We start from the raw sequence: 121896 nt of genomic DNA, 5'->3' as shown, positions 1-121896 counted from the left end.
GTTTTGACAAAACTTTTCTTGGAGTTTCGAGATAATGTTGATAGTTCAATACACGTTCTAAATGAACCTTTTTTTGATTATCAGAGCTCTTGCTACAATTTGGTTACATTTAGTATCTACCGAGGTTAATCTTACCAAGTGGCGTCACTAGGGGGTTGCGGGGGTGACACCCTGGATTGACCGCAACGGGTGACACCCACCCTAGCGACGCCACTAATCTTATCTATTGATGTTTCTTTTTAATTGCAAGGCTTTTTGTGGTTATGATTGGTCAAATGAAGGGTACTTTTGTATGCGATAGTCCTGTCACTACGAGCTCATTAAAATGTCAAATCTAGACTGGCTTCAAATTTGTGAAGTATTGTTTGTGGATTGCTGTTGTTGTTTGTTGGTCTTCTTTAGTCGTTGAACTACAATTGTCCATCTCGAGATAAACGAGATGAAAGCAGGGACATTGTTTATGGTCGGAACAATGTCGCCCATGCAACAGTTCCCCAATCTCCACGCAAGTGATGCGTTCAAAGGAACGGCTTGTATACGACATTGTTTGGGATCAGTAGCGTCGCAGGTTCTGGGTTCCGCAAGCTGTTTAAAGGTCACCAGTCCCTGATTTATTTACTCGGGGTTCTTTCCCGAGGCATTTCCCATGTTTGAGTAGAGCTGCAAGACAGCTTTTTCATAGCGTCATTTTCAGATCTTTATGGTCTAATTCCAATTCTTTTTTCTAGACCTTTAAGGGATTCTGTGGGAGAAGGTTTAAATGCTTTGCCGAGACGCTTTGGAAACTTAATGTAAGCGTTAGGTAGCGAAATGGTTTATGAGACAAAAATGGCTTTTTCTAAAAAACAATAATTAAAAAATCATTATAAATTAAGAAAATATTTATATCATAAAGATATTTTTTTTAAAAAGTAAATGTAACCAAAAGTGTTTTTTCTTTTTAATAACCTCACCGCATCGACCATTTTTAAATCTACTTCCTATTTGAGATTGCAACCTTTGCACAAAAGCAAGAGCTATTTCAACTTGACTTGAGACTCGCATGTTAGGTAGTCAGTGAATGGCTGTGGTCCTGTGTCTATGGCCAATATAGAAAGCAAATCAGCTGACAGCAATCTTAATGTTCTTAGGAGTCGACTTAACTCTCCTGTAAACGAAATTAAATAAAATCCATTTCATTCGTATTTCTATTCACTCAATAATTATCATAGAAGTGCATGGTTATAGAGTTATTGAATTCAAAGGGGACACAATTGCTCCGACGATAGAAAAAGGAGCAGCACTTCAACTCTATGAAAATTGTGTTGCACACACAAAAAAGGAAGTATGATAAAATAAAATCTTTTCATATAAATAAAAATAAACTTTCACATGTAATATTTTATGCGGCATACCATAACAAACATTGAATATGAATCTCTTGTTAAAACTTGTCCAAACTTCAGACTATGGTAGAGTTACAAATTACAGCAAGAACAAACAAACGGGTTTTACTTTACGGAAGTACCACACCACTCCTTGCACTTATTTAAAAAAAAAAAAGAGATTCATATACGTCTAAATATTTGTCTTCTATGTAAGACCTACGCGGTGCCGTTTATAACGTATTGATTGAGTAAATAAGTTATTTCCCTTGTCTTATGTGTCCCTAGTGGCTGCATTTTTTGTTTAGTCCACAAACTATTATGTTGAACAAAGGCATCAAGATCTATGCCGAGTAAGTAAAATCAGGGGCGCAACAAAAAGATCATGCTTTAGCTATCAGCTTTCACACCAATGCTATGAGTTATTCACACACCCGGTGTCTTTACATATTTACCAGGCTGTAATGTTGTTATTTACAGTAATTTACAGACCCACGGTGAGGCTTGTTGGAGAGAGACGGTTTTATAAATGTCAAAATTTTTGGATAAGTGTCTTCGGTCGTATTCTCTTTGATTTAGAAAAAAAGAAATTAACAAGGAAAAACTAAAAAACTAAAAAATACTTTTTTAAAAAGCTTATATTAAGTGTAATTATATCAATTAATTTGGACCAGTCATGCAATTACATTTTTAATAGATCTAGATCAACAACAATAAATCTGTTCGATTTTGTATTTAAAAAAAAAAAAAGACTTTTTAAAAAATTTTCTTATAAACAATTGTTGTTTTTTAGCGTCATATTATGCTTTTAGCTTTCTCAATATGCTATGATCCTAGAATTAAAATCTACTGATTAGCTGCAAAGACATGCTACTAGAATCTACTGATTAGTTGAAAATATATTATGTTACTGGATCCCTAATGCAGTGCTTGTCAAATTGTGATACGCGTATCACTGGTGGTACCTCTAGCCATGCTAGGTGGTAATTGTATGTTGCCTTATTTCTCACCTATCACATGACTCGCGTATCTTTTCCGTTTTTTCCTTTTGTACTTTTTCATCAAATTTTATCACCAGAAGATATTTAGATCTAAACATAGAACATTTTATAAAGTTCAAACTAGAGTTTTCCCAGGGTAGCCAACGATCTTGTAATTCTTTTCTCAGCGATATATATATATATATATCAACTGTTAAATTTATAGGAAAATCGTTACAGCAGTATTCGAGAATCGCGTCCACCCTGGTTCCATGAAAGAGTGACTTGAATATAGGTATTGTAAAAAAATTAAAAAGTATGTATACTCCAACTAATGAGCATATGCAAGTCCGAGTTTAGGAGGGGGGGGGGTGCAAAGTGTGCTAGATCGTACTGAATTTGATCATTCGTTAGTCCAGACCTAATTAACTAGTTTTGAGAGATTCAAATATTTTGTACCCGCCCCTATTCAAGACATTTAAATTGCTAAAAGAACTTTCTTCATTAAATGAAATTTAATGGCTATCTACGCCACACGTAAATAGGAAGTATTAAATAAAAAAAATCGTCATTAAAATTTGCTTCGATATATGAATACCTTAGTTTGATGGGGGGGGGGGGGGCGTAGGGTAAATATTTATTGATCACCAATTTGTATAACCGTTTGTTAGTGCAACCTTGACTACCAGTACCGCAACAGTGCTCTATTAGGCCACACCAAGAGATTTCGTATAGCCCAATATCAGAAACTGGTTCACGGGGTCCTCCTACGCGTGAAAGGCTTTCTATACTTCACGCTCGCTCTCACTAGAAATTCTAAGAAAGCAGACAAAAGCCAATATTGCTTTTTTAAAAGGGGTCTGGTCTCAATGACCGACAACTCGTGCAATGTGAAGAGAAATGACGATTCACGTTATCTCCCCCTTGAAGTAGGCCAAAATATTTTTTTTTTCTTTATAGTATTTATGCATTTTTTATAGCGCTGTCCCGCTTTCAGAGTCTATAACCAAATAACTGCTGAGTATTTTAAAAAAATAGACAACTTTTTAAATTGAGGGTTAAAAGTCATTTTAAACCTCTCCCCTCCCCCAGATTTCTATTTGGGAACTTATTGAAAATGAGGACCTCATTCTAAGAGAGGTTTGTGTTATTGTCTCTATACTATGATTATATGACAAAGAACAGGCATAAAGATAAGCTTACACTGACCATGAAAAGAGAGAATATATACCAGTGTTTCTCAAACATTGACCGGTGGCGCCCCCTAAACGAAAAAAATAAACTTTGTTCGTGCTCCCCATTGCTAACTAGAGGCCTGAGGGTCGCTGTATGATCCTACATTCGTGTTCGAGGAGATGGGGTTGAGAATGAAATGAGACAGAAAAGAAACTTAAAGACATAACTATAACACAATTAACTGCTTTTACTTAAGTAATAATGTTCATAGACGCTATTCCTTTTTTTTTTTCGTAAATGTGTTTCTTGGGTAAATTTTAATGTGTTTATACAAAACTCTGGTCTCAAACTCCAGCTGTCTTGTAAGAAGAGCGCATGTCAATAAAGGTTTAATTAAAACTGGTGGAACGGGCAGATATTTTTTTTTCAATAAAAATTAAGACTAAAATGTGAGACGCATGTCAAATCAGTTTTTAACTCTTTCTCTCCTAACTGACGATACCATCGTTGATATGACCTCATTTAATTAAATTAATGTTTAATTTTATAAACTTTACTTTGTGTTTTATAAAAAGAGCGTGCAGTCCCCTTTAAGTCTATACAAAAAAAAAATTTCTGATAACAAACGATAAAGTTATTGAAACTTAATCATAACAGGGGAGTGAAATAGTTATGAGCAAACTGAAGAATTCCGTCAGAAAGTTGACTAATAATTACGGTGAGCAAGAGTTAATAAAGAAGCAGGCAGCACTGGCCTGTATTATTTAGAGAAGACGTTTTGCAACGACTTTTATAATTTTGAGTCATTTTCTTGCATGCTCCTCTCGCGAAATCGGTGTGCGTTTTTAAAGTTCCTTATTGGAATTGGAAACAACGTCTTTTATTCAAAGTTTTTAAAAATATGGGTAATAATGCAATTTTGTTTGGTCAATATTTAAACAAAGATTGATAACTATAATGAGAATAGAACTTTTTATTTTACCAGACTCGACCAGCAGTAGCTCCCCACTTTGGGAAGGGGCGAAGTTTGACATTTAATTATTTTTTCTAAAGAACGTTAAAAGCTCTTTCGTTTCTTGTTCAGATGTTTGCCATACTTATATCAACTCACTCTGTCCTTCTGGTACACATCCCACTTGTTTCTTTTTTACAAAGCTTTTATCACCTCACTATCTGTCTGTCTGGTAAAAAGTGTGTACACGTTATTTCTCCCAAACCCATTCTCGGATCAAGCTGAAGCTTCGCACAATTATTCGTTAACAATGACAAGACATGAAACATTTTTTTTTTAAAAGTAACCAATTCGACAACTAATTACTGTGAATTCATTATTTTGTTTAATACCATTAGCCTAAGGGAGACTAATACTTCAATTTGTTGGGTTTAGTCCCCTGAAGTAATGTTAACGCTATTTCTCCCTTGCATAGTCTCTGATCAAGTTGATACTTGAAACAATTATTTATTCTTCTTAACAAAATATGAATCAATGAACAAAAATACTTAATTCGTCAATTAATTATTATTAATTAATTATTTTGTTCGATACCGAATAAGGGAAATAAATTGTACATTATTGGTAGATATAGAATAAGTGTTTTTTTAATTTTTTTTTTATTTTGCTTGTTGTACACTCCCATTTACAATTGATATGTTGATATACAAAAAATTAATAAAAATTGAATCTATATCTAAAGATTACGTGAAATGCTAAGCTTTCAGTTAATCATGGGCTTATAATTTATTCAAATCAATTTCTGATCTATTCATTTTGGATCTCACTTTCTGTTTGTTTTGGTCTCCATGACAACTGCATATTCATTCATTTTGGGATCTCCAACAAGGATAGATCTATTTTTAACACCTATGTCATTATCAAGGCCAATGCCAAGTTCAAAGATCCGCTACATTAAAAAACACACAACATGTATACACTCTTTGAGTAAACAAAGTATCTTGAGTAACCCTAACCTTTGGATGATGTCATATGTCAGTAGTATTTTATATGCGGGAAAATATATGAGTGTGGAACTAACAGGACTCATATCTCAACCCCCAAATCACTTGACGCTTTTGTTTAATGAATCTTATAAACATATTTGAATGGGTTTTTTTTTTCATTTGGGGGAAAGGGCAAAGGGGTTCACATAAAACAGTTGCCTAGGAATTCGTTTAGTGTTAGGATACATTTATAGCTTGACAGACAATGTTTGTTATGAATGCACGCAGACATAAGGGCACATTCTTTGATCTTCGATGTAGGGATCATTGCATTCATAACTAACATCTAAGATGTAAGGATCATTGCTTGCCCTGAAATTTAGGGATCATTGCTTGCTCTGAAATTTAGGGATCATTGCTTGCTCTGAAATACAGGGATCATTGCTTGATCTGAAATTTAGGGATCATTGCTTGCCCTGAAATTTAGGGATCATTGCTTGCCCCGAAATTTAGGGATCATTGCTTGCCCTGAAATTTAGGGATCATTGCTTGCCCTGAAATTTAGGGATCATTGCTTGCCCTGAAATTTAGGGATCATTGCTTGCCCTGAAATTTAGGGATCATTGCTTGCCCTGAAATTTAGGGATCATTGCTTGCCCTGAAATTTAGGGATCATTACTTGCCCTGAAATTTAGGGATCATTGCTTGCCCTGAAATTTAGGGATCATTGCTTGTCCTGAAATTTAGGGATCATTGCTTGCCCTGATATATAGGGATCATTGCTTGCCCTGAAATTTAGGGATCATTGCTTGTCCTGAAATTTAGGGATATTGCTTGCCCTGATATATAGGGATCATTGCTTGCCCTGAAATTTAGGGATCATTGCTTGCCCTGAAATTTAGGGATCATTGCTTGCCCTGATATATAGGGATCATTGCTTGCTCTGAAATTTAGGGATCATTGCTTGCCCTGATATATAGGGATCATTGCTTGCCCTGAAATTAAGGGATCATTGCTTTGCCCTGAAATGTAAGGGGTCATTGTCTGCTATGATATATAGGGATCATTGCTTGCCCTGAAATGTAAGGGATCATTGTCTGCCATGATATATAGGGATCATTGCTTGCCCTGAAATGTAAGGGATCATTGTCTGCCATAATATATAGGGATAATTGCTTGCCCTGAAATGTAAGGGATCATTGTCTGCCATGATATATAGGGATCATTGTCTGCCATGATATATAGGGATCATTGCTTTGCCCTGAAATGTAAGGGGTCATTGTCTGCCATGATATATAGGGATCGTTGTTTTGCCCTGAAATGTAAGGGGTCATTGTCTGCCATGATATATAGGGATCATTGCTTGCCTTGAAATGTAAGGGATCATTGTCTGCCATGATATATAGGGATCATTGCTTGCCCTGAAATGTAAGGGATCATTGTCTGCCATGATATATAGGGATCATTGTCTGCCATGATATATAGGGATCATTGCTTTGCCCTGAAATGTAAGGGATCATTGTCTGCCATGATATATAGGGATCATTGCTTGCCCTGAAATGTAAGGGATCATTGTCTGCCATGATATATAGGGATCATTGCTTGCCCTGAAATGTAAGGGATCATTGTCTGCCATGATATATAGGGATCATTGCTTGCCCTGAAATGTAAGGGATCATTGTCTGCCATGATATATAGGGATCATTGTTTTGCCCTGAAATGTAAGGGGTCATTGTCTGCCATGATATATAGGGATCATTGCTTGCTCTGAGGATCATGCGGCTGCAGTGGGACTCGCACTTTCATGGGACCCGCACTTTCATGGGACCCGCGCGAAATTTAGGTGTAAATTATTAAATTAAACCATTTTAACTGATTATTAAAGGGTTCCTACAATTCTCATGAAACTGCAAAATATACGAAAAAGTCATGAAAATCACCTGAAATTATTAAAGTTTTTTGAAAATCTACTTGAAACAGACGAACTAGTTATTTCGGATGTCATTCATTATGGAAAATGCCAATCATACCCTAGGTAAAAAAACAACAACTGCATTATCAGCTTTCATTTAATAAAAGTGTAATAAGGTAAATTTTAACCAAAAGTTCAAATACTTAATTTACTTAAATAGTCACTGGCATACAAATATAGATCTAAATCTATATCGACCTTTAAAAAAAAAGCGATAGTAAATCTAAAAGGCGGATCTGAATGTTATCGGCTTTTTTGTCGCAAAACTACTATCTACTGTAGATGGCTCGTAAAATTAATATGACCGTGATTGTGTACTTAGTAAGTATGAATAAAATACAAAGACAATTTTTTTTCTGATAACAAATCTTAATTTTCATTTATTATTCTTATCCCTACCCAGATTTTGACCCACGAAATCCGTTTCGCAAAGGCCACCGCAATCTTTAGGACCGGCCCTAACTACACGCAGGCCACAAGTACTTTACCAATAACACTGCGAATTGGTTTAAAAACAAAAGTTGGAGTGACACAAGGCTGCCTCCATTCACCAACTATTTTTAATATCTTTCTTGAAATACATAAACGAAAGATGCTTTGGAAGGTTACAAAAGCACCGTAAGCATTGAAGTTAGAGGAATGACCAGCCTGTGATAATAAGTGTATGTGTTTTGCGTGGCTGGTAGTGCAGTGTGTGTGCCTGTGTATGAAATGACCAGTGGACCTTGAGTGTACATGCTTGAGTGAACAGCAGTGTGTCAGGACTGTGTGTAAAAGGAAGTCAGTTTAGAGAACAAGTGGCTGGAGTAAAGAACTTAAATAGAGACTAATCAAATCATTGTGCTCATGTTGTTTTATTCTATTACACAGCTTGCGCTTTGCAGACAACAAAGATGGTCAGGCAGAAACAGAAGAAGAGCTAGCTAATTTGATAATATACATAGACAAGACTTCCGTGGCAAATGATATGCAAATTAATGTCTAGAAATAGTCAGTAATGTTTCAAAGTCATTGTTAGTTTTGCGACAAAAAGCCGATAAACATTCAGATCCGCCTTTAAGTTTTACTATCGACTAGCAAAATATCGCTTTTTTTAAAGGTCGAGATAGATTTAGATCTATATTTGTTGGCCAGTGTTAGTTGATTTAAATTCCTTGTTTCAGATGAAGGAACCAGACCTGAACTTCTGGCCAGAATCGCCCAGTCCACAGCAGCACTTGCATAAACTCAAAAACAGTCTGTTAAGATAAAGACATAACCTTCGACACTGATGGTCATGGGCACATTCTTGTATGCTTGAGAATCTTGAACGCTAACTGCATAAATAGAGAGGAGAATTGCAATGGAATTGAGATGTTAAAGAAGGTCTCACATTCAAAGACCCAACTACAAACGAAGAGATTAGATACAGGATAACAACGGCTATTTAGCCCCACGATGACCTATTAAAAAAACCTAACTGAAACTTTATGATCATATCACCAGATCCTCAGGGCTCCCAAAGACCTTCCTTAAAGGAACAGAACCTGGAAACGACGAAGAGGCAGACGAAGAAATCAATGGGCAGAAAACTTAAAAGAATGTTTGGGCCTGTCCTTGAAAGAAACTATTAATGACAATGGCGGATCCATGGGAGGGGGCGGTTAGGGGCTATTGTCACCAACACAGTGGGCCCGTGCCCACACCTTTATTATATTTCTCAAAATATAACCTGCATTTTTAATAAAATGAATATTCAGCTGTAGACGTCTTGACATGCCTTTGGGCGTCTAAGAATGAAAAAAAAAAAAAACTCGGCTGGGTTAGCAAACTGAGCTCTCCCAGAGCCGATAGCTATGGAGATGCCCGTGATCCTTTTATTTTGACCCGCATTTTTAATAGGACAGACAGTGAGAAGCAGAAGCCAGGAAAATGCTTAAGTGCATCTCAGACTGCAATAAAACGATCGGAGTCGGTGCTCCAATCTTACAGCGCTCCGCAAGTCTGTCTGTCGACAAGGAGGGACACCAATTTAGTTTTGTTCTTCAATCGAACTTTGAGAAACTTTGCCGTTCTAAGTTTTATTTGTGTTAGTGTGAGTGCGTGTACACACATAAGTTTAGGGTTTAGATAGATAGGGTTTGGGAAAAAAATTGGCTCCCCCCACTCAAAAGCTCTGTGTCAGCTAGTAATGCTTGGGCAAAGACATGGGGGATTGGATAAAGACGGTCGAAAGATCACGTGTAGTGCCCCAACGGTTCAAAAGACTAAAGGAAATGTGAAGGTTGTGGTGCCATTAAAATCAGATCTAATGCGACTTCAATAATACATAAATAAAAAAATAACAGAACTTTTTTTGTCTGCTTCATAATTCCCAACATTTCGAAGTTAAAAAATGTAGACATAATTACTTGGAAATTTGCCATCAAGGAACCAACATTAACCTATTGAATTAAATAGTTCTAGAATCTGTCCGGATCATTTAAAGAAGGTTGACATAAGCTGACAATATATGTAAGGTACACTTTTATTTTCATTCACGTTAAATAACATTAAAAAAATCGATAAGAAACCCTAGTTTCCTTTCAGTGTAATTTTCAATATGTTAAATTCAAAAGGACTCTTTAATATCTAGAGAGCTGTATAATACATTCCAAGAAATCTTAAAATCCCCTTATGTAGAATTCTCAATAAACTGTTAACAGATCATTTCACGGGTTTATTGTCGAACTGGAGGGAACAACAAGTTAATTCACTTCTCATGAGGCAAGAAATTATTGCTAATTAATTTAATTATGTTTAACTGAGGGACTTTGTTTTCTAATTAATTTAATTATGTTTAACTGAGTGACTTTGTTTGCTAATTAATTTAATTATGTTCAACTTAGTGACTTTGTTTTTTAAGTAGTTAAAAACGATATTGTAACAAATATGTACCAAGTGGCAGGATAAGATAAAATAGTGTAGAGTAAGTACTTTACCTTTAATCTTGTAATGAAATAGCTCTACTAGAATATCCATATTATTTAACAAGATTACATTAAACAGTGAATGAGCACAAACACGTCTGACATGACCGTGTTAAAGTGCTAAGAACACGCACATAATGGACATGACCTTCTGACACGCTGGACACACCCAGAAAATAAACAACTCATTTACACTACAGTCCTAGAAGTTATATGATCATAAACATGCATTTAAAGACCGCATCACAAACCAAGAGATTAGAGACAGGGTTACTGCAGCGATTGGACTTCATGATGACCTGCTAACCATCGTAAAAAAAAAAACTCAAGCTATAAATCTGTTGGCATATTACAAGATCTTCGGGGCTCGCAAAGACCTTTATTCGCTCAACAGTACCAGGAAAAAGAAGAGGAGGCAGAGAAACCGATGAGAGGACAACATAAAAGAATGGACGTGCCTGCCATTGAAAGAGGCTCTAACTAAGGTAAAAGACAGGGAGGAATGGAGAAAGACGTTCGACAAATCTTGCATGGTGCCCCAAGGGTCCAACAGACTAAAAGATAGGTAAAGGTAAGGTAAACATGCAGATAATATTAAATGAACAACGATAAATTCCTAAGGAGGTCTAAGTATCCTTAAAAAAAATCCTTACAATGTTAGGCAATTTAAACCATATTATATAAACATTAGGCCTATACAATATAAATAAATCAGTTCCTAAGTGGGTCACATTATGCCTATAAATATAGTGTCAGACCATTATAATTTGTAATCTAGAATAATAAACAAAGCAAGTGATATATATTAAAACTAAGAAGAAAATGAATACAATGTTAGACATTTTTAATAAGGTCTGTTCGTTTTTGGTCTTTAGTTTTACGTACGCTGATCAATGATGTCGTCGCTTTGAATAGATGACATTGGCGGCTCTCTTAGCTAAAGACTCTCCCCCTGTATTTACTTCCTCTTGCTGTCCATTTCCCCCTTGTTGTACCTGTGTGTAAGAAGTAGCCATTGGCTCCTTGGTCACACGGTCAGTAGACACATGCAACTGCGTAATAGGCCTTGTCTCCAGCTCAAAGTCTTCATGTTCCATATGCTTGTACACCTCCGATTCTCTTGGAGCGGGGGCCAAATGTCTCAGTGACACTGTTTCTTCTCTTCCATCAGGAAGTCTGACAATGACATACTGTTGCAAAGTCCACAGCGATTGTACCATCGTCATAGTTTGATGTACGAGTTCCCTTTTTTTACAACAACGATATAATATGATATCTCATTACTGAGCATGTAAACTGTAGAAGAGATGGGATTTTTCAACAACTTTAGTTTAATATCTCCGTTAGACAGATAATTCTGAAAAGTGCCATACCAGTGGATCCATTTTTATGAGACCAGAGGAGCTTTTAGGGTCAATGTCCAAACACGACTAACATGACAAGACAAGTACTATGATTTCACACATTGGTCATGACCTTGCGACACGTTGCATAAACGCAAAAATTAAACATTTATATTACAGATAGATTTATAGATAGATAGATTAGATAGATATATACTAGCTATATAGATATCTATCTATAGATAGATAAATACTAGGAAGATAGAGAGATATATTAGATAGATAGATAGATAGATAGATAGATAGATAGATAGATAGATAGATAGATAGATAGATAGATAGATAGATAGATAGATAGATAGATAGACAGATAGATAGATAGATAGATAGATAGATAGATAGATAGATAGATAGATAGATAGATACATACATACATACATACATACATACATACATACATACATACATACATACATACATACATACATACATACATACATACATACATAATCTTTGTCTTCCCGGGTTCGAACCATGCCAGATTTCATTCCACGCAGTCCTGCGGAAGGTTTGGTCTTGGGTGTAGTAGTCTTATATTCTCGTGACATCCTCAACTTGCACAAACATAAACATTGAAGTATAACTTAAGAATGTATTTCAGTTCCAATACAGATTAGTGACATGTGTGATCAATGTATTTAACAATTAAAAATAAAATGTGTGTGCTATATTTACACCTCAATGTCTTCTTTCAGAAACAGCAAAAGTACCAACATTAATCAAAGCTCATCTGTGAGCCATGGGAAAGATCGGGTGGCTTGCCCCTGTGGGCCTTGTTTTGGTTGCTATGTGGTTTTCAGTTGATGCCTTCCGATATTCATGTGAGTATTCAAGTTGAATTTCAGTCTTTACGCCTTGCATTTTATATTGAATAATAGAATCAATGCCAGTCGGAACAAGATGCAAGTACAGATTTTATAATTGTCTTGTTTTCGTGTTAACTGACAGGTTTTTTTTTTCCTTGGAGACAGAGTGGAAAGCATGAGCCTCGAACTAGTTAGAGATCAACATCTACAAAACCTTGAGTTCTATCATCTATGGCACCTAATCATAATAAGGAAATCAATATATACATTTTTATTATAATTTTTTATACATGGAGGATAATCTATAAATATTGTATAACTAGAAGAGGCGCAGCTAGGGTGGGGAAGGGGTCCACAATTCAAAATTCCCCCGGGCCCTCACTTGAGAGGGGCTCCAAATGAGTGTTCGAAATTTGTCTTTACATTAAATATTACGCCATTGTCAAAATGCTGGGGACCCTGAAGAGGTCCAAATCCCTATCAACCTATGCGATATTTTCATCTCTAGAGCAGGGGTGGGCAAATTACGACCCGCAGGTCACATGCGGCCCGCCGTAGTGTTTTATGCGGCCCGCGAATACCTACAGAAATATTGTGTGCCCACAGTATATACATATAAAAATAATTCAAAATATCTTTATAAATTATCGAAACTCTCTCATTGTAAAAAGTCTTAGACACAATCTCAGGCCAGTATTTATTCAATGCTTTGAAGAACTGTGTTGAGTGTTGGGTATGCTTGTAACAAGATGGTAAGTGTAACAACCGATGGAGCTCGATCTTTGACTGAGAAATTTTTTTTTTAGAATATCCCAACCATAAATAGAAAAGTTTGCACAAAGCTGAATGATTTCTCCTCCAATTACAGTTACATATAGGACACTAACAAAAGTCACCAGAGCTAGGGGGCCTTAACCACAGACAGTTTAAAAAAGTACTTGAAGATTTAGAAACTAAATATTCCGATGTATCAGCTGGCTTAGCATGTACAAGGTAATGAGAAGACTATAAATTCTCAAAATAGAAATTTCTATGTTCTTTGAAGGACATTGAATGTGACTTTGCTACTAATATTTCTAATGAAAAGTGGAAGACATTTTATGTTTTTTTTGGTAGCTATTGCAATGGGCTGCTTGCTTATGTAATGCATCTTAAATGTTTTCAAACAAGGCTTTACAATTTCTCCAGGCCAGCAGGTGAAAACAGGTTTTGTAATTTTCCTTTGTTGAAAGGTGAAAATATTTCTAGTGAAATGGTTAATAGTACCAGACTTATTTGGATTCCTTAATTATGGAATTTATAAAGGCACATTTTAAGACGTCAAGAACCAGTTTTCAAGACCATCAGCTCACCATTTAGTGCAGAAGCTGATACAACTCCAGAGAACATAACTCCATGCAAATTATGACCTGTAAGAGAAGTTCAAGTCAGTACTTCCGATGAAGCCTTAATGGGTGCCAGAAGCTGTATTTCCACACTTTAAAATAACTTTGCTACTAAGCTTTATCATTATTTGGGTACAAATACATATGTGAACAAGTATTTATTTTGTGGAAAATAAACAAGTGTAATCCCATTTGTGGTAAAATGTTATGATATAAAAAGACAAGAGCAAATTTTAAAAAATCGTTAACTTGGTTTCAGAAATTGCTAACTCTTGTGGTAAATCCCTCAATTTGGGGTGAGAAAAAAAGAAAAAGCGAATTTATAATACAGTATAAATATGAATTAAAAGACATCACACAGTTAGCAAGCGTATTTTTCTATGAAAGCGCTTTCATACAGAGAGGTTGCCCACCCCTGCTCTAGAGTCAAATTTCTTTCCCACAAAAAATGATGTTATTATTAGTTGGTCTTTCATCCTTGCTATTGTTTATTTTTTACAAAGCTTCTATCAACTCACAACTCACTCTGTCCTTCTGGTAAAAAAGTGAGTACACGTTATTACTCCCATACTCAATCTCGGATCATCTTGAAACTTCCCACAATTATTTATCGCCGAATTTATATTAAAACCTCCATTAGTATAGTTACATGCATTAACAGTAATGTCTAAAAACACAAATAGAAATTTATATTGGAAAAGAAAATATTGTAGCCAATTGTCGCTAACCAATATCTTGTGTAAAAATGTAAGGTTCATATTTTATATATTAGAAAAACAGTAGTGAAGAGCCTGTTATGCGTAAATACAGTGTTACTTTGCCAGTTATATAATTACGCATAATTATATATTAATATGAAATAACCGCAGCTAACCTAAAGAAAAAATTGATGCAAGTATACATCTGAAATCATTTTGTACAGATTACATCAGTATAACTGTGAAAAAATCTGAGGTATCTGAATCCACATTGGGAGCCGTTGGTGGCGTCATCGCTGACTGGATTCCCTTGTCCTACACAAATACCGACTGTGACCAAACCTACAGGCTGATCAGTACAAAGTCCTTGTAAGTAAATCACTAAGATCAATAAGTGGTTACTATTCTTTGTTGTTGTTGTTTTTTTTACTTTCTCAAAAACATTTTGTGTTATCTTTTTGCTCAGGGCACACCTATTGATGGTTAGCGCTAGGCCGTAAAAAATAGTTTAGAAAAGCTCATTGGTTATGTTCATCCACAATAACAGCCCCGCTCGCAACAGTACCGTGAGTAACAGTACTGTTTCAACAATATCCATTCGCAACGGTAACGATTGCAACATTACCGCTCGTAATTGCTCACAACAGCACCACTCACAACAGAAACGCTCCTATCGGAACCGCAGGCGTCAGTAACGCTCGCAACAATAATACTTACAACAATGTCGCTCGCAACAGTAAACCACACAATTACATCGCTTTCCACATTAGCGCTTAACCCCTAAAACGCGTGTGGTAGTTTGGCCTCTAAACATCAGAATTGTAATTCCATTTTGTATGTACTCATTGTAAAACAGCTCAGCACTTTACAGAGTGATGAGTAGTGTAAGTAGATCGTAAACGGGATATTTATTTCATACAAATACGTTTATTTTTGGGTGATTGTTGTCTTATGCTTGTAATTCTACTATTTCTACCCAGAACTCAACAGCTTATCGGCACTCTAGAGCTGAGCTGCACCAATGATAACTGGTATGATTATTTCGAAGCAATACAGGCGTCTGTTTACGACAATCTGGTTCGCCAGCAGTATCACGTGACTGTGAATGATCTTGATATTGAAGTCTTGAAGTTGAACGTCTTCAATAGCTCTTCAGATGCTTTGCAAAACATCAATGCTCTGGGTAAGATTTTAAACTGTACATGGCAAGACAAATGTTTTTTCCTTACAAGATTTCATTCAATTCACTCAACAATTGGACAATTTCCTTTCGTTTTATATACAGAGAGAGACAGCACTAGCTAAGGAGAGATAATAATAATGTAGCTTTTATATAGCGCTACTTTCATGCTTATATCATGCTCAGAGCGCTATGGTCCAATCTCATTTGTAGACGAGTGGGGGGAGGAGGTATCTGGGAGATGGTTTTCCGTGCTGCTTTTAGGCGCTCAGTAGACACAACTCTGCTCGAGTAGGGTGTCGAACCTCGAGCCCCCTTCATAGGTAGCCGAGCCAAGTTCAAGCGTAGCTAGCCTCTCGACCACGCATCCCACCGATAACCCGAGACTATTCGTAATAGAAGGCCTAAACACTGACCTGCAACGTCACAACCTGTTGGCCGTCTAGACCAATGGCTCGTTGCCACAGGTAGTGACGTTGCAGGTCAGTGTTGAGTCTTTCTAAAACGAATGGTGTTGAGTAAGCCTTAAGTAAAGGATAACGTCGTCGCCTAAAATAGGAAACTAGCAATAGATACTTTAAAACCTTCTATTTTCATAACCAATTTGTTGACACGGTGGCTAAGGAGGCTTTAGAACTCGATATTGAATTTCAGTGGAACAACTTTTATTATTTTTATTTTTTTTTAGATTGCTTTTAAAAGCGATTATTATTATAGCTTTTATATAGCACTACTTTCATGCTTATAGCATGCTCAGAGCGCTTTGGTCCAATCTCATTTGTGGACCAGGGGGTATCTATAGGAGTTGGTTTTCCGTGCTGCCTTTAGGCGCTCAGTAAACGCAACTCTGCCCGAGTCGGGTGTCGAACTTCGAGCCCCCTTCTAGGGTAGCCAAAACAAGCCAAGTTCCAGCGCACTTAGCCTCTCGACCACGCTTCCCACGGATCACGGATACCTTCTCCCAGATACCCCCACCCCTCAACAGATCCACTCAATCGTTTGGACCAAAGGTCATTTGAGCATAAACCAATCGATCTAGTTGGCCTAAATACTGACATTCGCCGTCGCAGCGGAGACCTATATATCTCGTTCACATGTCACGGGTCGTTTTACTAAATTATTGTCAGTCTAGATCTATTACAAATGTGTTACGTGACTGATTCAAAATGACTGATACAATTACACTTCATATAAGCTTTTTTTAAAATGTTTTTTTTTATTTGACTTGTTTTATAGTTTATCCTAATTACCATCGTTCCCATCCAACTTAACTCTTTCCGTAATTATTTACCACATTCTGGTGGAATCAACGTTGGTATCGTCTGTTAGGAGAGAAAGAGTTAATAGTTGCATTTGAAGATTATGACCTTCGTAACTCGTTGTAAAAAGATCTGTCGTTGTCAATAGGTCGCATGCTCGTGGTACTTGTTAACATCAATTTTTGCTTAGCTGTTACTATAAGAATTGACCAGCAGGGTTAATATGAGTTAAGTTTCTTTAAAAAAGTAAAGTTCCCCTCTCAGGCTATGCAGACTTTAACTCTTTCTCTCCGTAATTATTTTTCTTATTCTGATGGTATTATTGGTTTTGCTCATTTGTATCTCACTATCCTGTTATTAATAACGTTTTTGTTTGTTATCAGAAAATGTTATATTTTGGTATCGAATTATAAGAGAATGCATGCTCTTTTTACACAACACAAATTAAAGCTTATAACTCCAAAAACCATTTTAGTTTAATATGGGTCAAATCAACGTTGGCATCGTCAATTAGGAGAGAAAGAGTTAAGGCAGATTATGTAGAGTTCATCTATTTCTGTGGCCCATGGTTAACGAGGGTACCATGTGGTTAGAATAATGACCAACCGACTTTAATTTTCCTCAGCTAAAGTCATGTTACCATTAGAAATGGGTGTACTCAATAGAGATCCAGAAATTAAAAATCCCAGTCTTCACCCGGATTCGAACCTGGAACCCTCCGGTTAGGAAGTCAAGCAACGTACCACCCAGTTACCGTGCCTCCTATATGAATTTAAAACTTAAATGCATTTATCAGAAGCGTGCATTTAATGAACGAATGTTTTTTTTTACAGTTTGTTTGAAATGGATCGAACAGAGCAGAAGATTCGATTTTTTTAAGTTTCATTCCTTTAGGTTAGGATCAGGACTTCATAAAATAGTGTACACAATTGCTTTATTTTTTTTTTTCCTTTTACAGAATTGTCTATGTGTTTTAGAGACTTCTCAATGTGTCAGCCTGAAGAGTTCTGTTATGATACAACTTTCAAGCCTGTGTGTCTAGGTACTTTTCTGTTAGCGTTTGTATAGGCTATTTTACCGTACATCCTTTATGTTTGCTGTGAAGTAATAAACTATAGTAACAAATTAAAAGTTGTAATGAATTGATCTAACAGTAGTTGTTTTGTAAGACAATATGGTTTCAATTGTGGATGGTGTTCCGTTAACATTTTAATTATCTTTTTATACATTTTTTATTTTTAAGCGTCGTGTGACTATGGTCAATATTTGGATAACGGACAGTGTGTAAGCTGTCCATTTGGTCAAACGACACTGATGTTGTCAGCGTGGTCAATAGATAGATGTGTTGGTATGTATGCATCTCTCTATTTACGAATGAAACAAATAACAATTGACAAATTAGATGAAGGTCTTCACTGGGTTAAAACATATTGCATAGCAATAAGGGTTGTGTCATGCAGTTTGATATATAAGGCTAGTCTTCGAGTCCGAAGATTAGTGAGGAATGCAGTATTTCCCGTGGCTGCGCAGTCCCAGCTGTGGCCTACATATTTTGCCAGATAGTATTAAACTTATAACATTGGTAAACAGGTTGAGCACGTTATTTCTCCCACATCCTTTCTAGGATCAAGCTGAAACTTTACACAATTATTTATTGTACCTAATAAACGATGATTCGATTAAAAAAATTAACCAATTAGTCAATGGATTATTGGTAATTAATTATTTAATTTGCTATCGAAAATGGAAATAACTGTCAATGTGGGTTTTATGGGTTTATCTAGGGGGTGATATAATTAACCGAGTTCCCCAACCTAAACAGACTAATGCAGAAATCAAAGAGCATCAGCAAACTAAGTTGCATGATAACTGAACAGTGAAGAAATGGTCAACGATCGTTGAATAATAACAATATTGCATCCTAAAGCTAAATACAAAAAAAAATATTCCAAACATATACAAATCCTGTGTAATTAAATAATGCATTGTTAATCACACTAATGAACACACCTCACGCTCGACTTCTTAATTTCCGCCCTACGGCTCGGTAGCTTTAAACACTACAATACGACTCAAGAATCAGTCACGGCTCCAGGGGTGAGCTCAAGACTATACACTCCGTCGAAGCCCCAAGCCTAACACACTGAAACAACAAAAAATAACTTAGATCTAGCGATACAGCTAAATGCCAGAATTTTACATTAGCGACACCCGTACCGAAATATCAACCTGATTACTACGTTTATGTACTTACGTACCGTTAAAACGGGCAAACAGTGAAACTGTAGCGTAACCAGATTCTACAGCTAGGAAGCTCTTTCTGTTACAAGAACAATTCGGGAACTAAGCCTGGCGTAAACACACACAATAGTCTCGACAACAAAACACGCCCAATACAAACTACTTCCTAGACATTAAAACACAACTATTAAACAAGAAAGGAAACCTTCACGTGCACACGACAATAACTTCTACATTATTGCGATATATGTCTGTAAATGTGGAGTTCTTTCCATTATATAAGGTTTTAAAGAGTATTTGCTTAACAATACTTAACATTATTTTTGGATTTTGATTATCGGTGAATTGCTATTACCAAAAAATTCTCTTGATGTTTGGCTTATAAACCATGGATGAATAATAAATAACACGTTACCACTCTTTTTTTTCCACTGTCTAAATTTGTTCCCTCCTAGACCTGGGAAAGTGAAAGAGAGGAAAGCATCGTAAGATTTTAAAGTGACTCTGCTAACAATGACTATCTAGGACTCAATAGACAAACATAAACGAAACAATTTTTTTTCTATTGTAATTTCTACTAGACCTATAATCATTTTAAAGTACTGTAATAACGAGGCTTCGGTCGAGTTATAACGACTGGTCTTAGTTTCTATTGTTAAATTACAAATACCAAATGAATAAAAAATATAAGTAAATAGAACAGTTGAGATCTATCGCTTTTCCGTTGTAGTATATTGTAAATGCACGTTGAGAGACGTGGCGTTGATATAGTGTGACTATAGAAGGACTGGTCACTACTGCTGTGTCGCGAATGCATAGAATGCTGGGTTCGTGCTTCCTGGAGTACTCTTGAAACGTGACGAACATAGATACTACAGATTGACTTAAGTCCGTTTCAGCAGATAAATATAAAGTTTATTTGACAACAATAATAATAATACTGCACTCCTTGTTAGTTACACAAGTCAAGAAATAAACAATCCTATCCGCATAACAGCTGTATCAAATATATTCAATACGTTAAACTCTCTAGAGTAGATTACAAATCACGTCCGCATCTCAGCGGGTAACACTGTACAGAATAATGCAGAATAACTACTAGAAATACATGTCTCAAAAGACCACTGGCATCAACTGCCCAAAAGTTACTACCTAACTAAAATTACTACTCGACTTTTCTAAGTCGCTACTGTCTGTCCCGGACCAAAATATACTACTTGACCGTCCGGTCCAAAGGATACCACTTGACTGACTTGACTGAACTCAAAGTCAACTTTATTCATTCTACTTCCTGTTTTCTACATCAGGAATTACATGTGTCTTTAAACTTTTAACCTCTTAACATGACGTGGACATTAAATCAGGCAATGTCAACTGAGACTGTGACATATATAAGATAAGATATGATAAGGACTACTTACCTGGAGATCTTTATTTCCTACTGTATTCTATAATATAATGTTTTTGTTAACAGACGTGTGTACCAGAGGTTCTTACTACAGTTTCCAAAGCCAATCTTGTATGACATGCCCTGATGGTCTCTACTGGAGTGATGCTGATAAGGCATGTCATTTGTGTCCTTATACTATTTATAACGCCACAAGCTGTCAAAATGGAACAGGTAATATTTTATATTTTAATTAGGGATCATTGATTCTTAAGCCATAGACAGCGACGCAGAGATGCCGTTCATATTTATTTGTAGAGACGAGCAATATTCGTTGTAAAAGAAATACAGGGTAGGCTATAATAATATGGTTGTAGACTATTCAGTTTTATTACTTATATATGCATACACATTTTTTAACAGGTGTTGTGGCTGTTTAAGGTTTGCAGTTCTTAGTTTCTGAAATTCATGCTGAAATTATGGAAACCTGCAAATTTTACCTGATTAAGTGCACCACTTTTCGTTGGCAGATTTGAAATTGTTTACACAAACTGTCTTGGTAACCTTTGTTTGGTTTGGTTTTGTTTTCAGAGAGACAACTGACCAATGCCCGAATAAATATTGATCTTGATTTAACATTGGTCACATCTTCCTGTGCTTTCAATCATTCCGATGAGTTGCAAGTGAACGGGGACTCCATGTCAACCTACGTCACTAAAGTGTTGACTACCAGAGACTACGACAAAATCTACCGGTATTTTTTGTCTGTCTGTATGTCTGTCTGGAATAAAATTTGAACACGTTATTTCTCCCACAACCATTCTCGGTTCAAGTTGAAACGTTATACAATTATTCATTGGCGTAGACAATACATGAATCATTTTTTGTGTGTTAATTAACCAATTAGTCAATTAACTACTGATAATTATATTTTGTTTGAGACCACCAAGGGATATTAATCCCTTCAGTATTTACTTATATGGGTACATTTGTAAGGTTTTGTCCCTTTAGATAATTGTACACGTTGTTTCTCCCGCACCATTCTTTGATTAACTAGAAACTTTAAACAATTATTTATCGTGCTTAACAAAATATGGATCAATTAAAAATTAACCAACTAAGCAATTAATTATTGGTAATTAATTATGTTGTTTTATATTGGAAAAAGGGGAAATAGCTTGTACATTATTGAGAGAAAGTTGTAAGTGGGAGAGTTATTTCCCTTACATATGCTTTTTTAAAGTATTTTATTATCTTGCTTGTTAGACTTGGTACTTATGTTGGGTAAAGAGGCATTATGTATAGAAAAGCTTTTCTTTGAGTCCCGAAGATTAAGGAGTATTTCATGTGGATATGATATTTTAGTTGTGGCCTACATATTTTGTTACATTAGATGCAGACAGATCCGTTATTTACTTGTGGTCAATAAAAATTTCCTTTCGCATCTGCACCCGTCTGTGGCAGTAGATTTCCTTTTGGTCTCAAACGTGTAAGAGAGCTCCTGCTGTCTCGTTTGGAAGCAATATCTTGCCAAGTGTCTCCACACAAACTGTCTTTGTAACCTTGTTTATATTTGTGTTTCTTGTCAATACTTAAATAAGCGGGCGCCTTATCAATTCATACATTTACAGCGGCCTTTGCTTGCCTGCAGTTTCTTGTTACAATCTCGAAGCTAAGATCGTCAATAACCAAATGTGTATACCTGACGGAAGTTGTACTGATGAGACATGTTCTATTTATAGAACTAACCTTCACCTTACATTATTTTATTCATGGTAAGTGGAAAATGCCAGATTTATTTACTTCATCCATAGACATAAATAAATATAGACTGGACGATTTAAGAGTTTTATGAAACGAAAATTTGTGACTAGCAATTTTGTGTACTTTATTATACAGCATTTATGAGCAGTATAACAGTTAAGTATTCATCCATAACCTATATAAGTATTACAATATTTTCACTAGTGTTTTTTTTTAAATCTCTAAGAATGAAGATCATGCAATTTTTCATAATTCGGAAATCCGAATACAATAGATATACATGTTTTCAAGTTACATGAAGTAACTTCCTTCGGCCAGTCTATATTTATTTATGTCTATGACTTCATCGCAATAAAAGTAAGACCATTTTATTATTTCCCAGAATTGGAAAAATATTATTAACTTTGTCTTGACTATTAGAGATTTTCAAACATGGCGGATGAAGAATAAATAGCTAGCTATTTGGTGTCTCCGGTAAACAAAATACAGGAAGTGCTGATAAGCTTTGTTTTTTTTTAAGGTATATACAGTAATGATATTGTGCTGTTCATAGCAAACAATAAGTTCACTATAGAGAAACTATTAGACTTTCACTCTATGACTTGAAATTTAGTTAAAAACAAATGGGCAGGTACCTAGCGGTAATAAAGGAGATATGAATCGAAGAACTTACACACATTGAGATATTGTTACTAGTTTTTTTAATTTAGTTGACAATAGTCAAGTTAAATTTAGCGTCCTTGATATTGTTTAGTTTCTCGTGAAAATCTCCGATATATTTCTTCATTTAGGCAATATATTCAGCCGTCTTATTGGCCTCGAGGTGTTTACCATAACAGAAGTGCAGTGGACGTCCTATTGGAGAGTTTATATGACTGGACTGAAGAAGCCAGGACACAAGTTTTTAAGGTACGACTTTTTAAAAATGCCTCTTTTCAATTCGTGCCTTCATGGAACCTAGGTGGCTGAAACCAGGACACGCATCTCGAAAACGGCTCTAACTGTTTTCCTAGAAAATTGAAAGTTGATAATAGTTTACACAGATCTATATCTTTGAGAAAATCACTACCAGCACATTAACCATACTAGAAAACTCTGATTTTTAATGTAGACTCGAGAATCAGCAGTTCTTAGCTTTTGACCTACAGAGATTTAGACCTACTGAGATTTATCCCTACAGAGATAGACCTACAGAGATTTAACCCTACAGAGATAGACCTACAGAGATCTAGCCCTACAGAGATAGACCTACAGAGATCTAGCCCTACAGAGATAGCCCTACAGAGATTTAGACCTACAGAGATTTAGACCTACAGAGATTTAGACCTACATAGATGTAGACCTACATAGATGTAGACCTACAGAGATTTAGACCTACAGAGATTTAGACCTACAGAGATGTAGACCTACATAGATGTAGACCTACAGAGATTTAGACCTACAGAGATTTAGACCTACAGAGATTTAGACCTACAGAGATCTAGCCCTACAGAGATAGACCTACAGAGATCTAGCCCTACAGAGATAGACCTACAGAGATCTAGCCCTACAAAGATAGACCTACAGAGATTTAGCCCTACAGAGATTTAACCCTACAGATCTAGCCCTACAGAGATCTAGCCCTACAGAGATAGACCTACAGAGATCTAGCCCTACAGAGATTTAGACCTACAGAGATTTAGACCTACAGAGATTTAGACCTACAGAGATTTAGACCTACATAGATATAGACCTACATAGATGTAGACCTACAGAGATTTAGACCTACAGAGATTTAGACCTACATAGATGTAGACCTACAGAGATTTAAACCTAGGCAGAGGCGTAGAGAGCAAAACGTGCGCCCGGGGCAAGGTACATTATTGGCACCCCCCCCCATTTCCCGTGAACATCACATAGAAAATAGGCTGCGTGTGGCGCCCCCTGAAGATGGCGCCCGAGGCATCGTGCCCCCTTACCTTCTCCCTCCTCATTTCGCCTCTGTATCTAGGTATCGAAAAATAAAAGTCTTAAGCTAAAATTTCACACATACTTCGCTGCTCAGCGAATTTGATGGAACTCACAATCCTATAAGTGTTGGTATGATCCCCATCCTAGCCAATTATTTTGTTATTTTCTATGAGAACTGAAATGTAAATGCTTGTTTACTAAATTATTTGAACGTTAAGTAGGAATTGAATATTTATATTAAAAAATATTTTATTTGTTAATTAATATGAAAGACATTAATCTTAAACAAAAGTACACACACAAATACATTTTTTTAAAGTGAGAGAATAGCTTAGCATTCAGGCAAAGTAAAAAAAAAAACTTCGTAATGTTGATACGTTTATATGCTATATCGAATGACTAGAGATCTACTTTAGGCAAACTAAAATTTGATAATTTATCCTAATTGATAATGATAATGATTGATTATCATATTGATAATGATATTTATCAATAAAATAAATATAAACCTAATTTGTTGACTAGCACTTTATGAAAAAAAAAAGGCTTCTTACTAGAAAATCATTTTCATTCTTTCTCTGGATGAAATGTATGTTTTAATTAGTCAATAAAATCCATTGACACTAAGAGAGTCAGAAAACACTGCATTAACATTTTTAGCATCATCTCATCTAGCATAGCTCACACAGTTGATTAGAAAGCTCAATATAATTACAATTAAAGTTATTGTATTTGGAAACAATATTTGTTGAACATTTTGATCATCAATGTCAAGGGTCAACGAACCAGGGCCGGTTTTAATGCAGTGCAGGCGGGGCTTCATTCCCTTGGCCTCAAAAATAAAGAGACTTCCACAAAAGAGATGTTAAAAACCCATGGTCTTACTCTCCAAAAACTAAAAAACATTCAAAATATAAAACTTATTTTGCGAAAATTCCATATTAAATAATTGCATCATATTTTTAAAGTAGTAAAATTAGATACAATTTACAAGTACTTTATTTTAAATTCTAATGTATGGCTTGCTATTACATGTCAGTGTGTTTATTGATAAGTGCTAAAAAAGGGGATTTTGATTAAGGCTTTTAAAAAAGTAATGCAGCCTCCACGAAAAAAATCCGCCTCGTGGTTTCCACATACTTAAATCCGGCCCTGCAACGAATCAATGATCGTCGGGAATTGTGTTAATATTTCTGACATAATACTGAATGACACTGTAGCTTTGTTTAGAATGAGAAATTACCGTTGTCATGTTGTCCATTATCATCAGAACAAAATGTTTCAACAGCTTATTGATCGAGATTCAGCTATGTGGCTCCTTGTTGTATATTTACATTGGTCATAACATTCGCTTATTCCATTTTTTATATAGTACAATATATCTTCCGTAACAACAATTTTCGCAATACAGTAAAGATTTCGGGTTTATACCCTGCCCACAGCCATTTCCAGTCGTCATGCGGGAGGTTCGGATTAGTAAATAGATTATCTTCAGCACTGGAGGGAGGGACAACCAAACAAGTAAAACATTGTACAAACATAAATATATATGCATCTTTACAGTCAAATATATATGCATCTTTACAGTCATATATATATGCATCTTTACAGTCAAATATATATGCATCTTTACAGTCAAATATATATGCATCTTTACAGTCAAATATATATGCATCTATACAGTCAAATATATATGCATCTTTACAGTCAAATAGAAATAATAATTTGCCATAATCCTTTCTGTATTTATATTACCAGCTGGATATGAATGCCAGATTTGAGCTTCCATATTCTCCAAGAGTAACTGTTATGGGTAAGTAAACACAAGATCAGGCTCTTTGCACATTGGCATTAGAGCCCCTATTTTTTGTTACAATACCTCTTGTTGTGTATTCATGTTCTTGTTGTGTGTTGTGAACTGATCTGTTCTTATGTGTCAAAATGTCTTGGTGTGTGTGTGTGTGTACTATGTTGTCTTGTCATTCTTGTTCAATAAAGCCTTGGATCAAGACATGTCTTCTAGTAGAGTTTCATTAGGTTACTACACCTCTATTCGAGGAACTTGGAACCAGGAACCTGGACTCTGATCTCAAAACGGCTCTAAAGATTTTCCTAAAATAATTAAACTGTTATACAAGTTTAAGTGATATATATAAGTTTAAGCTGATTAAAAAAAACTAGTTCGATAGCCAAATAGGGAAACTCTAGTTTAATCGTTATAATTTTTTAAAGTAAAAATTAAATAAATTTTAATTTGGATAGAGAACTAGGCCTGGATCTAGATTCAGCATCGGTTTTTAAAGGACTATCGCGTTCGGGAATGTAAGGCATTAATGATTCAAGAGTTTAATAAATTAATGTTTGTAAATATTTTGGCATATTATAAAGTGTAGTAGATCTATACATTCTTTTTTGGGGAGTGGTTGGGTAGAAATATGTTCGGGCTAGGGTTAGGGTGAAAGCAGTCTTAGTCCATTAGTTATTACGAGGAAGAAAAACAACAATCGCTCAATAACTTATATAAAGGTTGTATTGTCTGTTTAACAAAAAAAGTATGTGTAATGTTTTTCTTGTTACGAATTAAGTATCGTTTGGTTAATAATTGTTTGGTTAGGAATCGTTTGATCAAGAACTAACACAGAGATTTGGGGAAGAGTTATTAGTCTACTTTACAGGATTTGGACCAAAGCGATTTTGAGAAAAAAAAATCGTGAGAACCTCGAGTTCCTGTGCAAAGCATATGTGCGTTTGGGGCGTAGTGGCTGAGTAGAAAGACACTTGGCTTTTGAAACAAGAATGACGGGATCGAATTCCGATTGAAGATTAGATTTTCACTTTTTAAAATTCGTAATGACATCACATGCGCGAATCTATTTCAATTTGTTGCCTTTTAAAGTCTTTTTTATTTCTGTTATATTCTCGTAGCGCTTAAGTCTGCATTATGTTCCATTTTATGAGTCTTATATGAATTATATTATTATCATTACAATACAGCTTGGCTTTTGCCTTACTTTATTGAGCGTGATTAACATTTTTAAACTAACTGAAGGATAAGTCATCTTTATGTGTCTACCCTGAAAATAAAATGTCAATCGCCAGGATTTTTTTTTTTATAATATGCTAACACACTCAGAGCCCTTAAAGGAACTTTATAAATGTCTAAGAAAATTCGGAAAAATCTTGGAACCCAACAGCCATCCACTCCATCGGAACTGCGTCAGATGGTCGCGACGTGGGCGACTGCTGTCAATCAAAACAAGAACAGAGCGGTACAAAAGCGCGTTCGTACCTCGCTCTGTCAGACTATATCAACACCAGCCGTTGATCAGGCAACACGAAAAGGACCGAGATGCCAGTCGCGGAATGAACTCTTTATGTTGTGTCTGTTCTATGTATGTGTATGTTTTTGTTGTGTTGTCTTTATATGAAAAAAAAGTCCTTGTAATCACAACAAATTTAAATAAGGATCAATAAAGCAGTCTTAGTCTTAGTCTTAGAATCTATTTTTTTTTAAATGAGTACTTTGGCTCCTATTTGTCACGGAATGCCAGCTGGGAATTTCCCCAAAACATTCTCTATGCTGATCTAAACAAGGATACCAGACTCAAAGAAAGTCCATGAATAGATCTATGCAAGCGGGATCTCACGACAAAGGACAACTGCAAAGTATGTGGAATGAAATTATCTGAAAAGAATGATGACCTGGAGGAAGACTTTGTGTCCTGCTTTGGTGCGGAGGTTACCCAACTCCCTACTACATATTCATACAAGAAATTCGAACAAGACAACACTGAGTATGCTATATATAGAAGCACCAAGGACGTGACATACAAACACTAAATAACTTAAATAATATATCGTGCTAGTATGTATAATGTCAATGTAAATGTTCAGTGTTTCATGCTACATTTTATTCACAGACTTGGCCACCAAAAGTCTTTACGTCAGCTTCAAGACAAAAGATGTTGTATTCAGCATGACAACGGTATGTATTTGTAGATTTACATTTTGTTGTGGAAAATATAATAATTATTTCGGTGATGCCCTACCTCGTTTGGCAAGGGGGAGGTGGAAGCCGACGTGCCTGTCACGGTTAACAGTTACGTTTCCCCTTTTAGTCCTTGCGATCTGCACTGCAGACGATTAAAATGTCATCTGTTTCTGTGACCCACGGTTAACGAGGGTGCGTGTGGTACAGTGAAAGTACATGGGTCTCAGCTCAGGAAAAAAAACGTACAATCCGAAAAACGGCCAACTCCTCTACCACGAAGCAAAAGCCACCTTAACCTGCGCTACCTGTGGACGGGAGTGTCTCTCCAAAATAGGGCTCCACAGCCACACGAGGAAGTGTGCTCTGAAATGAACCATAGTCCTTCTACGACTGAAGGAGGCCAATGACTACCATGTGGCCAGAATTACGACCTTTACATTTTCCGAAACTAATGTTAGGCACCCATTAGAGCTGGGTGTCTCAGAAGCGCCCTAATTAAATCCCAAGACCCCCCCCCCTCTCCGGTTTTGAAGCAAAGCGTTTTACTTCAGCACCTCACCGCTCATAATTATATTTAAAAAAATTGTTGACATGATTGGAACTGATGTTCATTGAATTCCCTATACACTGCGAGCAAAGGTTTATATGGCTGTACAACTCTGTATTATATGCCGGATATAGCGCGCAAGTTGTAGGTTGGGCATCAATGTTATAAGAAAACATAAACTATAATTAATATGAAATTGTAAACATACGCAGATTTAAATTCATGTTAAAATTTATTTCTTTTCTTTCAAGTTTATACATAAAATGCATGACAAAGTTTTAGAATTAGCAACTGCAGAAGATGAAAAAATCAGGTAAGTTTTTCTCAGTCCTTGCTGTAATCTTTAGTCCTAGTTATGTACATATCTTTTTGTATTCATTCTATTTGGTCTCTCTTGAACCAGTATATTTATTCATCTCATTAAACCGAGACCATTCTTTATAGAAGGCCTGAACACTGACCTGCGACGTCGCAACCTGTGGGCAATGGAGACCAATAGCTCGTTGCCACGTCGTACAGACCTGTGAGGGTGGCAACGAGCTATTGGTCTAAACAGCCCACAGCTTGTGACGTCGCAGGTCTGTGTTCAGGCCTTCTATAACGATAGGTCTCTATTAAACTCACACTTACAGATAGAACTTAAGGACATGACTTACAGACATCATTTTCAGACATCACAGACATGACTTACAGACATCATTTTCAGACATCGCAGACACGACTTACAGACATCATTTTCAGACATCATAGACATGACTTACAGACATCATTTTCAGACATCACAGACATGACTTACAGACATCATTTTCAGACATCACAGACATGACTTACAGACATCATTTTCAGACATCACAGACATGACTTACAGACATCATTTTCATACATCACAGACATGACTTACAGACATTATTTTCAGACATCACAGACATGACTTACAGACATATTTTTCAGACATCACAGACATGACTTACAGACATCATTTTCAGACATCGCAGACACGACTTACAGACATCATTTTCAGACATTACAGACATGACTTACAGACATCCTTTTCTGACACCAAAGACATGACTTACAGACATCATTTTCTGACATCACAGACATAACATCACAGACATGACTTACAGACATCATTTTCTGGCATCACAGACTTGACTTACAGACATCATTTTTAGACATCGCAGACACGACTTACAGAATTACGTACAGACCACATTTTCAGGCATCCCATACATAATTACTTACAAAAATACTTTCAGACATCACTTACAGACATCAGTTACAAACATCTCTTTCAGACATCACTTACAGACAGTGGCGTAGCATCCATGGCGCGAAGGGGCTCAATGAACCTGGGCCCACGACCATTAGGGGACCACTGCGCTTGGGCCCATGACTCTTGACTTGTTGAGAACTTGGGGGTGACACCAAAGGGAAAAACTAAATTCACTTTTGTAAAAACCGATAAATAAAATAGAATTTTAAAAGCTTCCTCAAAATATCCTGAACGTTGTATTAATTCAAAATGAATATGAACTTCAAAACCCAGTGTTTGAAGCTTTCATGTAAGGATATACTTTCCATCAGGTTTTGTAAATTGTAATAGCGGCTAACCCTAACAGTGCGTTTAGGGTGACAATCGTTTCCATATCGTCCCATTCTTTTTTTTCCTTGTCTGTTCATAAAACATTTGCTAGTAGTACAGGAATGGGTGGGGGGGGGGTATGGAAAGTTTGGTTAAGAAATAGGGATAGTCCTGTTTGTCACTAATTAAAATTTCGATACAGCTGCAGATTATTCAATTTTCTCAAAGCTCAATATGTTTTTATTTTGTTTTGTATTTAAAATATGTGTTATGTATTGTGTTCTCGTTCGTAACATCGGTTATTCTTAACGTTCAATCTGATCCGTCAGCTTGTAAACGCACCAACAAAATCATTAACTATGAACAATTTTGTATCTTCGCTCTTTGTAATGAATATGAAGAACTGATCTTGTTTTGACCACTCGCTAATGCTCATATATCTGCGACAATAACTTTACAATTGATAAACTCCAGCGGGTATATTACAATGAACAGTGTGTTTGATCATGAACTATATACAACTTCTCAATAACCTTGACTGCTCAATAGTATCATATGCGCGTATATCTGCGACTATGAATTTATAATTGATGAACTCCAGCGGGTATATTACAATGAACAGTGTGTTTGATCATGAACTATATACAACTTCTCAATAACCTTGACTGCTCAATAGTATCATATGCGCGTATATCTGCGACTATGAATTAATAATTGATGAACTGCAGTGGGTATATTAGTTTGAACAGTGTAAATGATTAGGAACTATACACAACTTCTCAATAATCTTGACTTCTCAACGTGGATGAGTTAACCTGTTTGTCGTGTGTGTTATTGTAAGTGAAAGTATAATATGGTAGTCTGACCAAACAAAAATTAGTCTGACATAAAAAAAAATTAGTCTGACATAAAAAAAAATTAGTCTGACATAAAAAAAATTAGTCTGACATAAAAAAATTAGTCCGACATAAAAAAAAAATTAGTCTGACATAAAAAAAAAATTAGTCTGACATAAAAAAAAAATTAGTCTGACATAAAAAAATTAGTCTGACATAAAAAAAAAATTAGTCTGACATAAAAAAAAACTATTGAATCCGAAGAAGTTTACATTGTGAAATAGCGTAAGACATTCAATCAAGACGATGTGTCCTCGAAAGTCTTCATCGCAATGTTTTGTTGTCTACTGCATTGTATACAAAATGTTAATGTAATCATTATATCATAATAAAGAGGAGATGAACTCTAAACAAAATAAAAATAACATTAAACATTTAGCAAGGCAAAGAAACATCAGAGTGTTAACATAGGAATCGTTAAATTTGACTAGGTTTGTGCTATTGCAATGTGGAAACCGACTTGGTGAGCAGGTTTAGAACAAGATCTAGAAGATAGACAGGTAACTAAATGTATCATGGAATAGTGTCTTTCACCGACCAATGCTTAGTATTTGGTTGAAACTTGGTTCATTGCTTTTAAAGAAATTTAACACCATATATTTATACAAAAAAACTCAGAAAATTGCTATGAATATTCAAATTTGACAGGAAATCAAAGCCCAACAGATTCAAAACGTGATATTAGATCTGTTAGACCATGCAGTTCTGAAAAAATACAGATACTATAGGATATCAATTCTGTACCAATTGTCTCTTTCATTGGTGGCAGCGCTCAAGACAAATACAAAGTTGATATCTAATTCGTATTATTTTTATACTGTTCATTGATCTCCGTCGACGGAACATCCAAAAGAAATAGAAATTAGTAATTTCTAGGTACTCATGTATGTGAGTATCAAACGTCAGCAGAATTTCCTGAACAAATGCTCCAAGTAATTAAAAAAAAAACATTTATCCTTAAATAAACTACTGGGTTAAAGCTATGAAGGTGCTTCCAATATGATTGAATACTACAATGGCTTTTGGACATTGTTTCATCAGAAGCAGCCGCTCGCGCGTTAAGAAATAGATGCACTGGTTTCTTACTTTGCTAAGGGGTAATGGGGGTACCGGTATCTGGGAGATGGTTTTCCATGCTGCCCGTAGGCGTTCAGAAGATGCACCTCTTTATTGGGGAGGGGGCCCACTAATAAATTCTTGAACCCGGGCCCACGGGTATCATGCTACGCCACTGGTTACAGACATCTCTTTCAGACATCAATTACAGACATCCCTTATCAACTGAAGACGTTGTCTATGACATCTTTTTGCTGATAGCAATGAGCTTCTGATGGAAATAGAGCTCCGACAGAGCTGAAGACACAGATCTCTAGAGTTGTTGGTTTTAGGTGGGAATAATGTGGAACACAGAAACAACAAAATAAATCATGCCTTATAGTTTGTGTCCAACCAGCGGGGATTGAGGGCTTATTGCATGTACTAAAAACAATGTGATATGGAAATTTAAAGATATGCATTTATAATTAGCTTTTTTTTTTCTATCTTAATGAAAATGAACTACCCTGGGAATCATTAAGAGGAATTTCAATTTTCGTAGGCCTACTGTTTCTTTTTAGAATTTTGACGCTAGATTTTTCGATTCTAAACAATGTCAAGGGAGTTATATTAACTCTTTCACTGCGAATTATTTTGATCGAAACAATTGAGTTTTTCTAAATGAACAAAAACCTGCAGGATGGTTAGAGTTACTAAGATTAACGCAACTTTAAAAGTTTTATTATATAATTTAACACATTTGATTTTATTTTAAAAGAAAATAGGTAACCACCATCAGAGCTTTAGAAGTCACTCCCTAAGACTAACCCCGCACTGAAAGAGTTAAAAGATCCATTTTGCCAACTAAACAATAATTAATTTGTGCCACGAGCAAAAGAGCTTAGAACTTTACAGTGCTACAAGTGCAATCGTGATCATGTACCATCTAAATGACATAGGTCAGTGATGCCCAACTTAATTTGACCTGCCGGCCATTGTCATTTCCAACACTCGTCTCGCGGGCCACATGACCGAAAAGCTACAAAAACTAAAAAAAATTGCTCTGAAACTAGTTTACCAGAACCCCTTGGATTTTTTTCTACATTCGTGTGATTTGACTGTTATATTTATCAACGCGTCAGAAAATAGCTTCATTTCTCTACTTCAAATGCTAGCAACAGTGTAGTTACCTTCAAAACCGACTCATTTTTTTTTTTTTTTTTTTTTTTGTTGAATATTCCCATCGATCCTCCTATCACTAGTTGTAGTTAATCAATCTTTTATTCGTGGTTTAAATCAAAGATGCCCCATATTTATTTTATAATGTCGATGTTTATGTTGTTTTTAAAACAGTCACACTTTCTTTATAAAACAAAGATGTTGGCTTTTTATCATGTTCCACAAAAAAAGTAAAGATCCGCCCACTCTGTTTGGTGATTTTACATACATGAACGCACACACGTTAAAGGTCATGGTACCAATCCATCAGAGAAAAAATGAGAGCCCTAAAATATGTAAATATACCTTTTTAACCCTTTTTTTTTAGGGAGGATTTTCTCCACTTTGTGCCGACCTTTCGATGGGCCGGATGAAACCACATCGCGGGCCGGATCTGGCCCACGGGCCGTATTTTGGGCATCACTGACATAGCTCATCAACACTTGCTGTATTCTGTAAGAAATCCATGGTCTGTAATATATGAACACAGAATACACCAAATAGCTAGCTATTTTTTTTTACAAAGCTTATATCAAGAAGCTCACTCTTGTCTGTCTGTTTGTCTTTCTGGTACAAATTAAGAGCACTTGATTTATTCCACAGACCCACTGTCATGTATCAGTTTTAGAACCCCTGTAATATTTGGTGACTAGTAGTCACTGAACTATTCCGTGCTAACACCACGAGATTTTTCTCCTGGTCGGGGACTGACCACGAGGTGGACACTTCAGTTAACCAGGGACCTTTGTAGATAGAGGAGCGTTATTATCTCCTTAGATATATTGTATGAGCACTGAGTAATTATTATGTAATATGCTGTTCTTTTCATTGGATTACATTTTGTGATGGCTTAAGTTGCCAATATCTTTTGTGAATTATATTATCGTGTCAATAAAATGTATGTCTGCTACCAGTGTGTTTATCAATAATTCTAAATGTTGTCGTTGGAGACTTAAGTATACTAGTGTTATTACGCACTTGCAAATCGAGTGCGTGTAAGAAAGTATTTAGTCAAGAAGAACATTATAGTAGTACCAGAAGAGGTACCTACAACACACAGAGACATTCGCGTCATCACGCCTACAACAAGAAACAGGCCGTGACACCCACACACAGTCTGGGATTAAGTTGAAATTTTGTGTATCTAACAAAACAAGAATTAATTAAAACAATTATTCAAGTAGCTAATTAATTATTAGTAATTTATTATTTTGTGTAGAGAATTAGGTCGTCGTTGAAAAAAGTATGGTGGATGTTGAAAATTTATTCTGCATGTTGGAAGATTTATTCTGCATGTTGAAAAATGTACTGTGCATGTTGAAAAATGTATTCTGCAACAACGAAGGTGTGGTCTTCAACATAAAGTTACTAATTACAATTATTTAAAAAAAAAAGGAAAACAAAGTAACAGTTTTAAACATGTTTACTTTCAAACAATGATGTTACATTCAATAAAAGTGCCCTCTGTATCCTCTGGCAATATGTCGTATTCTTATATTTGTCACCCCCCCCCCAATTTAGTTTAACTCTTTCTCTCCTACTTGACGCTACCATTGTTGATTCGACCTCATTAACTCTTTCTCTCCGTAATTATTTACCACATTCTGGTGGAATCAACGCTGGTATCGTCAGCTAGGAGAGAAAGAGTTAAATTAAATTAATATTTATTTGTATAAACTGGACCTTGTGTCATATAAAAGGAGCATGCATTTCCCTTTTATTCTATACCAAATAAAACATTTTCTGATCACAAACAACAAAGCTATTGCAGCTTCATCATAACAGGGGAGGGAAATGGTGACGAGGAAAAAGAAGAATTCCTTCAAAACGAGGAAAAATAATTACGGAGAAAAAATAGTTAATAATAATGTAATCTGAATAATCTCCCTTTCATACAGAATCAGAAATATAAATATATATTATTTTTATTATTATTTCTTTGGTCTTAAGCGACTCCTGACAAATGGTCATTCGACCCCTAAAGAATCGCGATCCACAGGTTGAGAACCCATGGTCTAGACGGACAATACTAAATCTGAGCGATAAGAAGTAACCAGGGACTGAGGACGGGACCACCGAGATGATCGAACGACATCCGGTCGAACCAAAAAAATAATTGGTCTCGTTTGAACTGGGTCCCAGCGAGCACGACCAGGCAGCCATCCTAAATAATTAAAAGTTGTCATCCTTTCTTTCTTTTAAACGGCACATTTCAAATACAATTTTAATTAGACAAAGTGGTAGAAATACAAATTGTTAAAAAAATACAAGCTTTTCTAAATATTTAAAAAAAATATCCACATAAGAAATACAGTGTTAAAAAATACAAGCTATTATAACTTTAAAAAAAAATTCCTTTATTTTCAGTCAATGCTCCACAACCTTCTGTGTCGACTGTACTCTTGTGTTTAAACAAGACGTGGACGATGTCATAATTAATAAAGTCGCCGAGGCTTTGATTCGACTCCATGACAAAGTTTTAGATTCGTTCGACAGCATGGCGCTACAGGGGACAATATCCCTCTATCGAAACACCCAGGACAGGCAATCAGGGATAAGTGGTACATTGCTTTTGAAAACATGATGAAACTAAACATTTTATTTGAATTACAATGCAGAGGCGCGGTGGCTCAGCAGTAAAGCGCTTGGCTTCCGAATCAGGGTTCCCAGGTTCGAATCCTGGTGAAGACTGGTATTTTTAATTTTGAGATCTTTTGGCGCCTCTGAGTCCACCCAGCTCTAATGGATACCTGAAAATAGTTGGGGAAAAGTAAAGGTGGTTGGTCGTTGTGCTGGTCACATGACACCCTCGTTAACCATGGGCCACAGAAACATCTGCCCTAAAGATTGCAAAGTCTGGGATGGGAAATTTAATTTTTTTAAACTTTGTATTCTACTACCGTGAGCAATAAACATTAATCACTTGATTAATAAAAAAAAATCAATAGTTATGCTTGCCCTGTAAAAGTAAAGTAAAGTTCCGCTTTCAGACCTTGTGGTCTATAGGGCAGATGAGTTAAAGGCCCTGGATGTGGCAAAATATGTAGGTCACAGCTGGGGTTGCGTAACCACGGCAAATACTGCATTTCTCATTAATCTTTAGACTCGAAGACAAGCCTTGTTATTATTATTAATAAAGAAAATCGCTTAATTGATGTTATTGAACTCAAGCAAAAGGTAATTGGGGGTATCCATTATTTATAGAAGAAACGTATTCAGTCTAAACTCTAAAGGCTATGCCATTTTTTTCGTTGTTGCCAAGCATGCATTAAAATTTCCCCTTTCAGACCAAAGGGCAGATGATGTTTTCTGTTTCCTACGGTTTACATGGGTGTCATGTGGCCAGCGTAACGACTTTACTTTTCCCCAACTAACGTCAGGTACCCATTAGAGCTGGGTGGACTCAGAGGCGCCCGAAGATCCCGAAATTAAAAATCCCAGGATTCGAACCCCGGTCCTCTGTTCGGAAGCCAAGCGCTTTACCGCTCAGCCACCGCGCCTCATCAAGCACGCATTGATATACCTCTATTTTGGATACAAATGTATTGTTTTTCAATAATAACATATGCGTTAACGCATGTTGGAATAATTCAATTTAAAGCCTCGTTTAATGTTTTTGTGATGTTACAGTTTTTCTCCTTCAGACAATTAGTATTCTCTCTAATATTATTCGGTGAAACTTGTATCTTCATTGAAGCGATTAACTGGTGCGATGTCATCAACAAGCTGAGCCTGGGCTCTCGCATGTGTAGCTCTGGGGACTACTGTCTCACTGTGGGGCAAGACTTTGCCTTAACTTGTACACAGAGCAGTAAGTAGCTGGTTAATACGTCACACTTGCTAATATTACTTTTTTGGCCTCTTCTGATCTTATCTTATTTTATAAAAAGCTATAGACTTTACATCGAAAGGAAAATAAAACGCGTTCTAAGCTCATCAGTGTGTTAAAATTAATCGTTTATATTAGAGAGACGCTTAATTTGTTCTAGATAATTCTGACTAATAGTTCTAGGCTCGTCATGGGCGTAGCCAGGATTTTTTTTTTCGGTGGGGGGCATTTTTTTTTCTCCCCCCCCCCCTTCGCGAAAAAAATATTTATTTATGTGTGTGTGTGTGTACATCATCTTTATTACATTCTGACCCTTCATTCTTTCGGAAGACGTTTATTGTGCCCTAGAATAGGTTCTTCCTGGAGTTAGTGGAAAAATTGTAGATTCCCCGCCATTGCCAGCAAGGGGGTCTTGGGGAGCGCTAGAAGCTCCCCAATCGCAGGGCGGATCCCCGCCGCCAAGCACTATTTCTGGTATTGAAAGTCAACAAAATGCATATTCTGAGGTATCTACAGTGCATTTACCTGCTATTTAAAAAGTTTTGTTTCAAAAACCTAATATTCTTTCTGATTTAGACCCTCCCTTGCCGTTCGGCGCATTTGCCGTCAAGCTGTTTCCAAAAAAATCTGTCAGTGGTAATGTCTGAAGCCTCTTTCCACCTGCTCTGAGGACCTCCATGAATGTGTGGCGCCAAGTTGTACTAGGATGCCATCGCAACTCTTCATATGCGTAATTCATTTTGTCGGGGGGGGGGGAGTTGAACCCCAACCCCTTCCCTGGCTACGCCCATGAGGCTCGTATCAGAGGCGTAGCTAGTGTGGGGTGGGTGGAAGGGGGAGAATTAGAAAATCAATCTGGGCCCCACTTCGGGTTTGGGGGGGGGGGGACAAATGAGTGTTTTTACATTAAATATTAAATATTACGCAAAATGCTGGTGCCCCCAAATTATTGCAAATTCCCATCTTCACCACGGGCTCGTATGGCAAGAGGTAATTTTAAACTAATATGCTGACAAGTTTAAAATCAATGTGTAGTATCATTTATTAAAAATGGCATACTAAATCCTATGTAATCATCCTTGTATAACTATCGGTAATAAGTTTATATAATTTTAAAAAATATAGAATGTTCCCCTTTTAATCGCCCTAAAATTATTGCCCTGCCGCCTTTAACAATGTTTTAAAAATAAGAATGTATCTTTACATAAAATAGGAATTGATATTTTATTCTAGAAACAAAAACTAATTTCAATACGACACTTTCTATCTCTTCAAATTGAAGATGACATCGTTGATCTGACCTCATTAACTCTTTTGTCTCCTAACTGACGATACCAGCGTTGATTCCACCAGAATGTGGTAAATAATTACGGAGGGATAGAGTTAAATTAATTTACTTTTTGGTTTATAAACTTGTATTTGTTTTATCTAAAAAAGGTCTTGCATTCTCCTATAAATCTATACCAAAAGTAATGTTTTCTCATTACAAAATTATTTTTTTTTTAAAGTTAAATCATAACAGGGTAGAATGTACAAATGTAAAAAAAAAAAGAACAATTCTCTCGGAATGTAGAAAATAATTACGGAGATCAAGAGTTAATGTAGTCTCTCGTCTACTTCTCTCACTGCGAAAAGAAACTGATAAGCGTAAGACTATGAGAGCATTTTAAAAAGATATAAAAGGTAGCAACAAGGACCATTATTATTGACTCTTCTTAAAACAAGTTTCTAGTCATACAAACTCAAATTTTCATGTGTTTTATAACTTTCAGAAGCCCATTCAGAATAATCTTTTTTTCGCTTACCAGCCCGAACCTCCTACTAACGAGAAGAGTTCAAATCAGTGTCATCGAGTCCACACAGCAGCCCTGTGTGTGTGTGTGTGTGTGTGTGTGACTAATTAACCCTTTAAACGCGTTTGGTAGTTTAGTCTCAAAACACTAGAATTGTAAAAAAGAAAAAAAAAAAAAGGCTCAGCACTTTAAGGGTTAATTAATATTGATAAAGTTTGACGTAAAAAATAAGTGTTTGTTACAGAACTCTTAACTCTTTCTCTCCGTAATTATTTACCACATTCTGATGGAATCAACGTTTGTATCGTCGGTTAGGAGAGAAAGAGGTAAAAACGTTGACCATTTATTTTGTTTTTCACAGGCAGCACGTCAGCCATCACTACAGCATCGGAAAGTACAACCTTCTCAAGCACACCCATCCAAGCGTCGAGCACTGTCTCTCCCGCTTCTAGTAGTGAAAGCACAGATTACACATCTTCACGCACCATTAGTTCTTTCACTGATTACACATCAAACAATGATGTTTTAAACTCTACTAGCTCGTACCCAGAAGATAATACATCAAGAAGTTATACAACAGATTCTGCCTCTTCAGTTTCAAGTAGTTCACCCCCAAACTATTCAACGGATTCTACTTCTTCAGCTGACAGTACTTCATCCCCAAACTATTCTTCAGATTCTTCTTCTTCATCTTACAGTACTTCATCCCCAGAATACTCTACTGATTCTACTTCTTCAGCTGACAGTACTTCATCCCCAAACTATTCTTCAGATTCTTCTTCATCTTACAGTACTTCATCCCCAAACTATTCTTCAGATTCTTCTTCATCTTACAGTACTTTATCCCCAGAATACTCTACTGATTCTACTTCTTCAGCTGACAGTACTTCATCCCCAAACTATTCTTCAGATTCTTCTTCTTCATCTTACAGTACTTCATCCCCAGAATACTCTACTGATTCTACTTCTTCAGCTGACAGTACTTCATCCCCAAACTATTCTTCAGATTCTTCTTCTTCGTCTTACAGTACTTCATCCCCAGAATACTCTACTGATTCTACTTCTTCAGCTGACAGTACTTCATCCCCAAACTATTCTTCAGATTCTTCTTCATCTTACAGTACTTTATCCCCAGAATACTCTACTGATTCTACTTCTTCAACGTACAGTACTTCATCCCCAAACTATTCTTCAGATTCTTCTTCTTCATCTTACAGTACTTCATCACCAGAATACTCTACTGATTCTACATCTTCAACGTACAGTACTTCATCCCCAAACTATTCTTCAGATTCTTCTTCTTCGTCTTACAGTACTTCATCACCAGAATACTCTACTGATTCTACTTCTTCAGCTGACAGTACTTCATCCCCAAACTATTCTTCAGATTCTTCTTCATCTTACAGTACTTTATCCCCAGAATACTCTACTGATTCTACTTCTTCAACGTACAGTACTTCATCCCCAAACTATTCTTCAGATTCTTCTTCATCTTACAGTACTTTATCCCCAGAATACTCTACTGATTCTACTTCTTCAACGTACAGTACTTCATCCCCAAACTATTCTTCAGATTCTTCTTCTTCGTCTTACAGTACTTCATCCCCAGAATACTCTACTGATTCTACCTCTTCAGCATACAGTACTTCATCCCCAAACTATTCTTCAGATTCTTCTTCTTCATCTTACAGTACTTTATCCCCAGACTACTCTTCTGATTCTACCTCTTCAGCATACAGTACCTCATCTCAAGACTACTCTTCTGATTCTACCTCTTCAGCTTACAGCACTTCATCTCATGACTACTCTTCTGATTCTACCTCTTCAGCTTACAGCACTTCATCTCATGACTACTCTTCTGATTCTACCTCTTCAGCTTATAGTGCCTCATCCCCAGACTACTCTTCTGATTCTACCTCTTCAGCTTTCAGTACTTCATCCCCAGACTATTCGACAGAGCCTTATTCTACCGAAACTACCAATTCCCCTTTAAGTAATTCATCTTCGGACTATACGATTCAAGATAGTTCAATTTCTAGCGAAACTTCTTATTCACAGTCTAGTACACCTATTTCTACAACAAGTACATCAACTACATCTATAATCTCAGGTAATTCCTTTCACTTTTACAATACATAAAATATTGTACATATGGCATCTTATTATGATGCAATTAGTTCTTGTCGATAATTTTAATGTATAAATAGAAAATCAAAGCGCCTATGGCTCAAAAATGTAAAACAAAAATGATGCAATTTTTTTCTAAAAAATTAGGTCTACTATTTTTTATTAGGCGGCATGGTTTCAAATAAAACGACAGCTAAAGGCAGGAATATACATATACACCCATAGACATAAATAAATATAGACTGGCCGAAGGAAGTAACTTCATGTAACTTGAAAACATATACATCTATTGTATTCGGATTTCCGAATTATGAAAAATTGCATGATCTTCATTCTTAGAGATTAAACAAAACTACACTGCCTCCTTATTTACAATATAGGTGTGTGGCTGAAATAGATATGAATACTTAACTTTTATACTGCTCATAAATGCTGTATAATAATGTACACAAAATTGCAAGTCACAAATTTTCGTTTCGTAAAACTCTTTAATCGGCCAGTCTATATTTATTTATGTCTATGTATACACCTAAACAGTGGGTCTCACTTCTTCGGACAAGTTGAATAGGCCCCTACATACATTAACCAAAAAAAAAATAATCCGCTTCTAACCATAATGTCATGAAGGCTAATGTGCCCGTCGGGGTCTCGTGTTTTGAAGAAATACAATGCTTATAACAAATCAAGTTCGAGAAGATACAGTAAATGACACAAGTCTGTTCACAATTAAATAGCTTCGAGCAAATGTGACAACTTGCACATACAAGATATTAGAATGTCCTTAGTAGCTTACCAGCAAGCAAAAATGTAAACATTCCTTTTAAAAAAAAAAGCTTATTTAGTGGATAAGAACTCCGCACTTACTTTTTTTTATTTTTTATTATCAATTTTAGAACATGCGTAAAGTTTACTTAATTAAATATTAGCTGTTAATTTAGTAGTTCAACATCAACAAAACAGTGTAGGTTGTTTCTATTTATTTCTTTTATTGCTAGATGCTTCACGGAAACAGAGAGGTAAGTATAGTAGGTCTACTCAAATAAATATTGCAGTTTCGACCCTGTTAATGAGTAGGCTAATGTAATTTATTAAATAAAATTAGAACATGATTTTTAAAATCGATTTCTGAAATGTATTACATATTGTATAAAGCTAGCTTATCTATAGTCAGTTCTCAATATCAGGATCAGGACTGCATCATGTGCATTTATTTACATTGTATCCCTTTTTTTTTTTACTATTACGTTATTGATTAAAAACATGTTTCCTATTTTTAATGGAGTCATTATGTGTGCATGTTCATTGTAGGCCTATATCTACCTAGAGTAGGCCTATATATATAGATCTTTGTTTAATGTTTTTATTTTGTTATGTTAAATAGTTCTAGTTAAAAAGAAAATAATCGTGAAAATAATGTGCTTCTGGATTATTTCGTTTTTTTAAAAATAATTATTTTATTATTATGTTCACGAACCTTATTCTTTTTATAAAAAAGACATTGCATTTTTCTCTTGATTGTTTGCAATAAATGTGTACCTCCCTGACCAGGTACACTCATTTTAATGTACACACATCTTTTTTTATTTACAAATATATAAGTTCAGAAATAAAAACAAAATAAACCATATACAAAATTTGATTTCTTTGTCAGATTTGTACCCCTACGGTACAAGTGTTGGTGATTCCTATGTCAAGACAAGGGGCAATGAGTATTTTTACTATTGGTATGATGCTATCAGTGAACCAATTAATTTCCCCACTGGTGTTCCCTTTGGATCTCAGATGGTCAAAGTTGCACATGTAAGTTAGCTATCGTGATTAGCTGCGCAAGGGAATTTTCTCTCTCTCTCTCTCTCTGTCATTTTTATTATTAATTAAATTACTTTAGAGCTGAGAATATCAATTATATTTAGATTTTATATATTAAAACAAACTATTACCATGCATTTAATTAAATTAACATCGGAGATTAATATATTAGGAATACACAAAGTTGAAAGCGTAGTTAGTTTTCAGAATTGCCTTCTAATTTAATTTCTTTTATCACTGATGTAATAAATATTACTATTGTCTTACTCTTATTTCTAGTGAACAAAATGTAATTGATATTAATGCTTATGAAGTCAAGATTACATCTCTAGCTTTATGCTTTTTTTTTAAATATAATTTTAGGTTCTTCCCAATGGTGCCATCACATTTGGAAAACAAGCGCGAGTCTGGTGGCCAGATTTAGCATACACTGTATCCATAGAGGCCAATGTCCTGGCTCCATTTTGGTCCTACACTAATCCATATAGCACTGGAACAGTTTATTATCAGCTGTACGACAAAGCCAACAGTTCATCAGCGAGTGTCGTTTCTCGAGCTACAGATGAGGTAAATGTGCAGTCAAACTGAAAATAAAAAATCTTTAAAGTTTCTTCATGCTAATAAATAGGGCCTAATCTTAAGATCTAATTCTAGATCTATAAATACTATACTATAGCATAGTCACCGTAGTAGTAGTAGACTAGAATTACTAATTACTAAATTACTTTTTTAGTATCATTTACTATGATTTAGAGTATATGACTTACTTAAGACTAAGACGACTTAACTTTATAAGTTAAGTTACTAGAGTAGATCTACTAATCAGTAATAGACAGTAATCAACTGTAATCTAGATAGGCCTATAGAAGTCTAATAGTGACTAGTAGATCTTGTCTAGTAGTAGTAGATGAGATCATGGACATGAGTAGATCTAGATCTATCATTATCATGATGATGATGATCTACTAATGATAAATCTATTTAATTCTATTATTATATCTAGATCTCTATATATATAAATTAAAAAGTATGTATAATATATAGATTATTATACTCTTTATAGATCTCAGCTAGATCTAAATCTACTCTTGAATTGAAATACTTGAATTATTACATGGATAGATTCAGATAGATTAGATAGATCTACTATAGATTATAATAGATGATAATATTAATAGGAATCTTCTTATCTTATCTTATAGTACTTATACTTATAAATAAATATAATACAGACATTACTTCAAAAAAAAAAAGAAGATGATTACGTCCTACGCATCATGCATTCAGTCATGCATGTTAACCAATGACTTAAATTCTGCCAATCTAGATCATTAGTCTATAGATCTAGAATCTATGATATAGAGTCTAGTATAATGTATATATGATCATCTAGACTATTCTCTAGCAATTGCTTATTTTAGATTAGGGTTAGGGTTTAGTTACCGGACACCTGCACGCCAACCTAAAGGCTTTTAAAGTAAGACAGAAAGGAGGGCCTAATTTTAGATCTTTATATAATATTAAACATACTAGAGTCTAGAGTAAATTTACTAAATCATGAGTTGTATATAACTAACGCCTTTAACGGTGACAGATCAAGTCAGTCTGGCTGAGTCTAGCACTTGTCTGTATTTACCATTTTAACTCTAAAAGTTTCAAAGCCATGCAGAAGAACTATCTTTAACACTTGAATAATTTCCTTTTAATTCCTTAGGTCAGAGAGCAGTACAAACTAAACAAGTTTAATGCTACATGGGTCCTTGTAGCTACTTGGGAGAATGTAGAGCCTGAGTCATGGTATTACTGGTTATGTGATTACTATCAGTATTGGAAGGATTATACTTGGTGGGGGGAATATTATGCGGAATATTATAACAGATATTGCTTAAACAAGGTAAATAGATAAAATATTTATTAAATTCTATTTGTATTTATAATGCATTTAAAACATATAGATATATATCATTTATACTATAAACATTTCTGCTTTTTTTTTTCTCTTGTACTCTGTTGTACATCTATAATATAAAGTGGAAAGTAAGGCGTATGTATGTATGCCCCAAATAGAAATCAAAACTGTTTGATAAATCTTGATATAATTTGGCCAAAATGTTCCTTGGGTACTAAATGGAACAGTAACGTATATATATATATAATATGTAAAGCAGCCCTAAAACAAGCTTAAGACCCTCAAAAACAAAAGTCCACCTGATCATTACTACTATATCTAGAACAACATACACACAAAATAAATATAACAGTAAAAATATACATACAAATATCTAATGCTTGATTAACTGGGGTCCTATATATCTATACATCTTAAAAAGTTCCCCTTTAAGACTTTGCAATATATAGGGCAGATGATATATAAGGTAATCTGTTTTTTCGGCACACAGTTAATGGGGGTGTCATGTAGCCAGCACAGCGACCAACTGTCTTTACTTTTCTCCAACTAATGTCAGGTACCCATTAGAGCTGAATTGAATGAGAAGCACTCTAAAGGAATCTAACCCAGGACCCAATCGCTTTACCACTCATCAGACGCGCCGCTATATATATGTAGGTGATGATGAATAACTTTGAAACAGCCTGCCTAAAAGTGGAATAAACGTGTTTTTATATCTCTCCCATCTAGCCTTGATGGAGAGAAGCTGACCACTTTGTCCAGATCAAATGTAACTGCTGCAATGGGCACACACAGTCTTTAAACATTTTCAAGATTAAACCAAGCCCAATGCAATTTAATATTATAAACAAACATTTTAAAATGTTCACTTTAATAAAACATATCTCATGAACAATATCATGTCAAAAAGCACTTTATTAAACATCAACATAAGGTTATAATTTACAAATTAAGTTGAGAATTCACATATTTATTCCAATTATTACACAACTTTACTATTGGTCTGAAATGTAAATACCAGTTAAATGATTTGTTATTTAAAATTCATGTACTACTGAATACACTTATCTGCAATGAATGGTTGCATGATATTAATAAGAAAAGTAAGGAGCAATCATTGTGCTGGTCACAATTTAATTTAGGACAACCTTATTAAACATTGGCCTCAGAAAATAAAAAGCCTTGTATCATCTTATTTATTGGTATTTTAAGTTTTCTGACATTTATGAAAATTGTGAATAGACTGCCAAGTCTTAAAGGGAAACTATTTTTTTTAGAAGCCTAAAAAAAATATATCAATATCTATTACAAAAATTGTTCACTTATGTGGTCCTAATACATTTTTTTGGTAAAGTTAATATATATTACTGTTTTTTTTTTTTTTAATAATAAAAAGATGATAGAAACCAACACTTTCCAAGCAGTTTACATCACAGATGGACAGACAGCTTATGCCATTGTTACCTATAAACAAGGCGCTATGAAATGGCTCTATGACAGGTGGAGAAATATTCAAGTTGGCTATGCACATAGAGATGATTACATGGACCTAGGAGTTTCCTATACAGATCTGACCACTAAAATGGATGTAACAATCTGGAATTCTGGTACCTCAAAATAAATACTGCTAATTCTTTTTGCCATTAGGCAAAAAAAAAAAAAAAAAAAAATTAACACAAAATATGCTTAAGTTAACTTATATATTTGATGTTGTTCTCTGTTGAGGCAATAGGTCTTGCGAGGTTACATATATGCATGTTTATTGTATTTTCTATGCAGTCATTCATCACTGCAGTAGTAAAGCTTTATCATATTTCTGTGGCATGTTGTTCTCACTGTGACTTTAGTTTGTTTCATTTGATTTAATTGCTGTTTTGAAAACTATGGCTTCCCCCTGTTTTTTAAACAGTTCAGCTATTTTCAGCTTGTCAAATGTCACTGTTGCTATTGAGGTCTTCTGATTTGTGATTTCTCTTACTTTATGAAGTTTCTTTCCCCACAAATATTAGTGGCTCTTTTAACTCTTCTCTCTGGAATAATTGTTCAACATTTGGAAAGAATTAATTTCTTCACCCATTTCAAGTTGTGAAACCATGCTTTGATTAAGTTTACATGATCAGAATTCTTCAAAGCTCAATAACACAATGCTGAAAAAATCCCTGCTATTGACAATAGAGACATTTGTCTAATTCCTTGTCTATATGGACATTGTAAATTATCCTAGTAGTATGTTGCACTTGTTATGCTTTCACTTTTTTGTAGTTTTAATATAGTTCCATCCTTGCATTATTATCACCTGCATCTTCAAACAGGGGTAAACCTATTTTTTAGGCTGTTTAAAAAATAGTTTTCACAGCTAAAAAGGCTATCTTTTTATAAGATATTATCTATAATTTCTTGTAATTTTTTCCCCCCAGGTCGATATGGGACTTGGATTGAAAAGGTTGGCGAATCTAAAAACCCCACTAGTCTGTGCAATAATTTCTACCAGGAAAACAAACATCTTCTTACTGACAAACAGCATAAAGAAAAAGTTGATGACTTATTTGAATGTCCTTGCACAGTTGGCAATCTTGGTGCACAGTGGTGGGGCTATTCATGGACTCCAATAACTGAAGAACCAAGTTGGTCTTACATTTATTGTGTCGCCATCAGCCCCATGGCAAAATCAAGAGTTGCCAGATTACAAGGAAATACACTTAACAAGGTGATATGCATTTTTATTTTATTCATCCTTTTTATAATAACTAGGAGACTGGATTCTTAATGTGTGTTAAACAAAGAAAAAAAAACAACTTGTTTACTAGAAATATATGCTAACAGTAGTATGCTGAGATTCAAAGACATTGTCATTATTATCATTATTATTGAAAAAAGTATAGATTCCTCTGTTTGTGTATTCCAGTGTAACATCTTATCTTATTATTACAGACCTTAATTCTTCACAAAAGATAATTAAGGTTGAGTTTGCTTCTTGGAGTGATAGATGAGCCCCTTCATGTCATTGTTTTTGAAACCTATTCTTTCTTGGAATAACTGTTAAAAAAATGTATTTAATAGTATCATTACAGGCTTATTGGCCACTTCATATTGCTATTCTGCATTCTTATTCCTGGTTACTCAATGGATTTTTGTGTTGCTACTGTCTGCTGACATTTTAAAATAGATTATCTTAAATGGCTGTTATCTATGTTTTGTTGAAATCATTATTTTTTATTAACAAAAGTATATTATATATCAATCTATCTAGACACACACACATACATACATATATATACTGACTGTACAAATGCTTCACTGCAGATAACTATGCTGCCATGTACTAAGATTACTTTACTGGCCTCTCTCCTCTGTCTCATCCTTGACTCATGATGCATCTCTCTGAACTCAAAGTATTGGCCTGTCTTGACTGTGCTTAACTGAGCCAGAGCGAATCGTATGACACTGACACGTTCCCTCTTTATATACAGTCCATCGATGCCTTCTCAAAAAATTACAGTAAATGCCATTCCTTTACCATATTATGGATGGTTATTTTTTATCTGGGTAGCTCTTGCCAGACTTTACTGTCAACTTAAGACAGCAAGCTGGCCTTTGCCACATATGTGGGCTGATCACACACACTACTTCTACCCCACCCCCATGACTCAAAAGGTAAATGTATATATATAGTATGTGTTATATGTTAAGTTTCCCTTTCAGACATTGCGATCTATGTAAAGGTCATCTGTCTCTGTGGCCCACGGTTAACGCTGATGTCATGTGACCAGCACAACGAGACATCCAAAGATCCCAAAATTGAATATCACAGTCTACACCAGGATTCAAACCCAGGGCTGTTTCAGTAGCCAAGTTCTTTTGCACTTAGCCACAACATCTCCATATGTTCTGTATATAACATGTATATTTCTTTTCAGTTGTGTTGTTACGAGTATACCTCTCCAGACTTTAGTCAATACTGGTCTTGGGAAGAGTGGTTGAATTCATGGAGGAATTCTCCCTACATTGCTTACCGAGATGTCAATGCTGGTCATCTTCTGCTTAATGACCCCTGGTGGTGGTGGGTAGGTGGTGATGTCCGCAAGTCCAGAGAGGAAGACTTTAACCCACACAGTTGGTGCTGTGAAGAGAGTAGCTCCCCTTCCAAATACTGCAGCCTGTTCAATAAAGTCAGGCCTGACTATGGATGTTCCCTGGAGCCTGAATTTATATCTGGTAAAAAGTCTACAAATATTAGTAAAAAACAGTATAAAATCTTGGTTTCTCTTGTTTAAAATAATGTTCCAAAAAAGTAAGACTTTCATATTAGTATAAAAGAAAATGTAATTCAATTATTTGGTAATAGATGACTCTTTGCTCAAATAGTTGTATAGAAATTTTTAATATTTATCTGTATTTAAACTTTCTTTTTTTTGTTATAAAAATTCTTCAGATAATTGCTAGCTCTCATAGAGCCTCAGGGATTTGTTTTGGTCAACTTCCAGAGCGGTTTTCCTGTGCTGAAATTCAATTTCTTGTATTCTTATTCTAGAAATTTAAAATACAAATTAACACGAAGCTATCTAGCTTAGCTTATCAGTTCATTAAAACATTTTTTCTAAAGGAATAAAAATTTGCACTGACCAAATAGTTGTTAAAACCTACTACTCTATTGCTCCAGGTATATAGTTATTATAAGACACTTTTCCAAACCAGTGTTGAAATTTGAATTTAAAAAAATGATCTAGGTTGGTATAAGGAAACCATGCTTTTGTTAGTTATCTTAGAAAGCTCAATGTATGTTTTAGAATTTCTTACTGCTCACACCAGTTTCAAAGAAACTAAAAAATTAATCATATTTTTATTGGCATTTTATTACATAATGTCTGGTAGTATGGTACTGTGTATGTGTTCTGGGCTGTCATCTTGATGATCTGCGATTCAAACACTGCCTGCTTCCATCTTGCAGCTGGTTTGGGATAGGAAATGTTCTAACATCCAAAACATGTAAAAGAAAACAAAAACCAAATATACTTTGAATGTAGTAAGGAGTTTTAAATACAGAGCCAACTATAACTCCACTGTATTTAAGACAGAAAGAAGTCGAGAATAATAAAATACTACAGTAACACATATTACTACAAGCAAATACATATTTAGTTTTAAATGGTGAAAGGTATTCTTTCAGACCTTGGTATCTAATGGGGCAGATTAGATGTAGTTCTTCTGTTTTGTGGCTGATGGATAACCAGGATGCCATGGGGCTATCACAATGACCAACCATCAGTACATCCCATATATTAGATAAGGGTGGACAGGGGCATTCGTAAAAGAAGTCAAGCAGTTAACCAGTGTGCCACCATGCCCCAGATTTTATTGTAGTAAACCTAAATCATTAAAGTTAAAAGAGATTATTACCTAAAAAAATGCAAAATTTATGTAGCCTACAAATCTATCAAATTTAATATTCTGATTAAAGCAATAGCTTTAAAATATTTTTTTAAAACTTATTAACATTCAAACAATTTTATCTACAGGCATAGCACTTGGTGATCCCCACATCAAGACATTGGATGGACTTGAATATGGCCTAAATTATCTGGGAGAAAAGATTTTGCTCTACATTGAAAAACAGAAGTTTATGCTGCAAGCCAGAACTAAGCAGGTGGTCAACAGTAAAGGAGTAAAAACCAACGCCACCATTTTTGTTGCTTTTGCCGCTAAAGAAGGAAATTATTCCTCATTTCAAGTAGAACTGGATGCCCAGGAAACAGGTCAGTGTTTGTGTGTTAAAACATCATTTTGTTTCATATTTATATAAGCTTTAAGCAGGGAGCTTAACATAAGGGTGTAGAATAACAGAAATTTAATAATAATTTGTAAAGGAAGAACCAATACACTGAGTTCTATCACTTTCTTATTTTTTCTCGCTTAAGTCTACAGACTAAACAGAAACCACTTCTGTATGTCTTAGAAATTCCCTTCTTTTACAGGGTTAAAAAGTGAGCAGTGTCATGCAAGATGGCCGTATACAGGACAATCACATTCTCATTTTTTGTTTGTTTAGGTTGAATAATTTAAGAATCATATAAGCTAGAAAGCTTCTGTTTTTCATTTTCCATCATTTAGGACAAATTTTAAAATATGTTTCAAGAATTAAATTATTTGCAACAAAATCTTTATGAAAGTCTGACTTTTAAATGAGGAAAAACGAAGCTGAGGGTGTAAAATATTTTACTTTTATATTCTTATAGGAATGATTATAATGGCCAACGGGCATGATTGTACCCAAAATTTTTACAAGATCAAAGACTACAACGAGACATTTGATAACAACAGTATCAGTGTCAAGAGGCTGGACAAAGAAAACAAAACTAATCTGGTCGTTAGTTTCCCATCAAGTTTGTATACGTTTCTTTCATTTTTGTTTAAACCTTTGAAATCATAGCAGAAACAAAAACTAATTTGGTCGTTAGTTTCCCATCAAGTTTGTATACGTTTCTTTCATTTTTGTTTAAACTTTTGAAATCATAGCAGAAACAAAAACTAATTTGATCGTTAGTTTCCCATCAAGTTTGTATACGTTTCTTTCATTTTTGTTTAAACCTTTGAAATCATAGCAAAGCATGTCCATTGAAGATAATAGATTAAATATTAATTTCTTAAAAGATTTTTACAAATTTCTTTTTACTAATGACATACTTAACTCTTTATCTCTATAATTATTTTCCACATTCTGACAGAATCATTCATTTTTCACATTTGTACATTCTACCATGTTATATACTACAATAACATTTTTGTTTGTAATCAGAAAACCTTACTTTTGGTATATAATTATAGGAGAATGCATGCTCTTTTTATATAACACAAATACAAATTTATAAAACCAAAAATTAATTGAATGTAATGGGGTCAGCTCTTGGTATCAAGAGAGAAAGAGTTAGACAAACTGCATTTATGCTAATAATGTACTCATCCTCTATTCGAACAGCTATTTCACTGAATTTCTTTGTTGGTGTAAAAAATCTGGAGATCTCTGTAGACATTCCAAAAAGCTACAAAGGCAACACTACTGGACTAATGGGAAACTTCAATGGAGACCCCCATGATGATTTCAAACTTCAGAATGGAACTATTCTAAGTCCTAACAGCACAGAGAAAGTTATTTATGAAACTTTTGGCAGAGAGTGTAAGTGTTTTAAATCATTTTTAAATTTCATTTTAATATCTCTTTGCATTAGTTTTAAGTATATGTCTTGCATCTGTAAAATGTAGCGTATAAAAGCATAATAATAATGTTTTTGATTAGGAAGATTAAGGATTAGTGCAGTGTTTCACATGACTATGCAAACCCGATTATGACCTGCATGTTTTGTTTTTTTTGCATCATGTGAACTTTTTTAAATGTTTAATTTTTTATTCAAGATTAACCGTGTTTTGTCAACTTATTGATTCTACAGGGGATGTTACTACTAGTAACACTGTCTTCACTTATCCTAATGGTGAAACAGCTCTCGACTACCAATTCCCAGAGTTCCAACCTCTGTTTAAAGAAGACATTGACCCTGCTATATTCAAAGAAGCTCAGTCCAAATGTGGGAACAATACGAACTATGCCTGTATCTACGACTTTGTGCTGACTGGAAATGAACAATTTGCTTTCAAAACCAGGGATTCCATTGATGCGGCTGTTCTTGTTCAGAAAACTCAAAGTAAGTTTTCAAGTTAACATTTTAAATGAAGGAAACAGTAAAATAACAAGCTGGAACTTCATAAAGAGGATTCATGTTCATTCTTCACCATTTCAAGCAAGTGTGTCATCAGATTTTACATCTGAAAGTAAAGAATCAAACTAACCACCATATACCAGTTTCACCATCTCAATGAAAAAAAAATTATCATTTCTACATCAGAATGTTATATATTGTTGTCTATTATCAAAGGATTCTGTAGCATCTTACATGTCAAAGAGATGCAACTTCTTAGGTGGCTAAAAAGGCCAATTTTTGATACATTTCAGTGGTCAGATTGGGCATATGAAATCACTGGGCAACAATGCACTTTAACACTTTCTTTCTACTTATGATGCCTATCTTTCCTTTTTGCTTGCTCTCCATGTGGATCTATCCAAAGCCTCTATTTCCTAACTGTTAGTGTCAATTTTGAAGTACTTCATGCTATGTTGGCATATATCAGTATACCTTAAAAGTGGGCAACCAGAGGCCCTCTTGCCTTCAATTAGATTAACATACAAATGTCTTGTGGGAGATAACAAGTGAAAAAAAAATTGGAAACCATCTTAACCTTTTTAATTCTACTTTTCAGACAACAATAATCCTGTGTTAACTATAGTCAACAATCAACTGAATAGCCATCAACAATGGGAAGTAACCCATGGCATTCCATCCACCTTCAGTTTTAATGCCAAGGATTTGGATCAAGATGACACCATCACTTTCATACTGAAAGGTGTCACTAATCCCAAGGTCACCATTGATTCTAAAACTGGGGCACTGACGTACACACCTGACATTAAAACACCATTATCAATTGGGTAACTTAGTTTTTTAAGACCTTTTGTATTGGACTTTTTGTAGCTTGACTAAGCCTAAACCAGTAACTTCTACAAGATAGCATAAATATGAAACAATACTACACACATTTTTTGCAAATTCTGACATTTGTGCTTCATGCACAACCCAGAGCTTGTCTTAAACTTGACTTAATTTCTTCACGATTTCAATAACTTTTGTATTCAGGGGTGCTGTCAATTTATTTATAGCCATCATTAGTTTCAGTATTGACTATAAATCAAGCTGTGACTTCTTTTCTGAGCCGAAGAGTTAAATAAGAAGTCCCGCCTGAAAAGCTGCACAAATAAGAGGTCCTAAATTGAACCCAAATAAAGAAAAATGATAATTATTATTATGCATTCAGGTGTTAGAGGGTTGAGATAAATAATCCTGTATCTGCTATAAACTGGCTCTCATATCAGGCAGCTCTCCATATAGTTATAAGGCTGTTTTGGGGATAGTATCTTGCCCCCACTAGAGGGCATAGTTGGCTTTCTTTAGTGACACTTCGCAAGGGCAAAGTTCATCCAATTTTCAGCATTTGGAACATGTGTAGTCTCACTCAAATCTATTCAGTTTGGAGACCAAAAATTATTGTTGAATAATCCTAAATATAAAAAAAAGCCTATTAAATTGGGACTAAATCTAGTAAAACACTAATTTTAATTATAATAATTAATCTAAGAAATAAGTCCATTTATCAACATAGGCATGTAGAAATTGTAACTCAAGATAAAATTTGAAAGGGTAAAAAATGCAGCTGTTAAACGAAAAAAGTAGAAAGAAATTGGATGAATATGTCAGGAAATAAATATAACTAAAAATAATTAAATTAGAAATTTCTATTAGGTGGTTCAATCACTCAGTTGCAGGTTAACTTGCTATTAAGAGTTGTTTCTTAAATTTTTGCTAATTTGTAGAAAAATATATTGTCCTATCACTTGGGAAATACATCATTCCTAGTGCTGGTACCAAGTAGTCAAATTATTTCAGTTGCACTTTTTAAAACTAGTTATTAGTATTGTTAGTATTGTCACATTCATGTTTTATTAAGAAGCAATCTGATTGGATATTGTTCGTCTCTACCATACTGTTATATTGCATTTCTTAGTGTGCAAGCTCAAGATTCTAATGGAGGACTATCCAACATCTTGTATCTCGACATAGTTGTCTGCCCCGATTGTAGTGGCCATGGAGTTTGTGATAGAAGCAAAACACAAGAAGAAGAAAAAGAAAATGGAAGATTTTTGCTAAATGTTTGTACATGTTGGCCAGCATACACGGGTAAGATATGAGTTGTTTTTTTATCAAATGACTATTGCACACAAAAATTGTCTAAAACTTTAAGTAACATAACTTTCTGAAATTGTTACTTGTGATGAAAGAATTTGTAAAAGCATTTTAATTATTTTAGAGAAATATTTCCATATAATGGAAAAGACAAATCTCTTTTTAGATTTCATTGCATTTCTTTTCTTCTCTCTTGAATTTTCCAGTTACTTTGTAACTGCAGTGAGCAGGAAGAGCTTCTAAATTTTGTGTTTATTGTAACTGTAGATCTAAAGTAACATAAAAATGTCCAGTCCTCAATTCACTACTATGTATTTCTAGGCAGCAACTGTGAAGAAGATTATGATGCATGCAATGAGCATCCATGTCTTCCAGATCAGAAATGTGTTGATAGAAACCCAGCAGAACAAGGGAATAGTACCATTGGTTATATTTGTGGAGAGTGTCCTGATGGATTTGAAGAAAGAAATAACCATTGTGTGGGTAAGTGTTTACTATAGTCTCCTCTGATAAGATTTTCTTATAGTAGTGTACATCATGGTAAAACCTTTACTTAAGTCTTTTTGTCCATTGCGATTGTGCTTTTTTTCACATCCCATTCATGGCACCCTTGTAGTAGGAAACGAATAGGTGAATACACCAAAACCTCATGTGGGTTTCCACACAGTACGAGTACATTGCAGGTGGTAAGGGATCAAACAAAGCTTTCTAACTGCGGGTTGCATGTTGTGGTGGTGGCCTTCTCATGTTTAGTCTCACTACATAGTAATATGGACTCCCAAGTGAGGCTTAGGAGTAAACCATTTCTTTGGTTTCAAGAGTCACATGGTTGACTTTGTAATGTACCATCAGAAATGTCACTGTGACCATTTCTTTCCATACATTCTTGTTATTTATTAGTTATCTTGAAACCTTACCTAAATTAATTAAGGCTTGTTTTTTTTTTTTTTTTTGGGGTGGGGGGGGGGTTTGAGGCTTTGAAAAGAGAGTGGACCTTTACAAAACAATTAGATTAATAACATCAGTTAGGCCTGGTTCACATTTAAACCTACCTTTGCCTATCCCTTAGTCATAGTCTGTTTAACCTTGGGGCACCACTAATGATCTGTCAACCAACTTTCTCCATTTCTCTCTGTCCATTGCCTTTAATAGAATAAGTTGAACTAACAGTACAACAGTATTCACAACAGTTTTGACACAAGTCGACAGAGATAGGGTTGTAGTTGTTGATAATTGGTAGTTGAAAAACACCTTTTTACCTGTCTGCGGACCACTTCTGGGGCCAATTTTGAGTTTGTGTGGTTTTGTAACCTTGATTTGTTATAAAAATTCTTCAGGGAACTGCTAACTCACATAAAGCCTCAGAGATTAGTTTTGGTAAACTTCAAGAGCTGTTTTCTTGTGTTGGAATTCAATGACCTTTAATTCTTTTTATAGAAATTTTAAATACAAAGTATTTCTGTTGACATTTTTCCTAGCAAAATAACCTTTGAAATGGAAAATTTAACTACTCTACACATTTCAAAACAAAAGTGCTCTTTTCAAGTCACCAATCCTATAATGTTTCATGGCTGCATTATGACCTCCCGATTACTATTAACTCTTTCTCTCCTAATAGACAACATCAACGTTGATGTGACACCATTGAACTAAATTGATTTTTGGATTTATGAACTTTAATTTGTGTTGTTGAAAAAGAACATGCATTCTCCTATAATTTGATACCAAATACAACATTTTCTAAAAACTAATCAAAAGTTATTGAAGTTTAATCAGAACAGGATAGTGAATTACAAATGAGCGAAATGAATAATAGGCTATCGGAACGAGGAAAATAATTACAGAGAGAAAGAGTTCAAAAACAAATTTAGACCTTACAGACATGCCACCACATTGTGATACTCCTTTACAGCACTGCATGGTAGACTTTCTTAAACTGTGTTCAGTTAATGAATATTATCTTGATAACAAAAGATTTTTGCTTCATGGTAAATAATAAAGAGTAAAAAAAGCAGTAGGTAAATGACACAAAGAAAAGCAGTGAGTTCGTCAGGGAATAGACATACTCAAAATTACTATATATTTTTAGTGAGAGGCTCTTTTAAAAGATAATAGTTGATTTATCAAGTTATATACCATGTAACAAATTCTAGTTGGCATGAAACATTTTACAAAAAAATAAATTAACCGCTATAAGCTATCATCTTATCTAGAGTCACCAACATAATGAAAGCTGTAACATTCTATTCTATTTCTGATTATACTTTAGATAAAAATGAGTGCATTACAAATGGCTCTGCACGGATTTGCCCAGACAATTCTGACTGCGAGAACAATGTTGGCTCTTACACCTGTACTTGTAGGCCTGGTTACAGACTTGATGCAGAAAATACTTCTCATTGTAAAGGTAGGTTACAGAGAAACTCATCTTAATTTTTTAAAATGTCTTTCATATAGTGCATCTTTCATCTTATCTTATAAAATACAGATGTTAATTCAAAAAAGATGAGGATTACGTCCTATGGGTCATGCATGTTAATCAATGACTTAAATTCTGCCAAGTCATTGGTTTTCCTAGCTGGCTGAGGCAACCCATTCAATGCTCTAATACCGCTAAGGAAGAGGGAGCATTTGTACAAATTTGTCTGAGCATATCAAACAAGGAATATGACCTTTATCTCATACTAGCCTGACATTGCCTGCGGGTCTAAGTTTGTGTTTACTAATCTAGTGGATTGGATTTAGATGTATATTAAACTTAGCTAATGATCCTTTCAAGTTTTTTCTCTTTCACTACGAAAATAAAATTAGTTTTGCGAAAATGGGTTTACCAGAAGCCGATACATTCATATCTATTAAAAACGAAAAGAGCGATAGCTTTGTTAAATGAATGGGATTATAAAGTAAACAATTAAACAATATAATTTTTAGTACGCAATTCATGAATGAATATAGGCCTATCTCAACTCGGCTTTGCAGCTTTCCTAAACGAATGTAGTCTATTAAAAAATGCTTTAGAAAACCAAATTTGAAAGTTAATTTGATCAAAATATGAAATGAATGGACTATAATTAGTATGTTCATGTGTTTAAGTATAAAACTATCTGTGCGAAGAGAAGTTTTATCATCTTACGGAGTTGAATTATGTTTTAGATCTAGGGATGGGATTATAAAGTAAACAATTAAACAAATTAATTTTTAGTAAGCGGTTCATATCGGTATTGTCTAATGAAAGAATGTTCGTCAGGAAATCTGTAGTCACAGATATAACGAACTAATTAATGCAAAAAATGCTTTTGAAACACAAAATTGAAGGTTAATTTTATTATATAATGAAACAATGGATCTTCTTTTGTATTTTCATGTGTCAAAGTAAAAAACTATCTGCGCAAAGTGTATTTCTTAAAATTAGATCTAGGTCTAAATCCTTTCGATCTTTTCTCATGTCAACATTGTAAACACTGCCTATATCCATAAAATACTATAGCTTTAATAGAGTCGGACAACTTTATTTTTTTTAGGGTCTTAAGTTTGTTTTAAGGCTACAATACATACACTACGGTCTAAGTTGGTACCCAAGAAACATTCCTGCCAAGTATTATCAAGATTGGTCAAGTGGTTTTGATGTCTATAAGTCACATACATACACCTCACATTCTACTTTATAGTATAGATGAATAATTAATAGTGTTGGTAAAAATTACTTTAAATTTGAAAAGAAAAAAAAAATTAGGGCAGGTGCAGTGCTAAATTAATGATAATAAGTATGTAATGATAAGCTATAATCTTCAATTAAAAATTAATTTATTTCTTTTCTATTTCTTTTATTAACTAGATGTGGATGAGTGTGCGGAGAAAACCCACAACTGTCAACAAGTGTGTGAAAACAAAGAAGGTGGCTTTACTTGCTCCTGTTTACCTGGCAATGTATTAGCAGCTGATAACAAGACTTGCCAGATAGGTCAGTAGTATTAGTAGAGCACCTTATCTAAAATAAAGAACCTTGTTATTTTTATTTATGAACAACTCAAAGCTACTATCTCATTGGTTTTCCTGATTTATTAATGCAACCATGGTCTAATTGTACATGGATTAAAAACAACTTTTTTCTAAATTTATACGAATCTCTTTGTCTTGTTTTGTATGCATTAGATACTAGAAACGCAGAAATATGCAATGCCAAGAGATGCAGTCAAGTGTGTAGTGTCGTTAATGGAACTACCTCCTGTGGCTGTAAATCTGGCTATGCAAGTAGTAGTGAAACCCTTTGCACAGGTATTTTTGTTTTCTTTAAATTATCATACACTTCTAAAGTGAAAAGTTATCATTCAAAAATGTATCCCTTGTTTTGTATTGGTAAAATTTTGAGCTAAACAATGTTGATGCTATTTTATTAATAGAATTAGGTTTATTAGAAAATCAGTTCATTGAAAAAGTGGCAAATACAAAGTGGGCTTACTGTCAAAGTGGTGAAAGATTGCGTTCAAGTGCTAAGTTCACTATCCATACTTGCAGACTTGTGAAAGGATGCTTCGAAGTCTTTCTTCTTCTTCTTCGTTGTTATGTTGGAGTGTTCAGATGACCAGACCAATACATGAGATGAACTTCGCAGTGGTTTCCAAATCAGGGAACTCTCCATATAGTTTACTTTGTATTGGGGGAGCTACCACTTTCTACCAAGTGCATCCCCAGGTGGCGGATAGGGGAAGGACCCTTAGATTTAAGGGTTAGCTGTGAATACCAAATAAACAGCCGCGGATCAACTGGTTTGAGGTGGAGTATTCCAGTGGTTAGAATATTTACTAAAAACATCTCAGAAATCCAGAGAAATGATTGCAAAAAGCGAGTATAGGGCGCTCTAACTCTAAACTCGGGTAGATGAAGCTCATTAGCTAGGGATAGCAGTTCATCTAGGAGAGAAAAGTCAGAAAATAAACACCTGCTGCCTTGAAGTTGATCTTGGATGATCAAAGGCTATGGGAGCACACCCAAAAAGATTTAAAGCAGGCTGAAGTCGGAGTCAATGGGCCTCCTGGCGCATAACACATTGACACGCAACCTCATCATGCTTCCAAGTTCACTATCCATACTTGCACATTGGTGAAATGGTTCCCCAAAGTGCAAAATGTACTTTACATACTAACAGACTTGTTTAATGCTACTGCTTTGGGCCTATTTGTTAGTATATTAGCATCTAATTTTCTCTTTCTTCAGACATTAATGAGTGTACTCTAGTCAACAAACCCTGCAGTCAGTCTTGTCAAAATCTAGAGGGTGGCTTCCTTTGCTCATGCTATCCTGGATATTACCTAGATGATGACAGAGTTTCTTGTGTCAGTAAGTACCAATATTTCATGACATTCAAGTGTTTACCATGGGAAAGTTTTAAGGTTTTCCAACTTAAAAAGTATCCAAATAATTTGATGAAAAAAGATACACAATACCACAGATGAATGTACATTTGATGATAACATTTTTGACAATAATATGATCAAATGATTAAAAACAGTTTTTTGTGTATGGAAATTTAAAAGACTGGCATACAAATTTGCATTATATTTTTGTTCAATTCTAAAATCTACTAAATCCAGTCATCATAACATGAAATAGACACAACTTCAGCACAGCGAATCCATATAAATTTTTTGGTTCTGCTAGTTGCTTTCTATTTTCTCAATGTTGTTTTTCATTTATGTAGTCAAAAGTTATGTTCTCCTTACAGACCTTGCAATTCATAGAGTGGATGATGTAAAGGTCATCTGTTTCTGTGACCCACCGTTAACAAGGGTGTCATGTGGTCAGCACAATGACAACCGCCTTTACATTTCCCCATCCAAAATGTACCCATTAGAGCTGGGTGGACTCAAATGTACCCCAAAGATCCCGAAATTTAAAATCTCATTCTTCACCAGGATTCAAACCTGAGACCCCATGTTTGGAAGCCAAGCGCTTTACTACTCAGTCACCGTGCCTCCTTTAATTTGTATACTTTAGAGAAAATTGGTTAGAATTAATTCAACATTAGGAAAAATTGTATTGCTATACCGGTATCTAAATTTAATCTGTCATCAATTTGACATAGGACATTTTCCTAAATTTGATGACTAGATTGTATGCACTTAGCACTGTTTTCATAGTCCTGATTTTGAACTTGCAATCATCCCTTACAGTTTACCAGATATTTTAAATTTGAGAAAATGGAAGGTAACCTTTAGAATGATGGATTGTATATTTTGATTAGGCCATTATGTATGTAGGTTATTAATCATAGATCAAATAAAAAAAAAATATTCTCATTCCTCAAGAAACAATACAAATTCTAATTGCTTTTTAAAGCATGCTCAGTGCACTCTTGTAAGGACCTGTGGGTGTAGGTGTAAAAGATGTTAAATGGTGTAATGTTGAAGAATGCGAATGTCGTGAAATGCTGTGTTCTTGCTTCCTGGAGTACTCTTAACACGCGACAATTATATATACTACAAACTGACTTAAGTCCGTTTCAGCAGACAAATATAAAGTTTATTTTACAACATAATAATACTGCACTCCTTGTTAGTGCTACAAGTCAAGAAATAATAAACAATCCTATCCGCATAACAGCGGTATCAAAGGTATCCAATACGTTAAACTTTCTAGAATACAAATCACGTCCGCATCTCAGCGGGTAACACTGTGCAGAAATATAGATTAACTAATACATGTCTCAAAAAGACCACTGGCAACAGCTGCCCACAAGTTACTTTCTAACTGCAATTACTACAGACTTTTCTAAGTCACTACTGTCCGTTGCAGACTAAAATATACTAGACTGCCTCCTACAGAGGATAACACTTTACTGACCACACGGTCCAAAGTATCCCACTTGACTTCACTAACTTGACTGACTTGACTGAACTCAAAGTCAACTTTATTCATTCTACTTCCTGTTTTCTACATCAGGAATTCCATGTGTCTTTTAACTCTTAGCTTGACGTGAACTTTAAATCATGCAATGTCAACTGAGAGTGTGACAGTAGGGGATATCAGTTTAAGTCAGGATTCAAAGTTGAGCCCCCTTGTTAGGGAGCCATTAAGGAAATCTATGCCACTCAGACACACATCCCAAATTATATAATGTTTATGTGTAATTCTACCTTTATAGCTATTCATTTATATTGTTGCAATTTAAAAAAAAAAAAAAATTAATTTGCATCTTGCAGAGTGCGACCAGCCATATTATGGTCACAACTGTTCAAATATATGTGTGTGTAACGGCCGTGGCTCTTGTAACAACATCAGAGGCTGTGAGTGTAATATTGGCTGGAAGGGAGACCACTGTAATGAGGATGTTGATGAGTGCGCCACTGATGGAGCTTGTTCCATTGGTCAGATCTGTTCAAACACATTGGGCTCATTTAAATGTGAATGTCCTGCTGGTTTTGATAATATTTCTGGGCAGTGTCAAGGTAAATTATATTGTATTTTATTTTCACAGCTTTCACTAATTGCATTATAATTTATTCTGTGTTAATGTTGCATCAAACTTGATCTCATATAATAACCTTATTCCAATGTAACTAACATTTGATTTTGATATTTTTGTGGTTTAATTATTGTGGAAAAGGGTAATAGAATAGGTTAATTACTATGTGTAATAAGGCTTGTCTTGAAGGCTGAAGAGGGTATTGAGTCAGTCAATTACTATGTGTAATAAGGCTTGTCTTGAAGGATGAAGAGGGTAATAGAGTCAGTCAATTACTGTTTAATATGGCTTGTCTTGAAGGCTGAAGAGGGTAATAGTCAGTCAATTACTGTTTAATATGGCTTGTCTTGAAGGATGAAGAGGGTAATAGAGTCAGTCAATTACTGTTTAATATGGCTTGTCTTGAAGGATGAAGATTAAGGAAGGAAATATTTTTGTTTATTCTTCTGTGATCCACACATTTTGTCACATCCTATGCAGACTAATTGTCTGCCAAGGATTGATTTATTGGCCTTTTTATAGCATGATATTCATAGTATACAACATGCTTTTCTATTTCATAAGTAGGTAATTTCAATGTGTACATAATAAGGCTCATTATTTGTCTATTAAATCATGATCAGTAAAAAATCCTTCTATATCAGGTATTATAGCAAAAAAAAAAAAAAAAGTTGCCATTCTTTACTTTCATGATAACGAACAAAAGCTTTTTATCTGTATTTTTTTATAGCAAATTTTTTGCATTCAATTATCTCTACAGTGTTAATCGGAACTAATCTCTTAGTCCAGTGTTTCGAAAGCATTTTCCTTTACAGAACACTTCGCACATTCTGAGAATTTAGTGGAACACTTTGCTTATTTTTTTTTAGAGAGATAATTTATGTGGTAGCCTACTAGTTGATTATTGCAGTAGTTTGCAGAACATCTAATCAGGCTTGGTGGAACACTAGGGTTCTGCAGAACACAGTTTTGGAAACACTCCTTAGTCTGTTGAACCATAGGGGCACCACACATGATCTGTTTATCACCTCACCCCATTTCTCTCAACGCTATTACCCACATTTAAATTATAAAAAATTATTGGTAACAAAAAAAGATTTTTTATTATATTGTTGTTGATGAAGCAAAGAGAATCGGAAATGTATTCTTAAAGCTTTGCAGAACTTAAGTGAATGTATATCTTTAGCTCTGATTTTTGGTTTTCAGACGTCAACGAGTGCCTTGATGTGCTAGACAACAAATGTGACCTGTCTACTGAAGATTGCATTAACAACAAGGGCAGCTACTCCTGTGAGTGTAGGCCTGGCTACTCCAGAAATAAAAATAACGTCTGCAGAGGTAAGACAATGAATGTGTAACAATATCTGTAAACACATAGGTGTGTGACAATATCTGTAAACACATAGGTGTGTGACTATATCTGTAAACACATAGGTGTGTGACAATATCTGTAAACACATAGATGTGTGACAATATCTGTAAACACATAGATGTGTGACAATATCTGCAAATATCTGTGTTTGCAAATCCTTGGTCTGCTGTTATATCATTACTATCTTTTAGTCATTCTCTCTCTGTATATATATATATATATATATATATATATATATATATATATATATATATATCACTAAAAAAACTATTTGTTTGTGTACATATGTATATTTCAATAGATATTGATGAATGTGCCACATCAAGTCACAACTGTGAACAGATTTGTGAAAATACTGAAGGAAAGTTCAACTGTAAATGCTACTATGGTTTCACACTTGACACTGATAGAGCCAACTGTGTAAAAAGTAATTAATAATCATTTAAATTCTATTTTATTTATTTGTATACCTAAGTTAGGTTGGACCATTGGGAGACTAATATTTCTTTTGCCAGGATTAGAGTCACTTACATAAAAAGGCATTTTACATATAAAAGTAAAGATCCCCTTACATTTCTTGCGATATAATATAGGGCAGATGATAAGGTCATCTGTTTCTTTGGCCAACGGTTAATAAGCAGGCGGTCATGTGGCCAGCACAACAACCAACCGCCTTTACTTTCCCCCTTTAAATTCAGGTACCCATTTAGAGTTGAGTGGACTCAGGGGTGCCCTAAATTTCCAGAAATTCAAAATCCCAGCCTTTGCAGAGATTCAAATTCAGGACCCTAGGTTCACTCAGTCACAGTGCCCCCATGTTATATGTACCATATATACCACACACATGCATATACCCCTTACAAATTACAAAATAAGTAAAAACAAATTCTTACAGCCTGAACCCTTATATACCAGGCTTGTGCAAAGTGTGATTGTTGTAAACTATTGGTAGATAATATACTATCATCATTACTATTTGTTTTCTTGAGATTTATAATGAGATGTTCATAAATCTTTCCAATGAACATTTCTCAACCACATAGCGAACTAAAGGACCCACAGGTATGTCTATAGTTTCGGTTGTTATCTCCACTTCTCAGCCTGTGGTACCATCTGGGTCGTAGGTCAAGAACCAACGTCTCAGTTCTGGATCATTTTGCTATGTTTATGGGTAAAATAAATCTTGTAAACCCAGCACCTTTTGTATAACCAGCACTGCTTCCATTTGTTTGTAAAAATGTGTATTTCTCGTGGTTAAATGTGCGAAAATATGGTCAATATATATTTACATATATTTTAATATTTTATAATGGACAACTGGGCTTTTTTTTTTTATTTGGAGACAACTCCTTAAAATAGATTGCACTTAAATATAGAATGTTGTTATTAAAAGTTTTTGTTTGACTTGAAACTTTCAGAAGATGTAGATGTGTGTGTAGGGTCAAATTTAAATTGCAGTGACATCTGTACTGTAGACCTGGTCACCAACACATCTCATTGCTCATGTAACAGTGGCTTTAGTCTTCAAGGCAGTAACACATGTGTGGGTAAGAAAAGCAATCTGTTTTTGTTATGTTAACATCTGTTTTTTTTTTTTTAAACATTGGTTAACATCTTGTCACAAAGCATAGACTAGCTAAGTTTATTTCTAGCTCTCTGCAACCATCTCCATAGCAACTAGCCCTGGCAGCAGGACTGGATTGTTTTCCCTTACCATGACCATAAAAGGAAGCAGTGAAGACATAGCAGTGTGATAGTCGTGGCTTATTTGCAGTACAGAGACAGGTTCATGAATAGAAAATGTGAAAGAAAGTCAGGTGTAGAAAAAAATTTTGTTGAGTGAAGATCTAGGAAAAAATTGTTATGTAAAGTTGTAGAAAGAATCTAGTTAAGTTGTAGAACCAGTACCATTGTTATATCTAGTTGTAGTTATCTGCTTGAACAAAGAGAGTTATTTTTTAAAATTTAATTGTATATTGTGCATTATATTCAAGTGATTCCTAGTTCTGGAATTAAATCTTTGTATTTATTGTTGCAGGATCTTCATTTTTTGAATTAATGGTTTAAATTTTAAATCTCTAGCATGAAGATCTTATTTGAGTGTTCAGTAATTGTTTGAAATAGAAAACTATATTAAATTGCTACTTCAAAAGCACATTGTCTGATCAACACAATCTTATAGTAACTTCAAGACATCTTTACATCAAATATAAAAGATCTTCACATCCGGCACTTAAAGGCACTTTCGCACATCTGTTTTTTCTTTCTTTTGAAACAATGGTTAACATATAAAAATGAAGAGGCACATTTTGTCATCTTATTTATGCACTTGGTCTTCACAAATATTTTGTCACAATGTACATAGTCAACTCTTTAAAGAACTAATTATTTACTTTTTGTATTAATTGCCGAGTGTGTTTAAATCAACATTCCAGATATCAATGAGTGTGACTATAACTCTCTGAACCTGTGTGGAGAGAAAGAGAAATGTGTGAACAGTGTTGGTGGATTCACCTGTTCATGTTCACCTGGGTTCAAACTGGACAATGACCAAAGAACATGTCTGGGTGAGTTGGCTACCAAATAGTGCTCACTGTCTTAACATCAACAGTTGTCTTTGTTGTATTAGTGATTTATCTTTTCTAAATTTACATTGTTTTGGTCTGACCCACATTCAGTGAAGTGATATGACTTTTTAATTCTATATCTAACTTGTTGTTTTCACCAGCCTGTGGTGAAGGTAAATGGGGACTGGAATGTTCCAATGACTGTGCCTGTAGCACTGGAGCTGACAGATGTGACCCTCAGAAGGGATGTATTTGTAAACCTGGATTTACTGGTTAGCACTTTGAACATTTATTGCCTGTCATCTTTTTCTTTTCTTGTGTCTTTTAGGTTGTGAATTTTTGTAAATTATAAATTTCTTTCCCTTTGATCACCCTCTATATCCTTTCTGTGTAACCTTTCTAACTCCTCTGTCGACAAACCCATATTCCTGTGTGCATGTATGTATATGTTGGTCATCTTTAAGTATATTTGTCACGTGACATGTATATTCTAAACAATTTAAGGACCAGCTTCCAGGAAGACTGGTTTTTAGAGGATCATTTCTTGTATGTCACAATTGCAGGTACATTTTCAAGGAATATTTGTATCATTATTTTCTAAATGCAGGACAATAAATAAAATAAAGAGATTTTGACTTCTACCTGGGAATGAGCCACAAATATTAAATTGGAATGGTCAAAGGGAGATCAGTTATATTAATTACTCATACTGGATGTGAAAAAAAATACTACAAAAAAGATATTTTAACAATACTCAGGTGGGATAAATGTGAAAAGCTTACAAAATGTGCATTTTAAAGAGGATATAATCTCTTGAAGTAAAAAACAAAAAAAAATGTTTGACCAAGCCAGTTTTTTTAAATCTGTGTCAGCTGTATGTTTGAGACAGTTGTTCACCTTTTCAATACCATTTTCAAATCTCAATTACTATAGCTACCATTTAATATTGAACAGTCCATGCCTAGTTTGTTTCTTTTTGCTTGTATTGCTTATTCTATATTATGAATAAATTTTAGGTCTATATTTTAGTGCTGTGTCTTAAATGCTAAAAAACAAAGATTTTCATTTTAGTAAATGAAATAATTTCACTAATAAGATTATTGAGTTCTTATTTCTGCTACATTTCATATTACATTCAACACACCACTTCTTCTTTCCAATTGAATGGATTTGTGAATAGTGTTTTCTTTACTACTGTTTCACTTTTCTTTATTTCCTGGTCCTATGCTTTTTTTCTAGTTAATCATAGAACTAAACAGCTTCTTTATGAGTAATTTAAAACAGGTAATAATAATGATGTTAATTATTAAGTTACCTTTCAAAATCTAGTCAGATTGATAATTGATAAAAATATTTCTCATAGGTACACACTGTGAGAAAGACCTGGATGAATGTACAACTGGACTGTTGATCTGTGGTAAGGGAGAGAAGTGTGTCAATACATATGGCAGTGCCAGTTGTCAGTGTCTAGATGGATATACTCAAGTTTCTGGACAATGTAAAGGTATGTAGTTAGTGTAAACTAATTTCTAATTTTTAACAAGAAAGACATGAAAATGACATTTTTTTAAAAAGACAATACCACTATTATAAAACTTAAAATATAATAAAATATTTGTAAAAAAATTGATGTGTTTAAACCAGGTATTGAATCGTGATTTTAACACCATCATCTGCTTGAACTAACAATGTTACTGATTCAGCTAGTGGGCAACACATACGTGTGCAATTATTTATTGGTATTTTCCTTATATGGACATCTAGATCTAAAACTAGACCTAGACTTCTTATTTAGAACTCTCAAAGATCTAGTCACAATCTAGATCCACTATATCAACCTAAAATTTAATAAAGAAATCAATTATTCCATAGTATACAACAACTGACTACACAATGTTTTTTTATTTATTAATTCCAATGATATTTAGATCTAGACTTAAGAAGACATTGAGCAAAATTTTCCTGAACATTAATTTATCAAACTCTTGAATCAATAATGCCTTACATTAAGAAATTCCCTACGCAACAGTGTTTTCAAAACCAGTGTTGGATCTTGATCTACGTCTAATGCTTAGAAAATTTAATTTACATACATTTTTTTTTTATTTTGAAAAATTATAATGGTCCGACAAGCTTTCCCCATGTAGCCAACTTTTCTCAGGGATATACATCAACTGTTAAATTTCTAGGAAAATCATTAGAATTATTTTTTTAGATCATTGTCGATGCAGGTTCCTGAAGGTTCCTTGAAGTTCTGACTTGAATAGAGGCATTGTAAAAAATAAGTAAGTACAATTTTAATTAATACATATTTTAAATCAATGTCTGATCTCTTATATCCCTGCAGATATTGATGAATGTTCCAGTTTACTTAGCAACAAGTGTGACCAGGTATGTCAGAACTATGTTGGAGGCTACACCTGCTCATGTCATACAGGTTACAAGTTTGAACCAGTCAATAAAACCTGCTTAGGTAAATACAAGATGGCTAGACATAGTGCATTAATACTTCCACTGCACAATGTACATGTCAAAGAGAACTAGAATACTCTCTCAATGTAATCATTGGTTTCATTATTAGCTGAATATTTCTAATTGTTTTCTCTGTCTCTTATTCATAGTAAAAAAATATCACAGGTGCATAGTTTTTTATTAATTTAACCATTTATATGACTATACAAATAAAATATGTTGTTGTTTCTTTTTTCCTGACATTTTCCTTGACCAGACATAGACGAGTGTCTTCTAAACATTGATGGCTGTGAACAAAGTTGTGAGAATACCAATGGAGGCTATCATTGCTTATGTCTCAATGGGTTAAAGTTGAATGTAGATGGAGTCACTTGTTCTGGTACACACCTATTTTATTCAAACTTTTTTCATTCACATTTAAACATTTCTTCAGTCATTAAAGATTTTATATCCAGTAACATTTTTTTCTCTCTTTCTTTATCTCATCTAAACTCAATTACAGTAAAAACACCCTATAAAAATATCTTTATAAGTGTACTAACAGTATCAACTTACTGACATTAACCAAGGCCAGTGCATCCTTTGAAATACATATTTATTTCTCCAGTCACAAAAGAATGTTCAACCAAAGTCTGCTCTGACAAGTGTGCTGTTGTCAATAATGTTGAGACTTGTCTGTGTCCCATTGGAAAAATTCTAGATTCTGATAATACTCATTGTATAGGTAAAAAGCTTACATTTTGTTTACTGCATCATGTAAGGTCAATGACAAAAGTTTTATTTATTAATGTTAACTGTTAATTATTTTGATGCCATATATTAATATCTTTAGAGAATCTATTTACTTTGATTCTTAATATAAATTAATATCCACTTAGTAAATGGTATAATAAAAGATATCTTAAGGTTTTCCTACTGTTAAAATTTTTGTGTCATCATTTGTGTTATTGTTAGATATTTTAAAAAGTCCTCTTGTTAAAGGAACCTGGACAAAGATTTAGAAAACAGCTCTAACAGTTTTTCCTAGAAAGTCTTTTCTAATAATAATTATCTTAACATTAAATTTTTTCTTTTTTGAAAGCACATAAGTTTAAATTCCTGCATGTATGCCTATATAATAAGTGGGCATAAACAAATAGGCTTTTAGGAACATTTTGAACACTGTCTTGTGTAAAAATCTTTTTCTAAATACAAGAATTCAATTGTCACAACATGCATATCTATATAATATTTCTCAATACATAATATCAATACTCTATCTCTAAGTAGATCAAGTGTCTTAGTCTTTTAATGTTCCCCCAAGTCTGGATCGATAGCAATCACCCAACTAGAATCTTCTATACAGAGTTGATTTATCCTTGGACATAACCAGGTTTTTTTTTTTAGTTTGGGGATAAATATTTTCCTTAATTAATTTATACAGTAGTTATTGATGTCAAAGTAGCCAATCAAAAAAAAAAAATAATTAGCTTCATAAAGGAGGAATTTTCTTTATTTTTTTTTATAACACATTTTTTGTTTATGTTAAAGTGTGACCTGATACTTAGAGATATTAAACTCTCTCTCTCCAGACATTGACTTGTGTAAAAATAACCCTTGTTCTGATACTTGCGCTGAGACTCCAGATGGAACTCGTATAACATGTGGTTGTCCAACTGGCAAGAAGTTGGCTTTGGATGGAATCACTTGTCAGAGTAAGATCCCATTAAAGAATTTTATAACCAGAAATAATGCATAACAAAGAAGATGATAATTTAATAAATATCTTAATCATAATTTCTCTTCTATTTGGAAATTAAAATTTAACATTCAACATACATTTAAAGCTGATGTGAACATTTAAACAATGAAAAGGTTTCTATTTCAGGCTGTACAGAAGGAACTTATGGAGACAGCTGTTCAAAGACATGTTCCTGTACTTCTGCTAATACCATTTCCTGTGACAAGGTCAGAATACATTATTAAAATATAATTAACATTTACTTTTACCTATCCCTTAGTCTATTGGACCATTGAGACACCATGCAAGACTCATCAACCGTCTTTCTCCATTTCTCTCTGTCTTTTGTCTTAGTTCGAACTTCTTTCAATGGCAGGCCCATCCATTCTTTTATGTTGTCCTCCCATCGCTTTCTCTGTCTGCCTCTTCTACTTTTTCCTGGTACTTTTTCCTGAACGAAGGTTTTTGCAAGACCTAAGATCTTGTAATATGGCCACAGATTTTAAGCTTGTGTTTTTAGGATAGTTAGCAGGTCATCATGGGGTCCAATCGCTGCAGTAACCCTGTCTTTTATCTCTTGGTTTGTGATGCAGTCTTTGAATGTGATACCTAGAATCCTTCTGTAGCATTTCAATTCCATTGCTAGGAACCTCCTCTCTGGCTCTGCAGTCAGCGTCCAAGACTCACAAGCATATAAAATATGACCAGGGAGAGCATCAGTCTGATTTTGGTGCTGAGGGCTAAGCCTTTGTCTTTCCATTTATTTTAAGTTTAGAAAGGGCTGCTGTGGACTGTGCTATTTGGGCCAGTAGTTCAGGTTTCGTTCCCTCAGCTGAGACAATACCTCCAAGGTATTTGAAGTTATTTAATTAACATTAAAGCTTAAAATATAATCTTGTTTTTAAATGTCTTCTCTCTGTTTCTAAGCAGTTAAAATGAAACGAACCTTTTTAAAATAATATTTCTTGTCTGGTCAGTAGTTTGAAACTGTAAAAATTACTAAATAAATAAATACTAACAAAATGTTTAGGTGACTGGTCAGTGTAGCTGCAAGCCTGGCTGGACTGGAAGCTCCTGTAGTGATGACCTTAATGAATGCTTGACCACAACTTCCTGTCAAGCCAATGCTCACTGTGTCAATACACCTGGCAGCTATGTCTGTAAATGTGATCTAGGCTTCTATCTCAACAATGGAAAATGTCAAGGTAAACTCAGAGATGAATCTTATTAATCTATCTCTTGTATTAGCTTTAGCATTGAGCAATAGATTTAATTATTTGTATGGCTTGAATATGTTAAAGACACAGCGTATGCATTCCTGTATCTCTCATGAATCAGAAATAAATAACTGAATTTGAAGTCCAAGTGCTAAAAAATTTGGAGCTTTAATGTATTAATTAATGATAGCTTTTATATAGGACTAGAAGAGTTTACAAACTGGTGCACTGACAACTTTCTAGAACTGAATGTCACAAAAACTTAAGAACTTATAACAGATATCAGAAAGAAAAAACAGATGGATCACGAACTTCAGATAAAGGCTGCTACATTGATAGAACAAGTAAAATCATATAAATATCTAGGCATCATCATTAATAACAAAATCTCATGGAACACCTTTGTGAATTCTCTAGGCAAGTAGTAAGGCCTAAGTGTGACACACATACGTTCAATGTTAGGGTCACAAATTGTATTCCTGATGTTCACTTTCTTGGCGTTGAAATATTCCTTGTTTATATAGATTGCGAGTCCTTTTCGTTTTGACTTCCCACTATTAATTGTTCTGTCTGCTCTATAAACGTAAAATTTATCGAGATCAACCAAAGAGTTGGGTATCGTATCATTGAGCCAGGTTGCAGTGAAACACATTAAGGAACACTCTCTTAATTGACACAGATGATCACAGCAACCTGTTAATTCTTCCATCTTATTTTGTAAAAACCTAACATTGCCTCTTACGATGGGTGGAAGGAAGCCTCTTTGTCCTCTTCCTCTACAATTGACTCGTATTCCTCCTCTACGTCCTCTCATCTTACGTTTTGTGCTAGGGATTTGTTTGGTTAAAGACTTAGGAATTGGCTTGTTATTAAGTTCCAAGTTGGTGGGTATTTTGTCCATACTTTCAAGCGTTTTACCAAAAAACTCCATTGAAATACACATTTCCACACAAATTCAAATCCATACCAACATTAGAAACCAAAAGACACAGTGCACATCCATTTAAACATTGCAGTAGTAACAAGTTACATAAAATATTAACAGAAAAATTGAGAAAAAGAGTCCAGTATAGTCATGTCACCTGCTGTGCAGCACTCCGGAAGTTGCTCAGTATGACGCATAGCATGTAATCATCTTCTTTTTTTAAGTAATGTCTGTATTATATAAGATAATATGACCAAACCAGCTAAGCTTTCATCTCTCCACAGTATTTAGGATTACTTACTTTTGCCAGCCTAATAACAATTGTGAAAATAGAAAGAACTTGTGTGAAATTAAACGGCATGAATTATGTATCAATTTCAGCTTGTACAGTTGGGACTTTTGGTGAAGAATGCAAGAACCAGTGTCAATGTGACATGTCACACAGTACATGCAGTGTAACAACAGGAGGGTGTGATTGTCATTCTGGATGGACTGGAGCACTATGTGACAAAGATCTCAATGAATGTGACTTCAGCAACCAGTGTACTTCAGCCAACAAACTACATTGGGTAAGTGAACAGTGGTACACATTCCATTTTAAAAGTGATGGAGTACGAGACAGTGCTTATGTTAATTGAAACACTGAAACATTTGTTACATTGCAGTGTATGCTGGCCTAAAGTATTATAGCAATATAAACTTGTTGTTAATGTGATCAGCATTTCTATATTTCCACAAGGCCTTTTAATCATTCCACTAGTATTTTAATTTTTCTCCATAACTTAAATGTTTATTGGGCAATGGGCAACTATTTTTTGGCTTTTTTCAAAGCTTGGTGCTAGTGTTTAGTTGATAGACACCCAACGATTACACCTCTATTTGTGTCTAAATATGGTCTAAATATTTAGAGTGTCACAGATAAGTTGTCTATTCAGTTGTACATATTGTCATGAATTTTGTTTTCTTGGAGTTTAGACAGAGGTTGAGATTTCTTTGCAAAATATGTCAATCTAGTGATTAAATCTGGTTGTGTTTCAGCCATTTTAAAAGCCACATCCTCGTGGTCAAGATCAGTTAATAAAATAGAAATGGGTCTTTTGCTCCATTTTTTCAAACATTCTAAACATTAATAAGAATATTATGTTCTTGAAATGTTCTTCAGGTTTGTAAAAATACTCCAGGGTCCTACAAGTGTGATTGTGATGCAGGCTATGAAAATAAAAATGGTGAATGTGTTGGTAAGACATAACATTTTGAATTTCTTTCATGTCACTAGAAAATATGACTACTTTCTGTTCACTAGAAAATATGACTACTTTCTTGTCACTAGAAGATATGACTACTTTCTTGTTACTAGAAGATATGACTACTTTCATGTCACTAGATGATATGACTACTTTCTTGTTACTAGAAGATATGACTACTTTCTTGTCACTAGAAGATATGACTACTTTCTTGTCACTAGAAGATATGACTACTTTCTTGTCACTAGAAGATATGACTACTTTCTTGTCACTAGAAGATATGACTACTTTCTTGTCACTAGAAGATATGACTACTTTCTTGTCACTAGAAGATATGACTACTTTCTTGTCACTAGAAGATATGACTACTTTCTTGTCACTAGAAGATATGACTACTTTCTTGTCACTAGAAGATATGACTACTTTCTTGTCACTAGAAGATATGACTACTTTCTTGTCAGTAAAAGATATGACTACTTTCTTGTCACTAGAAGATATGACTACTTTCTTGTCACTAGAAGATATGACTACTTTCTTGTCACTAGAAGATATGACTACTTTCTTGTCACTAGAAGATATGACTACTTTCTTGTCACTAGAAGATATGACTACTTTCTTGTCACTAGAAGATATGACTACTTTCTTGTCACTAGAAGATATGACTACTTTCTTGTCACTAGAAGATATGACTACTTTCTTGTCACTAGAAGATATGACTACTTTCATGTCACTAGATGATATGACTACTTTCTTGTCACTAGAAGATATGACTACTTTCTTGTCACTAGAAGATATGACTACTTTCTTGTCACTAGAAGATATGACTACTTTCTTGTCACTAAAAGATATGACTACTTTCTTGTCACTAGAAGATATGACTACTTTCTTGTCACTAGAAGATATGACTACTTTCTTGTCACTAGAAGATATGACTACTTTCATGTCACTAGAAGATATGACTACTTTCATGTCACTAGATGATATGACTACTTTCTTGTCACTAGAAGATATGACTACTTTCTTGTCACTAGATGATATGACTACTCCTCCAATTTCCTCCTTAATAAATTCTCTAATTACATTGTAAGAAAATAAAATTGGTGAATGTGTTGGTAAGTCATAACATTTTAAACTTCTTTGTTTAGACATGTTAGTTATTGGAAGATACAAATTGAATGCTCCTCCTTTTTCCTAACTAGTAAAATTCTCTTATTACATTGTGTGATAAACATTTCAGATCACATGACTTTGTCACAATTGATATTTCTGCTATGTAATTGTTTTGTTATTAATTGTAGATCTTGATGAATGTGCAACTGGCTACACAAATGAATGTGATGGAAACTGTACCAACACTGCTGGTAGTTACACATGCTCCTGTAGCACTGGTTATAAACTAGCCACAGACGGACATACATGCGAGGGTAATAGAACAGTGTGAAATTACTTGCAATTGTAAATATACAAGAGTTTAGATATACTACTGTTTAGTTATACAAGAGTTTAGATATACTAGAGTTTATTTATACAAGAGTTTAGATATACAAGTTTAGATATTCTGATATACAAGAGTTTAGTTGTAAAAAAATGTTTAGATATACAAGAGTTTAGATTAAGAGTTTAGATATCCTGATATACAAGAGTTTAGATATACAAAAGTTTAGATCAAGAGTTAAGATATTCTGATAAACAACAGTTAAGACATTCAAGTGTTTAGATAAAGAGTTAAGATATTCTGATACACAAGAGTTTAGATCAAACGTTTAGATCAAGAGTTTAGATATTTTGATGTAGAAGAGTTTAGGTATAAAAAAGTTTAGATATACAAGAAATTAGATCAAGAGTTAAGATATTCTGATAAACAACATACAAGTGTTTAGATAAAGAGTTTAGATGTTTAAGAGTTTAGATATACAAGGGTTTAGACCAGTTAAAATGATAGAGCTAAAACTGTTCATCATTGAAACATTGTTTGTATCACGACTTATTAAATGCTGCTATTTAACATTTGTTACTATACAAGACTTACTAGTTCATGTCACTTGCCTACATGTTACAGATAAAGATGAATGTCTCCAAGGTAACGGTGGCTGTCAACAAAAGTGTATCAATGAAGTTGGAAACTTTTCCTGTTCCTGTAACTCTGGATACTCTGTGGATGTGGATAGAACGAAATGTTACAGTAATTATAAATGATTTTAACTTGGTTTAAACTATTGAAATACTTATATTAAATTTTGACTGCGTGAGAATCAAGTAAGACTAGTCCAAGACCTACGTCTCATATCATTATACTTGTGCTGTATAAATGCTTTTTTTTTTTAAAATTAGAATCATCTGGCTATGGATTTAAAATTCGAATTTTCAAGAATGTGGAGGGTCTCAATTTACGAGAGAAACTTGGAAAGGATTATCTAACTTTAAAGAAATTGCTGGAACTTATTGTAAGTTTATTAAATGATCTATGGCTGAAATAATTAGAAGTAACTGAAGAGTGTCCCAAAGACCCATTAAACACAGGCATTTTCTAGTAGGTTAAAGAAAAAAATATTTACATTGAAATGCATTGTTTCTCAAATCCCCATGTCAGATACAAGCTAGAATCCAAGAGAAAGTGTTAGGATTGAGACATGTCATTATCAACAATTTGAAGTAAGTCTACTTTTGTTTTTGCATTTTTCAAAATTAAACACATGAAATGTTTTCTTGAAAGTTATACAATTAATTCTCTGTAATGTTTCTTATCACAGCTCTATACTTTGTAATTGCTTGATTTGTATTTACTTTACGGTGTGCTTATTATACAATTTCATTGGATGGTCCATCCCATATTTAAAAAATATTCCTTGTTATAGTCGAATTCCCCCCCCCCCTTCCACAGATCTAGTGATATATATATATTGTGTCAGTTGGGTCCATTGCCTACAGTTTCTCAAGTTGTCATGTGATAGGTGTATAGACAAACCCCCATTATTTTCTCCAATACAGGTCTGGTAAATTTTTTTGAGTCGAGAGACATTCTTATGACCCTGAATAGGAGCAAAAACATAAGCCCCTTTTTTTTAAATAGTGTACAGCATCACCTTCCCAGCAATTCCTTCTCAGATGTTGTTAAACTAAGAGAATATATAATAGATATTCAAGAATGAATAAAGTGCTTTGGAAATTGTTTCATCCACCCATGGAACATGAGAAATATGGTTTGATGCAGAATCAAGTTGACATGAATTAGGCACAACAGCTCAACCTTTAAAAAATTGTGCAACATTTATTTTAACTTGGCCAATATCTTATTTATTTGTGAATTGTTCAGTTCCCTGATTTTATTCACTATTTATAGGACACTGAGCTCGAAATAAACTTACTGTTACTTAAACTGAACTCAAAATAAAACTTACTGTTACTTAAACTGAACTCAAAATAAAACTTACTGTTACTAAAACTGAGCTGTAAATAAACTTACTGTTACTAAAACTGAGCTGTAAATAAACTTACTGCTACTTAAACTGAGCTTAAAATAAAAACTTACTGTTACTAAAACTGAGCTCTAAATAAACTTACTGCTACTTAAACTGAGCTCAAAATAAAACTTACTGTTACTTAAACTGAGCTGTAAATATACTTACTGCTACTTAAACTGAGCTTAAAATAAAAACTTACTGTTACTAAACCTGAGCTCAAAATAAACTTACTGTTATTTAAACTGAGCTCGAAATAAATTTACTGTTATTTAAACTTAGCTCAAAATAAATTTACTGTTACTTAAACTGAGCTTGAAATAAATTTACTGTTACTTAAACTGAGCTCAAAATAAAACTTACTGTTACTAAACCTGAGCTCAAAATAAACTTACTGTTATTTAAACTGAGCTCAAAATAAATTTACTGTTATTTAAACTTAGCTCAAAATAAACTTACTGTTACTTAAACTGAGCTCAAAATAAATTTACTGTTACTTTAATTGAGCTCTAAATAAAACTTACTGTTACTTAAACTGAGTTCTAAATAAAACTTACTGTTACTTAAATTGAGCTCTAAATAAAACTTACTGCTACTTAAATTGTTGCTTATCTGTACATAAAATACAATAAACATGCATAGATGTAACCCTGCCGGACCAAAACAAACAAAAAAAAGACAAACAGATTAACTCAAAATAGGCTTAAGTTAACTTATCTGTCCGATAACTTTCTTTTTTTCTGTACGTACTGTGTAATTACTAATTTTGTGTTAATGTCAATACTGTTTATTGCTGAGTACAGCCACGGCAGCATAATTGTAGACTTTACCACAGTGGTAGACACAACAGTAACCACATATGCTGCCAGCAAGATGGTGGAGGCAATCTTGAACATAGGGGAGACAGGAATTACTATCGATGGTGTATTGTATAATGCTACAGTTATTGTTGGCAATATTCAAGGTATGAATATTTTTTAAAGATTTAAGAAAATATGTTTGGCAGTCTCTTCTATGGCAAGATATTTGATTCTGTATAATTTTTTTATATTTATTATATATATATATATATATTTGTAAAAAAATAAAAAATGAGAATTGATTGAAAGTATTCATTCAGTTTAATTTTAAAGAAGTATGTATTGTATGCTTGCCATGAAATAAAATATATTAGTCTACTATCATCATTATTATTGTCATCTTTTAATCCTTGACTTGCCATAGTGGGAGTTCTTAGGTGGGTCAGAAGCTGAATTGTTGTGCAGATCAGTTCATTTCTTATTCCATATTCTAGGACATTTTTGTTGAAGCACTCCTTCTTCCTTAGGGCTATTAGAGCCTGGATAGATTTTAAGTCCATGATTAACATGCATGTCCAGATTGACACAGGGATACATGTAGGACGTAATTATAATTTCTATTAAAGTAATGTCTGTAGTTTATAATATAAGATAATGCTTCTTCAGCATTGAATCCTCAGAAAGCATCAGCAATGAGTACAGTTAACTGGGAAGCTGATGTTACTCCCCTAAATTATTTTGTTCATGGTGAAAGAGGCAGATTTTTAAAATCACTTTTCTTCATCCTTTCTCCCATTTGGAGCCTTAATGTAGAAAATGTCAGTTCTTTCAAACTCAGTCACTAGTTCAAACAACAAAGTTCCTTCCACAATGTATACAATGCTTTCATTCTGGAACTAGGAATCACTTTATTAAAATATACACACTTTACATTACAATTTAAGAAGTTTTACTTTGGTCGTTCAAGCTCCCAACTCTCAACTCCCAACCCTCAACTCCCAACTCTCAACTCCAACTGACTTTCCTTGTCCTTTCCAAAACTTTGTATTATCTACCTCATACTACAGTTAGCCTAAGTCAACTAGAAACAAGCAACCTCGCTTCTTTTATGGAATTTACTAGCCCTCTTCTGTTCAAAGAAAGCATGCTTGTTCCATAAATGTTACGTGACACTGACATTTGAATCTGGTTGTCCAGTTATTGTCAATCTTGGTTTAAATCCTCCTTGCACTTCCATCCTGTTTTACTGTAAGAATAAGTGGGAAGCGTGGTCGATAGGCCAAGTACGCTTGAACTTGGCTTGTCTTGGCTACCTAGAAGGGGGCTCGAGGTTCGACACCTGACTTGGGCAGAGTTGTGTTTACTGAGCGCCTAAAGGCAGCACGGAAAACCAACTCCTAGATACCCCCCCCCCCCCCCCCAACTGGTCCACAAATGAAATTGGACCAAAAGCGCTCTGAGCATGCTATAAGCATGAAAGTAGCGCTATATAAAAGCTATAATAATAATAATAAGCGAATAAAATTTGCTAGAGAATAAATCCTTTGTGCACACTTAGATCATCCACCAACTTGGTTTTTCAAGATTACTTTGTTATTTTCTTTTGTCATTGAGGCAGGGAAGGATTGATGATATTTGATAGTGAATATTTCTTAGACAATTCTTTTATCAGTTCAGAGCATTGAGTGTTGGTTACAAAAATAATAATAAAAAAACAACAACATGCTTTAATTTGTGAACTTCTGATGTTTTATAGTCGGTGTTACCTTGTTACTTCTTTTATTTTCACCTTTTCTCATTTCTCTGAGATTTCTTTACTGCCCTACTTTTTGTTCTTTAGGTTGTCTTTTCACTTGACATTACTTCACTTTCTGCATTATATCTTATCTTTCAGATTACAGACAATACTTTAAAAAAAAAGAAGATAATTAGGTCCTACATGTTTCATGTATCTAGTCATGCATGTTAATCATCCCATCATTTCATCTCTGCCTGTGGTCTCTTCTGGGGCATAGGCCACCAACCAGCTTCCTCTAGGCATCTCGTTTTTTGGCGAGTCTCTCCAACCGTCCCCAGTCTTGCCCATCTGCTTGGCATCTGCTTCCAAATCATGCGCCAAGTATTCCTGGGCTGTCTGCTCTTCCTTTTTCCTTGGGGGTTCCAGGTTAGGGCTTTCCTTATGTTGAATGCAGGCTTGCAATGGTTGAGACCTATCCTTATTGAGCGTCTCTGAAGGATATCTACTGCTTGTTAATCAGTAACTTAAAGTTGTTGGTTTTCCTGGCTAATTCAGGCAACCCATTACAGTTTCTAATGGCATTACTCACATAAATGCCAATGAACAAACTTTGAGGGGTTTACCTCAGCTTCTTGGCTAACATATTTTTTTAATGTTAAACTACAAAACTGTTGAACAAAAAAATGCTGACTATTTCATATCTTGATTAGTTAGTATCAGTTTTTATTAGTGTAGAACTCAAACGTTTTAGGAATAAAATCATTGTCCTCTCTTTTAAGACAATTTATAAGTATTATACTTTATAAAAGATTAGTTACAAATACACTATGTTACAATTTGTATCCATTAACTTATGAAAGGCAAAGGTGTTTCCACTAAACAGATGCAAAGTAAGGCTGTACGATTTATAACAAATGAATATTCACATTTGGCTAGAGTAACAGCAATTGTAAAATCAGTAAATTTAGAGAAACACCAGGATAGAAGGCTAAAAAGTAAATTATCAGTGATGCATAAAACACTGATCATAACTTAAAAGAAATACTCAGAAAGACACAAACATAGAAGCACGTTTCTTATTCCATATGCTAGCACTAATTCATATAAGTGGATCTTGTTTCCCTAGTAACATTAGAGAAAGGATTGGTTGCCAGAATCAGCCAGGAAAACTAATGACATAGCAGATTTTAAGTATCTAATAACATCCATGACTAGATGAACATAATTGTCTTCTCTTTGGAAGAAATGCTCGCAACTTATAAGATAAGAAATGGTTATAGTAATGACAACAGTTTACACTAGTATCAAGTTTTAGAATATTCAATACAGTGTAATAAAAGTATCCGATTGATTTTACTTTCTCAGTCACGTCTTGTATTATTTCTTGCAGTTCCCCCAGTGCAGGACAAATGTGAAATATTGAATGCTCTTGAGGCTTGTGACACAGACACTGCTTGTGACCTCAACAGTGATGGAGAGGCTTACTGCAAGTATGGCAATGATAAACTAGAATTTATCACTCTATTTCATAAGCAAAGTATATTTCTGTATCTATAATTCAACTGATAGGAAAAGTAGGTTTTATAATTCAAGACCATAACTGTCTCTCAATTTGTTGTGAAATAATTTCAACCATTTAAAATGCTAGACTGTATGTACTTTTGTAGCAACGAGTGAATGAGAATGGACATTTCTTTTTATTACACATTAATTGCTATTTTTTATTTTTGTTTTATTTTAGATGTTTTACATACATAATGCATTAAATATTTACATTTTTATTACAGAAACAAGGAAGATGATTGTAAGTATTGCATTGTATTGTATTCCCGAGTCCAGTACTACATTTCAAGCTAGATAATTTTAATATCTAATAATTTGGCATCTTTATTATAGTGTGGATACTAGTGTTCTTGCCTACTAAGCAATTACAGAAATTATTTTTTTCATTATTATTTTTTTCATTATTAATTTTTTCATTATTATTTTTTTCATTATTATTTTTTTCATTATTATTTTTTTTCATTATTATTTTTTTCATTATTTTTTTTTTTCCATAGCAAAGTTTTCATGTTTCCATTTTCACACTAGGCAAAGAAACATAATAGCTAGCGTTTTAGTGTATCAGATGTAGAAAATAAATACTGTTAATAAGCTCTCTTATTTTGAAAGGGATCTGATCATTTTTTTTGTTCATTATCTAGCAGTGTAGAACCAAAATGTCTGAGCTCTTCTGTTTTGTAGCTCAATATAATTTCAATATGGAAGAAACTTTAGACTTTCACTCTAGGGCTGAAAACTTAAAAAACAAAAAATGGGCAACACACTATATAAAGCAGTCGTAAAAATGATTTAATTTGAAGATCAACTACCACACATTGAGATATTCTTAAAATTCTAGCTCAATTCTTTTTCATTTAGTTGGAAACAGTGACCTTCAGTTTAGTGTTCTTGACATTGTATATCATGAAAATCTCTGATATTGCACTCTGATTTACTCCACTGTGGGGATTAAGCGAAGTAGGAAAAAGAGTAGGCCTCAAAAAAAAACCATCAAAAAACTAAAGTACTTAAAGTAAACAATAAACAAAGTGGAGACATAGTATTGGATTCTCAGACAATAGACCAAGTAGAAAATTTTATATACCTTGGGAGTGTAGTCAGTATATCAGGTGGAACAGATGAAGACATTAAACGCCGTACTATAAATCTAGCACGTCAGACATTTACACAGCTAAAACCAACCTGGAAATCTCCTTACATCTCAAACAAGACTAAACTAAGAATCTTTAATTCTAATGTCAAGGCTGTCCTACAGTATGGTTCTGAAACATGGAGAACAACTGAAGCCACAACAAAAAATACAGACCTTCATCAACAGATGCCTGAGAAATATCCTAAAAATACACTGGTATGACAAAGTAGAAAACACCAAACTGTGGGAGATGAGTGGACAGAAAAATATAGAAGTGCAGATCTTAGAGAGGAAGTGGAGATGGATTGGTCACACCCTTAGAAAAGATACCAGCAACAGAGCTAGGCAGGCCATAGAGTGGAACCCCCAAGGAACAAGACGCAGAGGAAGACCAAAAAGAACATGGCGACGCAGTGTACTTGAAGAAGCAGAGAAGACCGGGAAGAGCTGGGACACCATCAAAAAGCTAGCAAGAGACCGTGGAGAGTGGCGTGTTTATGTCGAGGCCCTATGTTCCATGAGGAACTCAAAGGAATGATGATGATGATAATGATGGGGATTGTGGGTATCTGGGAGATGTTTCTTTGCTGTCCATAGGTGCTAACTAAGCACAACTTAGCTCCAGTTATAACTTGATTTAAAAAATTACGCATCTGAATCCAATTCTGGCTCCTTGTCAAGTTATTTATTTCACCCCTTTCCTATTTATTTTTAGGTAAACATATTTTAGAATATTATTTTCTATTTTCAGTTTTTCTCTTAGATACTGAGAAGCAAACATAATTTTGTTTTTAATCACAGCCATTTACAGATTCCAATAAATACAATTTTAATTGCCTTGATAAAATATCCATACCTATTTTGTTAACAATTCAATGGTATTCAATATATTTTGACTAAAAAATTAACACCTTTAGGATTCCTACTAAAGACATTCTAATTCTTGATAAAAATAATCAAACTTTGTTTTGATAACATTTGTAATTTATTTTAACCACTTGTCATTTTTCCAGTAAACATTCCACTAGTTGTTGGACTCTCTGTTGGTCTTCCACTGGCCATTGCCTGCATTATAACTGTTGTCTGCTGTATCTGGTATAAGAAAAAGTATAATACCCAAAGAAAGTAAGCTTTTCATTTCATTTGGAATAGTGTATTTTATTGTCGCTAATTTAGTAGAGGAAGTCCAGAAAAAAAATACACAGTGACATACCATTTCTTGATCAGATAATAAATACAAACTAATATGAAGATAGTATCTACTCATTTATGTTATATTTAAAAGAAACAAATTGCATGCTTTACTATACTCACACCTAAAGGCATTCTGAGCTGTGATTAAACTTTCCATGGCAAAATGTTCTGTGATTTCATCATCATCTTTTGATTAGCTGTTTACTCTATTCCAAGATGGCTTCCTTTACATGTGGTATACACTCTGAACTGTCCTATACGGTACTAGGTTTAAACCCTGTACACTGCTATCTCCTCCCATCTTGCATGAGGTTTGGGCTAGGATGTAACAATCCTTTATACTGAAAGAACATCTTATAGATGTAAAACAAAACTAACATTTGCTTTGAATTTGGTATAACAATATTTTTATGCCTTATGTTTGCACTTTTCTAATATCTTTTTCAGTTAAAGTGCCAGAATGTGCAGCCTACAACCTCATGGAATTGACCACATTATTGATTGCTGATCCTAATTTATAAAGCATTGTTTTACAGTTCAAAGATAAAGAATGAATAAAGCAATTGACATTACGCAGAAGACCTGCATATTTTTGTCCCCTCTGACTCAGACAAAGTTGTTTCTTATTTGAGCTTTTTCTGCTATCAGTGCCTGTTTTCTGCTATCAGTGCCTGTTTTCTTCTATCTGTGCCTGTCTTCTGCTATCAGTGCCTGTCTTCTGCTATCAGTGCCTGTCTTCTGCTATCAGTGCCTGTTTTCTTCTATCTGTGCCTGTCTTCTGCTATCGGTGCCTGTCTTCTGCTATCAGTGCCTGTTTTCTGTTATTCTTAATAATCTGCTGAATGGTCCCTTTCCAAGAAATAGTATTGGTTTATATCAATAATTGTTTTTATATTAATATTAACATTGCCTTAATTAATGGTATTCTAATTTTTAAAAATTATTGTTCTATGTTCCAGAGTATGTGAGAGAGAGTCCACGTACAACAACGCCAGACCAACAACTCCCTCAACCCCTGAAGAAAGACCACCAAGTGCCCCAATATTGATTGCCTGGTCAGAGAAAGATAAACTAGTTTCTTAAGCAATACATTGTTAATATCTAGAAATTTTCTTGTTGAATGTTTTTTTCAAAGTTACTGTGATAATTGTTGCCAATATGTAAACAGTTGTTTTTTTTACATACATGACAAACTCTTTTTGATTGATTTCTTAATTTTTATTTCGTTTTTTAACCATTAGCCTTCATACAATGTTTAAGAAATATTTGGACACTGGTTATTAAAAAAAAATATTGTGATATTAAAAGAGTTTAATAGAATGCAAACAATTTTTATTTGTTTCTTTATCATTCTGAATTATTTTTATATATTCTTTTTAAATGTCTTACTTTTTATTTTATTAATGCATACATTTTTGTGTAGACTTTATAAAATTTTTTTTTTAGAATCTTTATTGAAATATGTGTAATTGAAGGTATTTAGTTTCAAGTGAATTGTGACTATTTGATCTTTCTACTGTTGTGTAGAATACTTGTGTCAATTACCAGTATGATTTCATTTAAGATAAAAAAAATTTTTAACTAATTTTGGGATGTACACAACTTGATTTAAATAAACAACATTTGACAATGTAGGTAATTTATTTGCAAGTCTTTTTGATAATTTGTAATTATCAATTTTTTAAAAAAAGTTTGAGTTTGTTCATGTGAAAAATAAAATGCTTTTATAAACCTGTGAATTGATTTTCTTTTAATGATGTTTTGATGGGCCCTAAAATTTGACATATACAAAATGTTGCAGATAGTTTTATATTATTTCTAAAATAATATGTAGGCTACTGATAATCTTAATAATGACTAGATGATACATTTTAATATCAAAACACTTAAGTTATTCATAAAAATTTAATGCATATTGTGAGGATACAGTAGTGATTTTACTTATAACACTACTTAACAATTTTTCGATGTTATAAAGTAATACATTGAGTCGATGCAGACCTTCTGAATTAGTGTTTTATCATTTAAATCTATTTGATTTGGAAAACCTTTGCGCAGTCATATGTCAGATACAGAAATGATTTTCTGAACCCTCCAACTCTGTGTTGAGAACAATAAGAATAGGTAAGGAGGTTCTCACACAATTATATTTTTCAATCTGATATTGTATGTTTTCTCTTTTCTTGGAGCTACAAGCGTATTAGTTTGTTAGACTTTGATTTGATAAGAATTACAATATTTCAAAAAGAGATATACAATAACTGCACATTTATTTGTATTTCTCTGAAATTATGTTGGGACTTCAACATTTCTTTAAAAGATGTAGTAAATCCATTTTAATTAAGTTGAAACAAATAAATTCCACAGGGTTGGGTGGGGGTGAGGTCAAGATATAGAATTTATGAAATACTTTGGTTGGTAATAGTTCACACAGACAGGCACATGACAGATTTTGTATCTGCAGTACTTGTAGTTCTTGATTTAGCATCTCCTTCAAGTTCAATGTGCAGTACTAGGACATAACATTGCCTTCAAGTTCAATGTGCAGTACTAGGACATAACATTGCCTTCAAGTTCAATGTGCAGTACTAGGACATAACATTGCCTTCAAGTTCAATGTGCAGTACTAGGACATAACATTGCCTTCAAGTTCAATGTGCAGTACTATGACATAACATTGCCTTCAAGTTCAATGTGCAGTACTATGACATAACATTGCCTTCAAGTTCAATGTGCAGTAATATGACATAACATTGCCTTCAAGTTCAATGTGCAGTACTAGGACATAACATTGCCTTCAAGTTCAATGTGCAGTACTATGACATAACATTGCCTTCAAGTTCAATGTGCAGTACTAGGACATAACATTGCCTTCAAGTTCAATGTGCAGTTCTAGGACATAACATTGCCGTCAAGTTCAATGTGCAGTACTAAGACATAACATTGCCTTCAAGTTCAATGTGCAGTACTAAGACATAACATTGCCTTCAAGTTCAATGTGCAGTACTAAGACATAACATTGCCTTCAAGTTCAATGTGCAGTACTAAGACATAACATTGCCTTCAAGTTCAATGTGCAGTTCTAGGACATAACATTGCCTTCAAGTTCAATGTGCAGTACTAAGACATAACATTGCCTTCAAGTTCAATGTGCAGTTCTAGGACATAACATTGCCTTCAAGTTCAATGTGCAGTACTAAGACATAACATTGCCTTCAAGTCCAATGTGCAGTACTATGACATAACTTTGCCTTCGAGTTCAATCAGTACTTGACCTAACATTGCCTTCAAGTCCAATGTGCAGTACTAGGACATAACATTGCCTTCAAGTCCAATGTGCAGTACTACAACATAACATTGCCTTCAAGTCCAATGTGCAGTACTACAACATAACATTGCCTTCAAGTCCAATGTGCAGTACTACAACATAACATTGCCTTCAAGTCCAATGTGCAGTACTAGGACATAACATTGCCTTCAAGTCCAATGTGCAGTACTACAACATAACATTGCCTTCAAGTCCAATGTGCAGTACTATGACATAACATTGCCTTCAAGTTCAATGTGCAGTACTATGACATAACATTGCCTTCAAGTCCAATGTGCAGTACTACAACATAACATTGCCTTCAAGTCCAATGTGCAGTACTAGGACATAACATTGCCTTCAAGTTCAATGTGCAGTACTATGACATAACATTGCCTTCAAGTTCAATGTGCAGTACTATGACATAACATTGCCTTCAAGTTCAATGTGCAGTACTATGACATAACATTGCCTTCAAGTTCAATGTGCAGTACTACAACATAACATTGCCTTCAAGTCCAATGTGCAGTACTACAACATAACATTGCCTTCAAGTCCAATGTGCAGTACTACAACATAACATTGCCTTCAAGTCCAATGTGCAGTACTAGGACATAACATTGCCTTCAAGTCCAATGTGCAGTACTACAACATAACATTGCCTTCAAGTCCAATGTGCAGTACTATGACATAACATTGCCTTCAAGTTCAATGTGCAGTACTATGACATAACATTGCCTTCAAGTCCAATGTGCAGTACTACAACATAACATTGCCTTCAAGTCCAATGTGCAGTACTAGGACATAACATTGCCTTCAAGTTCAATGTGCAGTACTATGACATAACATTGCCTTCAAGTCCAATGTGCAGTACTACAACATAACATTGCCTTCAAGTCCAATGTGCAGTACTAGGACATAACATTGCCTTCAAGTTCAATGTGCAGTACTATGACATAACATTGCCTTCAAGTTCAATGTGCAGTACTACAACATAACATTGCCTTTAAGTCCAATGTGCAGTACTTAACAGTGTCTGAAAGGGTCTCTAAATTAAGCGAATTTACTAAGCATGTTACTCTAATTGAATAATAATATTTATTTGTTATGAATCTCACAGCTCTATTTAGAGTCTGTTCTAGTTTCTTAATGTTTTCTCCCAAACAGATAATGCCCTATTCTAATACTGGTAGGACCAAAATGTTAAATTGCATTTTCATTTTATTCTCTTGCCTTATACTGTCTCTCTAGTATTGTTATGTTTTAATTGTTGTTGTGTCTTTGCCGTTATTTACGAATGGCAGTACTTGACGTGACAACTTAAACCCATTGTGACCTGCATACTCAGCCAACCCTGGCACAGAAGACGCAGAAATCATTGTTGTGTGTTGAATGTTGATTCAAGTTCTTTTCTTCATTCATTCATTCTTCATTCGAGCCTTTCAAGTTTTTTTTTTGTTTACCTAAAAACATACATGACAGATGTAATAGTTTACTTAAATACACCTTCACATATCCCTTAGTCCGTTGAACCTTTGGGGCACCACCTATGATCTGTCAACCTTCTTCCTCCATTCCTGTCTTTTGTCTCAGTGAAATAGAATCTTTTCTTTTACAGACCTGTCCACTGTTTCATGTTATCTTACAAAGCACATTATAAAATCCTATAACTAACTTTTGCAATTTCATTGATTAAGTTTTACTGCCCAAGTGTAATAAGCTTACTTGTTCGTTAAAAAGTGTTCGATGAAAAATGACAGGAACGAAATAAAATGTGACCTGGTGCTGACTGACATCAGGCCGTTTCCTTCTTGGTGCCATTGTGAATATAAATTACTTCAATTGAAACACGTGTTTTAGAGTAGTTGTCTCTAAGGCCATTATCGTCAAGGCCTACTAGGATCAAGTGTCTTCTTGCAGTGTTTCATTAGGTTACTACACTGTGTAGCAAAAATGTAAGTTATTCAAGGTCGTTTTCCTTTTTATACCTTAATTTGTATCAAACAATAAAATTGCTTGGTTTAGTATTTTGCTTTATAACATTTCCTCTTTCTTTTCTCTCTTGTTTAATAATTTTTACTTAAATGAATAATTTGAATTGTTTTCATATACTTATATATACTTTTTTAACCCAACGCCCCCAGTATGTTAAAGTCAACAACACCAAATCGTCAACTCGAGTACTATGTACGGGTGCTCCACAAGGTTGTGTACTTTCTCCTGTACTGTACACTCTTTACACTAATGACATAAGAAGCATCTATGACTCAGTTAAGCTCATTAAATTCGCTCGCTGATGATACTGCCATAGTAAGTCTTATTTCAGGAGACGAAACTCAGTATCGAAGCTCGATAGAAGAGTTTACAAACTGGTGCACCGACAACTTTCTAGAACTGAATGTAACAAAAACTAAAGAACTTATAATAGATTTTAGAAAGAAAAAACAAACTATACGTGAACTGCAAATAAACACTACATCTATAGAACAAGTAAAGGCATATAAATATCTAGGTGTTATCATCAACAACAAGCTTTCATGGGAAGACTACCTTGGAACTCTGACAAACTCAATAGCTTTAAACTAAACAAGAAGATCCTTGAGACATTTTACGGCGCGACTATACCAAATTTGCTAACATACGAAATAAGTTGTTGGCAAGGCAACGCCTCCATCTAAACTGTTGCGACGTCTAGAAAACATCATTAAAAAAGCATAAAAAATTACACTTACAACATTACCACATTTAAATGAACTTTTTGAACAAAAGTGCCTAAGAAAAATCGAAAAAATCTTGGAAGACAACGGCCACCCGCTCCATCAGAACTACGTCAGGTCGTCGCGAAGTGGACGACTGCTGTCAATCAAAACAAGAACGGAGCGGTACAAAAACTCGTTCGTACCTCACTCGGTCAGACTCTATCACCGCCACTCATTGATCAGGGAACATGAAATGCACCAAGATACCTGTGTGTAGTCGTTGAATGAACTCTTTATGTTGTCTGTTTTATTTATGAGTATTTTTCTGTTGTGTTGTCTTTATATGAGAAAAGAGTCCTTGTAATCACAACAAATTTCCGTAAGGATCATAAAGCAGTCTTAGTCTAAGATTTTTATATATATTTTTAATTATTATATTAGCCACCAAGAAATAGTGATTAATAAAACATTTATGTTTTGTGGGGCGTTTTTTAATGCTTTTGTGATGCGTTTGACGTTGTTCTTTTATATGGTTTTGTTAAGCTAAGAACGAACGATTCATCCCGGTTGATAACACGTTCGTTTTTATGTCTCCGAACTTTTTGTATAGAATCAAAGTTAGTTTGTAGATCGAATGAAACTTGTTTTTGATGAATTCAACTCGATGTGTTTAACATTACGCAACACGATTCGTTGTTATGTTTAACGTAGTCTATCACGGATGTTTGTGGCATGCTTAGAAACCGCAAAGAATGAAAACCAGAAAATCATTCAACATTTTAATGGTAAGGACTTTTTTGACTACATTAGCGTCCATTCGTAGAAAATACACATGATCCATAATGCTAATTGATATGGCGGAGCAGCAGCACTATTATATTTCTTTTCTCAAAGAGATTCATTTGTCTTTCCTTAAAGTCTGATGATATTTCAGTTATTTGTTTCATCTACACGATTTTGTTTGGTTATTTTGACACTTGTTTTGCATACCTTAGCTGCATGCTAGACTTTCTTCTTCATTAACATGATCACTGCAGACATAAAGACGATTATCGAAACCATTGCTTTGTAGAACTTGTCCATCACTGGCTGGTCTCCTCGTTCGACGTCTTACAGCGTACACTAAAGCGAAGATGAAGAGACAACAAGCTGACAAAACAACTATTACAATGGCTGCTACACCACCACCACTGATGGATGATCCCAGGTGTTCACTGCCGGCTAACATGTTGACATTTTCTGGGAAACAGTAAGAACAATTTTAAAAAATTAGATATTTCAACATTATTAGACATGTAGATATACATTGATTTAAGTTGCAGATACGTATCGAAAAAAAAGTATGTCTTTTTAAAAAAATTAGATATTTCAACATTATTAGACATGTAGATATACATTGATTTACGTTGCAGATACGTATCAAAAAGCAGTATGTCTTTAAAAGAAACCCCACCTCTTTAATGTTTAACATAACAAGGAAAAATGGTTTCAAAACTAAATCAATGTCTCTATTTAAAATAAAGGGGTGAGTTTATGTGTGAGATAATGTCGGAGTAAGTCAGGCCCTCAGGGGCCACGTCCGAGTTTGTGCTAAACATTATCTTTTCGTTATATTGTTATTGAAATGTATTAGTCATATTTTTAATGGATACTAAAGATCTTATTATTTTTTGTTATACAATTTTATGTTTTACTGTTAGAATATAATCTAGCTACATTACTAACATATTGTTACGTATTTCTGAATCTTCTGGCTAGAAGTATTAGTAGGCACACAAATAAAAACACTGTAAAGAACTTGACCACTAAACTTTCAGTTTCATATAACTTTAATGACTATGAACTCTAACAATTCGTCACTGTAACATGTAGTGTAGAAGAATGTACAATATCTGTCAGTTTACAGTTAGCTATACTTCGTTGCAATTCATCTCTTCACTTCGTTGCAATTCATCTCTTCTCAACTTTCCTCGAGCCGTATTCCACAGAACAGACCAACGACACACTTCCCAGTGTCGCTCCAGGTCTCCTAAAGCTGAACCTAGTCGCACTCAAGTCTACCGAATCAGAGCCGCACACGTCTTACATCGACTGTATCGACTGTAACGGCTCAAGTCCACTGTAGTTCGCTGTATAGACTTTAACGACAGTAGTCCACTCCAGTTAACTCTACCCTAGTTAACTTGCACCGAGTCGTACACATTTCTCTTCCACAGAGCCGCACACGTCTTACATAGTCTGTATCGACTGTAACGGCTCACTCACGACTCCATACGACTGACTTTCACATTAACTCTCTGGCTTATAAAGAGTCCCTAATCGCTTGTCCAAAGTTGCACAAACACTCTGGAATAACATGTCAGGAAACGTCACATCCTGTCTTTATTTATACATGTAGATTCCAGAAAACACTCGCTGCAGTGTCATCAAGTCGGGGTCACACGTAGTGACCTTTATCTGTCACTGTTCATTAGTAACTGTCCCCCTACTTAGATCTGTTCGTCCCCTGGAACAACACGTGTGGACACGTCACATCCTGTCTTTGTTTGTACATGTAGATTCCAGGGAACACTAGCTGCTGTGTCATCTCGCCGGGGTCATACGTTGACCTCTACCTATCACTGTTCATTTGTAACAATATATTCGATGCTTTTTAAAAAAGCTTTTAATTATTCGGAAGCGCGGTGGCTGATCAGTTGCCTAGGGTTCTGGGTTCGAATCCTGGAGAAGACAGGGACTTTTAATTTCGGGATCTTTGGGTGCCTGTTAGTCCACCAAGCTCTAACGGGTACCTGACATTAGTTGTGAAAAAGTAAAGTGAAAAAGTAAAGGCGGTTGGTCGTTGTGCTAACTATATGAAACCCTCGTTAACCATAAGCCACAGAAGCGTATGACTTTTACATGTTCTGCCCTATAGACCACACGGTCTGTAAAGGGAACTTTACTTTATATATATATATATATATATATATATAAATATATATATATATATATATATATATATATTTGTGCTACACTTATTGTCTATTTGTCAAAGTCAAAGTCAAAGCTCTTTACGAACGTCTGTATATTTGTTAAGCCTTACAAACAGTTTCAGAATACATAAACCTCTTTATTCAAATGATGGACTCACTTGCATGAGATGAGCAGATGTAGCCATGGGATTGGGTGAAGCAGTCTACAGGATACCAGCGTCCCTTTTTGCTGTCCATTACGGCACACTTTTCGTCTGAGTGCTTTGAATTTTCAGAAGAGTCTTCATCCCAGTTAATGTAGGTCATAGATGACCCGTCAGCCCAGTGGAAAGATCCTTACATAAGAATAAAATGGCAGCATTATGAATCTATTTATGTCTAAGTTGTACCAATTTTATGTCTATTTTTTAAAAATTATTTATCTATTATCTACTTTTTCATAAATTCATACACAATGCAGGCACTTGATTGGAGTCCGCAAGGAAAAGGTGCGCGCCCAAGAAAAGAGGTCAGTCATCAGTTAAGCTGAGGATACTGGAATGACATGGGAGCAGAAAGCTGCCCAGAACCGAGTTCGGTGGAGAGATGTGGTTGCTCCCTATGCTCCACTCGACCACTGGCAGTGCACAAGTTTAAAAAGTTAAGACATATACATTGATAATCAACCACTGTATTCATCTAGCCTATTATTGATATATCTAGCCTATTTCCAAAACATACATCATTTTACATCCATCCATCAAGTCAAGGGCTCAGTGTGTCTTATCAAAGTATTTAGTATGTTTAATTCATATAAATAATATATTCATACTTCAAAGAAATATATTCATATTATGGTCTAGGTCTACATATTTAAGTTTAATGCTTATCTTATCTTATATAATACAGACGTTACTTCAAAAAAGAAGATGATTACGTCCTACGCGTCATGCACATGCTTGCGTGTACATTATTGGTAGATATAGTTTTAAGGACGGAGTCCTTCATCTTGAGATATTTTTTAAATATACTTTGCTTGTTTAATTAAACCCTTAACTCTAATTAGAATGACCCATTTTATAGCACCCCCACATCCATTCATACATTGTACACGCACTCCCTTCCTCCCATTTTATTTTACGAATATATAGTTCAGTGTTCAATCTGAAAATATCACTATTTTACCATTTTTATAGCTAACTAATCCAATCCAATAATAAAGTGTTTCAGATGTGTGCTGTGTATAGTTTACAAGGAAGTCTGTTTGGCTATTTGAATGGATGCTGACAAGCTGCATGCCGCGATGTCTACACACGTGATCAGCTTCAGACCAGGAGACTTGATGCTTTGTCTTGAGGTAACAGTATTCTCCGTGTTGAACTGACTTGCCATCTTTACACAGAGTTTGGTTGTTATGTAATGGCACTGTGGCTGTAGGTCTAACTGTTAGAGTAACAATATCAATAATAATGTATTACAAGAGTCACTGTGCACCTGTGGACAAAGTTTAAATTAAAAATTTAAATATTGCTGATTACATTGAAAATAAATATTAATTTCGTTTTTTTTTCTCAGTCACGCATATTGGCAACTTTTTAAACCAACACTAAACAACGTATTGAAGTTTGAGTTATTTTAACGTCAAATAGAACTTTTAAAATAAAAAATTACCTAATTTAGTTTGACAGATGTAAGGCTGCTTCTCATTACAATCAGAACGAATCCATTTACTGTCAAATAATGAAACACAAAAAGTTTTCAGACCACCGGAACTGTTAAATGAATTCTTTTCATCCCTCCAGAAAAATCTCCGAACTGGCTTACCATCAGTCCAGTGAAAACGAGATCCATTTGTCTGTAAATGAGTAGGAGAAGGTAATTGAAAAGTACATCATTTATAAACAATCACTAACACAGTCTTTCACATAATAGTATCATAACTACAGTACAACACATTCAGCAGAGATTCCATGAGTGAATCTTACATGAAAATCCCTTGAGTTCATCATAATATGACATTTTATAAATATGCCGGAACCTTCATTTAAAAAAAAGGCAACTTTTATGCTTATAGCAATCTTATTTGTTGACCAGAGTATGGGGAGGGGGTACGTGGGAGAAGGTTTTCCGTGCTGTCTTTAGGCGCTAAAAAACACAACTCTGCTCAGTGGCGTAGCTAGAATTCGCCATGATTTCGGGACCAAGTGGGGCTTGACCGCTTAGAGGGCACCTGTATTTTGCGTAATATTAAATGTGAAAACAAATTTTATACACATATTTAGGGACCCCAAAGTGGTCGCTTGGAGGGATTAACAAATTCCCCCCCCCTTCCCCACAATACCTACGCCATTGACTCTGCTCAAGTTCGGTGTTGAACCTTGATAGCTCAAGCGTACTTAGCCTTTCTGACACACACACATGTCTATAATTGTATCTACATATGTGTCTAGATATGTGACAAGATTTGAGTCAACATATGTGTTAGTTATGCTAAAAAATATAAGACAACAATAATTAATAATGCGTCATCCCATCCCAGCATGCCAGTTCTAGCTCTTCCAATCTAAAGTTTAAAAAGAACGTTGCACTTTGTTTTTTAAAAAAAGCAGCCAAATAATAGAGTTATGCGTCCTTACATCCCAGCAAGCCAGTTCTAGTTTTTCCAATCCAGAGTTTAAACAAGACTGCAGTGTTTTACGTGGCATTTGAATTTTAAAAAAAGCAGCCAAATAATAGAGTTATGCGTCCTTACATCCCAGCATGCCAGTTCTAGTTTTTCCAATCCAGAGTTTAAACAAGACTGCAGTGTTTTACGTGGCATTTGAATTTTAAAAAAAGCAGCCAAATAATAGAGTTATGCGTCCTTACATCCCAGCATGCCAGTTAGGGTTTAAACAAGACTGCAGTGTTTTACGTGGCATTTGAATTAAAAAAAAAGCAGCCAAATAAAAGTATTACGACTTTCATAGAGAGTCAGTCATAATACAACTAAATCATCAGGACTCTGACATGAACTATGATTCTAATGATATAATACGTAACGAGGTAGCTGTATCATATATAAAGTTTCCCCTTTCAGACCTTGCGATCTATGGGGCAGATGATGTTAAGGTCATCTGTTTCTTGGCCAACGGTTAACGAGCAGGGTGTTATGTGGCCAGCAAAACGACCAAACGCCTTTACTTTCCCCAAATAAAGGCAGGTACCCATTAGAGTTGGGTGGGCTATGGGGCGCCCAAAAAATCCCGAAATTCAAAATCCCAGTCTTCACCGGGATTCGAACCCAGGACCTCAGGTTCGGAAGTCAAGAGCTTAACCACTCGACCACTGCGCCCCCAAGCTGTATCATATATATATATATATATAAAATAACTCTACCTGTTTGATTCCAATCCAAGCTTGTTTCTTTACGCCGTAGTCAGCTAAAAGTAAAGTAATTTTTGACAGCTGAAGAATATGTTCCGTTTTGGCGAGATCAGCTCCACGTGCCTCGCACGAGGTTCTTGCTTCATCCCAGGTCTCTAGATGACTGACCACTAAATAGCAGAAAGTATGAAACTTCTGGAACTTTTTTGGACATAACAAAAGAGTAGCTGAAGATTTAGGAAATCCAGGCGCTGTAGCTGGTATAGATGTCAACGTGGAATCACTTGTTACTACAACTGGTATATACACTAAGATAAAAAAAAAGATAATTAAAGTTTTATAAAGTTGCTATAGCTAGCATACTCACATGACATCAAATAACAGTTTATGTATAATCTATGGGAAAATATTAACTACCTAATTAGCCACACAGGGACTGAAGTAGGCCATTGTTTTAACTATTACAGTAAAAGGTTAAGTAGGTGGATGTACAGACTTTAGTAATAGTAATTCCTATAAAGCTAATGTCACGCACATTGGTTATTAGAACTAAATAGAATTAGATTATGACTTATTTGGTAGTCATTATCGGCCATAAATATATATAGGTGCGATACAATTGATAATAATGACTAAGAAACTGAGAAGATAAGAATACTATTCTATTGGCTGTTATCTTGGAGTGGGCTTTATACTATCTTATATAATACAGACGTTACTTCAAAAAAGAAGATGATTACGTCCTACGCGTCATGCATTTAGTCTTGCATATTAACCAATGACTTAAATTCTGCCAAGTCACTGGTTTTCCTGGCTAGCTCAGGCAACCCATTCCATGCTCTAATAGCTCTAGGGAAGAAGGAGTATTTGTACTATCTTTTAGTGAACTTGTGGAGGTGGCTCAGTGGTAAAGCCCTTGGCTACCGAACCGTGGGTCCTGGGTTCGAATCTCGGTGAAGACTTGGATTTTTAATTTCGGGATCTTTGGGCGTCTCTATGTTCGCGAAGCAATAATGGGTACCTGACGGTTGGTCGTTGTTCTGGCCACATGACACCATTGTAAACTGTGGGCCACAGAAACAGATGCCGCATAGCTAGCAAGGTCTGAAAGGGGAACGTTACTTTACTTTTTTTTAGTGGACTTGTGGATATCAAGACTTGAGTAATATAATATAGACAAGTGCTCACGTCTGGGTATTAATAGAGTATAAAGCCAATGTTCCAAAAACTCAAAAATTCACTTACGTTTCTCTGTTTCACAGATGTAATCTGCTTTGCTTTCACAGTCTCCTCGGTACCATTTACCCAAAGTCTCGAAGAAGTTTTTCCCAAGTATCTGCACACATAGCTACCAAAAAAAAAATAATTTAGCTGTTGGGTCTCATGTTAAATGTTTTATAATGATAACAACTAAGCAAACTATTACAATTGAGTCTGCGAGGTATAGTGTATTGATTACATCGGAGATCAATCGTCAGAGTAAGGCCTGAACACTGACCTGCAACGTCGCAACCCGTAGGCAGTGGAGACCAATAGCTTGTTGCCGCTTCTCAGGTTAGTACGACATGGCGACGAGCTATTGGTCTAAGCTTCCCACAGGTTGTGACGTCGTAAGTCAGTGTTAAGGCCTTCTATGGCAGTTGGTCTTGCTTACATCCGATGACCCGAACCTAGGAGTCTTTCTTTACGTGGTACTCTTTATGAAATAAAACACATGTAGCTCTTCAAGTAGGAATTATGCAAAGATTGAACACCCACTATCAACACACAATTTAGGCTTAATTATCTCACAATAGTAGACTGAACACACGGCATGGCGTCGCACACTCAGAGTTTAGGCTTTGAAACCGAAAGTTATCAGAAATAACGTTATCTTGTTTTTTGTTTATTTAACATGCTCCTATTACACATTTACTATTCTGTGTACAAATTGGAATAAGCGAGAAGCCAACTTTGTGTTTACATTGTATTGACTCTTCTGTAGCAACCCTGAGGCGTACATCACGTGACTATGGCACTATCAAAAATAAGAAGTTACTATAAAAAAAGAGAGAGAGCAATGTATACGTTTAGAAGAGTTCCTTTCTATTCTATATTCTTTTGCATAAGTATTAACTAGTATCTGGTATCTCTTTTCATAATCAGGGTATTCGTCCTTTTACAACGCGATCAATACAAAAATATTCAAAATGTATGAAAGCTCTTCTTTGTACTAAATATAAACATGTATATGGAAAGTCAATGACTTCTCCTTAAATAAGGCAAGACACAGACACAGATCTATTATAAAAAAACAACAACTTTAAGCTATTCAAAACTTTCCCCCGCCAAACTCATGGCTTATCACATCACTATTAGAACAAATGTTTCTGACTTATCTTCAAAGTCAAAACGTACTAACACAACTATACAGAAAGCGGATTAAAAGATATTAAAATTGGTTCTCAAAGCAAGAGAGGGCTGTATTTTAGCTCCCTAAATAGGAACATGGAATATACTTTAAACTCCACAAAGCATAGAGATGTACTTTTATCTCTTAAAAGCATGTGTACAAACATTTAGCTAGCTCCAAAAGCATAGGGTTGAAGTATTAGCTCCTTAAGCGTAAGGTAATACTTTTAACTCCCAAAGCATGATCCATCCTTGAGTGTGATGACATACATTTTATTCTAGTGCGTAAAGACAACGTTTTTAGCTCCCAAAACATACTTATAACTCACTAAGCATAAGGTTTCTATTTTTAACTCCAGTATTATGAGGTTTTATCTTCAAATTGAAAGAAAGGATTTATACTTCAAGCTCCTAAAGCATGGAAACATACTTTAATCTGAAGAAGCATTGGACAGTACTTGTAGCTTTCCAAGCTTAAGGGCTCGCTTTTAACTCCCTAAGAATCCAATCAAAATTTTAGCTCCTGAAGCACGAGGACATACTTTTAGCTCCCAAAGTATGCCGACTTACTATTAACTCCGGAGGAATCGGGACATAAGTTTAGCTTCCAAAGTAATACTGCTTGAGTTAATCTTTGAAATCCCATCAATTAATTAATTTCTTCTATCGTTCTTTCGCAGACATCCAATGTTTTACTGAACGGAAAGGCAAGCGCTTAAAAATCAAGCTGTCAAGGCATTCAGCGAATTCAATTGATTGCTCTGTCTCTTCTTGTCAGATGTGTCTCATTTTGTTCAAGAGATGTTCTTTTTTTAGTTAATAGCTAAATAAGTGTTACATGGATACTTGCAATGTTTATAACGAGTATTCTTAAGACTAAAACTCACTTCCCTATCAGAAGAACCTTCATCATACTGAAACTGCTCATCTAGCCAGTTGCTAAAATTGACACGAGAATTATCTTGCCAATCAGAAACATCTCCAAACTCGGAAGACTTGAGTCCAATCCATGCAGGGTTGTCTACGAAACCCATTAGCACGTTCAAGAAAGCTGGTATAAATTTGAAAAAATAAGCAATATAAGAAATTCTATAATAAAAAAATCCGCGGAAAATCTTTTTTTAACTCACAATGTTAAACAAGAACTGTGTTTAAAACCCAAATTGTTACCTTACATATCCACCACATGATTTGCCTTATAAACCGTGAGAAAAAAAAATACGCTGCCTAACTTATATTATCTTATGTAATACAGACGTTACTTCAAAAAAGAAGATGACTACGTCCTACGCGTCATGAATTTGGTCATGCATATTAACCAATGACCTAAATTCTGCCACGTCACTGGTTTTCCTGGCTAGCTCAGGCAACCCATTCCATGCTCTAATAGTGCTAAGGAAGAAGGAGAATTTGTACACTTTTGTTCTAGCAAAGCTGAATGGTTGTAATAACAGAAAGGCTAGGTTCTTAATTACGTGATGTGCAGTGGCTTAGTGGTGAAGCTCTTGAATTCCGAAACGGTGCCTCTTGGTTTCGAGTCCCTATAAGGACTGGGCGCCTCTGAGTCTACCCAGCTATATTGATTGCCTGACATTAGTTAGGGAAAAGAAAAGGCGGTTAGTCGTTATACTGGCCACATGTCACCCTCATCGATCTTGGGTCACAGAAACCTGTATATCCTAGGCTGTACATGATACAGCAGCGCCCTTTTATAATCTGAAGTTTTACCCTAAGGATTGTAGTTTAATCTCTACTCTCAACTTTGCTAAATCTTATCACCGAATTTTTGTGCGAAACAAGTCTTGTTGCTATATTGAATCATACAAATGTAAATCAATATTAGTCGTATGTTTCAATTCATTAAAAAAAATCTGGAAATTGTTAATTATAAGAGACATTTTTTACATTTTTTTTCAATCATTTCTACAAAACGTAACGCTCGCAGGAATAAACCATTCTGTGTACCAGAGTTGGCCGAAGTTTGTCCATCACTAGTCTAGCTCTATTGCAAATTTCATTACATGACTAATCCAAACTAATTACACCTAGTATAACCTTTCTTTAGTAAATGTACTCAACACTCTAATTCTGAACTTAAAATCACCTTGCTCTTCAGCGCTGGTTATGCTTGCAAGCTGCACCTTTGTTAGAGAGGACATGTTGCTGCAAGTTTCTTTGGCTTCGTCCCACGTTAATAGACTTTTGTCATGGTATCCTCCAATGTAAACACATTTGCTGACGTCATCTGCAATTAGATTATGATTCGATTGTGAAGAGATTATTATTGGATTGTAAGTAGTATGATCAACGTCTAATCTCTCGCCTCAAAACCGGACACAACAAAATGAGACACCATAGGTTCTGGAAGCTCGAAATTGGCACTAACGAAATAGTCGAGGAGTGTCATCAGAGAATGCTGACCATGTCCTTCAAAACTGCATTCTTTATCAAGAGGCCCGAACGAGACCTTAGGCCCAAAACACCCCTATAGAAAGAAAAGTAAATGGAGTGATGCCTGATTTGGGAACCACTGCACAATTCATCTCAGATACTGGTCTAGTCATACGAACGCTCCAACTTAATAATGAGAACGAGGAAATAGAAGAGGAAGCTTGTGAGTAGATTGGGATTAGATTTTAATGTGCTTAGTGATTATATTGTTTTGGCTTAAGCTCCCATAACCATAACGCAATTTTTTTTACTAAGGTATACATACATATACTTCAGTCCGTGGAATATATCAAATCTCTGCCCAAAGCGCATAATGATGCACTGTGGATTGGCGTCATTTAACCAAACGATATTAGTCGGCTCTGTGGCTGAGCGGTAAAGCGCTTGGCTTTCAAACCTGGGTCCGGGGTTCGAATCCCGATGAAGACTGGGATTTTCTTTTTCGGAATCTTTGGAGCCTTTGAGTCCGCCCAGCTCTTTTGGGTACCTAGCATTAAATGGGGAAAAGTAAAGTCGGTTGGTCGTTGTGCTGACCACATGACACCCTCGTTTAATTGTAGTCCAAAGAATCAGATGACCTTTACATTTTTTGCTCTATAGACCTCAAGGTCTGAAAGGGGAACTTTACTTACTACTATATATTAGTCGGTAACTCGGCCCATGACACACATGTGTGATGTTTATGCGGCCCAGTGTGAAAAATATAGAGCATCTCTGTAAGCACCACACAAAGTTGTAGGGTCTCCAGCTGTGGTACTGGTTTCTGCTTGGGGCTATCTAGGACGTGGGGAATATAACGTTGAACGATCAAATTTATTTCCAGATTTATAAGATAAAAATTGCCACTTGAGTCTTTAACTAATCTGCTTGGATTCTCTTTAATAACAATAAACTCCAATAGAATAATTTCTGTTTCTTGTTGACCTATATAACGTAACAGTTATGACGTATAGTAATACAGACAGAAATAGATTGAAACGTGTTCATATAACTCAGGTGACAGTTCATTTGGTATGCGCTCTGGACTGTCGTTCGAGTTCATATACTGCCCGCTGCCATCCCTTATGGTCTTGCGGAGTTTCGGTCTATCTATCTATCTATCTATCTATCTATCCATCTATCTATCTATCTATCTATCTATCTATCTATCTATCTATCTATCTATCTATCTATCCATCTATCTATCTATCTATCTATCTATCTATCTATCTATCTATCTATCTATCTATCTATCTATCTATCTATCTATCTATCTATCTATCTATCTATCTATCTATCTATCTATCTATCTATCTATCTATCTATCTATCTATCTATCTATCTATCTATCTATCTATCTATCTATCTATCTATCTATCTATCTATCTATCTATCTATCTATCTATCTATCTATCTATCTATCTATCTATCTATCTATCTATCTATCTATCTATCTATCTATCTATCTATCTATCTATCTATCTATCTATCTATCTATCTATCTATCTATCTATCTATCTATCTATCTATCTATCTATCTATCTATCTATCTATCTATCTATCTATCTATCTATCTATCTATCTATCTATCTATCTATCTATCTATCTATCTATCTATCTATCTATCTATCTATCTATCTATCTATCTATCTATCTATCTATCTATCTATCTATCTATCTATCTATCTATCTATCTATCTATCTATCTATCTATCTATCTATCTATCTATCTATCTATCTATCTATCTATCTATCTATCTATCTATCTATCTATCTATCTATCTATCTATCTATCTATCTATCTATCTATCTATCTATCTATCTATCTATCTATCTATCTATCTATCTATCTATCTATCTATCTATCTATCTATCTATCTATCTATCTATCTATCTATCTATCTATCTATCTATCTATCTATCTATCTATCTATCTATCTATCTATCTATCTATCTATCTATCTATCTATCTATCTATCTATCTATCTATCTATCTATCTATCTATCTATCTATCTATCTATCTATCTATCTATCTATCTATCTATCTATCTATCTATCTATCTATCTATCTATCTATCTATCTATCTATCTATCTATCTATCTATCTATCTATCTATCTATCTATCTATCTATCTATCTATCTATCTATCTATCTATCTATCTATCTATCTATCTATCTATCTATCTATCTATCTATCTATCTATCTATCTATCTATCTATCTATCTATCTATCTATCTATCTATCTATCTATCTATCTATCTATCTATCTATCTATCTATCTATCTATCTATCTATCTATCTATCTATCTATCTATCTATCTATCTATCTATCTATCTATCTATCTATCTATCTATCTATCTATCTATCTATCTATCTATCTATCTATCTATCTATCTATCTATCTATCTATCTATCTATCTATCTATCTATCTATCTATCTATCTATCTATCTATCTATCTATCTATCTATCTATCTATCTATCTATCTATCTATCTATCTATCTATCTATCTATCTATCTATCTATCTATCTATCTATCTATCTATCTATCTATCTATCTATCTATCTATCTATCTATCTATCTATCTATCTATCTATACATATTATCACTTAGATTTTAATAATTTCTTTCCACTCTAATATTATTTCTCTTCTCGCGACATTTTCATCCATTAAATGTTTAATCTTTTAAATTAAAGTCATAAACACTTTAAAAAGTGAACGTGTTAAGTTTGTCTATTTACCATCCTTGATTGTGCGCTGGCCTATGGTTCACCGTTATGCCCCCGACTCCCAAACCAGCGCCATCTCTACATAAATAGCTGAATGATTAATTTGACCTTATTACACCAGCGTTACAAATCAAAACCTTAAAGTTGATATAGTTACTTACAGCTCGTCAGAGTCAAATTATGTTCTTATCTTATATAATATAGTAACTGACAGCTCGTTAGAGTCAGATTATGTTCTTATCTTATATAATACAGACGTTACTTCAAAAAAAGAAGATGATTACGTCCTACGCGTCATGCATTTAGTCATGCATATCAAGCAATGACCTGAATTCTGCCAAGTCACTGGTTTTTCTGGCTAGTTCATGCAACCCATTCCATGCTCTAATAGCACTAGGGAAGAAGGAGCATTTGTAAAAATTTGTCCTAGCATATGGGACGAGGAATGTGCCTTTAGCTTTGTGTATTTCTGGGTATTTCATTAGGTTTTGTTTTTGTATTTGAAGATTATGGTTCAGTGTTTTATGTATGATTGCTACTTTACTTTTGAGTCTTCTGTCCTGAAGGCTTTCTAAATTTAGTGATTTTACTAAAAGTGCTACTCTAGTCAAATGTGAATATTCGTTTGTTATGAATCTCACTGCTCTATTTTGTGTCTGTTTCAGTTTCTTAATGTTTTCTTGAGTTGAGGGGTCCCAAACAGAGGATGCATATTCTATTATTGGCCTAACCAAGGTTAAATAACATTTTAGTTTTATGTTCTTATTTGATTTATAGAATTTATCGACTGCAAATAATCTAACTTTTGTTCCTGAACTAATGCAATTAGATAAATCATTTATGTCAATTAAAAATAGTAGTGGACCTAAGACTGTTCCTTGAGGTACAGCTGCGTTTACTGTTATTGGTGTTGATTTAGAGCCATCTACTATTACATTTTTTTCTCTCCCTATCAAATCAGAAACCCCATGGTAGAGAACCATGCTCAGAATTACTCCCTTAGAGCACAGGAGAGGAAGCGGGCAGTGAGTTGTAAGGTCACCTTATCCCCGTACAGGGACAGATCTAATGCCGCACAAATCCTTGTCCCAATCCTCCCTCACGCAAAATTCGACATTCGTAAAGAATTCGATTTACTGTTTCGTCGTCCTCGACGCAGTGGCGGCACCGTTTGTCGTATTTCTCCCTAAACACTCCAAAGTAGGCGCCTATTGGACAGTGTCCAAATCGGAACTGGGCTAGGACGGCCTGTTACGCACGGCTAAGCTACCACCAAGCGTCCTTTCGGTCTGGTCTACTCAACTACCTATCTCTCCCTATCAGAAAATCCTTAATCATCTAATGCAATGGACCAGCGATGCCCAACCTAATTCGGTCTGTGGGCCATTTTATTCTCCGTCACTCGTGTCGCGGGCCACAAAAGATGAAAAGAAAAATCGAAATGAAATGGACTTGAAACTATTTTGATTAGAATCCCGAGAATCTCGTTCTTATTTATTATTTGTTTATATGTTTATTACTCGAATATCATGCTGCAAAGATAAGCCGTCAAGTCTGAGGACTGAATCGAGATTCTCGCCCGTGAAACGATGATGTATCATAGGCTTGGTCAGTTTCATCACTGAAGACGTTGGTTCACACAAATCAGTGCTTGTAAACATTGGGATCATCCTTAACGTTGGTTTTCGGAGATTTGAACAATTTTATGCTGACAAAAAAAAGCACCACCTAGAAATCAATTGTCTGCATCGCTTGAAAATTTCAAGCAGGTGGGGGGTCTGACTTTGCAAGTTAATCAGTTCCTGTTAAAGATCTATCGGGGGTATTTGACACATCACCGCAAATGGATTATCGAAAAGACAGATTTCATTTTTTCAAAAATGAAAACCCAAAAATATGAAAATATTCTTCAATAGCCTTAGAACCGGATCATTTTCTTTTCTTATGACAAAGACATATTTAGCTGTTTATAATGTTGTGGAATGGTGCAGGTAGGGAAATGACAAGGAGCACCCTTTCCGTGTGCTGAATGAAGAGTTGTCATTTCGTTTGGAAAGCGCTAATATTAGCATAGACACATGAAGAAAAAGTATTTAACTCAATTGTAGTTTGGAACTGAGTTAATTCAGATGTGACGTGATGACGTGATTGCCTAAATTGCCTAATCCCACAATCATGAGGGGTCGTTTAGCTGAGACACTTGCTTTAATTTCTGTGTCAAAAAAATATATATTTCATGTATTAAATTTAAAAAAAAAAGTGTTAGTACCACGTCACATGGTCCAGATCCAAAACCTTGCCACAGAGATTTTGTTGGTGAGGCCGCAGTTCAACAACTTTTCTAGTAACTCTTGATGCCAGTCCGATGTGACATCCGTCCATAGTTAGGGCACCATCAGTGGTCACTCCCACGTGAGCAGGTCCTCGCGTGGTGGTGCCACGCATCCTCCTCATAGCTACTAGTTCCTCTATCATTTCAACATGACTGACTGTACCTCGAATGCCAAACGTTGAGCCGTACTGAATACGTTCGTTTAATATTGGACAGACACATTTTCTTTGTAAAACTAAACTAATATGTTGGCTCCACAAAAAAAAGTAAAGATGTGTACATTAAGGTGTTTAAGACCATGGTACCGGTCAATCGAAGAGAGGGAAAGATGCATTTTTCAACTTTTTTTTTTTTTTTTGAGGGACGATGATTCTCTACACTTTGTGCCGATGTTTACGCTGGACGGATAGAACCACGTCGCGGGTCGGATGTGGCCCGCGAGCCGTATTTTGGGTATCACTACAATGGACCATCAATGCATAAATAGTTTAATTTTTTAAGCAAACTATGGTGGTAAACTTTGTCAAAAGCCTTGGAAAAATCTAATAAGATAGCAAATATTTGCTCACTATTATCTAAACTTTTTGAAAAATCTTCAATTAGTCCTATTAGTTGTGTTTCACATGATCTATATTTCCTAAAGCCATGTTGGTATGGTGTGAGGACATTATGTTTGTCTAAGTGGTTTATGATGTTGCTACATATTATGTGTTCTAGGATTTTACATGTGATGCTGGTAAGTTATACTGGGGGTCTGTAGTTTCCTGGGTCAGATTTTTCCTTTTTTAAATTGGGGGGTGACATTAGCTTTTTTCCAGTACTCAACCCTGGTTAAGAGATGTTACGAAATTCGATTTGTATGTTGGAGCATACCTCATAACAATGAATATGTACTCGTATATTATTGTAATGTGATCATGGTGTGTGGATTTGTATTATCCGTAAGTATATTTTATTAATAAAGTCCAGGCATGGAAAGTTATAGCATAGGATAGAGCAGAATGAAGTAATGTGCTAAAGCAGGCCAGAGCTCTCCATAAGCTGTAGCGCCCCTCGAATAAACGGATGGATGTATTTTATTATTGCCAACTTATAATATAGAAATTTGTAACATTCATGAATAAAAGAAAAAAAAATTAATTAAAATGCACCACATTAAATTGCATACAGAAAATTCAAATCTTGTTGTGTAATAAATGCATTGTTTCGTTGGCACGACATTTTGTAAGTAACACTTTTTTTTTTTTTTACCTCTGCTGAAAAATCGTTTAGGACAGACACTTTCTAACTGCACTGTTGGGTTTGTTATTGAAGCTATTGTCGTAAGCCTAAAAGGAAGTGTAACTGCTGAACTGTTTGACTTCTTGCATATGAATTTAAATGCTTCAGAACAATTAGATGAAAACCACAAAGCTGCAGAAAAAAATAAAACAACACATACTTTTAGTTTTCATACTTCAGTGATATTGAACTTGATACAATCTAGGGACATTTTAATATCCTAAATTTATGTCCAGGGCCTAAGATACACAAATGAAATGAAACTGACCTGAAACTACTTTATTTCAAAACCGTGAATGTAGTACTTAATTCATTATTGGGATGTTGGAAATGTCTTTTCTTTATTTTATTATTTTTTTTTAGTTTTCGCGTAAAATTATAGCAATGTCTTCGATACTGAAGATTAAGAATGAGTGTCGTGATTCTATTAACTACGCAAACCCAGTTGCGACCTGAATATTTCCCCGCACATTTTGCAGACAAAGCTGTTGTCCGCTGGCGGTCTATTTAAGTTTTTTTTTATCGTCTTCTGCACCTGTCTTCAACAATGGCTTTTCTTTGAGTCTCAAATGTTTGTCCAGCAGCCTTTGTGACAGCTACCCAACTGTCGTTATCAGAGGTCCTCTGCAGCCAGCTACTTTCCTCTATGCCAGTGAGGGCGCTTACGTGGGGCACCTCTGTTACGCCGTCCTCCTTTAAGCTCGCCGAAGAAGATCCTTTTTTTTTTTTTTTTTGCATGTGGTCGTCTCCCATGCGGGATAAGTCTCCTACCCCGCGCAGCTGTCAAATGGTAATTAATGCTTCTATACGGTCCACACCTGCCACCAGCAGAAAACCGTTATTTGTCAGTCGGAATTACACGGAAATAAAGGAGTACGCGACTATTGGTTCACTTAGACACCTAACCCGGAGGACAAGTGATTCCCAGACAACTGGCTCAAAGACTATTTATATAAACATGAAGTTAAAGTGCCATTTCTCCAGTAGTGATCGCTGGGAGAAATTCTTTAATCCAACCCTTATAGGAATATACTCATGTGTCCGAAACTGATACCTATTATATCATATGTTCAAGTAAAAACGATGTATATTTAGAGCCCCTCTTTCATACTTGTTGTTCCTCTCTCAATAATTAGTAGTTACAAACAGGTTGCACAACTAAACCGACGTGGGCAATAAAAACTCAACAGATTTTTCCTGAAAAACATTGAGTATAATTTTAGTGATAAATGTACAATCCGGATATGACCCGGGGCCTGCGGGCCTTGGTTTTGGGTATCAATGATTTACTGGAATGAATTTGGATCTATGTCAAAGATTGAGAATGTTCCCATTGCTAGAGATGATACAGAATGATTCTTGGTGTCCCAAAGACCGCATCACCAATGAAAGGATTAGCACAAAAGGGTTAATACAGCAATTGGACCTTACCATGACCTGCTATGCTAAACACTGTCAACATAGGTAAACTCAGACTATATGGCCACTTTATAGGTCCTCAGAGCTGGCAAAGACAGCACTTATGGGAACAGTACCATGAAGAAGAAGAAGCAGACAGAAAGCGATGGGAAGACAACATCAAAGAATATAGAGGCCTATCATTGAATGCAACTCTATCCAAGGCAAAGGACAGAGAGGAAAGGAGAAAGATGGTTGACAGATCTTGTGTAGTTCACCAACAGCACAACATACTAGCGAATGTGTGAAGGAGAAGACCTTGGAAACCCAAGGATGGAGGGTGGTGCTGTAGCAGGTGGTCCCATAACAATTGTTTTCTTCGTGCTAATTGTTAAGCCATATTGTTTACAGGCCTACGGTGAAGGTGAAGACCTTGGAAACACACACACACTCTCCCTAACAACGCTGTTGGGATTTTTGTTTTTAAAGTTTATCCTCAGTACCAGTCTATAGGTTTGCTTCTTTGGGGGCTGGCTTGAGCAACTCTCTTCGCTCTTCTTAGTCAGCAGCACTTCAGGGAACATCACCAGGAAGAAGAAGAAGAGGAAGACAGAGAAAGCGATCATCAAAGAATATACAGGCCTGTCATTAAATGTAACTTTATCCAAGGCAAAAGGACAAAGAGGAAAGGAGAAAGATGGTTGACAGATCTTGTGTGGTTCACCAACAGTTCAACAGACTAGCGAATATGTGAAGGTGAAGACTTTGGAAACCAAGACACTTCCTAACAGTGATGCTGGGATTTTTTTTAAAGTTCATCCTTACTACCAGCCAATCGGTCTGCTTCTTTGGGGGTGCAGTGCTGGCTTGGGCAACGCCATAGCAGAATGTCAAAGAAGAGGCTGTTGAATTGTTTCCTCTTGTTTAGCCACATTTTCTTTGGAGAAAAAGTTTTTGTACTCACCTCACTGTATCTGGACACATGACTTTGGACAGTTACTTCTATCACACACTACACAGTGTTCAGAAGTTCCTACTTTTTGTTTAGCCAAAGTCTTGACTTATAGAAATCCTAAATCATGTGTTTTTTCAAAGCTTATACCAACTCTGTCTGTCTGTGTGGTAAAAAGTCTGTACACGTTATTTCTCTCACACCCAATCTCGGATCAAACTGAAATGTCGCACAATTATCGCTTTTTACATGTCTGGTATCTCAAACAAAGGAAATAAATTATACTTGCCAGATACGGTTGTATAATTTGAATTAGCCCCCTTCATTGTTTGTAGAAAAAGAAAAGTTGTAAATAAATTTAAAAAACCATTTTCATAAGCATCTCCCTGGCACGTGGTTACCGTATTGGCTCGAGAAGGCTGAGGAGGACTTTGCCCCCCAGTTCGAATTCAGGTCGCTCACTTGATTTTTTTTTCATAAAACATTTAAAATCCAGTCACCTAGATACCCCCTTCTTCCCCTTCCCCTTTTAACCCATTCCAACTGGTTCAGATAATTGATAGGGTCATAGCGTAGTGAGAAAGCTAAAAGTATGAAATTGCGCTAAACAAAAACAGTTGGTAAAAATATTTGTAATCGCACAGATTAGTTTGAATCGATTACAAATTTAATGACATGACTGATCCCAACAAACTGATACAATTATACTTAATATAAGCTTTGTGTTGTTTTTTTTTAATGCTTTTATGCTTTCTTCCTAATACCGTACCTATATCAATTTTCTGTAAAACATAATCTCAAAGTCACAACTTTCACGTCTGCTAAATCTGGAAACATAGAAACAACAACAGCTCAGGCGATCTGAGCGGGTATTCCAGCACACCACTCATTTTTTTTTATTTGTAGAGTTTAATGTCAACTTTGAGACTCCAGAAAAGCCATTATTGAAAACAGGCGCGTAAGACTGTAATAAAACTTAAATATCTCGCCAGTGGAAAACGGCTTTGTCTGCATGAAAAGCGGGAAAATATGCCGGTCGCAAATGGGTTGGACTAGTCATGTGAAACACTGCTCATCTTTAATCTTCGGAATTGATGTCATTGCCATAATTATTATTACAGTTGAATAAATATATAGAAGTATATCTTGATCATTTTTCGCGACTCCTATGTAGAAATTGACTGGACTGTTATACAAGAACTGGATTGTGTAAGTTTGAAGACTACTATCAAAATTTGAAAAAGAAAGTATAATGACTAATGATTGAATACCATCAGCTCCATAAAAGAGGAAATAATTTAATAAATAATTAATACATGTTACTTGTACTATTTTGGAGGCGCAGTGGCTGAGCGGTAAAGCGCTTGGGTCCGGGGTTCGAATCCTGGTGAAGACTGGGATTTTTTATTTCGGGATCTTCGGGCGCCTCTGAGTCCACCCATCTCTAATGGGTGCCTGACATTAGTTGGGGAAAAGTAAAGGCGGTTGGTCGTTGTGCTGGCTACATGACACCCTCGTTAATCATAGGCCACTGAAACAAATGACCTTTACATCATCTGCCCTATATACCACAAGCTCTGAAAGGGGAAGCTTTACTTTTGTACTATTTTAATCATCCGCCATGTTTGTTATGTTGATCCAGTAATAATGAGAATGGACCTCATTCACCAATCGTAAACAAACAACATTTAGCCACGTGGTGCTCTATCTCTTCTATATAATTTACGATCTCAATGTTTAAGTCATGATGGTTGTCACGTGACCGTTTGTTTCGTTGTTTTATCAATAAGATCACGTGACTAAATGCTGTTTGTCTACGATTGGTGAACGAGGTCCATTGGTAACGTTTGGCCATAAAACTGTATACATAATGTTGTATTATTTGAACCAAAAACTAACATTTACTTTTTTCAAAATTTTCCAACATAAATGACTAGATAGATATACGTAAAACGTAGTCATTGTGTACAGAGGAGTAACGTCAAAGATAAGATAATAATATTATTAAAAGTATTAAAAACACAGAGAAGAACCTAATGGTATGCTAGTACTAAGCCAAAAAGAGTTTACTTCAACTACCGAACTGACCATGTTCTGATTTAGTCCTAGCACACACATGCGGAAATAAAAGACCGAACCATTGAATCTCTCCTCCATTCCAAGCCACAAAGTCGAATGGGCTTTCGTCTGACCATCTAAAGAGGACAGAAATTGAATGCACTTTAATGTTATAGATCCAGAAAAAAAAATCAATTAAATTAATATAACAACCTTTACCCGTCGGTTTTTTTTTTTTTTTTTTTTTTTTACAAAACGAATGGCAGAGGTGCGGGGTATACAGAGGTGCGGGGTATACAGAGGTGCGGGGTATACGGAGGTGCCCCGGGGGGGGGTATGCTCTTTTTTTTTGTACTCATAACAGAAACTATAAACATACCGGTGGTCTTCTTACCTGCTTTAGTTCGCTGTATAATTGTGACATGATCGCTGTATGATTGTGACATGATCGCTGTATGATTGTGACATGATCGCTGTATGATTGTGACATGATCGCTGTATGATTGTGACATGATCGCTGTATGATGGCTTCATGATCATCTCATCATAAACTCGGGAGAACAAATAGTGCCTACCACTACATACACGGCCGATAATCTTAAACATACTAGACTAGTAATCATTATGACAAGCTTATGACTTGCCAGGCTTTACACATGACTAAAGGTTATACGAGTACCTGGGGCCCGTATTTGGTCTTAACACTACAGAAAAGGATATACGAAAGATATACGATGCAAATATAGTTTATATGTATGTGCATGTTTATAGATTATTAAAAAGAAAAAAAAGTGTAAGCGTCCAAAAGCCTATAAGAAACGTTTGCACCTTTGCGAAAACTTTGACCGCGTTGCTGGAATCGGATATGAAAAGGGCGAATAAACATAAAGGTATTGAAACCTTTGTTACAAGTTATTTTATTGACATTTATAAAATAATCTATGACCTTGTGATGCTAGTCAAATAAAAATGATAATAATAATAATTACAGAATACATTAATGATTCAGAGTAGTGAAAAATAAAAAATAAAAACTTAAAATGAAACATAAAAACTTAGCTTATATAAAAGCAAAAAAGGTAAAATCAGGGGGCAATATAGTTAAAGACTGGAAGTATAACCTCCATTTTTACTTTATAAAACAAAATTAATGAATTATCACTTATTGATTAATTAATTGGTTAATTTTTAAAATGATTCATGTATTGTCATAGACTTGTCAAGAGTGATGCAAAATTTTAATTTGATTTTGGGAAACTAAACGTGATAAACGAAATAACTATTTTTATATACTATGACATCTCTAAAAAAAAAGTAGCATTTATTTCCCTTCTTTGACACCACACAAAACAATTAATTATCAACAACTAATTAACCAAAGTGAGACTTTGATGATTTTACATTTATCTTTTCAGTCTACTCAAAATTAACCTTAGCCCAAGCCAACTTAGGGAATGACACAGATAATGTGGTGTATACTTTTCAGCAAATGTTGGACCAATATTCCTGAGCTGGAATCAAAATTATAGTTTCCTTCTATGACATAAAGCATGGGTAAAGTTTGGCAGTACTTTAAATAGTGTGCAATTTTTTTGTTTTTGAGTTCATACAATTCTTTCTTCTACAAATGACTAATTAAGATTTTTTTCCGCCCCACAGATTAACCAGCACAGATCTATCCTATAATCTTATCATTGTTTATGGAAGTCAGTCGTTAGACTATTACTTGATGCAAATCATTTACAGTCATTTCATTGCACAATCAAGACAACTGACAGTTAATGGTACAGACTATGAGATATTAGCATTTAAAGTCTATGAGACTTTTGAAGAAGCAAGACTTAACATCAATCCCAAAGGTTCATATGATAAAATAGCAATTACTACTAAATAGCAAATACATTAAACAAATTATTCTAACTTGTGCTAAAAGGAAATTCAACTACTATTTGAAATATGCTCCAATAGCTCTATTTTATATTATCTATCATGGAAATTTTTTAGTGTGATTCTCGGGTACAATAAATAATTCCGTGAAACCTCAAATTTATCCGAGTGTGGGTGTAGGAGAAAACAACGTGTACAGCTTTTGACCAGACGGACAGACAGACAGACAGACAGTGAGTTGCTTGAAGCTTTGTTCAAATAGTAATGGCTTGGTTTTGTGCATCCCATGCTTAGTACATGTGCCTGCATCATGCAATGTGATAGCTACATATCTTTGGACTTTACTATGCATTTTTAAGTAATTCTAAAAATAGTTCAAGACGTTTTGAATACTTAACTAAAAATATGAAAAAAATAGACACTGGGTTAGCAACCTTTTTCCGCCGAGGGTCGCATTAAAAAGTTTGGGGACTAGGAGGCTGAATATATATATATATTGGGGTGCAATAGTTATAATGTTTTTTGTTTGGTAATGCACAAATTGTAAGACAAATTTCCTTACGGATAATAAAGATTATTATTATTATTATTATTATTATTAATAAACAAATAAGGAGGAGTTACAACAAGAGTTAGCAATTTCTCTTGAACTTATTTTATGAATGATTTATTTGTTAATTTTGACACGGTCTGCTAACATCACATTATTTCACCACATATGTATAGTTGCACTTATAGTGAAGTATCATCATCATCATCAAACTCCATTAGAGTGAGGGCTTGAGAGGCTCAAATCCTCTCTTGCAAAAGCCCTGGACAGAAACCCTGCTGTCTTGTGTAGTGCATAAATGTCGCCATACAGGTCGATAATTTTTGGTTTTCCCAGACCTTTCGAGACGGAGATCAGCAAGTCTGGGTCTGTGAAGTATAGAACTGTTTGCTCACGTGCATAATGTGCCGGACCCGTGGAACTAATTAATTAGTTGTTATCCTTGTGACTGCTGTCAAATTACAGTCAATCATCATCATCATCAAAGTCCATTAGAGTGAGGGCTTGAGAGGCTCAAATCCTCTCTTGCAAAAGCCCTGGACAGAAACCCTGCTGTCTTGCGTAGTGCATAAATGTCGCCATACAGGTCGATAATTTTGGGTTTCCCAGACCTGTCGAGACGGAGATCAGCAAGTCTGGGGCAGTCAAACAGAATATGAGGCACGGTTCCTCTTCTTCCCCGCAGCGGGAGCACCGTGAATCAAAATTTGGCCATAGCCGCGAGAAATATGAGCCAACAGGACAGTGGCCTGTCCTGCACTGTGCTATAATAGTTTGCTCAGGCGTGGACAGCCTCCACCACGGGGAAGTGCGGTCAGGGCGCCTCATGCGCTCCCAGACTCCACCGGCTTTTTGGGACTTGTCCCAGCACTCAAAACACTTTTTCATAATTTATGAATTACAGTCAATAAACACATCGACCTGTTCTAACACTTGATAATTCTCTCCCCCCCCCCCCAAAAAAAAAAAAAGAAAAAAAGTTTGTTCACAGATGAATGTGGTTCCTAATTCCAAAAGATGTGAAAGCTTAGCAGCTAAGTTTTTTTTTGAAGTATGGATATACAGTTTCTGTCTCCCGTGAAACTTCCGCGGAAGAACTGACTGGAACTTCTCTTTCAGGTCATAATTTGCTAGGAGGTATGTCCTCTGGAGCTGAATCAGCTTATCTTGTACTTTTAAACCATTTCACTAGCTGGCCTCAGGAAATGGAATAGCTTTGTTGGAAAAGATTTAAGATGCACATACATTTCATGTGCAAACAACAAATTGCATTGCCGCCAATAGTTTTACATAGTCTTTCACTCTTCATTAGAAATATTAGTAACAAAATATCAGTAACAAAGTCACAGTCAATGTCCTTCAAGAAACCTAGCAATCTCTTCCTTGGGATTCCATATTCTTCTAATGTAGGCCAGTGGATACTACTGTGTTACCGAACATCGGCATGATTTGTTTCCAAATCTTCAATTAATTTTAGAAATTGCCAGTCAGGGCCGGCCTTAGATAATTGGAGGGAATTTGGTTGCCCAAAATAAAATAGAATAAACAATTTAAAAAAAAATACCCAAATATATAACCTGTGCGAGGCTCTCAACAACCGTAGGCCCTCAACAACCACTCAACAACCGTAGTCCCTCAACAGCCGTAGGCCCTCAACAGCCGTAGGCCCTCAACAACCGCTCAACAACCGTAGGCCCTCAACAACCGTAGGCCCTCTACAACCGTAGGCCCTCTACAACCGTAGGCCATCGGCAACAGCAACGTTTACCTATGCCTGAAGCCGGTCCTAAGCAAAAACTATATATGAACATAAAGATTTGTATAGTAATAACGTGGCTGGTATTCAATGTAGCTCTGTGTAAACTTTCCCGTAATGAGTCTATTGGTCTTTATTGCTTTTTATTTTATTACAAACCTGCTTTTCTTAGTCAAGGCACGGTCTCCATCAGTTGTTAACCTTGCCATCTTTCAAAACAGTTCTTCATAACATTGAAAAAATACTGGCCTGCGCTTGTCTCCTTGACTGAATGTATCGAAATAGTGCTATTGAATATAGTATTCGTTTACTTTGAAATTTTACGAATGACGTAATAGAGACAATGTTTATCTAGCCACTTCAAATGTTTCAATAATTTCTGAAGATATTTACATTTTTTAAAAAAATATATTTGCATTTTTATATTGTACTTTGTAAGCACACCTGATTCCGCGGTCCGCATAAAAAACTTCGACGGGCCGCATATGGCCCGCGTACCGTAATTTGCCCACTTGTAATAGACTATTTGAGCTAGAAAGCTACTTACCTAAAAACTTTTGTAGTCTTTTTGAACAGTCCTATCCAGTAGTACGTGTGGTAAACATTCCTTCTTCTAAGCTGAAAGAAGAAAACTGAATGCAAACTTTCTTTCCAATGGAATATACTGCACATAAAATAGATTGTGAGTGTAAGAAACTGAGGAGGCGAGAGAGAGAGAGAGAGAGTCAGTATGGTACAGATGAGAAAGAGAGGAAGAGAGAGAGAGAGAGTCAGTATGGTACAGATGAGAAAGAGAGTAAGAGAGAGAGAGAGAGAGAGAGAGAGTCAGTATGGTACAGATGAGAAAGAGAGTAAGAGAGAGAGAGAGAGTCAGTATGGTACAAATGAGAAAGAGAGTAAGAGAGAGAGAGAGTCAGTATGGTACAGATGAGAAAGAGAGTACGAGAGAGAGAGAGAGAATATGTACAGTAAGTGTGAGGGTATAGATTGATAGAGAGAGAGAGAGAGAGAAAGAGAGAGAGAGTCAGTATGGTACAGATGAGAAAGAGAGGAAGAGAGAGAGAGAGTCAGTATGGTACAGATGAGAAAGAGAGTAAGAGAGAGAGAGAGAGAGAGTCAGTATGGTACAGATGAGAAAGAGAGGAAGAGAGAGAGAGAGAGTCAGTATGGTACAGATGAGAAAGAGAGTAAGAGAGAGAGAGAGTCAGTATGGTACAGATGAGAAAGAGAGTACGAGAGAGAGAGAGAGAATATGTACAGTAAGTGTGAGGGTATAGATTGATAGAGAGAGAGAGAGAGAGAAACATACTAAGTGAAATATGGGTGAGAGAGGCTGTTGCAGAGTGTGTGTGTGTGTGTTGTATAGACAGAATTGAGAAATGAAAAGACTGTGACAAAGAGAAAGAGTGCGGTACAGATATTTGAGGTAGGTAGAGAGAGAGAGAGAGAGAGAGAGCGAGAGAGAGTGGTACAGATAAATGTAAGAGAACGAGAGGCTGTGGGGTACTGATAAATGCGAGAGTGCAGTATAGATAGTTTAAAAAAAGAGATAATAATGTGATTTATAATTGTTAGCCTAGATCTAGTGCTAATTTAATTACTAATTAACTAATCAATAATGATTTTTTTGAACAATCCGATGAATGCCATAATATAGCATTAAAATTAACACTATAATTAAATTTCGATTCTCTCAAAATGGGTACCTGATATAAAAGAAAATTATTTTCATCTTGTGAATGTACGCTGACGAGTTCCGCCCCTTTGTTTCGGCAGACGTCTTGTGCTTCACTCCAAGTTTTTGTCTCGTCGCTTATAAAATAACAAAATCCTCCATGGTACAGCCACCCACTCTCAGCACACCTTGGGGCTGAATTGAAATACAAAGAGTTTGTGATTGGACGCTTTTTTCTAATCCTATACTCTTAAGCGAGCAATTCTTGTATGTATGTATGTATATATATTTATATTTATATATATATATAAATTTTATTTCGAAAACGGCTCTAACGATTTTCTTTAAAAGTTCACGGTATGTGCATAATAGTGAGAAAAAAATTCTCAACTCATTGGCCACATCGGGAAAACTCAAGGTCGACCGTTATATCGGTTTGAAAATGGCTCATTATCGAAAAATTTATTTTGGCTAGAATGTTTTATGAATGAAATTTTCTATATGACGTCAATGGGAAAAAAAACTTGACACCGCTTACGTCACTAGGCTCACAGCAGTACACTAAGACATTTCTTCGCAAACAAGAAAAAGTTTTAATGATTCAATTGGCGTAATTAAACATTTGCGCACCATCTTAATTTACATTGATCCATTATGAAACTATGGAAGAAAAATAATGAAATATCTTTATGTATGATTAGTTATTGTGTTTTAAAGGCTTTATAAATTGTTTACACTTGAATTGCTTACACCCATAGGTAGCTTTTACTTTGTTATTATTTTGCTGGTGAATTATTGCAATGTGTGTAAGCTTCGAAGTCTGCTGTCCAATACCAAAACGTAGGAAATGGTCATAACACAGCTTATCTATGCCTTACTTGCACAATCAGGGCCGGCCCTAACATTTGCGGGGCCCTATGTGAAAAAAATGAGGATTGCGCGTGGACCAGTAAGGGTATTGATAAGGATAATAAGTGAACATAAAGATTTTGTATTAGAAAATAAATTCGTATTTGCATTACATTTTTATTAAATGAAAGCTGACGATGCCGTTTTTTTATATCACGCGTAGGACTGGCGTTTACCATATTGATTGACACCCCAAAGTGACAATTTTGTCTTTTTAAGGACATTTTTATGAGTTTCAGGAGATTTCCAGGAGCTCCTTGAAAACAAGGAGACCACGGGAACCCTATTATAAATTATAATGGTTTAATTTAATAATTTACACCTAGAATTAGCGCGGGGCTTTTGAACCTTCGGGGTCCACCACTGTGACAGCATAGGCCTAGGGCTGGCCCTGATGATATCCAGCTCGCGGTCAACGAATTTTCATCACGCTGCTGCCTTTTTTTAATTTGTTAACCTATAAACCTCGGTAAAACAGAAGTCATGTTCCAAAAGTCACCCAATAAAACCTACTCAGCCCAAAGATCACTGCCATAGACATCCCTTAAAGTGGTAGATAACTTCACATTATCTGGGAAGCATTGAATCAATTGACGCATTGCTTTAAAGAGAGTTTGATATGTGATCATGGATAGTCGTGCTTTTGGACGCCTCCAAGCGAGAGTGTGGCGAAATAAATCGCTCGCCTGTCTACGAAAATCAGTGTCAACCAGTATTCTCTCAACTCATCTATGTGGACCTGAGACATGAGTACTTTATAGAAAGCAACTAAGACTTCTTGAACGACTTCACCAAAGACCACAATACAAACAGCGATATTCTTGCAAAATGGTATGAAATTCGAGTCCGAAGATAAGTGAGGAATGCAGTATTTCCCTTTGCTGTGCAGCCCCAACTGTGACCTACATATTTTGCCACATCCAGGGCAAGCATAACCATTGTCCGCAGGTGGCCGATTTAGATTTTCTTTTCGCCGTCTGCGTTTGTTCTCGGGAGCAGATTTTCTTTTTGTCTCAAATGTGTATCCCGCGGCCTTCGTGAGAGACCTCCAGCTGTCTCGTTCGGAGGCCGCATACAACCAGGTGCTCTCTTCTATGTCAGCCAAGAAAAGTTGACGACTAAGCTGGTCTTTGAAGAATTTCCGTGGAGCGCTTCTGTCACGTCGACCACATTTTAGCTCACAAAAAAAGACTGCCTTTGGCATTCGTTCGTCTCACATACGGGATACGTGCCCTACCCAGTGCAACTGTCGGACCATAAGAAGTCCCTCTATACTGTCCATACCGGCGTTGGCAAGGACATCGCTGGTTGTAGTGCGGGTCCTGCCACCGTATGTCCATGATGGAGCGCAAGCATCTTTAATGAAAGCACTCAAGAAGTCTTAGTTTTTTCTGTAAAGTGTCCATGTCTCAGAGCCATAATGAATATACTAATTGCAGTATTAAATGTCATGAAGTAACCATTTTAGAAGTTATACTGCAAAGACTTTCTTACAAGCCTATAATAGCCCAATAGTTCTACATGAAAGAAGCAATGTAAAACGTTAAGACGTGAGCTGTGGTTTTCTATAGGGACTTTCTATTCTTATCGCCATGTACAATTACATTGAGAACTGAAAGAACTAAAAAGCAACTCTTCGGATTGATAGTGTTTACCCGATAGTTCATTTTCGTAATTACAACAATATTCCCAAAATAACTTCGGGTAAATATCCTTCCTTAACAAATTATTCATCCGAGCGAGGCTCGGTCACCTGATATTAGTAATTATTATAAAAAAAATTACAGCGCTGTTAACAAGCATTAAAAAGTAATATCAGGTGACCGAGCCTCGCTCGGATGAATAATTTGTTAAGGAAGGATATTTACCCGAAGTTATTTTGGGAATATTGTTGTAATTACGAAAATGAACTATCGGGTAAACACTATCAATCCGAAGAGTTGCTTTTTAGTTCTTTCAGTTCTCAATGTAATTGTACATGGCGATAAGAATAGAAAGTCCCTATAGAAAACCACAGCTCACGTCTTAACGTTTTACATTGCTTCTTTCATGTAGAACTATTGGGCTATTATAGGCTTGTAAGAAAGTCTTTGCAGTATAACTTCTAAAATGGTTACTTCATGACATTTAATACTGCAATTAGTATATTCATTATGGCTCTGAGACATGGACACTTTACAGAAAAAACTAAGACTTCTTGAGTGCTTTCATTAAAGATGCTTGCGCTCCATCATGGACATACGGTGGCAGGACCCGCACTACAACCAGCGATGTCCTTGCCAACGCCGGTATGGACAGTATAGAGGGACTTCTTATGGTCCGACAGTTGCACTGGGTAGGGCACGTATCCCGTATGTGAGACGAACGAATGCCAAAGGCAGTCTTTTTTTGTGAGCTAAAATGTGGTCGACGTGACAGAAGCGCTCCACGGAAATTCTTCAAAGACCAGCTTAGTCGTCAACTTTTCTTGGCTGACATAGAAGAGAGCACCTGGTTGTATGCGGCCTCCGAACGAGACAGCTGGAGGTCTCTCACGAAGGCCGCGGGATACACATTTGAGACAAAAAGAAAATCTGCTCCCGAGAACAAACGCAGACGGCGAAAAGAAAATCTAAATCGGCCACCTGCGGACAATGGTTATGCTTGCCCTGGATGTGGCAAAATATGTAGGTCACAGTTGGGGCTGCACAGCAAAGGGAAATACTGCATTCCTCACTTATCTTCGGACTCGAATTTCATACCATTTTGCAAGAATATCGCTGTTTGTATTGTGGTCTTTGGTGAAGTCGTTCAAGAAGTCTTAGTTGCTTTCTATAAAGTACTCATGTCTCAGGTCCACATAGATGAGTTGAGAGAATACTGGTTGACACTGATTTTCGTAGACAGGCGAGCGATTTATTTCGCCACACTCTCGCTTGGAGGCGTCCAAAAGCACGACTATCCATGATCACATATCAAACTCTCTTTAAAGCAATGCGTCAATTGATTCAATGCTTCCCAGATAATGTGAAGTTATCTACCACTTTAAGGGATGTCTATGGCAGTGATCTTTGGGCTGAGTAGGTTTTATTGGGTGACTTTTGGAACATGACTTCTGTTTTACCGAGGTTTATAGGTTAACAAATTAAAAAAAGGCAGCAGCGTGATGAAAATTCGTTGACCGCGAGCTGGATATCATCAGGGCCAGCCCTAGGCCTATGCTGTCACAGTGGTGGACCCCGAAGGTTCAAAAGCCCCGCGCTAATTCTAGGTGTAAATTATTAAATTAAACCATTATAATTTATAATAGGGTTCCCGTGGTCTCCTTGTTTTCAAG

At 35.2% G+C, this 121896-nt stretch overlaps 3 protein-coding genes across 3 annotated transcripts in view; 2 read left to right on the top strand and 1 right to left on the bottom strand.

Annotated features, from left to right (window-relative positions):
• Positions 1 to 10017: 10017 nt before the first annotated feature.
• LOC106079275 (uncharacterized) lies at positions 10018 to 32827 on the top strand. Its single transcript, XM_056045586.1, has 14 exons — positions 10018 to 10175; positions 12477 to 12602; positions 14895 to 15039; positions 15651 to 15853; positions 18068 to 18151; positions 18353 to 18457; positions 20825 to 20971; positions 21329 to 21491; positions 22369 to 22512; positions 23293 to 23410; positions 26210 to 26264; positions 28372 to 28436; positions 29241 to 29302; positions 32788 to 32827. The coding sequence occupies exons 2-14, from the start codon at positions 12521 to 12523 to the stop codon at positions 32825 to 32827; spliced, it is 1413 nt and encodes a 470-aa protein (XP_055901561.1). The 5' UTR covers positions 10018 to 10175; positions 12477 to 12520.
• Positions 32828 to 36092: 3265 nt separating this feature from the next.
• Positions 36093 to 85634, top strand: LOC106079276 (mucin-4-like). Its single transcript, XM_056004419.1, has 45 exons — positions 36093 to 36284; positions 37421 to 37534; positions 39707 to 41455; positions 42468 to 42488; positions 43124 to 43272; positions 43645 to 43848; positions 44996 to 45175; positions 46587 to 46797; positions 47608 to 47897; positions 49108 to 49405; positions 50707 to 50943; positions 51424 to 51570; positions 52164 to 52361; positions 52633 to 52884; positions 53498 to 53726; positions 54857 to 55029; positions 55357 to 55518; positions 57305 to 57442; positions 58871 to 58996; positions 59188 to 59310; positions 60250 to 60372; positions 62235 to 62480; positions 63704 to 63835; positions 64171 to 64296; positions 65288 to 65416; positions 66305 to 66436; positions 66598 to 66708; positions 67800 to 67940; positions 68784 to 68909; positions 69165 to 69287; positions 69516 to 69632; positions 70480 to 70602; positions 70776 to 70855; positions 71659 to 71833; positions 73152 to 73339; positions 73933 to 74008; positions 75313 to 75438; positions 76074 to 76196; positions 76346 to 76458; positions 76605 to 76666; positions 78276 to 78436; positions 81401 to 81500; positions 81798 to 81814; positions 83719 to 83830; positions 84859 to 85634. Exons 1-45 carry the CDS (start codon positions 36221 to 36223, stop codon positions 84980 to 84982), a joined length of 8151 nt encoding a protein of 2716 aa, XP_055860394.1. The 5' UTR covers positions 36093 to 36220; the 3' UTR covers positions 84983 to 85634.
• Positions 85635 to 90670: 5036 nt separating this feature from the next.
• Positions 90671 to 121896, bottom strand: part of LOC106053110 (macrophage mannose receptor 1-like) — a 53096-nt gene continuing 21870 nt past the window's right edge. The window contains exons 13-24 of the mRNA XM_056004422.1: positions 117703 to 117866; positions 116544 to 116614; positions 111834 to 111940; positions 107366 to 107527; positions 100721 to 100861; positions 99504 to 99667; positions 97471 to 97573; positions 96238 to 96533; positions 94531 to 94714; positions 94045 to 94302; positions 93039 to 93215; positions 90671 to 91144 (exon numbers count right to left, since the gene is read on the bottom strand). Of these exons, the coding sequence (XP_055860397.1) occupies positions 90897 to 91144; positions 93039 to 93215; positions 94045 to 94302; positions 94531 to 94714; positions 96238 to 96533; positions 97471 to 97573; positions 99504 to 99667; positions 100721 to 100861; positions 107366 to 107527; positions 111834 to 111940; positions 116544 to 116614; positions 117703 to 117866 (2075 nt within the window). The 3' untranslated portion in view covers positions 90671 to 90896. The remainder of the gene's footprint in view (positions 91145 to 93038; positions 93216 to 94044; positions 94303 to 94530; positions 94715 to 96237; positions 96534 to 97470; positions 97574 to 99503; positions 99668 to 100720; positions 100862 to 107365; positions 107528 to 111833; positions 111941 to 116543; positions 116615 to 117702; positions 117867 to 121896) is intronic.

The sequence above is a fragment of the Biomphalaria glabrata genome, chromosome 11 (assembly GCF_947242115.1).
Source record: "Biomphalaria glabrata chromosome 11, xgBioGlab47.1, whole genome shotgun sequence".
NCBI classification, from domain to species: Eukaryota; Metazoa; Mollusca; class Gastropoda; family Planorbidae; genus Biomphalaria; species Biomphalaria glabrata.
This window is presented reverse-complemented; position numbering and strand designations above follow the sequence as displayed.

What these genes read in the sequence shown, in the direction of transcription:
- LOC106079275 (XM_056045586.1), top strand. Translation starts at nt 12,521, where the DNA reads ATGGGAAAGATCGGGTGGCTTGCCCCTGTGGGCCTTGTTTTGGTTGCT. An exon ending in GCAAAACATCAATGCTCTGG is followed by an intron (nt 15,854 to 18,067) that starts GTAAGATTTTAA and finishes TTCCTTTTACAG; the next exon opens with AATTGTCTATGTGTTTTAGA. An exon ending in TCCAAGAGTAACTGTTATGG is followed by an intron (nt 26,265 to 28,371) that starts GTAAGTAAACAC and finishes TTTTATTCACAG; the next exon opens with ACTTGGCCACCAAAAGTCTT.
- LOC106079276 (XM_056004419.1), top strand. Translation starts at nt 36,221, where the DNA reads ATGGCGCTACAGGGGACAATATCCCTCTATCGAAACACCCAGGACAGG. An exon ending in TAAAAATGGTGAATGTGTTG is followed by an intron (nt 74,009 to 75,312) that starts GTAAGACATAAC and finishes TATTAATTGTAG; the next exon opens with ATCTTGATGAATGTGCAACT. An exon ending in TATTGTTGGCAATATTCAAG is followed by an intron (nt 78,437 to 81,400) that starts GTATGAATATTT and finishes TATTTCTTGCAG; the next exon opens with TTCCCCCAGTGCAGGACAAA.